The following is a 144,179-nucleotide window of genomic DNA, read 5'->3' on the forward strand; positions in this document are numbered from 1 at the left end:
GCCCCCCAGACTTGCCCTCCCGCGACCCACCTTCCCACTCTCTGCACGGAACAAATTTGGGCAGTGCTCCCTCCACACCCTACTCACAGCCCTATGAGTGGCTTGCCCTTGTGCTCAGGTTGCCAGAAGCTTTCCAGAATGGTCTGCAGTAGGCAGCCTGTTGATGACCAAATTAGCAAACTCAGGAGGGGTTGTCTGGGAAGCAGGATCCTTTGGGACTGGCTGCCCTCTCTGTCTCCTCCCTGCCTCCAGGGGGATTCTGACTGTGACCCTCCATCCCTGCCTGTCTCCCCCATCCTCCTAGGTCTGCTCCTCCCTGGCCTCCTTGCTGCAAGACTCCAGGTCTCTGGAGGAAGGAGGCATCAGGAAGGTGTAGGGATGCTTTTCTGTTTTCCTTTTATTTCTTTTTTTTTTTTAATATTTTTATTTATTTCTAGGAGAGAGACAGCGTGAGCAGGGGAGGGTCAGAGAGAGAGGGAGACACAGACTCTGAAATAGGCTCCAGGCTCTGAGCTGGCAGTCAGCACCGAGCCCGAAGCGGGGCTCGAACCCACGAACAGTGAGATCATGACCCAAGCGAAAGTCGGACGCTTAACCGACTAAGCCACCCAGGCGCCCCTGTTTTCCTTTTATTTCTTAATGCACCGCTGTTTGCACACAGCCCCGCTCCCTGTTGCAAGGCCTTTAACATCTTCCTTTCCTTTAACCTTTACCTTATTTAACCTTGTGAGTTGTGTTTGGTTGTGATTTCCATTTTATGGACAAGCCTGGAGATCTTAAAAGGCTTGCCCCCAGCCCCCCAGTCAGCATAAAGAGGACCTACGTTCAAGTCTTCCACGTCCAAAACATCGCGTTTGTTCTTTCCCTTCCTAGTGCTCCTTGGCTTCTTCTTCAATGACATACTCATTGTTTCAGCAGCTCTTCTGCCTTCTGCGTTTTAAATCCTGTGTGCAAGGAAAGTGTTTCTTCCGGTTTCCTGTCTCAGCTTTCCCGTGCTCCTCTGCCCCTTCTGTGTTCCACGGGGCTGATGGATGGTCTACCACTGAAAATGCACCTTCTTACTTGAAAATCTAATTATTTTTGCCAAGTAATTTATATAAATGGCTCAAAAATTAAGCCTCCGGTGAGACAGACCATGATCATTGCGTTTCTGCTGTGACTCCCCATCTTTCTGTTCCCCCTTGTCTCTTCCCCACCAATAACCACTTCTGTTATTTCCTTGCTTAGTTTTCCCAGAGTTTCTTTGCATGATACAAGCACCAACGTCAATGCGCGTGTTCTTTGTTTTTTTTGCACAGAGTGCTGTGCATCGCACGCACCAGTCTGCACTTTGCTTTTTTCCCCTTAACGGTAATATATACTGGAAATTGTCCATTATCAGGGCATGGAAAGTTCCCTCATTCTTCTCGATAGCTGCAGAGTAGTTCAATGAATGGAGATACTCCATGATTGATTTAGCTTGTTCCCTAGTGATAGAATTTGGCTAGTTTCCATTCTTTGACTATTACAAAACCGTGCTGCAAGGAATAATCTTGGATACACCTCATTTTGCACATGTAGCATAAATAGAGAAAATATTTGACAGATAGTACCAAATCTTCTAATATACATTAATATACATTCCCCCGAGCAATGAATGAGAGTGCTTGGTTAGCAATTCGTGTTGTGGAACTTTGAGATTTTTGCCAATCTTATAAAGGTAATATATTCCTGTAGCTTCAATATGCATTTTGCTTACGTGTAAGGGGGACTGTCTATTCATATTTTAAAAGTCATTTGTATTTCCTTTGATGTGAATTATCTGCTCATATTATTTGATCTTTCAGAGAGTAGGTGTTTTGGGCTTGCTATTGACATTTAAGAGCTGTTTATACACTAAGGAGAGTAGTGCATCGTGATATGAGTCATAGGAATATTCTTTCCGTCTTTGATGCTTATCTTTTTCAAAAATAACTTTTTTTAATGTTTATCTATTTTTGAGAGAGAGATAGAGTGTGAGCAGGGAAGGGGCAAAGAGAGGGAGACACAGGATCCAAAGCAGACTCCAGGCTCTGCGCTGTCAGCACAGAGCAAAAGCGAGACCCGAACTCACAAGCTGTGAGATCATGACATAAGCCGAAGCCGGAAGCTTAACCGACTGAGCCACCCAGGTGCCCCATTTGATGTTGATCTTTTGAAGTTGCTTATGATGCTTTTTTGCCATGCAAAAAGTAATTTTCTTTTTAAAGACTGGAGATTCACTTGGAGGGGGGTATACAGGTCTACACATGTATAGATCCATGAATCACTGTCACAATCAGCATACACAACAGTGCCATCACCCCGCAAACTCTGTGGTGCTACCTGCATGGAGTCATGCTCTCCCCACCTTAAGAAACCATTGATATGTTCTCCCTAAGGGTTTTTTCTTTTTAAGAATATTTTATAAACGGAATCATATAGTATGTATCCTTTTGAGATTGCCTTCTCTTAGCATAATGCCTTTGAGACTCATCCAAAGTGCGGCCGTAGCATCAGCATGCTCCTCTCGATTGCTGAGTAGCAGTCCATTGTACAGAACGTGTCACAGTTGGCTTATCCATTCAGCTTTGGAAGGATATCTGAGTAGTTTCCAGTTTGGGGCAATTATGAAGAGTGGTATAAATGCTTATGTATAGGTTTTTTTGTGTGTGTGAATATATAGTAGATATAGAGAAGTGGAGTTTCTCGGCTGTATGTTTGACTCTCTTTTTTAATTAATTATTTCAGAGAGGGAGAAAGCACCCATGTGTGTGTGCACACAAGCAGGGGAGGGGCAGAGGGAGAGGAAGAGAGAGAGTCTCAAGCAGACTCCATGTCCAGGGAAAAGCACATTGAGGGGCTTGATCTCAACACCCTGGGACAGTGACCTGAGCCGAAATTAATAGTCAATGCTTAACTTACGGCCACCCAGGAGCCTCTTTGTTTGAATTTATAGGAAGCTTCAAATTGTTTTCTAGAGTGTGCTGACAGTATCATTTTCATTTCTGCCATTTTATGTATTTTTAAAAAAATTTTAAATGTTAATTTATTTTAGAGAGCGTGCACGTGAGCTGGTTAAAGGGGCAGAGGGAGAGAGAGAATCTTAAGCAGGCTCCATGCTCAGCACAGAGCCAGACATGGGGCTCGATCCCACAACACTGGGTTCATGACCTGAGCCAAAATCAAGAGTTGGATGCTCAACTGACTGAGCTGCCCAGGCGCCCCTGGTTCAACCATTTTAATAACTATTTAACAATACTTCATTGTGGTTTTAAGTTGCATTTCCCTAATGGTTATGATATCAACTATATTTTCATGCGCTTATTTGATGATGCTGTCTTTTTGGCAGAATATCTGTTCCAGTCTTTTGCCCACCTTAAAATTACATTGTTTTCTTACTCTTCAGAGAACTCTTGGGATACTGTACACATAACGCCTTTGTCTGACTTGTGATCTGGAACCACGTGTCATCTGTCTTTTTGTTTTCTTAGCTGTATCTCTGCAGATCAAAACTTGGTGTGTACTATACAAAATTGCATCATTTTGATGAAGTTGAATTAATCATTTTTCTTTTATTTATTTTTTAATGTTTATTTTTGAGAAAGAGAGAGAGCAAAAGCATGAGTTGGGGAGGGGCAGAGATACAGGAAGACACTGAATCCAAAGCAGGCTTAAGGCTCTGAGCTATCAGCACAGAGCCCAACATGGGGCTCAAACCCACAAACTATGAGATCATGACCTGAGCTGAAGTTGGACGCTTAACCTACTGAGCCACCCCGGGACCCCTATTATTTTTTTTTCTTTTATTGATCATGCTTTGGGCATCCTGCCCAAGAACACTGTTTCTACCCAAGTTCATGAAGATTTTCTCCTAGGATATGTTATTTTACATTTAGATCTATGATCCATTATGAGTTCCTTTTTCTATAAGGTATGAGATTAGGACAAGGCTCATTTTGTGTGTGTGTTGATTCAGTTGTTTCAACACTACTTATTGAAAAAACTGTCCTTTCTCCATTGACTTGTCTTTTGTATGTTTCTCCAAACTCAACTGGCCATATTCATGTGGGTTTATTTCTGGCCTCTCTGTTCTGTTCCATTGATCAATATACTATCCCCTGCCATACTACACTGTCTCAATTACTGTTGTTTTAGAATAAAGTTTTTTCTTAAATATTTTTTAATGTTTATTTATTTTTGAGAGAGAGAGAGGGCGAGGGTGAGAGCATGTGCAAGATGGGTTAAGGGCAGAGAGAAAGGGAGACAGATGACCCAAAGCAGGCTCTGCAGCAGAGAGCCTAGCCAATGCAGGGCTCAAACTCACAAACCGAGAGATCGTGACCTGAGCCAAAGTCAGACGCTTAACTGACTGAGCCACCCAGGTGCCCCAATAATGTTTTGTTTCTTGACATGAATACTACTACATGAGTGTGTTCAATCTGTGAAAATTTACCTATAGCATGCATTCCCATATGTATTTAACACAGTTTTAAAAATATTATGTGTTTTGGAGCACCTGGCTGGCTCAGTCAGTAGAGCATGTGACCCTTGATTCAGGGTCATGAGTTCAAGCTCCAGGTTGGGCCTGGAACCTACTTTAGGAAAAAACTCAGTGTGTTTTTATTTAGTGGACATGGTTGCTAACAGGTAGAATAAGACACAACAGGCATCAAAATCCAATCACATGGTCCATTATCATTAATGTGCTGTTGGATTCTGTTGGCTAATGTTTGACTTAAAAATTTTACATTGTTATTCATAAGTGAAATTGGTCTATAGTTTTCTTTTTTAGTGCCATCTTTATCAAGGACTGGGATCAATAGAGCACTTGTTTCATACAATCATCTTGGAAATTTTTCTTCTTTTTCTATCCTCTGGAATATGTTAAAATAGCATTGGGACTACCTGATCTTTAAAGATAGACAGAAAGCAGAATTCCCTTTTCTAATCTGGACCTGGGATGACTTCCTCTATTTCTTCACTGGTAGTCTATTTAGACAGGTTAATTTTGATAAGTAGAAGTTTTCTTACAAATTACACATTAGTGGGGAGCCTGGGTGACTCAGTCGGTTAAGCGTCTGACTGCGGCTCAGGTCATGATCTTGTGGATTGTGGGTTCGAGCCCCGTGTTGGACTCTGTGCTGACAGCTCAGAGCCTGGAGCCTGCTTCAGATTCTGTGTCTCCCTTTCTCTCTGCCAGTCCCCCGATCGTGTTCTGTCTCTCTCTCTCTCTCAAACCTTAAAAAATATATACATTAGATCACTAACTGTGATATCTCAGGCTAATTACCCTATTACCAGAAGCCTCAGTTTCTTGATCTGAAAAATAGGAAATAATGATATAACCTCCTTCATATGTGAAAAATTTCTGACTGGTAAATAATAAGTGCTTAGTAAATATGAGCCAGCATACTAACAAACTTTAATACAGAAAAAGTATCTTTCAAAACAATTGATCTGCCTTGGTACTAGAAGAACTAGTAACACCTAAATCTACTGCCTTGCTGGTAATGTCTTTTTCTTGGAAAATAGCCAGTTATGACTCATACTAAAAGCTTTGCTTTTCTAATTTTCCTTAGTTTAAAAATATTTTTTAATGTTTATTTATTTATGAGAGAGAGAGATGGAGAGAGAGAGAGAGAGAAAGAGAGAGAGAAAGAGAGAGAGAAAGAGAAAGAGAAAGAGAAAGAGAAAGAGAAAGAGAAAGAGAAAGAGAACAGAGCATGAGTGGCAGAGGAGCAGAGGCTGACAGCTCTGAGCTGCAAGCACAGAGCCTGACACGGGGCCTGAACTCATAAACTGTGAGATCATGACCTGAGCCAAAGTCAGACGCCCAACTGGCTGAGACACTAGGGCACCCCTTTCCTTACAGTTTTTAAAGCAACTTCACATATACTGTATTCATTGGTTTTATGTAAGAATTGGCCAGAAGGCAATAGTTTACAAAGAAGGATTTAAATTGTTTTCTGGATATAAAACTCACAGATGCTCATGGAAGAAACTTTAGACATTTGCAAGATAATTTTTTTAAGTGAAAAAACTTATAACCCAATAACACCAAAAAAGCACTCACATCGTGGTATTTCCCCCTCCCTCCAAATATTTCTCAGTTAAGAATCAAAGTTGTAATTTGACTTTGTATGAAAACATGCCTCCTGGTTCTTAAACCGAATATAATAAAAAAGACTTCTCCTGTCCAGATCAGTCTCAGAATGGGGTCTGTCTGATACATATGTGACTCTAAATAGCCTAGAGAAATAAGGTAAGACTTTACTTGCTATCTCTGAAGGATATTGTGATGGGGGAAAATTGAAGCAGGTACAATGAGAACCCCAAGGAAAATTCGAGCAATGTAAAATGGATTTTGGATATTTTGTTGTGTTTTCGTGATTAATGTTTCTTTTATAGTCTCTACAGATGGTAACAGGATAACAACCCTTCTAGTCTGCCTTCCGTTAGGCTTCTGTGCTAATTGTCCCTCAACGTGCATTCGCCTCTAATTTGATATCAGTGGGATTATCAGTTTGTCTATGGCAGTTCCTCTAAAGACTACATTTCCCAGACTCCCTTGCATTTGATGTAGCCTTGTGCCGGCGTTCTAGCCAATGAAGCGTGTGTTAAACTGATGCAAGTAGCATCCAGAGTGTGGCCCTAAAGAGAGGGTTTCCTTTTATTCCCCCCATCTGTCTTAACTAGAATATGGGAACTAGAGTAGTGTTCTTGGACCATGAGATGGAAGCCAGGCTGAGGATGGCAGAGCCACAGACTAGAAGGAAGCTGGGTTCCTGGTTCTGGGACTCCAGTTCCAGACAACCTGTCTAAGTTTCTCTGCAGGAAAATGAAACTTCCGTCTGGTTAAATAAAAGTTTCTCTGTTAGCACCACCAAATCTAAATCCCAACAATACGTCTTCTCACAAGTTTATACTCGGTCCTTGTTGGCTTTGTGCTCACTCTGTTCTTTGATCCACTGTCACGGCATCTTTGTGAATGGCTGACACCCATCCCTGCTGCCACATTGTCAACAGAAGCCTATATGCTCCCATCCCCACCCAGGTGCTGGGCATGGAGGTCCTTTACTTCTACCCTACTGTCTCCTTAACTCTATCAGGCAGAAGAGTCTACTAAGTATTTAGTTAAAAATGATTAAAAACCTTAAAAAACCTTTTTTTTTTATTTGAGAGAGAGAGAGAGAGAGAACACTAGCAAGGGAGAAGGGCAGAGGGAGAGAGAGAATCTCAAGCAGGTTTCTGCTCAGCGCAGAGCCTGACACAGGGCTTAATCCCATGACCCTGGGATCATGACCTGAGCCAAAATCAAGAGTTTAATGGTCAACAGACTGAGCCACCAGCCACCAGGTGCCCCCCCCAAAACCAATATTTTAATGACTGAAAAGATTCCATTCTAAACTTTTCAAAAGTATTTTTTAATGTTTATTTATTTTTGAGAGACAGAGAAACAGAGAGTGAGCAGGGGAAGGGCAGAGAGAAAGGGAGACATAGAATCCAAAGCAGGCTCCAGGTCTGAGCTGTCAGGACAGCTGTGAGATCAGGACCTCAGCCAAAGTCAGATGCTTAACAGACTGAGCCACTCAGGTGCCCCTAAAAGTATTTTTTAAAGTTTATTTATTTATTTTGAAAGACAGAGAGAAAGCATGAGTTGGAGAGGGGCAGAGAGAATCCCAAACAGGATCTGTGCTCAGCACAGAGGCCAATGCAGGGCTCAAACCCATGAACTGTGAGATCATGACCTGAGCTGAAGTAAGATGCTTGAACAACTGAGCCACCCAGGCACCCCCCACTCTATAATGTTTAAATCAACTGCTATCATTGGATACTGCTTACCATTATAGAGAATAACAAGCCACGGTACAAAGAAAATGGGCAGCAAAAGGGGCAGGTGTGACTTTGACTTCCAATCTTTTTTTAGATTTTTAATGTTTATTTTAATTTTTGGGAGAGACAGGGTGTGAATGGAGGAGAGAGGGAGATACAGAATCTGAAGCAGGCTCCAGGCTCTGAGCTGTCAGCACAGAGCCTGATGTGGGGCTCAAACCCATGAGCCACAAGATCATGACCTGAGGCGAAGTTGACGCTTAACTGACTGAGCCACCCGGGCACCAATTGACTTCCACTCTTAACCACTCACCACCTGTGTGATTTTGGGCAAGGCATTTCACCTCTCTGGCCTTCCATTTTCTCATATGTTTAATAAACACTACAATGTCCATCTCTCTGATTTTCAGGAAGATTAGAGATAATTATATAAATCAGCTAGCATGATAGCACTCACACATAACAGGTTCACAAATAGTTAGGTTCAGCAAAGAGGTGGTGGTAGTATATTACTGTACATAATGCTATTTCTGCACACCAGAATTTTTTCTTAATTTTTAAAAAAAATTTTATTTTATTTTTTACGAATAGTTTATTGTCAAATTGGTTTCCATATAACACCCAGTGCTCATCCCCACAAGTGCCCTCCTCCATGCCCATCTTTCCCCTCCCCCCCACATCCATCAGTCCTCAGTTTGTTTCTCAGCATTCAAGAGTCTCTCATGGTTTGCCTCTCCACCAGAATTTTTCTTAAATGATAAGAATCCTGAAGTGGGGGGTTATTAATTCAAAGGATAGAATGTTTTTTAGATTCTTAATTCATACTTGATAGGGCTAATTACTGACATTTTTCAAAGTAAGAAACCAAGGCTCGGGGAGCCTGGGTGTCTCAGTCAGTTGAGCATCTGACTCTTGATTTAGGCTCAAGTCATGATCCTAGGTTTGTGAGATCCAGCCCTGAACTGGGCTCTGTGCTGACGTCATGGAGCCTGCTTGGAATTTTCTCTCTCCCTCAAAATTAAAAAAAAAAACAAAAAAAAAACCTTATAAAAATGAAAAAGAAACCAAGGCTCAGAGAAGTAAAGCAGTTCAGCTAGGGTTTTAAAGCTCATAAGTGGTAGAGACCATATTAAACCCATATCTTCTCACTTTTGGTCTTGGGAAATTTCTACCCAATGTCATAGACCCAGAACCCTAATCTTTGCACTGTGAGAAACTGAATTAAAACTCTTTGTGATAATCAACTGTATAATATCACTGGACATTATAATATTGTTGTTCTATAATATTGTTGTGCATTCTGGCCTGTCCTTCCCTTGGCAAACTGTTATGGGCATTGCAGCGAGGGAGGGGAACGTGGTAAAAAGCCATCAGCATTGGTCGGGGAGTCGGGGATTCTTCTTGGCCTCGTCATTTACTCCTCATGTTATCTTGACAGAACAGTCAATATATGTGGGTGACAGTTAACTTATCTGTGAAAATGCGAAGAACTCTGGGTAATTCCAGAAGGTCACTTCTTGTTTAAAGTCCCATCGTTAAGCAGAGTGATGTGGACAAGTCTGAGTAATCAAGGCTGCAACAGTCTTCCTACTTTTTCCTGGTTTTTATTAATTAATTAAAAATTTTTTAATGTTTGATTTATTTTTGAGAGAGAGATAGAGGCAGCATGAGCAGAGGAGGGTCAGAGAGAGGGAGAAAGAGAATCCAAAGACAGGCTCCAGGCTCTGAGCTAGCTGTCAGCACAGAGCTCGACGCAGGACTCGAGCCCACGAACCATGAGATCATGACCTGAGCTGAAGCTGGGTGCCTAACCGACTGAGCCACCCAGGCGCCCCTCCTGGTTTTTAGTAAAACACCTTTTACTAAATATTATGCCACAGGTGAATTAACAATTGCAAATGTATATACATTTGTTCACATTTTCTTTGAAAATATCTTCAGATTTCAAAAGAAGAGCTCATGCAGGCACATCCCATCAGTGTGTTGAGAATTTGAACTTGGGTCTACTCGACTTTCCATTCCGTTTAAGAAAAACATTTTTGTGTAGTTAATTATTACAAAAACAATGATAAAAATTAGAAAAAAAAGAAAATAAGAAAGCCATGCTATTTTGGGGATGGCATAAGAGTAGAAATTTTTCTCTCTTTTTTTTTAAGTTTTTTATTTTCAGAGAGGGAGAGCATATGTGCATGCACACCTGTGAGCGGGGAAGGGGCAGAGAGTGGGCGAGAGAATCCTAAGCAGGCTCTGCGCTGACTCAGGCTCATTCTCACAACTGTGAGATCATAACCTGAGCTGAAACAAAGAGTTGGACACTTAACCAACTGAGCCACCCAGGCGCCCCTCTTTTCTTTCAATTACTGTCAGTGTTGTTTATGCAATGCCAACAACAACAATAATAATACTTTCTAAGATGCTGGTGACAAATTCTGGCTTTGACAACTTTAAAAACTAAAGTCTTATTTTTTAAAAAATATTTTTGAAAGACTGATTAATTTGAGTCTGAGTGGCTAAATATAATAGATGTGGGTAGCCTTCGTGGCGGGTCTCTGAAATTGGCCAGCATCTAAAATGGGAAGATTTCTGCACATAGAGTATTTAAACGATTTGCTGCGTCAACAAGTTTTTGAGATGGAGCAGCAGGGAAGTGCCTGAACCCTCTGTCTGAGGAGACACCCCCTTCTTCCAACACCCCCCTCACTCTGATCTCATTCTCTCCTTGCACCCACCTGTCAGCTGCTCTCCCTGTCTCACCCCTGTGCTGTGATTTTGAAAACATCTGTGCTTCTCATGCAGGGGTGGTTGGCCCCTCCCCCCCCACCCCAAGGGGTATTTATCAACATCTGAAGACATTTTGGGTTGTCACAAACAATGCATGGGACAGCCCCCACAGCAGAGAATGATCCAGTCCAAAATGTCGCTACTGAGGTTGAGAAACAGTGATTTAGGGCTAAGAGAAGTGAAGATAGGGTATGGGCTTCTGATCTCGTCCCATGGCTGGCTGTCATTTATCAAGGGCACAGCAAGTAAGCAAAGCGTCATGGGCCAGTCTTTTAGTTCCACCCCAGTGACATCAGCTCCTAGAAATCTAGTGCCCGAGGCTTTGTCCTGATGAAGACTGATCTTGCTGGAATCTGTCCACCTGTGGACAGGAAGTTGGACCTTGCCCCGAAAAAGTGCCCGTGACATACATTCCTGCTTCTTCATGCCGCTTGCCCTTTCTGTGACACCTGTTTCTCACCACAACAAGCTTCCTGCAAAACCAGTTCCTCAAGCTGGGCGTCAGAGCCCCGCCACTTCCAAATCTCTCTCCCTTGACTGTATGGCGAAAGAGTGCATGTGGGCAAGCCCAGTACCAGGTGAGGGGCAACTGGCTAAGTGGAGAAGCTATCAGAAATGCTCATAAAACGATCAAATCATAATGAGGAAGGGCAACTAAACCCAGCACAGACTCTCCCCAAAGGATGGGGATGAGAAGGGAAAGATGAACAGGAAGCAGAGACTGTGGGATCAAAGAAGAAAAGTTCACCAACAGGAAAAAATAATGGCCCTGTCCAGAGAGCCAAGAAGGGAACTGATTACCTGACTATGGCTTGGTGCAAAGACTTCTTATACCACGTGGCTCCTTTTATTTTACATTTTATGTAAACCCTATACCCAAGGTGGGACTCAAACTCACGGCCTGAGATAAAGAGTCTCATGCCCTTCTGACTGAGCCAGCTGGGCGCCTCACCTTCTGGCTCCTCTGACTTTAATTCTGTATTTACAGTACAACTCTGCACTCAGTGTGTGTGTATTGGAGGTCATGCTTCTCTGTCAACCGTATAAAATGGAAGACTCAGCTGCTTTTGTTGCCAATTAATAAGTGAGTGTTTGGTTTTGTTGAGTCCCACCCATTTACCCTTCGGGGGAGTCTGAATCGCAGGACCTGTGTGGCAAAGCCTGCTGGAAACGGAGCCAGAGGCCTTTGGCAACCCCCGTGGTGACAACATGAGGGGCCATCTTGCTTCCGGTTGAGGGGGCGGTAGAGTCCTTCATTCTCAAGGCATTAAAAATGGTTTTCAGCACAAGTGGCTCTCTGGGCACACATAGGCCCTTGTCAGTCCCTCGTGGTTGACAACATCGTGCAGGGAAGATAGAGAATAAGGCCTCTGTACCGCCAGGTCACGTGGCTCTTCCTCTGCTGTGGAAGAGACTTCGCATTCCCATGAGTCCAGCCACATCTCATTCATTCGCCAAGACCACAAGGGGTGAGGGAAAGGGAGAGGCTTTGAAATCCAGAGGAAACAGATGGATGAGCCTGAGCAGGGCTGTAGGCACGAAAGGGTTTTCTAGTATCAGAACTCGGCAGAATCTCGTGGGGAGCTGCCAAGGTCAAAGCGGTTACCCGAGCAGGGACCCAGGTGAGGCGTCCTTTCTCAGGCTTGTGCAGGAGAGATTCCTGACATTCGGGGCCCTTGCACGGGCCTCCCCCCACCGGGTTAGCCTTCTTTCGGCTGCTCCAACCACCGGCTCCTAGGATTGCTGCACTTTCGAAGCTTCCGCTCCAGACTTTGCCTTTGCCTAGTGGACTGAGCCTGCTCAGATTCCGGGGCTGCTTCTCCAGGCTGGATCCCCTACTTGGCTGAATCCCACGCAGACCTGCCTGGACAGCTCAGACGGATTCAATGCACGGGTCCCACCAGAGGTAAATGACTGAATGCTGCGTTCCTTCCACCGGAATCCACAGGCTCAGTTTGAGGTCAGTGCAACAGGGAGGAGTCTGAGCTGGGTCGATAGGAAGATACCACCTGTATGGTGACTGGGGAATCTTAAGGCCCCTGGGAGCCCTGTGAAGGACGCACACAGTAGCTGTGCAGGCTGCACACGGCCAGGAAGGGGCATGCGTAGCAAAGTGTCTCCATGAAATAGCACAGGAATGTGCACGATGCCATTGGCACATGTCTCAGAGCCCGCGCTGTCAGAAGTACTGGGGTCTCCAGGCTTAGTTCTGTGGACGTTGGAGGCAAGAGCCTAGCAACCCGAACTTGAACTAAGGTTTCCTAACAGTTCTCAATGACACTAAAGAATGAGAGCCACGGCGGAAAGCACGGTGCCCTTGCGTTATAACCCTGCAGCAAGGAGGTGTATCAAGTTTGTGGGACGATTGATGGATTGTTCTTACCTCACACTTTTTTGCTCTTGCTATCTTACCTCTCCATTGAAAATGAAAGTATTTTACTTTTACGATGAAAAAAAAAAGAAAAGAAAAGAAAAAGGAGGACTGAGGAATTGGATGGAGAAGGACCTAGAAAGGTGCCTGGGTGGCTCAGTCGACCGCCTGCAGTTGGACTTTGGCTCAGATCATGATCTCATGGTTCCTGAGTTCAAGTCCCACGTCGGGCTCACTGCTGTCAGAGCAGAGCCCGCTTTGGGTCCTCTGTCCCCAATGCTCTCTGCACCTTCTCCACTCTCTCTCTCTCTCAAAAATAAATAAAAATGTTTAAAAAAAAATAAAGACCTAGAGAAAGGGGCTTAGGAAGGCAGCCTGATGAAGACAGGACCTGCTCAGGGCAGCTACAGAAGGGGAGGAACTTTAGACCCAGACTTACAACACTTGGGTTGGATGCCAGCTCTGTGCTACCAGCCATTCACTTGAGGTAGGACGCCGAGCCTCAGGTTTTTGAGAAATCCGAATTCAACACCTGCTGGCATCATGCCAGCCCCTGTCCTCAGTGCTTTCCCCACATCCTCTCATCACAGAAACGCATTGGGATCCATGTAGTTATCATCCCGGTTTTCCAGATAGGGAAGATGAGAGACAGAGAGTAACTTGCCCGAAGACACTCAGCCAGAAGCGACAGAGCCGGGAAATAAGTAGGAATGTGCTTCGCGAAGCTGACAAGGCTGCATGTCAGGAGCCTGCTGGGTTTTTTCCTAGTGGCGGAGTAATTCCCTTTATCCCTGTATAGCCCCTTCTCTGTACCACTGTCGCTCTCTTCCCAAAGGGCTGCTTTCTCTGAGATCGACGCCGCCTGAGACAGACTCCAACCTGGCTCGGCTGGGAAAGTGCCACCCCTCCGGTGACAAGAAGTATGGTCACAAGGAAGCCCAGCAGAAGCCAGCATCCTCACGCCACATCCGCCCCATGACTCTGGGCTGTTACCTGCTCTCCAGCTAGAGCTCACGGTATCCGCACACCTGGGCTCCAGTCCCAGCCCCGCCACCTGCCGGCCAAGGGGCACCTCGTTCAACCCATGAGTTGAACCCACTTGTTCAACCCATTTGCCTGCCACACTTGCTCCGATTGTGGATGCCTGGGGCTTAGAAAAGCCCTGCAGGGGACTCTAATGCCCAGGCAGGCCTGAGACTCGCTCCTAACTTTTCATTCCTTATGTGTAAAATGGGAGGAGCCATTTGTGATCCAAACTTATTTCTTGAGGACCTGTTAGGCATTCTCTCATGTATCTCTCAGGAAAAGCCCAGGAATCCAGCAACTCATATCCCCTGTTTCATGCCGGGTCTCTGCTTTGTGGCAGACCCCAGCCCCAAACCCGACTGTTCAGACACCCACACAATTCTTTCCACGCCTCGCGTGTACCTACATATATTTTTCACACACAGTTGTTCTGAGGATTAGCCAAGAAATTCCCAGCACAATGCAGGATACGTGAGCCAACCAAGGTAAACTACTTAATTAGTAAGTTGGGACAGGAATTTGTTTTAACCTCCATCTTCCCAGGTTTCTTGGAGGGCTCTTTTTTTTTTTTTTAAAGGCAAGGCAACGTGCTCCTCCTCAGTGATCACTGTCTGCATAAAATTCAACATCAGGGAACTTACCTCCAATCCCGGATTTCCCACACCAACTTTGCTCAGCCACAGTCTGACTTGGGTGGTCCTTTGGGGCCATTACAACATGGTCTGTTTCCCAGAGCTGAATGACACATGGGCCTTCCAGCCATGGTCGGGGGGCTCGGAGGTGGTGCGATCCCATGCAGCCTGTGTTGTATCCCCTTTGTCTTTGTGTGGCTCTTGTTTCTGGAAACAGTACAGAAATCCAGGGCTATGGTCAATGGCCTCTCAGCCCAGTGGGCCAGCTGAGGGCTGTGAACCCTCCTGGTGACCGCCTGGATCACAAGGAGGCATGTAAAGGACACAATATGTTTGTAAAACCTTCCTTGCAACACCAGCCCCTTCCCCCAGTACACCTCACCCGTGTGCCTCAGAATCACCTGCAGGGCTTGTTAAAGCACCCATTTCTGGCCCCATGTCCAGAGTTTCTTCCTTCCTTCACTCCCTTTTCTTTTCATGTTTATTTATTTTATTTATTTTGAGTGAGAAAGAGAGAGAGAGAGAGAGAGAAAGAATCCCAAGCAGGTTCTGCACTGTCAGTGCAGAGCCCTACATGGGGCTTGATCCCACGAACCATGAGATCATGACCTGAGCAGAAATCAAGTGCCGGACGCTCCACTGTCAGAGCCACCCAGGTGGCCCCAGAGTTTCTGATTGAGTACAGCTGTGCATTTGGAACCCATTCTCAGATGCTGCTGATACCACTCTGGGAGACCCACTGAACTAGATAAACAGCCGTCATGATTGCCTGGCTTCGCAAGGCTGCCTCTTGGAGATGCCAACAATGGCTCTGAGGCAACCTCATGGCTGGCCTGGCCCAGGGGCTCCTCCTCCCCCTGGTCATACTGAGGCCAGAAGCCACTAGGGAGGCACAGGAGGCAGTGATGTTGCGCAGACCAGGACCAGAGGGCTAGGAACACGAGTGTACTGCGTCGGGTGATTCCCAAGCCTTGACAGGGATGGTCTGCAGCTAAGGAAGTGTTGCAAGCTGGTGGTGATAGTGACACCAAAGTCCAGGGAGCTGTACGGGGCTCGAACATTGAGAACGTCTTACAAATAATAGCAGACGAAGTCCAGGGACTATATAGTTTGGGGTTGTGATGCTGATGAATGGGGAGACCACCCCAAAACCAATTCTTGAGCAGAAGGACTCGATACTCTGTATGCTTTACACTCTGGGCACAAAGGCAGCAGAAAGGCAGCCTTGTCCTGTGCTCGCTGGGGAACAAGTCATACTGAAGGGAGACCCAGGCGACCATGGGTGTGCTCTGCTCTCGACTGGGGCTGAGGTGGAGGGGCCCAGAGTTCCAGGAAGTAACTTTGGCAGAGCCATGTGAAAATCCCCATGTGATGGACACACGCCTGTTGCCATGGGAACCCTACAAAGAATTCCTTGGAGGATGCAAGACATTGATCTTGAGAAAGCGTTTTGGTAGCAAAGTCTGACGTGGATGGCTTTTGGACACTGTAGACAGTTAGCACTTAGGTCTCTTTGGGGTCGATCTAGAACAGGCCACTGCTTTGTATCTGCGGGTCCAGTCCCAACCCCAGGGGCATCACCTTCATTCACTTGGAAGTTGCACTGTTTTGTTTTGTTTTTTACAGAGTGATTAAGAGCAAGCGAGGTGGCAAGGCCAATGTCAGAAATGGTTAACTGTTTCCCTGTAGTACACGGTGAAGTGTCCGCAGAGCCCTGAGCCTCTGCCATTAATCATTCAGGCTCCCTTTGACATTTCCAGGTCACATGAGGACACACTGCCTTAAATGAGGAACGAATGTGACCTAGCCTAGAAGTTACCATTTTTTTTTCTTAAGAGAAAGCTGTACGCTGCCTGATTACAATAAAAAAGCCATTTTTGACTAACTGTCCTTCAGTTGGTAACTCGTTTCTATCGGAGCATCTTAGTATCATTAGACCAGCAGGTGCTCCATGGGTGCTGGCACCCAGGTCAGAGGAGGCTCCTTCCTTGGAACAAGAGAACCCGAGGATCCAACTGCTCAGCATTCTCCAGGGGTCAGCACGCATTCCGTCGGTCTCTCCCTCATGTTTTCTTCCTGATAGAGTTTCAATTCCACCGCAAACCTTATTGGCGAAAATAAGGTTTGGTGGCGACTAGGAAGCATTAGGATGCATAAGTGTAAGGACGGAGCAGGAAGTGAAAGAATCCCGGTGTGGAGACTGACAGTTACAAATGAGCAAGACTGAGAAACTCTCCCAGGGCCGATAATAGCTCCAACATTGTGCTTGTACTAAATGGGGCTTGGAACAGGATGAGAGAGACGGGGAGTTTGATGATAATGCTCGACACGTCTCGTAGGAGGGATTTTTGAAAGCATTTCTCTCCTAAGTCAAAAAAAAAGGCCTGCAAAGTGGGTTTCAGTGCATCCGCCGCGCTGAGGATTCACACGGGTGTCGTTTTGAGAATGTTCTCAGACCAAGCAGATATTACTGCCGTCGCTGGCCAACTGGGACGGCCCTCAATCCACTTTTGGCAATGCTTTGATGACAAGATGAAATCTACACATGCCCATTTTACGCCGTGGTTTTAGCCACATAGATGCCCGCTGGCATTTGCTTTATCCCCGTCGTTCTTTTCACCCAGTGCCTCGATTCTGGAAGGCCTACAGGATTTTTGTGGACAGTCACAAAACCACACAAAAGACGAACAATACTGGAGTTAGCAAGGACGTCCGGTCCAATCTAATCTCTGATAGGTTCAGACATCTGGGGGCCTGGTCTTGTGCGTTTCTTTATAATCCCTGGAGTATCCCGCACGGCTGAATTAACACTCTCTCAGAATGGGGGAGAACCACTTTTAGTGAAATAAGAGTCTTTCCCTTGAAGCCTTTAGCATAAAGGATGAAGGCAAGGGACATCTCCTCTGGATATTTTCCTGGAAAGTTACTCCATTTCATGAAGGAAGAGCCGGAGAAAGTGTATGAAGCTCGATCCTGTGGGGTCTGAGTCACTGTGTTGGGAACCTGACTCAGCCTTTGTCTCCGGTGGGGGCTGGGCTGGGACAGAAGAGGCTGCCTGAGTTTTGTATCTGGTCATCCCCATCACCTGTCATCACACAACCCCAAGGGGTTGCCAAGCAGAGTCGTACTGATTCCGTCAGCGTCTTCCAGTGTGGTTTCCTCTGTTTCCGGCCCATGTTGCCCCTTGCTCCCACCATCCACGGCTCTGCCCGTATGACCTTGGTTGCTTCCCAAAGGAGACAGACCAGAGGGTCGCTTCTCCTGAAGCTCCATGATACCCCCAGGTCTGATGCCTGAGTAACTGGAGTGTCTGTGTGAGGGAGGTGCTTCTAGAACATGTGGAAACCACCTCAGACTCCGGTCTGATCCTCTCCCCCTTGAGGAGGGCAGGCTGGCCTGTCAGGGAAGGCATGTAAGGATTCTGGAAGGATGAGGGCTCTCATGCTTCATGCTGCCGCAAGGCATGACATCTCTCATAAGCCTCTGCCCATCCCCCAAAGCATCTGGCCTCCCGGACAGGTCACACAGACTCACCTTGGCAGAGGGGAGGACATTGCCCTGTCCCTCTCCCACCCATCCCCCAGCCCGGACAGCACCTTCTTCTCTCTTCCAAGACAAAAGAAGTTGGTCTTTCCTCTGTGGAGATAAATGAAGACCAACCAAATGCGAAAAGCAGAGGCTGCTTCTTCAGAACTTGCTGGAGCAAGGGAGGTGGACACCACCACTGGGTTTGGCAGAGACTCAAAAGCAGGCAGAGGATGGGAGAGCTTCACGGAGTTCAAAGGGAAGTCTCCAGGGGTGCCCTGATTGGAGGCTGCTGGCCTTGGGAAGCTGGAGGCAAGCTACTTAGAACTGGGGTGTCCTGTGTGATGGCCTGAGGTGCACATTTGGTTTTCTTTGGTGCTAAGTTGGAAGTGAGTCAGAAATTAGGGGGGGTGGGGCACCTAGGTGGCTCAGTAGGTGGCTCTGATTTCAGTTCAGGTCATGGTCTCACGGTTCTTGAGTTCAAGCCCTGCATCGTGCTCTGCGCTAATGGTGTGGAGTCTGCTTGGGATTCTTGCTCTCTCCCTCTATCTGCCCCTCCCCTGCTTGTCCCCTGCCTCTCAAAAATAAATAAACCTCAAAAAAAAAAAAATTAGGGAACCTGTGGTTATTTATCAAGTCCTGGCCATGTCTGCCCAACTGCTGGAGTGGTTATGTGGGTCGAGGGACTGATCATCACAGATAGTGGTCTGACTTTCTACAGCACTAACTTCTGCGGCAGGCTGGCTTCCAGGCTGTTTGTGAATCTCCTGAGATGCTTCTCCCTGCTGATGCGCTCTGCTTACATGCCTAGTTCTAAAATAGCTTCTTCCTCAATCAGTCTTTCTTCAGGATTCTTTTCCTTCTAAAACTCTACCTCAGGGCACCCGGGTGGCTCAGTCATTAACCATCTGGCTTCCACTCAGGTCATGATTTCACGGTTCATGAGTTCGAGTCCCACATTGTGTGAGCTCAAGACCCACTTCTCTCTCTTTGCCCTTCACTCACTTGTGACCCCTTTCTCTCTCCCTCTCTCCAAAAAAATAAATAAAATAAATGGTCCATGTTATTAAAAAAATAAATAAGGGGCGCCTGGGTGGCTTAGTCGGTTAAGCGTCCGACTTTCGCTTAGGTCATGATCTCGCGGTTCATGAGTTCGAGCCCCGCGTCGGGTTCTGTGCTGACTGCCAGCTCAGAGCCTGGAGCCTGTTTCAGTCTGTGACTCCCTCTCTCTCTGACCCTCCCCTGCTCACGCTGTCTCTCTCTCTCTCTCCTAGAAATAAAAATAAATAAATAAATAAATAAATAAATAAATAAATAAAACTCCATCTCAAAGTGTGAGGTCTTGGTGGACATTTGCAAAAAGGGAGCTGATGAAGGCGGGAGTGTGCCAGCCCTGCCTCCCCAGTGATCCTGTATCTCTAATGAAGATGCCGGTCAAAAGCGTATGCAGCTCCAATTCGTGCAAGTTCTGGGGTGTGACTCAGGGGAAGGATCCCTGGCTGTAAGGGAAGGGAGTGTCCTGAAGCAGGTAATTATGTCCTGTGCAGCAGGAGGGCCTCTTTAATTGCCCATCGAGAGAACAGCCACACCCCTGGGCAGGCCAAAAAACAAGGAATGAACAAGGGATGTGATGCCACCCTGGGGTGACGCAATTCAGAGGACTATCACCGTGCTGGAATGTTCTCTGGCCTCTCAGGTTGGAGGCTGAATGGACCATCACAGGCTCTCTTGGGTCACTTATGAAATTCTGTCCCCGTAGCTTTGGGCTCAATATTCTGATGCTCATGGAGTGTGTTCCGCCCCAAGTTCAAAGCCCACAAAGGGAAAAATCGGTGTCTAGGAATCCGGCAGAGAAGCTGCAGAGGGCTGGGTCTAGGCCACCTTGTTGGGTCAACAGACAGGATTCTGTGTCTCCCCACTTGTCCTTGATGTGAAAATCATGTCCCTAGTGCTGGACAAAGTGCGGGGAATATAATTAGAAGCCAAATCCACTCCTAACCCCTCCAAACCTCTCCACAACGCTAGAAGAGAAAGAAAGCAGGTTTATTACTGGACAGCATTAAACCAGAATGTGTGAGCACCACAGGCCACCAGCTGGAGGTACCGCAAAGACAGAAAGCATCTCTCTTGGGGACTTCAGTGGATAAATCATTTACATTAGGCGGGTTCCACAATGTGGAGTCAGGTGAAATTAGGTGCATCTCCCCCCAAGGGAGACCGGGAGCTGGGTGTCACCTTCCTTGATGGTCACACACACACAGAGATGGCCAGGTCATTGAGGAAACAATCCCTGAATTGTAAGATGGGCAAGTGGCTTCTGTGGCCATTAAAAAGATTCCTGTGCATTTGAAAAGGATGGAGAAAGGAATTCTGAAAGAAAACAGAGGTGGGGGAGTCCTTTTCCCCCTTCCTTTCAACTGGGAGAATTAAGCCTCTTATTTTTAATTTATATTTGCCCTTAGCAAAAGCCGCCCCTGTGTCAGGAGTGGGGACTCAGGGCCGGGTTTAGAGGGGGCTGGGCTGGAGCCCTGCAGCCAGCAAACCTGTGGGATGGCCCCGGTTTGGGGAGCACCCCCTTTCCAGGGGAGTTTCTATATTCCCTGTGCTGTCTGCAGCCACAGTGAGGGAATGGGGCTCTGCTTTCCTGGCAACAGACCCCCTCTGGGGCTAAGGAGGCATTGATAAGGGCTTCTGTCCCCCTTTCCTTCTCCCCTGATACAGGCCAACCCCCGCCCCGCCCCCACCCTGTTAGATTCTCACGTCTTTATCTCTGATCTTGACGCACAAGATAAGGTTTCTATAATGGAAAATAAGAGCAAGAAAGAGTCAGGTGGTGAGTCAGAGCTATTCAGCTAGCAATTTAAGAAGCTGCTCTACAGGCTGACGCTGGGGCTGCAGTTTGTGAAGCAGAGCGCAGGGACCTGCCAGGACACCATAATCCTTGTGCTCATTCCCTCCCTACCTCCAGAGAGTTTCCTCTAACCTGGCCCCCTCTGGAAACACCCCCCTGTCCTGCTCTCGCTTCCAGGGCTCTGGTGGAGCAGATGTCCTGCGGTGTCTGAAACACCCCCTCCGATGCCCAAGCACCTACGGTGGGTCTCTAGCAAAGCCATCAGCGGTTGAAAAAGATCTCAAGGGGCAGCTGGCCGATTCCATTTTGGCTCAGGTCATGATCTCAAGGTCGTGAGATGAGATCCTCGATGAGGGCGGAACCTGCTTAAGATTCTCTCTCCCCAGGGCACCCGGGTGGCTCAGTTGGTTAAACATCTGACTCCAGGTTTCAGCTCAGGTCATGATCTCACAGTTCGTGGGTTCAACCCCCGACATTGAGCTCTGTACTGTGCTTGGAATTCTCTCCTTTCTCTTTCTCCCCCAACCTCTCTCAAAATAAATAAGCTTAAAAAAAAGTAAAATCCAATAATAAAATAAAAGAGTTTCTCCCCCTCTCTCTGCCACTCCCCAGCTGGTATGCACACTCTTTCTCTCTCTCTCAAAAAAAAAAATCTCAATTAAATCATAAGGTCAAACCTTCTGCCTCCAGATGGATCATGACCTGATGTCCTCAGGGCAGATTACTCATGGTCTTACCTTGAGTTAAATGCTGACAGCGCTACAGGTCTGCTGCTCATGTGCTGGTTCACCTCATTTGCCTCTTCAAGAAAAGTGGATCGATGGCCAGCTTTGTGTTGAGCATTGCTCTGGTGGTGTGTGGACACAGGACAGATTCTAACTCTGCACATCCCTACAGAGAGGACAAATGCATCAAGCTGTGGGGTCTGAGCCATCCATCCCCCCACCCCCACCCCAGAGAAGTGAGCCCTGGCAGTGTCACCTGGCATGTGGTCTAACTCCTGTTGTACTTCAACTTGTCACCAAAAACCCAAGCTCGGCTGCCTATCTCTCCAAAAGCCAGTACTCAAGGAGTGCCCAGGTGACTCAGTCAGTTAAGCATCCGACTCTTGATTTCAGCTCAGGTCATGATCTCATGGTTCCTGAGATAAATGCCCTGTGTCAGGCTCCATGCTGGGCATGAGGCCTGCTTAAGATTCTCTCTCTCCTTCTGTTCTTTTCCTGCTTGCAGTCATACTCTCTGGAAAGAAAGAAAGGGAGGGAGAAAAGCCAATACTCAAGAGATGAGTTTTGATTGGGAAGTAATAGGAGCTTTATTCAGGAGCCTGACCACCTGGAGGGAAGGCAGACTCTTGTCCAAAAACCAACTCCTAGGTTTCTGTCTGACGCAATGATTCGTAAAGGAATTTTAGGACAGTTAATGAGTAAAAGGGGAGCACAGTGGTCTGTAACACTCGATTGCCTGCAGACTCAATGGTGCCAGCTACAGATATTATCATGGTGCCCTGAGGTTGTGTATTGTTGCTCTGGGGAGGGGGAGGCTGGGTAAAAGGGCTGGGTTCTGAGTCTTTCTAGGAAACAATGCATGATCTATAAAACGAAAGGCTTAGTTAAGCAGTCATGTGGGCTATAGGTGCTTGCTAAAACTTAGACTACTAAGTTGGCAGAGGGACCGAGGTGGTGGCTTCAACCTTCTGGAAAAATATTCAGCAGAAAGACCAGGAAAACTTTCTTGAAAAATACTTGGTAGCAGATAAGGCTGCAAAGACGCTTAACTGTTGTCTTGGGTTTTGGCCAAAATCAGTGATTGAGCTGTGCAATCAGGTGTGCCCGTGGAAGGTCAAGAAGCCAACTTGTTTTTGGGAACCCACTCCTTGAGCATCCAGGTTACCATTAACTGTGACCAGCATAGTGATGCCTGTAATATAAACTATGCCATTCACATTTATTGTTATACCTGAATACTTACTTTCAATATAAGGAAACATCTATGTGGAATAAAAACTCTCAGAATGTGTGTTTTAAAGCATGGCTAAAGTCTTAGTTTGCAGGATTACTTCAATGAACATGCATTGCTACCACTGATCAATCTTTATTAAGTTCAGGAGTTAAAGAATAGATAAAGCTTGAACTTTGTCACTTGCCACTGCAGGGGAAGGGAAGCTTCATAACCTGGTGACTGTAGAGGACAGTTTTGGGCAACCAACTTGAACAATGGAAACCTGAAGAAGGCGGAAAGATCCACAGTGACTCCCTAGCCCCCTGGCTGGATACAAACAGGTCCATTGGGCAACTCACCTCAAAATATCCATACACCTTAGCTGACCAATGTGCTACTTACACTTAGACACAGGTACCAAAAAAGGAAAATTCTATACATTCCCATACCTGCTCACCTTCCCCCCACCACTGCCTCTTGGCACAATCTCTCCCTTGCTACCGTGCCCATTGCTTCCTTTTGGTGTATTCAATAAACTTCTATCTCCTTTGCTCTGCCTTGGGTGAATTCTTTCATTGTCCACACCAGCCTCCACCTGATGGGGTCACTCCATATTTGCTGCTCCCCGTACCTGATTAGGAGACCTCACAGTGGTCTTAGCATCATCAGTCATTGTGCTGGCAAAGCTGAGCCAAAAAAATCTCACTCCCCTCCTGAACTTGGTTGAGAGTGAGTGACTACTATTGTAAAGTGGTTTAGCAATCACAAGAGAAATTATTGTCTCTACATTGAAACAATTATACTTAAAAATTGACTTCAAAATTTTTTCATGATAACACTGCAGTAATAATTAAGTAATTTTTTGTGGAATTTCAGATTTATTTTTGCAGCCCATGAGTTCAGGCTTTGGTGAGTTTAGTCTTTGATATTTAGCTTCAACATCAACTGGATATTGAATTTATTTATTTATTTTTAAGTTTATTTATTTTGAGACACAGAGAGAGAGACAGAGAGAGCGAGCGAGCAAGTGGGGGAGGAGCAGAGAGAGAGGGGAAAGAGAATCCAAAGCAGGCTCTGTGCTGACAGCAGACAGCCCAATGTGGAGTTTGAATTCATGAACTGTGAGATCATGACCTAAGCCAAAGTCAGACAGTTAACCCACTGAGCCACCCAGGTGCCTCTGGATATCAACTTTAACAGTCAGTCATTTCCGTTCACTCAAAATAAACATTCAGTGCATCTGTAGTCACAGGGGACACCCTTAAGCTCAGTCTACACGGTTCTAAATGACTGGTCTATGGGGAAGTCAGAGTGGGGGTGGGCGGTGAATGAAGGACAATGAAGGCAAAGATCAAAGGTAACCAAAAAGCTGAAGAAGTTGTGAGCTCAAGAGCTTGTGTGTGAGGAGTCTTGCAGGAGGGGGTCATTGAGCTCCCACTTCCTTCTCAAGGAAAGGACATCTGCATTCTTTTGAGACCAATACCCTGTTTGGTATAAGCATTTTAGCACCTAGACCCCCATCTTGTCCCCACCCTTTGTCCAGAGGACTTTGATTTCTCCAAAGCCCACTCTTAAAACCCAGAGCTTGTAGCTGCGCCCCTACTGACCATCACCAGTTTCCATCTCCCAGATCCTAACCTGTGACCCCCACTGCCTGTCCCCACCTGTGCTGAGTGCTAACTGCCCAGCACGGGCTGCTTCTGCTCCTGACCTGGCATGAGTTGGAGCCCCGTAACAGTGGTACAGCTGCCATATTACTAAGCATAGAAATGTGCTTGATCAGAGCTTTAAGACAAAATAAATCAGAATTTAATAAATCTTTGGAATAAGCAGGTAAAGGAAGAAAAACATACCATAGGCACCAGCATTCTACAAAATAGGTCCTTGAAATGATACTGATTATACAAGTTAATAGAGAGTAAAGACCCCAAGAGGACTCATACCAGATAATGGGGGAGGGCAAGTGAACTGTTTACTGCTACAGTATCTTACTTCATCAGGATTATACGTGTGGGAAGTAGAGGTAAAAAACAAAAAGTACCATATGATTAAATGAATTAGAAACTCTTCCTTGTCTGTCTTTGCAAAGTATGCTAATTAATATTTGATTTAAACATTTTTTTAAAGTTTCACTTATTTATTTTGAGAGAGAGCATGAGCAGGGTAGGGGCAGAGAGAGGGAGAGAGAATCCAGACATGGGGCTTGTACTTGTGAACCATGAGATCATGACCTGAGCCAAAATCAAGAGTCGGTCACTTAAGCAACTGTGCCACCCAGATGCCCCTGATTTAAACATTTCTAATGCTTATGTTTTCTTTTTTAAATTTAAACTTATTATTCTGGGGAAAAAAACAACCCCTCAGATGTCAGAGGGGTTATAAGATTACAATAGAATACAATAAACCCCATATAACCTTCACCTGAGCTCACGGATCTTAAGACATTTTTACACATTGCTTTCTTGCTCTCATTCTCTGCTCTCCCCAGTCCCTCCTTCTCTCTCACAGTATCTCGTGAGAGCAAAGATGTTTTCTTACCTAACTATAGTACAATTAGTCCAAGTCAGGGGATATCATAATAATGCTATTCTATTAGCTAACCACTTGACCAATAATGTATTTTATATGCTATTTTTTCTGGCCGAGCATCTAATCCAGGATTGTACTTTGTATTTAGTTGTCTTGTCTTTCTTTCCTTTCCTTTAATCAAGACCTGTTCCTCAGGCTTCTTCTTCCTCTTCTTTTTTTTCCTCTTCAATGACATTGACATTTTGTTTTAAAGAGTACAGGCCACTTGCTTTGTACAATGTTCAAGGGAACAATCAAATCAAGCTTTCCTCTTTATTAGAAGCAGTTGGTTCATTTTTGGCAGGGCTCCTACATCAGTGATAGTGGATCTTTCTCAGTGCATCACATCAGGGGGCACGTGATGTTGGTTCATCCCATTACGGGGATGGCTCAGTTAAGGTAATTTCCTTCTCTCCACTGAACTGTTCCCTTGTTTCTCTTTGCAATTAGTAAGTTAATTGTGGGGTATACCTTGCAATATGTAAATAGCCTATAATCCAATGTATGTGTTGGGGTTCTCTAGAGAAATAAAACCAATAGGAGGTGCATGTATATGTATGGAGGAAGAAAGAGGGAGGAGAGATTGATCTTAAGAAGTTGGCTCACATAATCATGGTAGTTGTTGAGTCCAAAATCTGCAGGATAGGCCGGCAGGCTGGAGAGAGAATTCCCCCTTCCTTGGGGGACTTCAATCTTTTTCTCTTATGGCTTTCAATGACTTGGATGAGGCCCACCCTCATTATGGAGGACAATCTGCTTTACTCATTCTAGTGATTTGAATGTCTCATCTAAAAAACTATGTTCACAGTGACATTTAGGCTGTTCTAGCCAGCTTGGCATACAATTAACTATCACACTCCTCAAACTTTTATTCAATGGTTTGACCATCCATTGATAATTTTAGCTTTAATTGATCATGACTATGATGATTCAAAATGGCAGTGTTCTAACTCTATCATTCCTCCTACATTTGTTAGCCCTTTAAAAATAACCTAGGAAAATGCAGATAAAGCTAAATTCTAAATTATTTATTTATTTGAGAGAGCACAAGTGGGGAAGAGGGGCAGAGGGAGAGAGGGAGAACCTTAAGCAGGCTCCACGTTCAGAGTGGATCCTGACTTGGGGCTTGATCCCATGACTCTGGGATCATGACCTGAGCCAAAATCAAGAATCAGATGCTCAACTGATAGAGGCACCCAGGCACCGCAAAGAATTCTTATAATATAGAGAGCTGATTTATTGGGTGCCTATCTGACATGGATACATTAATTTGACTAGTATGCTAATGATCATCTGTAAATAAAATCCTCTCCCTCAAATGTATCTTTTAATTGAAAACATTTTACATTTCTCATGGAGGCCACTACTTCATCATTTTTACAATTTAATGAGGATGAAAGCTCAGCTTACACAGGGAGAGATAGTAATGGATTGTTTTGTTCTATATCAGAACCATTATGATAATCCTGAGTCCTCTGTCCTCGGAAACGTTGGGTTCATAAATTTAAACTGATAGAAGGCAGAATTATCCAGTTTTTAACTGGAATTTGGTTATGTGCTTTATTCTAATGTATATTTTTCAATTCTCATTTCATTTAGATATTAAAAGTCCTGCCTTTTATGCTATAATAAAGTACCTAAATGATTTCCACTATAACATGCTAGTCTAAATCTGAAATGTAAATGAGTCCTGAGTTGTTGAAAACAAGCTACGGGCGGCATAGTGACTATTTCCAGGGGCAGGAGCAAAACCCAGGCAGGGCCAGATGGGTTGCTTGGAGGAGCCAGCTGGGGTCGGAAGGAAGCCCGGTCTCCTAGCACCCAAACCATTCCCACCCCAGTCTTAGGGCTCCTTAAGGCCCATTCCAGATGGGGAAACCAAGAAGCCAGTTACCATCAGCTGGTTAGCAGGGATGAGAAAACCTGATGAACACATTTCTCCGGAAGACATACGGCTTATGAGGAGTTATGGAGACAAACAGGAGAAAGGCACTAACATCAGAGTCAGCCCTGATGAAAGCTCTGGTTTTAATCTTCTGCATCCCTTCAGTATCCCACCCTCCAGACTTTTGATAGTTTTGAGAACCAGAAACTGTTGTAATCTGAAATCTGCATATAGAGATACAAGGAAATGTGGCTAACATCCTTCATTGTCATATTCATTGGCTCTCTTTCTTAGACACCTTACTTTTGAGAAAAGATTCAAATGTATGGACTGGTTCTCTAAGAACATTCTAGCTGAAACCACATTTCCTGTCTGCAGCCCCCTCCCCCCCACCCCGGGATAATTTCCATAGGCCCTTCCAGTCTCCACCCATCTCCATTCTGTTGTCTGATGCAGGAAGCTGGTCTATGGAACAGCATCAGTGTCTTCCTTGCTCTGGCTTCTGGTTGGACTCAGCCAAGGACAGAGAGGAGAAGGGAGTCCAGAATTCCCCTTTCCAGATTGCTTGGGTTGGCTGCATCTCCTACAGCTGAGCGCTCTCTCTGGCTTTCTGTAACAGCCCCCCACCGCTCGCTCCTGAAGAATGGCACTGGTGAGGTCTTTCCTAGATCCAGGTGCTTAATGGTGCCATGTCGGTTCCACCAGCTTTACCCACACTCTTGCTTCTGGTTCCTGGAGTCGCTTCTCATATTCCTTTTGAGCGTGCCATCTGTTTTCTGCTGGGGGCCCGTGCTAATTTCCTAGGACTGCTGTGACAAATATCCACTGCCGAGTGGCTTCACACAGCAGAAATTTGTTCCCTTACAATCTGGAGTCTAGGACTCTAGAGTACAGGTGTTGGCTGCCAACAGGGCTGTGCTGTCTTGTGCTCTCTAGGGAGGCTCTAGGGGAGACTCTTCCGGGCACTTTTCTCTTAGCTTAGGGTGTGGCCAGAAGTCCTTGGCTTGCAGCTGCAGGACTCCAACCTCTGCTCCCTCTTCACAGGACCAGCTCCTCTCTGTGTGTCTCTGTCTCTTCTTATACAGATGGATGCCAGGCATATTGGATTAAGGGCCCACCCTACTCTAGTGTGACTTTATCTTTTTTTTTTTAAGTTTATTCGTTCATTTTCGAGAGAGAAAGAGAGCACATGCATGAATGGTGGACGAGCAGAGAGAGAGGGAGAGAGAATCCCAAGCAGGCTCCACGCTGTTAGCATGGAGCTGAACTGGGGGGCTTGAACTCACAAACTGTGAGATCATGACCTGAGCCAAAATCAAGAGTCAGATGCTTCACTGACTGAGCCACCCAGATTCCCCCAGCAGACTTCATCTTAATTTGAGGACATCTGCAAAGACCCTATTTCCAAATAAGGTCACATTAATAGGCATGAGGGGTTAAGGTTTCAATATATCTTTTTGGAGGGTACAGCTCAACCCACTGCAGGGCCCAACGGAGATGGTGTCCCAAGTGGGCTCTTCTCTCCCTCCAGGTTCTCAGGTTTCCTGGTCTCCTCCATCAGTCCTCATGCTGGCTTCACTTTCTTCATGTTCTCCTACTTGATTTCCCAACGACTTCAGCCGCTCTCCCCCAGAAACTTTTCTTTCTGTCCCGGTCCCATCGCCACCACTACAGTTCTGTGCTGTTGTTCTCTTTTTTAAGATTTTATAGGGGCGCCTGGGTGGCTTAGTCGGTTAAGCGTCCGACTTTCGCTTAGGTCATGATCTCGCGGTTCGTGGGTTCAAGCCCCGCGTCGAGCCCCGCGTCGGGCTCTGTGCTGACTGCCAGCTCAGAGCCTGGAGCCTGTTTCAGTCTGTGACTCCCTCTCTCTCTGACCCTCCCCTGCTCACGCTCTCTCTCTCTCTCTCTCTCTCCTAGAAATAAATAAAACATTAAAAAAAAAGATTTTATATATTTTTACATGATCTCAACACCCAATGTGGGACTCAAACTCACATCCTGAGATCAGTCTACTGACTGAACAAGCCAGGTGCCCCAGCCACCACTCCAGTTTTAAGGTGTTCATTTCCTTTGCCCTCTTCTGGTCTGGTTTCCTGGTAGACCTTCCCCACCTCCCAGACCAGAGCCAACTGTGCATGGCATTCCCTGTTAACATGGGTGGCATGTGACATATGTTCACCCAACCATGAAGGGAAGGAATTTGGGGGAAAGTCTCCTCCTCTGTCCCCCTCCCCCTCTCCCCCTTTTCTTCTCCCTTCCCCCAACCCCCATGCATGCACACTCACATGGACCATGACAAAGGAAGGTCTACTACTGGCATAGCCCTCCTATAACCATGAGAGGAGCTAGTTTCCAAATGAGACAAGAATAATATGGATAGGGACACCCAGGTGGCTCAATAGGTTGAGTGTCTGACTCTTGCTTTCTGCTCATGTCATGATCCCAGGATTGTGGGATGGAGCCCCGTGTCGGGCTCTGTGCGGAGCATGGAGCCTGCTTAAGATTCTCTGTCTGTCTCTCTCCCTCTCAAATTAAAAAAAGAAGTGGGGTGGGGGAGGGAATAATGTGGACAGGAAACTGAAATAAGATGAAAAGACTTGGTCACTGGTGACGTCATAGAACAGTTAGGCCAATGAACCCTGAAGTCTGGCCCTTCTCAGACTTTCAATAATGAAGCCTAACCATGTCTATGTTACCTAAGTTGGTTTAGGTTGGGGTTTCTGTTACTTGCAGCTGGGTTGTGTGTGTGTGTTTTTCTTGTTTCTAAATGACTAAGAAAATAGAACAGAACAGAACAAAACACAATCAGAAAGCAGTTTTCTTGGATGCAAGATGGCCAGATGAGAATTTGAGGTCGCCTGGTTCTCAGCGTCAGCATGTCGACAGGGAATACTTCCACTCTTCTTAGATCCCTGGGTTTTCAGCCCCATCAGGTCTTCCCTGAGTGGACGCCACAAGCTGGCCTGGGCCTGAAGTCTCATGGAAGGAGAGAGCGTGGCAAGCTAACCTGTGAGGATCTGGCAGAAGGTCTGGCAGACTGCTTTGGGGAAAACAGGTCAGGGAACCACAGCTGGCAGAGAAGGCAGCTTTTCCAAGCATTGTGAACAGACTGTTGGAAAGAGTAGAGACAGAAAGCATATTCAATAAAAAAGGCGGCTGCAATTAGGACTTCTGGATAGAGACAGGGACTGAATACAAATATTTATATCTACTCTCTCCTTAAACTCACTAACTGACAGTAAAGATGGTGAAATATATATTTTTAAATGTATAAACTCACAAGAATTGGAGAGAAGACAATATTGACAATTCCGGAAGCCAAACAGCAGATAGATGAATGGTAGCTTAGCCGACTTCAGAAAGCTGGATCCAAAGCCACTAGTAGGGAAGTTACAGAACAACTCAAATTGCATGCATGCACACACACACATTTACACATGCACACACACTCACACACACCTGAGGAATCAGCAGCACCAGAACCTTGGGAAGTAGGGGTGAAGCCAGGACAACAGGTAGGAATTTGATTCTTAAGTCCTCCTCCCCCTACACAGACAGCTGGGTGTTTCTGTGTGGTGGCTTAGTCTTCCCTGGTGGCTTAGTCTCTGGAGGGGATAAAACCAAGGGTCACAAGCTCAGGGGACACATTGACCATTGTGTAGGGTACTGGATAACAAACAACGGGGCGGCATAAATGAAAGTTTCCACACTGAATATAGGAGCCTCCTCCTCCTCCCTCCTTCCTGTCATGCTTCCGCCCTCTGGTTTGGATCAGCTGAAGGGAAAAAAAAAATCTAAAAATGCCACCTTCTGGGTTTCTGCAATAAAATGGCTCATCCAGATTTCCCTATGTGTAGACCACAGTCATGTGCATGGAGCTTCCAATCAGCTCTTTAAGCTCTTTTCTTAAATTTGAGCAGACAGCCAAGAATCAGAAGGTATTTGAGGAAATGTGCCGTTTGAAAAGCAGGCTAAGAAAGAAGCAACTCAGAAAAAAACAACTTAGAGGGAAGAGAGACAATACAGGGGAAGAAGATTTCAAGGTACCCCCAGTGGTAGTCTAGAAGTTGGGAGTAGAGTGGCCATGATGAAATAGAAGCTGGATACCATCATAAATAAGTCCAGATGCTGGGTTAAAGACATGATGGCAGAAGTTTAGGAAATAACACATTAGAGAGTTTGGAAAATAAACTGAGGATTTCTTTAAAACAAAACAGAACAAAACAGAAAAGTAAGAGAGAAAGGATAAAAAGACTACAGTCTGGTCAAAGAGGAGGAACACCTAAATAACAATAGTTCTAGAGAGAACAGAAGAAATGGAGGGGAGAGGGTTTTTTTTAATTCATGAAAATGTCCCAGAATCAAAGGTCAGCAATTTTTCCAGATCAAAAGGGCCCACAGAGCATCGAGCACAACAGATAAAAATAGGCCCGCAGCTCAGAGGGATAGGTTAAATAGGTGATGGGGATTAAGGGATGCATTTGTCACCTTGAATCACTATATTGTACACCTTAAAGTAATATAACTCTGTGTGTTAACTGGGGTTAAAAATTTTTAAAAATGGACTCACCATACCTATCAAAATAATACCAGCATTCTTCACAAATGAACAAAGAATCCTAAAATTTGTATGGAACCAGAAAAGACCGCGAATAGCCAAAGCAATCCTGAAAAAGAAAACCAAAGCTAGAGGCATCACAATCCTGGACTTCAAGCTGTATTACAAAGCTGTAATTAAGACATTAATTAATTAAGACAGTATGGTACTGGCTCAAAAACAGACACTTAGCTCAGTGGAACAGAATAGAGAACCCAGAAATGGACCCACAAACGTATGGCCAACTAATCTTTGACAAATCAGGAAAGAATATACAATGGAATAAAGACAGTCTCTTTAGCAAATGGTGCCGGGAAAAATGGATAGCGACATGCAGAAAAATGAACCTGGACCACTTTCTTACACCATACACAAAAACAAACTCAAAATGCCTGAAAGACCTAAATGTAAGACAGGAAGCAGGAGAAAGCAGGCAAAAACCTCTTTGACCTCGGCCACAGCAACTTCTTACTCAACAAGTCTCTGGAAGCAAGGGAAACAAAAGCAATCACGAACTGTTGGGACCTCATTAAAATAAAAAGCTTATGCACAGAGAAGGAAACGATCATCAAAACTAAAAGGCAACCAACGGAATGGAAGAAGATCTCCACAAATGACATATCAGATAAAGGGTTAGAATCCAAAATTTCTAAAGAACTTATCAAACTCAACACCTAAAAAACGAATAATCCAGTGAAGAAATGGGCAAAAGACACGAATAGACACTTTTCTAAAGAAGACATCCAGATGGCTAATAGACACATGAAAAAATGCTCAACATCACTCATCATCAGGGAGATATGAATCAAAACCACAATGAGACACCACCTCACACCTGTCAGAATGACTAACATTAATGACTCAGTCAACAACAGATACTGACGAGGATGCGGAGAAAGAGGATCTCTTTTGCGCTGCGGGTGGGAACGCAAACTGGTGCAGCCACTCTGGAAAACAGTATGGAGGTTCCTCAAAAAATTAAAAATAGAACTACCCTACGACCCCGCAGTTGCACTACTAGGTATTTAACCAAGGGATGCAAGTGTGCGGTTTTGATGGGGTACATGCACCTCAATGCTTATAGCAGCACTATTGACAATAGCCAAAGTATGGAAAGAGCCCAAATGTCCAATGACAGATGAATAGATAAAAAAGATGTGGAATATATATACAATAGTATATTACTCAGCAATCAAAAAGAATTAAACCTTGCCATTTGTAACTACATGGATAGAACTAGAGGGTATTATGCTAAATGAAGTCAGTCAGTCAGAGAAAGATAAATATCATATGACTTCACTCATATGAGAGCTTTAAGATACAAAACAGATGAACATAAGGGAAGGGAAGCAAAAATAATATAAAAACAGAGAGAGGGACAAAACATAAGAGAGTCTTAAATATGGAGAACAAACAGAGGGTTACTGGAGGGGTTGTGGGGGGGATGGGCTAAATGGGTGAGGGGCATTAAGGAATCTATCTACTCATGAAATCATTGTTGCACTAGATGCTAACTAACTTGGATGTAAGTAGATAGACTCAAACATCACCATGAAATTTCAAATTCCTAGAAGCCAAGAGACAATCCTACGAGCTTCTAGAGAAAATAGTTTTCATAAGAAAGATCAATAATCAGAATAGCTTGGGCTTTTCAGTGGTGACACTGGAAAGCTCAGAGACATGGAGATGGTCTCAGAATACCCATTCCCAGGGAAAATGGCTCCCAACTGGAACTCCACACACGGCCAAATGTGAAGCAAACAGCAGAGTAGAATAGAAAGCTTTCAGACATGCAGGACACCTGAGGGGCTCAGTTGGTTAAGCACCCGGCTCTTGGTTTCAGCTCAGGTCATGATCTCATGGGCATGAGAGTGAGCCCCTCATCGGGCTCTGTGCTGACAGTGGTGAGCCTACTTGGGCTTCTTTCTCTCTCGCTCTCTGCACCTCCCTGATGCGCGCGCGCACGCACACACACACACTCACACACACACACACACACTCTCTCTCTCAAAATAAATAACTGGAAAAAAAAGGCTTTCAGATGCGCAAAACCCAAGAAAAAATTTACCTCACAAGTCCACTTCTCAGGAATCAACCATAGAAATGCGCCCAACCAAAAAAAGGAATAAGAGAGAAGAGAATATGAAATACACAACATGGGAGGTAACAAAGTGAGGAGGTGATGGCAATTTTAAGACCCTCTACCAAGGACCTTTTTGGCCTACAGATTAGCATCTGTTAAAAAACAAAATTCAACTGCATAAATTTGAAGATCTAATTGGCTTTATTAAGAGATTCAGAATCAGGCAGCATCAATCTGGCAAGGATCCCCAAGAGGGTGTACAAAGTGGAAGCCAAGGCAGGCAAGAAGTTACTAGCTCAAGAAAAGAAAAAATTGTTTCTGGCAAGGTCAGCTTCCCTCAGGGGGTCTTATCATGCAGATGACCTCATCCTCCTTTGGGGGAAGGGCCCAGGTGCAGATTACCTCATAGGTGCTGACCAGAAAATTCCAGATTAATTGGCTTAAAATTCCACAGCAGAGGTTGAAACTACAATTAAGTCTTGGCTTGCCATCGTGAGCGCAAGTGGCCCCGTCTTGGGCCTGTGTTTTTCCCGTTAACAAATTCTTCAGGAGGTTCCGGAAAATTTTTTTAATGTTTATTTATTTATTTTTGAGAGACAGTGGACGCAAGAGTGCACACAGGTGCTCCAGAGTAAGCAGGGGAGAGGCAGAGAGGGAGTGAGAGGGAGCAACCCAACAAGGCTCAATCCCATGGACCATGACCTGAGCTGAAGTCAAGAGTCAGACGCTCAACCAAATGAGCCACCCAGGTGTCCCTAGAAGAAACCTCTTTAAGATGATGAAATCGATAGAACATTTAGTGTACTTGGTCATAATGACAGGAGATTTACTAAACTGAGGGAGATTTGGAGGTCGAATTTGTGTTTTTGCTATGTTTTTATTTTTGATAGAGCACATGCATGTGCACATGTGTGCAAGTGGGGATGGGTGCTGAGAGAGAAGAAGAGAGAAGATCTGCACTGCCCGTGCAGAGCCCCACATGGGGCTTGAACTCAAGGGCCCTAGGTCATGACTTGAGCCAAAATCAAGAGTCAGTTGCTGATCAGACTGAGCCACCCAGGGGCCCCTGGAGGTTTAATTTGTAAAAAAATATGTAGAAAATGAAAGAAATTTGAAAAGGAATGCTTAACGCCCGGGGAAACAAATTATGGTATCATGCACGGAAGGGAAAACGAATCATGGCGTACAGTGTGGCCTCTGTGAAATCACATTGACGTGAGCGCGGTAATATCACAGCGCCTATTAACGCAACAAACCACCGCTCGGCTCGTGCCAGTTTGTAGCTGGCACACGGCAGGGTGTTTGTGAGGAAGGGCTAAATTCACATTCTCAGCAGTAGGAAGTTAACAAAGCTCAAAACCCAGAAACCCACCAGCAGCTGGATACACCTGCCATTTGGAGGGACGCAGTGAGACAAGCATTCAAGGCAGTGGCCCCTGGGCAGGAGGTGCCCGGCCCCTGGACATCCAGTCTTGCCGGATTATTGATCAAGGGAACAGTGATGTGGGAGCCTGACTCCTTCTCATGCCTCTCTTGGTGCTGTTTTCCCTTCCTGCTGCCCAAGACCCCTGGCTTTAGGGTCCACCATTCTTTGTGGCTTGTTTTTGTAAGTTTTTATAATTGCAAGGAGACAGAAATTTCAGAGACCGGTCAGAAGACTGTACTTTAGTCTCTGATGAACGCCACACCCAATTGATATTTGCTTGTTGTCCACATGGATTTCAACCTTCAGCCTGCTCGTGGGACACGTCAGCGCCACCCACACCTCAGGCTTCGTGGGCCTGGGCCATCTCCATGACAGGAGACGGACGGGAAGGAGAATGGCCAAGAAGAGAGAGTTCCAGCAAATGGGGGGAATATACTAATCTGTGGGTAGTCTTCCCAGGGCAACGCTGAGGAGCCCAACTCAGCCCATGAGGGAATCACATCACACTTTATTTTGTAACAAAACGAGGTCAAAGCAGGCCATTTGTATAGCATATTCATAGCTGCTCTGGGCACGTGTGATGATACATCGAAGAAAATGCACCGTGACCTTGGCTGGTGTCCCTTGAGAACATTTTCTAAAGATTATACATGCCTGTGCCAGAGGTTCTAAGCACCACCGAGAATGTTCCTTAGGAGACCCCCTAATGCATTTTCCACCCCCCAGAGGAAAGTCAATGCTCAGATAAATGAGCTTTCTCTTTTCCGGGAATTCCTTCGGCAGATCACATGCTAAGATGAACAGAACCAGAGAGCAAAGAGCCAAGAGGAAGGGCAGAGGGTGTGAACACTGTTTTGTGGCTCACAGACGTGTGGCCACCGGCATCTCATTACACCTGCTACAACAGCGGCAGGAGAAACTCCAAAGCCAGGCTTCCAGACGTTTCCATCTACACAGACCTGAAAAGTGTACAGGAAGAGAAACGCGCCCGTGTGTTAGCTCTATCGCCATGCTAATATTATTATGCCCGTCATCACAGTTTCGAGTGACTTATGAGGCTTTTGAAATTGCATTTTCCTCAGGAAAGATTCATTCTGGCTGCTGGGAGGCAGGAGTTCCAACGGAAAGTTCATCGTTTTAAATAGTTGTTTTTAATGACCCACAGTACATTTCCGTGCACTAGAGCGAAAGCTGTTCCAGAAAGGCACATATTATCACTAATCATAGCGTTTGCCTGCTTTTACAGTTTCTATCATGTTTTCACACTATACCAAATGTTGTGTTTTTCAGCCTTGGTTGTTTATTAGAATCCTTGGGAGCATTTAGGGAAAAAAACCCAGATGCCCAGGCTACAACCCCAGAGCTTTTATTTTTTTTAATGTGTACTTTTTTGTGAAAGAGCACAAGCGGAGGAGGGGCAGAGAGAGAGGGGGACAGAGGATCTGAAACAGGCTCCATGCTGACAGCAGCCAGCCCAATGCAGGGTTCGAACCCACGAATCGTGAGATGATGAGCTGAGCTGAAGTCAGACACTCATCTGACTGAGCCACCCAGGTGCCCCTACAACACCAGAGTTCTGATTTTAGTGGTCTAGAGTGAGGCCCAGGCATGGTATTAAAGAATGGTTTAATCCTCAGGTGATTCTAAAAAGCAGACTGGGTTGACACACCACTGTTCTGACAGCTTCTTAACGTGCAGAGGTCCCCATGGTGTCCCACAAAGCCCTATACGATCAACCTGGGTCACCCCTCCCTCATTCCTTGCTTACCACCCTCTGTTCTCAAACACACCCACCATGTGTTCCCATCTCAGGACATATGTCCTTGTTAGGGCCCCTTCTGGAATGTTCTTCCCCTAGAGATTTGACTATCTTGCTTCCTTACTCTGTTCACATCTCTGCTCAAATGTTGCCTCCTCAGACACACCCTCTTTGACCAGTCTCCGTCTCCTTACTCCACTTATTTTTGCTTCACAGCACTTATCGATGTCTGCCATTATGTTATATATTAATCTGGCTTACATCAGGGCCTGGAAAACAGTAGAAGCTTAATAAATATTTGTTGAGTGAATCAACGAATGATGAGGAAAGATGTAAAATAATGCAAACTCTGGCAGGTAGGAAGTGCTTGATGACTGGGTTTCTTTGCTAGCTCATGACAAGCCAGCAGCTTCCTCACAGTGACTGGTGCCATCCTGAGGAACAGCGACCCCTGCTGGAATTTGTACCTGAGTTCCAGACAGAATGGAAGTCCGCTAATGCCAGTCCCAAGAAAGAAGCTTCTAGAAATTGATATTCATTGGGACACCTGGATGACTCAGTCCGACTTTGGCTCAGGTCACGATCTCACAGTTTATGAGTTTAATTAAGCCCCGTGTTGGGCTCTGTGCTGACAGTTCAGAGCTCAGAGCCTGGAGCCTGCATGGGATTCTGTCTCTCTCTCTCTCTGCCCCTCTCCTGCTCACCCTGTCTGTGTCTCTCTCTCAGAAATAAATAACCATTAAAAATATTAGAAAAGAGAAATAGATATTCCTTATCTGATGAGGCCATCTGACGTGTATGCATGAAAGATTCATAAGTATTTCTGACATTTACCAAAAAAGTCTTTTGTTGGCACCGTATATTCGCAAGCATGTTCTCGTCCGCCATCTTGTGGCCAGCCTGGAGAACTTACAGACAAACCGCATGACCTCACTTAGTCAAAGGAAAGTTCCCGCAGCTGGGCTTTGCTTGAGCCGTTTGGCAAAACACCTGCGGACATTTAATCAGGCCCCGATGCTACTAATCTTCTTAGGCTCCCAATTTTTAGCAACAGAAAGCAATGGAGGTGACTGCTTGGTTGGGTGGCTTTTGCTGGGGGACAGCTGAGAGGAACGCCCAAGGGCCGTCTCCCCCGGAGCCGAACCTTGCCTGACCTTTGTCTTATTCTGACACAGCCTCCACCATGACCCCGGTCACACCCAGACCCCCATGATTTGGTCTGGCTCCTCAGTAAAGGCTTGTAAACTTGACAAGTTTATCGATTTATCTATTTTGTACCCCTAGTATATTAAACCACATTTAGCACAGAATAGGTGCTCACTTAACAGTTGTAGGGATAAAATAAAAATTGCTGGCATCTATAGAGCACTTACTGCATGCCATGCACTATATGAAGCCTGAGCACTTTACACGTGCAGTCTCATAAATCATGGGTCGATATTCCCAGGACTGGCCCTGAAACTTGCTCAGGCCCCAACAGACACGGACAGTCCATCCCAAATTCATCGGCTCAGGCGGCCGGAACAAACGCCACAGACCCAGGGGTTTAGACGACAGAAATTAACTTTCTCACAGTTCTGGAGGTTGCAGATCCAAGGTCAAGACGCCATCAGGGCTGGCTTCTGGGGTGGCGACGCTTCCTGGCTTGCAGACGGCAGCCTTCTTGCTGTGTGTGCACCGAGTGGGAGAGACTCTCTCGCTTCCCCTCCTTAGGAGAGACGAGTTCCAGGCTGCCCGCTCTAGGTCCTTAATACTTATTGGATACACGTGGGTGTGACTTTCGATAGTTGAGTGGGACGTAATAAGAATTCATTCCAGGTTTGTAAACCAAACCAAGGGCCCAAGTAAGTCTCGTGACTCACCAAAGGTTAGTCTTACTGGAGTTCAATCTTCCCATGACTAAAATCCTGGTGGAACAGCAGGGGGCAGCGTGAATGCCGTCTCTGCCCAAACGTACAGTTTAGGGAAGGGCTCCTGGCATCCTTTGCTGGTGACTGCAAGGCTGGGAAAACCTGTCAAGCCGAGTCCGGTGACAAGGGGCCTGAACCTCCCTACTCTCTCTTTCCTGTGGGGAGGGGGGCAGAGAATGGTTTAGGAGCCACCTTTGAAATGAGAACTGTCAAAGGCAACACTTTCTGGGCTCAGCACTGAGGACAGGATGGTCCCCAGGCACACAGGTGTGCTGCCTGGGACCAATCCCCTGACTCCTGCACTCACTGAGAGCTCTTAGGGCTCCACGCTGGCCTCCAGAACGGTCATCTCTAAGAAGTGTGTGGATCTTTCCTCACGCCAGTCAGAGTGGCTAAAATGAGCAAATCAGAGAACTCTAGATGCTGGCGAGGATGTGGAGAAACGGGCGCCCTCCTACACTGTTGGTGGGAATGTAAACTGGTACAGCCCCTCTGGAAAACAGTGGGGAGGTTCCTCAGGAAACTAACAATAGAACTCCCCTATGACCCAGCAATAGCACTGCTAGGAATTTACCCAAGGGATACAGAAATGCTGAGGCATAGGAGCACATGTACCCCAATGTTCATAGCAGCACTCTCCACAATAGCTAAAACATGGAAAGAGCCTAAGTGTCCATCAACAGATGAATGGATCAAGAAGATGTGGTTTATCTATACCATGGAATACTACATGGCAATGAGAAACAATGAAATCTGGCCATGTGTAGCAACATGGATGGACCTTGAGGGTGTTATGCTGAGCGAAATAAGTCAGGCAGAGAAGGACAAATATCATATGTTTGCACGTATAGGAGGATTAGGAGGAACTTGACGGAGGAACAAGGGGGAGAAGAAGGGAGGAAAGGGTGGGGGAAAGGGAGAGAGACAAACCATGAGAGACTCTTGAATGCTGAGAACAAACTGAGGACTGATGGATGTGGGGAGGAGGGGGGGAGATGGGCATGGAGGAGGGCACTTGTGGGGATGAGCACTGGGTGTTATATGGAAACCAACTTGACAAACTATTTGTAAAAAAAAAAAAAGAGGTGCGTGGATCTTTGTTCCTGGGGCCCCCAGAAAGCAGCCCCACAGATCCAGCCCCTGTTCCTCTTGAGTCTTTCAACACATCCAGGGCGCCTACAAGTCTCATTAGAACAAGCCAGATGTTACATCAAATAAAAGCTCCAGTGGCTCGGAACTGCCAGAGGTTAGCGGGATGAGAGAGAGCAAGCAAGATGGAAAGCCATTCGGGTCACACTGCAGTGATGGGGGTGGGGGAGGGGAGGGGCTGCCTTCTTGCTGAGACACCTCAGAGCCCAGAGGCCCACGCTGTCTCCACTGCCTTTGGTCAGGTTGGAGTCAGAGGCCCCAGACACACGGGGCACTCTCTAGGAAGCCTGCACTCTCTCTGACAGCACAGCATGGAGACAGGTGGAAGGGCTTCTTTTTCTTTTTCTTTTCTGGAAGCCTCTGGGTGGTTTGGAGAATGGGGAGTTACTGCTGAGGGAGTACGAAGGTCTAGTTTTGCAAGATGAGAAAAGTCCTGGAGAAGGATGGTAGTGATGGCCCTCATACCACTTCAAGATGGCTAAGTGGCAAGTTTTGTCATGTGTATTTTTCCACAGTTAAAAAAACAACAACGAAATGCCTGGGTGGCTCAGTCGGTTAAGCATCCTTTTCTTAGTTTTGGCTCAGGTCATGGTCTCATGGTGGGTGAGTTCAAGCCCCGAGTTGGCCTCTGTGCTGACAGCGTGGAGCCTGCTTGGGATTGTCTCTCTCCCCTCTCTCTTTGCCCCTCCCCAGCACATGCTCTCTCTCTCTCTCTCTCTCAAAATAAAAAGGAAAATAATTTTATAAAGTCTAAAATAGACTGTAAGACAAATATTTTAGTACCCCAAGAAAAAGAGCATCCACAAAATTAAAAACAATAGCAAGAGAAATGTGGAAACAAGATAAGGCTCATATGAAAAAGATTCACATATATATTATAAAAACGTCACAAAGTAGTTTGGCTTTTAGATACAAGTGTACAAAAAATAATAAAAAAAAGAAAAAAACCACATGAATTTTACGGAAACCAAATTAGTACCTGTTTAGACAAGCAAAAAAAAATCCAACAAACAATTTTGTTTAAACAAAAAAAAAAAAAAAAAAAAAAAGGAGGGGACAAAAAAATAGCATGCAGCTTTGGTTTTGAGAGCATCACAGAGGCTGCACACACCCCGAGGAGCGAGAGCCGTGCGGCCAAGCTCCTTTCCTGAGAGCCATGATCAGCATTTCAGCACCAAGCCACCAGAGCTTTGAACTGTGTGAGTATCTGAGCTTTAATCCATTTACTTTGTGCATCTGTTAGTGAGATGAACTCTAAGGTATCAGAAAAACCCAAGAGAGGTAAGATTTTGGGTCTGGGGATGCTCAAATATTTTCCATGTAAATTAATGGTAATGGCTTCTTTGCTTTCCGCCATTTGGGCTGACAGAAGGCTTCACAGGAACGCCCACTTTCAGAGAGTGGGAAAAACCTGTATATGTGATGAAGTCTTACTATTTCCAATGAAAGCACTTCCAGTCCAGGTGCTCTCCCCAATCCATGCTGAAGTGCATTTGACAGTCAGCCAACAGCCAAGTCAGTGTACCATTTTGGTTTTACATTGACCAGCCCGGAACTTAGAGAAAGGCAGAAAGCAAGCATGAAAAGAGGCTGCGTTATTGACTTAGCCAGATGTGTCCTCTCTGCCGTGCCACATCAGGATGTTTGCTATTGTCCAATACCTTGCATATAGAACATCCATGCTGGCACCTGTCAGTCTTGATGATGTTTGGAGAAGTCTTAAAATAATAGCTAGAGAGAGGATGACTCTGGAAACAGCCCTGAGCAGCGCAGTGCCTACTTCCCTTCGTGCTCTCCTCATGTCATTTAAAGGCCAATGAAGACCATGTAGGCATAATTTCCATTCATATGCAAAGCATACTATATACAGTGTTAATATCAGAGTCAAGCGGGGGCTCATTCAAACATTGGGGAGTTTATTGTGGGCTAGATACCTTGAAATGAAGGATTTTTTTGAGGCTTCAGATTGTATGGTATTCTTTGCCTTGTAGGAGAAATGAAATCTAAAAGGTTCAGACTTGCCTAGTGTTACCCAGTGACTGTAAGGACACTTAAGACTAGAATATCTTTGGAGGATTTAGAATCATTTCTCTTTCAATTATTGGCCAGAGCAGGTAATGACGACTGAGCCCTCAACACTGTAGCTACTGGTCTGCCCCATCAAAGGCACCATATATGAGTCAGAGGGCAGAATGGTGAGCGAGGCAAAATTAGTAGTTCCTCATAGCTATGCTTTCATGCCAGACTTTGTTCATTAGGCTCATTCCCCTCATTGTTGAACATTCAGTTCCCCGCCTCTACCAGCACACCCCTCCCGGCCCGAGGGGAACACGCTGAGGCCCACTATGTTGCAGAGAATGAGTGGAGAACAAGACACACACAGAGCTTTCAGCAGAGGCAGAGTTGGACAGGGCGAATGGCATGAGTGCATCGGGTGGACAGCCAGGCTGGGGAAGGGGAAAACTCCTGGGGGAAGTGGCCTGAATCCTGAAAATGAAGAGGATTCAGCCAGGTGGGAGGGGCGGTGGGCAAAAGATGGGTATAGAATATGTGTCTCAGGACTTATTTTTCTTCTGACCTGGACATGAGAACATGATGCTTTCCAGAAGAGGGTCAGTGTTGGTTGGATTGGCGTGAGCAGAGAGAGAGGAGATGTGTCATGGGAAGAAAAAGCCTCGTGGGCCTCATTTAAAGAACGAAGACCTGATCCTAAGGATAGGACTTCAGGAAGGCTTGAGACTCACGTTGGGTTTCTCACTCTGGGTTTTGAGCCTCCCCTTCCTTCAGTCTCTGCCGTACAATGATGAGCTTGTGCATGAAGCATCTTGGAAGTCTGGCCCAGGCCCTCCCTCCTAATGATTCCAGGGGCAAGTTCCAATATTCAGAGCTGTATGCAAGTTTGTTTTTGTAGGAGTGACAAATCAGAATTTTCTGGGTCTGAGATAAATACCTATAGGACGAATCCAGCCTGAAGTCTTTATAATATTAGCTTTACAAGAGTTTTTGTTCCAGCAGAAAAATGCTTGGGAGTATCAAGAAAAACAGGACTGGGAAGAAACAAACCTTGATATTTCATGTTCCTGGAATTTATTGTACGTGGGCATTGCTTTTGTTCATACTTTTACCAACCTTTATTGAGGGGACATGACTTTTAGAATCAGGACCCATGTTAAGGATTTCTTATCCTAACCCCTGAAACACACAGACACTTACTCTTAAGAACAGGAATGTATTTCATACCATTGAAACTCCGAAAGTCATTACTGGCCTTTACCCAAGTGGTCTGTTGAGTCACACAAAATTTAAAGAGGTAGGGAATGGAAAAAAACAAAACAAAAACCAAAAGGTAAAGTTATCAGTTAATACTAGGTGGCGCTTATTATATACCATTCAAAGGCCTATAAATTCACTTGTCACACTGGCTCCTGCCGCACGGAATGGTGTTTTCAAAGAGGGTTCGAATGCAAACAATACGGCACTTTGCCACCCATTCAAAAAATTTAGCCCAAAATAACTTCATTTATGTGGTAGAAAAGAAGTTAAAGGCAGGGTATGGATTCATGATTGTAGAAGTGTGTATATGTATGTGTGTGTATGTGTCCATGCTTTAAATATGACTTTTCTTTTAAAAAAGAAAAAAAAAGACTTCTTTCAGACTTTTAGGTTCACTGCCGGCTGCTTGGAAAAGAGTTTTCTAGGTTCACAATTCTGAAGTCTTCCCCATCAGAGTGTCCTGTCACCAGGGGACAGAAGTCAGGGCATGTTCCGGACCCAGTCCATCCTCCGCTTGCTTCCTGACGCTTACATCTGTGTCTGTGCGACGGGAGGCATCGTGGAATATATATTTTCCAGGCTCTTCTTCTTGTCATCATTATCAAACTGAGCCTCGATTTCTGCCGGATTGACGTAGGTATAGAACCGGGCCATGATGGCAAATATCACGCAGACAACCAGAAGCAACGCCGCAAACAGAATGTACTCAGCCCACTTGGAAGGAATTGGAGTTGGAACAAGAAAAAAAACAACAAAAAAAGTACAGGTTACGGTTCTGTACGCATTGGGAGCATAGTTTCTTGCTATGTGTAGGTAGGAGGCGCTTTGCGATTAAATCGTTATGGAAAATTGGGAGGCTACTATCATGGATACAAAATGGCCTGCTTTTCTTGAATTGCCCAGGTAGGAAGATACCATTGTTCTAATGGCACTGGAGTGCAGAAACTGAGAGTTTGAGAAGATGAGAGAACATTTCTGAAAAACCCACGTGAAGGGACATTGCTGGCCCCTAGAAGGATGGGGGCGCAGAGAATACCACACAGTACTCTTGAGGGAAAAATAGTGTGCTGAATTGTTCTAAGGTAAGACCCCACGTTATTTTTTGGCAGTGACTTGAGGTTATGAGCACACAGAATTAGCATGTGCTCTGATGGGACCAGAGAGAGAGGTAAAGAAGCAGATGGAGTAAGGGATGACCCCCTAAGGAGGTATATATGCTACTGTGTTGAAGGAGAGGGTTTCAGTATCAGAAAAGCCCTCATTTTATGTTGGCTGGAAAAATTGCAACCACCCTTAGAATGGCTCTAACTTTAGATATTATGAAGCTTTCTAGAAAATATGTCTGGCTTGGGGCCATTAAGCTGCATTCACAGAAGCTAGGAAAGATCTTTCCTTTGATGGTAAACCACACTAGGATGTAGGTATGTTAACCCAACCTAGTTATGTGATTGTCCAATATGTGTAACACCAAGGGTAAATATGAAGAATCAGCATCCACTTGGCCATAAGACTGTTTGGTCATTACCCTCTCTGGCTGGTTTTATCCAATCATCAGCCTAGATGACCATGTGTATATAAAGGTGGCTTGGGAGAGTCACAGGATGACCACTGACACATAAGACACAGGCTCGTACAATCTCCTTTTCCACCCTGTACCTGCTCGCTGAACTGGCCGGCTCCTGCTACGATAAGCACAATGATGTTGCCAACAGCCACTGTCAACAGCCATCCGGCCTGAAGCACCGACTTCATGTTGGAGGGGGCCTGAGGAAACAAACAAAGTGAATCCCGATCTAGACTGCAACAACAGAGCTGGAGAACACAACTTACTGATTCTTTAATTAGGCAGTCTGCCCTCAAAATGCACATTGAGGGGGCTCCTGATGGCTCAGTCAGTCAAGCGTCCAACTCTTGGATTCACCTCAGGTGACAATCCCAGGGTTCGTGGCATCGAGCCCCACGTGGGGTTCTGTGCAGACAGCACGGAGCCTACTTGGGATTCTGTCTCCCTCTCTCTTTGCCCCTTCCCCCCCTCAAAAGTAAAAACAAACAAACAAACAAAAACAACAAAAACATTTTAAAAATGCACATTAGGGTGCCTGGGTGGCTCAGTCAATTAAATAGCCAACTTTGGCTTAGGTCATGATCTCATGGTTGGTGAGCTCAAGCCCCGCGTAGGGCTCTGCACTGACATTGTGGAGCCTGCTTGGGATTCTCTCTCTGCCCCTTTCTCTGTGCCCCTCCCCCACTCACTCTCACTCTATTTCTCAAAACAAACAAACAAACTTAAAAAAAATGCACATTGAAAGTCAGGTTGGTTCAAATATAAGAAGGATTATCAACTGGATAACACCCTGAACACTCATGTATAAACATACAAGAATCCCTCATTTTCCACTTTCCACATTGTTGCAAAGTTGTTGTCCTGCGTTAAATGGACAAAACTACAGATGAATCAATTCTATTTCTACAGAGGAGTTTCCAAGCAAAGCCATCCATCCCACCATCTCTTCCCCTACATGGCAGCTGCTCCCTGGGCTAAAAGCTTGCTCTTCTGCGGGCTTCCCTGCCATGTCACCAGAAGCTCTCTCGTCACCTATGGTATGGTCATCTTTAATTAGAATGTGAGGTCATTGCAGAAGGGAATTGGTCAACTTACACTTATAATCTTTACTGCAAGACTTGAAGGTACGGGGCACTATATGGCCACAACAGCCTTACCTGTATTTTGATTAAATAGTTCAGAAACTAAGCTCTCATTTGGTATCAGCAAAATTTGTCTCATTAATCTCATCTTTAACAGTTGAAAGTAATAAGTAATAACACCATTTAATTTTGAAAAGCTAGGCCTTGGGGTGCCTAGATGACTCAGTCGGTCAGGTGCCCATCTTTGGCTCAGGTCATGATTTCGAGGTCCTGAGAACTTGGGCCCTATGTCAGGCTCTGTGCTGACAGTTCAGAGCCTGGAGCCTGCTTCAGATTCTGTGTCTCCCTCTCTCTCTGCACCTCTCCTGCTCATACTCTGTCTCTGTCTCTCTCATAAATAAATAAACATTTAAAAGAATTAAGAAATAAATAAAAGCTAGGCCTTAATCAGTGTGTTTACTGGTAGCCATAAAGAGATCTCAACTGAGCCTTAATGATCACAAAGACACAGATCTGGAAGTGAGCACCAGTATGAACAGCTGACATCACTTAGTTGTTTCAGAGTCTAGAATTCTCTGCCTATCATGATGCTAGTCACAGTCATTAATACACTTTTTCCCACGTAGGACTCTAAATCTCTAGTATACAGTGTGGGAATTCAACATCATATGATGTATGCACCCAAGAAGCTAACCAGAGTCATATTATTATTCAACAACTTGGTGATCTCAAAAACCTTGTTTGGTGGAATATACCATAATGCTTTCTAGAGTTTTCTGAACTATAAATGTAGAGGTTATTTAAATTAAGTCCCAGCAGTATTTTTTTGAAGGGAGGAGCATGGGGGAAGGGCAGTAGAAACAGTAAACAGGAGACCTGAGAATACGAGAACTCCAGTCCCGTGACAGAGAAAACCACTTCACCGCAGGTGATCAGGAAATACTGTGGGATCTGCAGAGCCATGTTAATTGTGTTGGGTGCAATATCTTCAAACATGTGCAAGTCAGGGCAGCCATCGCTCTAAACAAATAAGGCGAAAGTGAGAAGAAATTAAAATGGAGGTTGCTTCTAGAATAAAAATCGCTCAAACAGGCAAATGGAGTTTGGACTCCTACGATCACATCATATGATTTGTCAAGTAAGTACACGTTTTAAATGCAAATATGCGACAGTTCATTTTATGCTTGCGATGAAATGGCCTTGGTGGCATTTGAAAATCTGTTCACTGGTGTTTTCCTCTTAAATCAGAGAGCAGATTGGAAGTCAGGGTTGTTTAAAGTGTTGCCATCTCTTTGGACTAAAAGTTCATAAGTCCATGTAAATAGACTATGAAGAAGAAGCAAATACTAGTTAACATGAACTTTTAGAGTCCATTAGTCTGTTTATTTTTATTCTAAAAATAACAGTGAACTTAAGTCAATGATAAGTTAAAGAATTAGTGGTGAACAGAATGAATACTAAGCCCATTTAAAATACAGACACTAATATATCTCCAGTTAAGTCATTACCATGACCTAAATGTTTGAGTAGAAGTTCTGATACAACAGAATGAGTTACTGACCTTCCTACTGATAACATAGGTATAGGCACTACCAAATTCGAGGTTGGATGATTGGAAATTATTCTTACACTGTTGTGGAATCTGTTGTGTTGAGCTTATCGTAAAGCTTTTTCTATGAAGAGAAAGAATAATATAGGTAAACATTCCTGGTATTAACAGCTTCGATGTATTGTTGAAAGAAGACATGAAACCCTTGAACTTTGGAGCACAGTGTCCCGTGTCGGTACTTACGTGCCCAAAGGAAAAAACTGATATTCGCTGGCATTGTGACTGGTGACATTCACATAAACTTTCCCATCCATTGTGATGTTGAAGCTCTCATCAAAAGTATTTACAAATCTGAAACAGAAACCATGTGTCTTGTGACTGGACTAAGGGTTACTTCACTTAGTCATAGTTTGTACACCTGAACTTGGGCTATGCTCTCTTTTGGAAGGAGTTTAAGATATTTACAGAAGATTTCTAGACGATAAAGGCAGAAAGAAGCAACCCTGGGTTGGTCCTTGGTCACCCACTCACGAGAACAAGCCCCAAAGAATTTGCCACAGTTCTCTGCCCAGAGCTGTTCTAAGTACTTTGTAACTAGGCACTATTTCTTAAGTCTATTTATTTATTTTGCAGGGGGGCGGGGCATGAGTGGGAGAGGGGCAGAGAGAGAGGGAGAGAGAGAATCCCAAGCAGCCCCAACTTGGAGCTTGATGTTACAACGGTGAGATCATGACCTGAGCGGAAATCAAGAGTCGGATGCTTAACCAACTCAGCCACCTGGGCTCTATTTTAATGGTATGTTAGGGTGTTGGTTATGGATTGAAATAGGTGCTGAGCACCCCCTTCGAGAAGACAGCATGCCTTTGTGTTCCTCGCCCAGAAACTTTAGAGCTAAAGCAGTGAAGTCCACGTAAATAATGCATGAGGAAGCATCAGATACTGGTCAATGTGAAAAGCAGAAGTTGCCTGGTACCCTAACAGACAGGCTCCATCCGGAGCTTCTTTTTTGGGGGGGTGGGGATGGAAGGCCGTTTTCTGTCCTTTACCTGTAGGAGCAGAGAGGGGCTACAAGGAGTGGAGAGGGAGAAGTGGGCCAGCCTGGCAACCAGAGACCGTTTGGGGGAGCGCCCCTCAGCTCTGCAGGTCCTGGAGTGAGGGTGCCTGGCACCCCACCAGAAAACAGATAGGCGTGTAGCACCCACAGGACTTGCCACTAGGGCCAAGGCTTCCAGGCTCTGCAAAGTCCCCTGTGCCTAAGCTTCACACGGAGACAGTTGAGTTGTTTGCCTTCAAAGGGCCATATAGACGGTGACAGTGTAAACAGAGGATTAGATCCCTTCCTTAAATGTTCCGGGCTCCAGAAGACCCCGATTCCTGTCCTACACAAGAGAGAAGGGTGCTGCCCCAAATAAGACCAGTTGATCTTTCCTACCAGATAGGTGAGTGGAAGCTTTCAGCAGATTATCAATTTAAAGAATAGGAAGTAATAAGATTATATACCTAAGTAATGAAGAGAACAATTTAAACTCCTACACTCCTAAAACATACAGACAAATTTCATCAGCTTTGCGGCAACCACTAATGTCCATCAATTTCTGGGTACTGGGAGAACATCTCTCTGAATTAAGCTCAAGTCCTTAAGTCCCTGGACGTTTGACTTGGTGTAGTTTGACAGGTGCTTAACACAGAAAACAGGACCTGACATGGGTCAGCAGGACCCTAGGTCCTAGGTAGACACCTAGGAGTGACATGTCTGGGTCATATGGTCACTCCATGTTTAACATTTTGAGGAACAGTTTTTCAAAGCGTCTGCATCATTCTGTCATTTTACGTTTCCATCAGCAGTGCTAAAGGATTCCACTTTGCCCACACCCTCACCAACAATTGTTATTGCCTTTTTTGTTGCTTTTGTTTTTGTTTTGGTTAGAGCCTAGTGAGTGTGAAATGGTATCTGTTTGTGGTTTTGATTTGCATTTCCTTAATAATTAATGATGCTGAGCACCTCCTCCTATGCTCGTAGGCTGTTTGTATATTTCCTTTGGAGAAATGTCTCTTTAAAAATATCTCATTTAGGGTGGGGGTGGGGGGAAATGGGTGATGAGAATTGAGGAAGGCACTTGTTGGGATGAGCACTGGGCATTGTATGTAAGCGATGAATCATGGGAATCTACCCCCAAAACTAAGAGCACACTGTATGTACACACTGTCTGTTAGCTAACTTCACAATAAATTATATATTAAAAAAAAGTCCCATTTAAAAAATTGGGTTCTCTCTTTACTCTTGACCTGTAAGAGTTCTTTATATATTCAGAATCTCTTATCAAATACATGATTTGAGAATATTTTCTCTCATTCTATGGGCTTTTTTACTTTTTGATGATTTCATTGGTAGTAAAAAAGCTTTCCATATAGTGAAGCCCAAGTTGTTATTTTTTCTTTTGTTCCTGGTCCTTCTGGCTTCATATTCAAGAAACCACTGTCTAACCTGAGGTCACAAAGATTTACTCCTGTTTTTCTTTTATAAATGTTTTTGTTATAGTTATATTTAGGTTTATGATCCCTTGAGAAAAAGTTTGTGTGTGGTATCATGTAGGGTCCCAATTCAGTCTTTTGCATGGGGGTATCCAGTTATCCCAGTACCATAATGATTTCAATAAACCCACAACTATCTTTTTAAATGAAGATTTCTTTTTCACCTACTTATGGTCAGTTATGTCCTGGCCATACTCTCTCCTTGGTGTATCTTTCAGCATGACAGTCATGAAACCCAAGGATTGAAATAAACTGAACTGATACAAGCAAGCCTAGGCTTAGATTTTTTTCTAAATCTTAAATGGAGACTTTTAGAAACTAATGAGGCATATATAATCATGTCATCTACCTTCAGAATATTTACCACCAGTAAATAAAAATACTTGTAAGATATTGGGTTTTTTACTTTTCTTAGTCTTTCTTTCTTAGTCTAATGTCTTAGTCTTTCTTAGTCTAATGAGGCATATATAATGTTATGCAGAACATAAACAGGAAAATAACATATTAAGTTTGAAAACATGCTCAAAAACATTATTTGTAAATATATACATATATGCATATATATCATATTGTAAATATGATCTTTCCTGAGAAAGATCAATATCAAATTCTCAACCAACTTTTGACCAAAGTATTGTCACTTCATTTAAGGACTCTGCTGAAGGTAGCCCATGTACGTCTTGCAACTTACTGATATCACATAATTAAAAGGATTCCATTTTGCTTAACATTCTGTGTATTCTTTTTATAATTCATGTATTACTCAGAAATCTGACCTCCTGAAATATCTGAAGTTGTCCTATTTGTCACTTAGCTTCTGACAGTTTTTCAGAACTTCCCTTTTTTATGGCTCGCCTCCTGGACAATGCTGGAAGAGCAAATCCTTTGATCCACTAAGGATTTGATGTTGTCAATCAAAAGAAAACAAGTTCCTGGCTTGTCTTTTACCACATTAGGTGGGTTGGTGGGGTAAAATGTGGTTGATTTTATGTGTCTCAATAAAGACAATTTAAAGAAAGAAAAGAAGAATGAAGCTTTAGCATAGCGTCAGAATGAGGAAGGACACCACGATTTAAACTGTTAAAGTTTCCAAAGTTAGGAGACATTTTTGAAGAAATGAAAATGATGATTCTGAGGCACAAAGGAAATCCCAGAGACACTTCCAGCTCAGGCACAAATACAAAGGTCAGAAAAGGCCCAGGTGACCATCATCAGAGGATTTCCTTCCAGATCTGCCAGGCAGCTGTGTGCATGTACATGTGAGAGGGATGCAGGAACAATCCAGAAGACGCAAAAGAAGATGTCATGGACTTAATTATGTCTCCCTGCTCCCCCCACCCTCCTTCATATGTTGAGGTCCTAACCCTAAGTACCTCAGAACGTGACTGTATTTGGAGGTCAGGTCTTGAAAGAGGTAAAATGAGGTCATTAGGGTGAGCCTTAATCCAAGATCACTGGATGCCTTGTAAAAAGAGGAAATTAGGATACAGACCCACAGAAGAAAGACCATGTGAAGACAGAGAGAGAAGATGGCCATCTCTAAGCCAAGTGGAGAGGCCTCAGAGAAAACCAGCCCAGCCAATATTTGATGTTGAACTTTCAGCCTCCAGAACTATGAGGAAATATTGTCTGTTGTTTAAGCCTTCCAGCCTGTGATACTTTGTTATGGCAGCCTTAGCAAACTCATACAGAAGAGAACAAAGAAAGAGAGGAGGAGCCAAAAATTGAAAGGGCCTAGGGCTGACTACTACCCACAGGTAGTTATACTGCAGAGAAATGTGAAAACACTAATGAGAAAGAAGATACCAGAGGCTTGGTGAAAAGAAAATTAAATCAACTACAGAGAGTGGCAGATGCTGTCTATCTGTCTGTCCGTCTATCTATCATCTATCTATCTATCTATCTATCTATCTATCTATCTATCTATCATGAGCAAAACTAGGTGCTAGATGCCTACAGAGATAGGATTCTAGAGTTCTGGGAAGAAAATGGCAGCTAACCTGAGACAAGTGTGAAAACAGAAAAGCATTTTCAGGCAATCAGGGACTTGCAATTTACCTCACAGCTTTTCTTGGTCAGTTATTTGAGCAATGCTCTGTAGCAAAACAAGAAAGATGTCCAAGAAAGATGAAATAGAGTTCAAGAAAGAAAGGAGCAAACCTGGGCAAACAGAGACAATTCTGTGAGGATAGTGGCATCACGGGACTACAGGGCAAATGCCCTAGTTAGATCAAAGAGCATGCTCAAGAGTTGGTTCTCAAAGAGGAAAGTGAAGTCCCTGGATCCAGTCTCTGGATCACCCTGGAGATAAAGGCTTATTCTTTTGTCAACAAGAGACCAAGGAACTTACAGGAAAAACAAAGGCTGTGCAGGAAAACCTTGGTTTAAAATTAAAGCAGTCAGGGGCATCTGGGGGGTCTCAGTCAGTTGAGTGTCTGACGTCAGCTCAGGTCATGATCTCACAGTTTGTGAGTTCGAGCCCACATCAGGCTCACTGCTGTCAGAGCAGAGCCCGCTTTGGACCATCTGTTTCCCTCCCTCTCTGCTCCTTTCCTGCTGGTGCGCATGTGCTCTCTCTCTCAAAAGTAAACATTAAAAATAAAAAAGAATTAAAATTAAAGCAATGAAGATGTAGTACCATCGAACAATTCAGGATATATAACAGGATATTCCAATAAATCTTGACATTCAGAACATTTCCATTTGAGAATATATTTTCAAGGATAGAAAGTTAGATTTCCTTCTCTTTAAGACTTCTATTACATTGTGACTAATATTTATATAGTCAACCTGGAAATCCTGTTTATTGATCTATTTTTAGAATTGATTTCACACGTGGAATACATGCAATGATAAATATTATAAATGTTAATAACAACCAGAGGTTGTTTCACTTTGTGTTATAGTCTATAATCTTTACCATTTCCATTTGTAAGTTAATAGTCATCATCCTAATCATATTACCTTTGCCTCCATTAGTTCATGTTTCAGAGGTAACGGGTAAATGGAAAAGTCCAAATTTGTTAACATGCGGCCACAGAGAAACAGGGATTGGTGACAGGAGTTGAGGCAAATAGGAGACCTACTCTCATTTCTCCCCAAATTTATTCTTATTTTTCAATCTTACTTTAAAAGCATATTTACAGACTGGGGGGCACCTGGGTGGCTTAGTCGGTTAAGCATCTGACTTTCGCTTAGGTCATGATCTCGCGGTTCGTGGGTTCGGGCCCCGCGTCGGGCTCTGTGCTGACTGCCAGCTCAGAGCCTGGAGCCTGTTTCAGTCTGTGACTCCCTCTCTCTCTGACCCTCCCCTGCTCATCTCTCTCTCTCTCTCCTAGAAATAAATAAAACATTAAAAAATTTTTTTTAAAAATTAAAAAAATTTAAAAGCATATTTACAGACTGCTGGCTTTTTGGTGTACAGTTCTAGGAATTTTAACACATGACCATATAAATACCATTACAGCCAGTATACAGACCAGTTTCCCCAATCTCTCTCACGCTGTCCATAGCCAGCCTCTGTTCCACCCCTAACGCAAGGCAACCATTAATCTGTTCCCACATCCTTATCATTTTGTTGAACATTTCCAGAATGTCATGGAAACGGAATTACACAGTACGCATGTAACTTTTTTGACATTGGGTTCTTTCATGGCATACTACATTTGACCTTCATTTATATTACTGTATATATCAATAGTTTGTTCCTTTTTTGTGTGAGTAATATTCTGTTATATGGAGGTACTGTAGTCTATTGTCTGTTATCCATTTATTACTCACTGAAGGCCACTTGGGTGACTTCTAGTCTTTGGTGATTATGATTAGAGGTTCTATGAACATTTGTGTATAGGTTTTTATGTGAACATAAGTTTGCATTTTTTAAATTAAAAAACTTTTTAAAATTACAATTTTGTTTTAATTTGAGAGAGAGAGAGAGCACAAGATCACAAGCGGAGGAAGGGCAGAGGGACGATGAGAGAGACAAAGAGAGAGAGAGAGAGAAAGAGAGAGAGAGAGAGAGAGAATCTTCAGCAGGCACCATACTTGGCTCAGAGCCTGATGCAGGGCTCGATCCCATGACCCTGGGATCATGACCTGAACCAAAATCAAGGGTTGGATGCTCAAGCAACTGAGCCACCCAAGCAACTCCCCTTTTTAACTTAAAAGTTATTTATTTATTTACTTATCTATTTATTTATATTTTAGAGAGAGGGCTTGTGTGCACATGTGCACAAGCAGGGGAGCGAGAGGGGCAGAGAATCTCAAGCAGGTCCATGCTCATTGTAGAACGCAATGTGGAGCTCGGTCCCACAACCCTGAGATCGTGACCTGGGCCGAAATCAAGAATCGGTCACTCAACCAACAGAGCCACCCTGGTGCCCCTATATCAAGTCTAATTCATGAACCCAGCATATCTCTCCACTTATTTCACTCACCCTTAATTTCTTTTATAAGCCTTTTGTAGCTTTAGTTCTTGAAACTTGTATATGTTTTATTGATTTGTAACTAGTATTTTACATTATTTGGGAACTATTGCATAGTTTTAAAATTTCAGTTTCCACTCATTTATTACTAGTCTATAGAAATGTGATGTTTTGTTGTTACCCTTAGTATTTTGTGACATTCCTACACTCACTTATAGATTCTATGAGCTTTTGTGGTAGACTTTGGGACATTCTGTGCAGATACTTATGTCACCTGTGAGTAGGGATAGTTTTATTTCTTCCTTTCCAATTGAGATAAGGTGCTTTTATTTCTTTTTTTGAGTCTCACTGCACTGGTGTCTAGAAGGATGCTAAATAGGAGTGGACAGTGCTGATGATCTCATGGGAAGAGCATTTAGACTTTCACCATTAAGTTTAATGGTAGCTTGGGTTTTTTAGATGTCCTTTTTCAGACTAAGGAAGTTCCCTTCAACTACTAGTCTGCTGAGGTTGTTTTGTTTTTTAAATCATGAATGGACACTAAACTTTATTAAATGCTTTTTCTGTATCCATTGATCTGATGATATGGATTTTCCTCTTTAGTTTATTCAGATGACAGATTATCTTGATTGATGTTTTGAATACTGAACCAGTCTTACATTCTCTGGATAAATTCCCATACTCTCATTTTATAGCTTTGTTAAAGCTGGATTTCCATTACTTCCTTAAGAAGCTGATAAGCTTTAAGTTTTAAAGAAATATACATACCTGATGCCATTTTCTCCTTTTTCTGGCTTCTGGTTAAGGCCATCCTTGATCTGAGAAAGAAAGCATTTTAAATCTTATCCACTTGAATAAGTTTAGATTACCATTTCAGCCTCTGACAAGGAGAATGATGTTGACATATATCCTAGGAGCCAAGGGCATAATGATTACATGTGTAGGGCTCCACCCTTCAGCCTTGGTTTTCTTTGAGGTTAACAGGAGCCTCCACAATTTTTAATGTGTGCTTTCTAGAGGTTCCAAGGAACCCTCTTGTCCAAGAATTTGGAATGAGTCACTCAAAAGCTCCCTAATAAAACACATGACCAAGAAGTCTTAATTCCATATTGTAGTTTTCTAGAAGGTCACCGAAACTCACCTTCAGAATACCCACAACTCCTTCGCTTGGTTCTACTAGACCTTCATAGTTTCTTTATATGTGGATGGGCTTATAGACACTTGCATTTTGTCATGAAATATTCTGTATGTATTTTTGTGGCTTTTACCTGATATATTTACCATATTTTTTAGGGACTGCTTTAATTTTCCAATTACTCAGTGTGAATTTTATAACCAATACAATTAAAGATATATTTAAACTTTTATCTCAAAAAGCTGCTAAGAATGTACATAGGTATTCTGTGCGACTTGTATGCACCCTCCCCCACCCCCATATCATGCCCAAAAGTTCTTTTTAAACATTTAAATTAATATCAACTCTTCCCATCCATTACTCAAACTTTTATTGGAAGTCAAATGGCTCATATCCTTGAAGAAGGAAGACTTGAGGATTATCTTATGTAATACTACATGGGGTAAAGTCACACCACTCACAGGATGTGTTTCCAACATCACAAATAATAAAGAATCAGCTGTAGGCGTCTAACTACTTACCACACGGTAATTGTTGGGGGCCCACACTAGCAGGGTATGCCGATGGCCCTGCTCAAACTTGTGAGTTACTGGAATGATTGATAATCCATTAGAAGAAATGTTTATACTTGTCAGTTTGTCTACATCAAACGTCATAAATTCATTTGTCTATAATGGGAGAAAAGGAGTCATAGTTAATACCATAGCATCTTATTCTGCACTGTGTAACTGAACACTGTCATGGCATATTATTTGACATCCCCAGTTGACGTTCATACACATCAAAAAAATGCCTTGTAGGGCATGGGGTGCCTAGATGGCTCTGTCAGTAAAGCATGTGATGCTTAATCTTGGAGTCATGAGTTCAAGCTCCACATTGGGCATAGAACCTACTTTAAAAAAAAAAAAGGTCTTGCAGAAGCTGGCATGGGTTTGTCTCAGCCTCCCGCCCACTCTTTTGAACTCTATCATGAACTTCTTTAGTGTTATATAAGAATTATACTTTTTTTTACAGCATTTTACTGTTAATTCATTTTCTGAAAATAAATGTTCTGGAAATCATTTCTACCACTGAGCAAAGAGTAGCTTTAGAGGGAAAGCCATATCCCTGGTGACAATCAGTACTGGGCTGCTCTGAGCACCAGAAGTCAAATTTTCTTTTTTCCTTGAGATTGTCAGTTTCATAAGCTATAAATAAGGCAGTGGTTCTCAGCCCTGGCTGAACAGGAAAGAGACCAGTTAAATCCAACTCGCTGAGGTATCAGAATTTTCAAAGCTCTCTAAGTAATTCCAATATGGACCCAAGGATGAGAACCTCTAACTGAGACCAGTGACAGTCCAGATTGGGGTTTTCCAACCTTGGCACTATTGACATCTGGACCCAGATAATTCTTTGTTGCGGGACCCTGTGTCGGCATCCCTGGCTTCTTACATATGAAATGCCAATAGCACACTCTTCAGTTATGACAATGCAAAATGCTTCCAGAAATTTCCAAATGTCCTCTGAGTGGGAGAAACAGCCCCTGGTAGAGAATCATTGCCAGATCCTTGTTATTTAAAGTGTGGTTCCATGCATGAGAAAGAGCACGTGAAAAACGCAGCATTTCTGACCTATTGATTAAGAATCTGCATTTGACAAACTCCCCAGGTGATTCACATGCACGTTAAAGTTTGAGGTCCACTGGTCTAGAGTGAGGTCAAAATGAGACCAAGATACTAAGACATTTCACTTCTGGGCTTGTTGTAGGAATTACATAGGGTCAAAGATCAGTTTCTCCAAATCCTGTTATAATTTGGGTCAGAAGATAAAAAAGAAAGCTGTATTCTCTTCTACTTACTTGGGACATTTGGTTAAGTGTCACCTCCTTTCCAGGAAAATATATAGTCATGTTACCATTTCCTATATTCAGTACTTTAATCTGAACTTCGTTTTGTTGGGGGAAGACTGGAAGAGTTTTCTGAGCAAAATAAAAGAAGATTAGCAGAATGCCTTCCATGCATATGGAAGATAAGCTTAGTCCTGGCACACCTTCCCCCTCCCCCCACTTTACTCCAACACAGAAAGCCGCACCAGCCGAGATACCAAACACCCCCGTGAAGCCTCCAATCGCTTGCCTCATGGCACCCACAGAAAATGATGTTTGTACAGAACATGGAAGAAATCACAAAGAGGCTGCTCTTAGTCTTACCTAGCCACCTACATGAGGTACCAAGAGTGCATGAACTCGGAGAGGCAGTAAGTGTGATGGTGGTTGCCAGGGGCTGGGGGAGGGAAAGTGGGGATGCCAGGTGATGAAGCCTATTATCTGAGGAGGTCAGAGTAACCACAGCCTAAGTGGATGTTTATCTTGGTGTGACACATGAGATCTACTCTCCTGGAGGCCACTGTTGTTCCCTGTAACTCTGGGAGCCTGGACCACAGCCCTGACGGTGCTCTGGACATCCTTCGGCAGCTGCTCTGTGCCCGCTATCTCCACACGTTCCTTCAGGGCTTCTGCCTTTTCCCTGTAGTGCGCTCTCTCTCTCCCCCCCCCCCCCTGCTCTCTCTCTCTCAAATCCCGGTGTCCCTGGAGCAATCCATTCTATTCTAGTCTAGAAGTCTACGCTATTCCTGCAATTCATTTTGCACAAAGCTAGTGATGTTCCGGGGCAGCTGAGTATGGGCATGTTCACAGGAACGCGACGCACAGTAGCCAAAACATGAAAGCAATGCAAGTGTCCACTGACAGACGAACAGATAAGCAAAATGTGGTCCATCCAACAGTGGACTGTGATTCCACTCTATAAATGGGGATTCCAACAGCTTCTACAACATGGAAGAACCTTGGGGACAATATGCTCCGTGAAACAAGCCACTCAGCAAGGCTCAAGACTGTATGAATCCACTCACATGAGGTACCAGAGTGTACGACCCCATGTGGACAGTAAGTGGGAGGGGACATGGGAGCTGTTTTTCAATGAGCACAGAGCTTTAGTGTCACAAGATGAAAAGTGTTCTAGAGATTGAGTGCACAACATGGTGACTGTATTTAACATGATTGAACTGTACACTTAGTAATGGTTAAGACAGTAAATTTCCTAATGTATGTTTTATCATAATTCCAAATTTAAAAAGAAAAACTAAAAAAGAGAGAGAGAAGGAGGGAGGGAGGGATAAGGACAGAAACAGAGAGAGACAGACAGACAGACAGACACACACAGATAGAGAGGACGCAGACAGACACAGAGAAAGGAGGAGGGGAGAGAGGTGGGAGGGGAGTGTTTACCTCATGTCTTACACACTAGGCAACACCTGTTTGCGGGGCGTGACAGCATTAGGAACCTGGTGTAGTGCCACTGTGGGTCCAACAGACTGAGTGTGGACTAGCGTGCGAACTAACATTGCTAGACACTTGAGATTACAAAGGCGTCTTCCCAAAGACAATTGACACATTGTCAAAGTGCTTCTTGTTCGGTGAGTGATGAACTTCTAACCAGATTTCCCAGGAGTTCAAATGGTGAAAGGACTCCTTCCATAAACTCCCACTCCCCTTCCAGAAACCGTGTCAGTGGAAACTCCCCAAGTCCCCGCCATCCACATTTCTCTCATGAAGGACACCCATCGGACCCTACTCCTGGCTGTCCCCTTCGAGGTGATGAGAGCCTGCAGGGGACTCTCCCAAAAAGCCCCATTTTGCCCCTGTGGTGCACCCACGTCGTCTCTGGCTCCAGGACTGTCTGTTGGCAGAGACCCTGGCCTCCCCTAATCCCCATGGGCTCCAGAGAAGCCTTCTTGAACACTCCACCTGACCCGCAGGAAAAGCCACTTGGGGAACCAGAGGGCAACTTACATCAATTTCCACTTGCACAATTGCTGCCGCCACGAAGGCCATGGAAGCCAGGAACATTCCAACTGTCATCTTCTTCAAAGAGCTGAGACACAAGTGAGAGTGACTCGCAACAGCCTCACAGAGGCAAGCTAATGATAACATTCTTTTCCAGCCGTCCATCCAAACGAAACTAACTTCCCTATGAAATACTGACCGAGAGTGTCTTTTCCTTTCTCATTTCTTTTTTTTTTTGTTTAAAAAAAGTTTTCAACGTTTATTTATTTTTGAGAGAGAGAGAGAGACAGAGCGTGAGTGGGGGAGGGGCAGAGAGAGAGGGAGACACAGAATCTGAAGCAGACTCCAGGCTCTGAGCTGTCAGCACAGAGCCTGATGTGGGGCTCGAACCCACAAACTGTGAGATCGTGACCTGAGCAGAAGTCGGACGCTTAACCAACTGCCTCATCCAGGTGCCCCACTTCCTCTCTTATTTCTGATTAAGATGAAGAAGGATATATGTATAATGCAGCTTCTTATTTGCATTTTTACGTTTAATTTCTAGAAACTAGGGCTCAGGCGATACTTTGGATGACAGTTAACATTTCTATCATCTACATGTATGAAAGCTTTAATTAGAAGCTTTCAGGCTGCCTTTTCCAGCACTTTTATTTAAGGGCAAATTTCCAGAAACATCAGCACATAGACCTCTCCTTCAAATATACTCTTAAGGGGCGCCTGGGTGGCTTAGTAGGTTAAGCATCCGACTTTTGCTTAGGTCATGATCTCGCAGTTCATGGGTTCGAGCCCTGCGTCAGGCTCTGTACTGACTGCCAGCTCAGAGCCTGGAGCCTGTTTCAGAGTCTGTGACTCCCTCTCTCTCTGACCCTCCCTTGCTCACGCTGTCTCTCTCTCTCTCTCTTAGAAATAAATAAAACATTAAAAAAATTAAAAAACGAAAAACAAAAACAAAAACAAATATACTCTTAAAAGACCCCATTATGTAGGTGGTATGGTGGGAGACATTCTTTCCAGCTGATGGAGGGCAGCCTGTTTGCAAAGCCCTGGCACTAACAGAGCCTCAGCCCAACCCCAACCTGCTGGGCACCTACGTGAAATTGAAGCCACATTTTGCAATCAGAGGATATATCACAGCATCCACGATGGGGACCATGATGACAATCAAGATGGCGTTCACAGTCTGTGGGTGGAGTGGAGAGGAACTGTTAGTTGTCGTCTCAAAGGTGACTTTGATCTCAGAAAGCAACTGAAACATTTTTTCCCTACCTGCATCTGGTCCGGCTGAACTTCAAGAAGTCCCTGAAAAGAGAGGGGAAACATCTCACTGATCGGTTCCCAGAGATGATCCGTTGGGGAGGATGAAAAATGTTGTGATGGTGAAGGGAAAGGGGGCAAAGGGATTACAACAAAGAAGCAGTGACCAGGGGAGGGGACTAGCTGGATGTCCTGAACTTACAATTTTCCCACTCATAGCTGTTGCTTGCAGCGTCCATCTGGAGCCCTAAAAATGAATGCGTTCATTGCATCATTTGGGAACGTGAATTTTAAACATTTTACCAGTCAATGTTGCGTCTCTTCCAGAGCAGGAAGGAGGTCTGAAATGTTATGGGATTTAAATGCTTTTCTCAACCTCAAGTTTATCTCCCAGCTCCGTTGTCACACTGGGTAAAACCAAACAATTTGCATTTCTGCTGCAAAGGTTAACACAACATACAGCTCTCAGTCCCCATGGAGAATCTAGAAAGCACTCTTCTGAGAGACAGCTATCCTTAGGAAATACAAAGACACATGTCTGAGGCCTGTTAGAAAGCATGGCAATGGGGCGCCTGGGTTGGCTCAGTTGATTGAGCGTCTGACTTTGGTTCAGCTTGTGATCTCGCAGTTTGTGGGTTTGAGCCCCATATTGGTCTCTGTGCTGACAGCTCAGAGCCTGGAGCCCTCTTTGGAGTCTGCATCTCCTTCTCTCTCTGCCCCTCCCCTCCTCACACTCTGACCCTCTCTCTCTCAAAAATAAACAAACATTAAAAAAATAAAATTAGAAAAAAGGATAGCATGGCATCACCTGTGAGGTGGAGGTAGCCACGTACACAGAAGATATTCTATTCACTGGCATCCCAGTTTTAAGAACATCATTTTTTTTAAGTTTATTTATTTATTTTGAGAGAGAGAAAGAGAGGGAAAGAGAGCATGAGTGGGTGAAGGGGAGAGACAGAGAAAAAAAGAGAATCCCAAGCGGGCTCTGCAATGTCAGTGCAGAGCTCAATGTGGGGCTCCATCCCATGAACTGCAAGATCATGACCTGAGCCAAAACCAAAAGTGGGACGCTTAACCCACCGAGCCCCCCAGGCGCCCCAAGACCATCATTATTGTCAAGAGCCATGTTTGACAGTCTAGGCTGTCCTGAAGTGCAGTTCCATCAAGAGACTGATGGATTAGGGGCGCCTGGGTGGCTCAGTGGTCTGACTCTTGATTTCAGCTCAGGGCATGATCTTGCAGTTCATGTGATTGAGCCCCACATTGGGCTCTGCACTGACAGCACAGAGCCTGCCTGGGATTCTCTCTCTTCTTCACTCTCTCTGCCCCTTCCCTGCTTTCTCTCTCTATAATAAATAAATAAACATTAAAAAAAAGTGATGAATTTAAACCTGGGCAGCCTAGTTACATTCAACTTATTTTATATAAAGAGGACTCAGGACTGTATATGAGTACATGTGATTGTTTCCATGGAGGGCTGAACACGTAAATGTCTCAGTCTGTCAACTCCATTTAGAAGGCATTATGGAAAATGAGGAGTACACCACTGCTTGAGTTCTTAAGAGATGCCGGGCATGGATCACTTTACTCACGGTCTCTAATTTGATCCACACAGGCTTGCCATGGGTGATTACCCTTCTGGGAGGGTTACAGAATCCCCCGCAGTCACACAGCTAGATGGTGGTGAGTGCATTCCTAGTGCAAGTTTGAGTCCAAGAGCTGGTTCGTATTCAGCGTGCAAAAGTGCCTCCTTGTACTTCAGATGCTGGTCTAAATCTCACACTTATAAATAAGGAGATAAATGTGTTTCCTCTAATTCTATCCAAGAGATGTTTTGTCCTTATAATAATCCTTCCTGCCCAATAAAAGCACCTGAGTTTGTAAATTTTTTTTAAGTTCCAGTTTCTAGAAGAAACTGAATAAAGAAACTCTGAAATAAAGCAACTCTTTATTCTCAGTTTGACTGGTAAGAGTCATAGATACTTTGATCATGTCTTTCCCAAGCCTCCATTCATTACTTGGCCACACCTGATTTTCTTCATTGTTTTGCAACAGAAATGTGGATAGAATCATCTAGAGTTGTGTTTTATTATTATTTTTTAAAAGAAACTTAGTGTGATCTAACATTTATTTATTTTTTTAAAAATATTTTTATTTATTTCTAGGAGAGAGAGAGAGAGAGAGAGAGAGACAGCGTGAGCAGGGGAGGGTCAGAGAGAGAGGGAGACACAGACTCCGAAAAAGGCTCCAGGCTCTGAGCAGGCAATAAGCACAGAGCCCGACGCGGGGCTAGAACCCACAAACCGCAAGATCATGACCTAAGCGAAAGTCGGACGCTTAACCGACTAAGCCACCCAGGCGCCCCAATGTGATCTAACATTTAGTAAATAGGGGTGCCTGGATGGCTCAGTCAGTTAAGCCTCTGACTTTGGCTTAGGCTGTGATCTCATGGCTTGTGGGTTTGAGCCCCACGTCGGGCTCTGTGCTGACAGCTCAGAGCCTGGAGCCTGCTTTGAATTCTGTTTCCCTCTCTTTGCCCCTCCCCACTCACACTCTGTCTCTCTCTAAAAATAAATAAACATTAAAAAAATTTAACACTTAGTAAATAAATGAAGTATAAAAAAGAAGCTGGAAGAGAACATTTTTAGGAGCTAAATACTAAGTACTGCCCTGTCCGGGTAGTGCCAAAGAGTTTTGCTAAATAAATATGTGGAGAAACACAGCTTTATATTACCTGCTGATCAAACAAAGCCCAGAACATTGGGAGCGGGATATACAGGAACATCACCCTCGTAACCATCTTAATTTGAGAGATGAGCCGCTCCTGTGGATGAAGTGGGGGAGGACAAATCAGCCACGACCCGTGTCATTTACAGCTGTCAGCAGTGTTATTTCAGTGTAGACATACGTGCATCCAGAGACAAGCTGGGAGGTGACTAATTGTTCCAAAGAGCCCTACCACAAAATTTTTAAGAAAACCCACATTTCCTCAGCTTTTTAAAATAAGTGCAAACATCAGTTTAAAAGTCATCTTACTAGGGGCGCCTGGGTGGCTTGGTTGGTTAAGCGTCTGACTAGACTTCAGCTCAGGTCATGATCTCACAGTTCGTGAGTTCGAGCCCTGCATCGGGCTCTGTGCTGACAGCATGGAGCCTGCTTGGGATTCTGTCTCCCTCACTCTGTGCCCCTCCCCGACTTGCTCTCTCTCATGCTCTCAAAATAAATAAACTATAAAATCAATAAATAAAAGGCCTATTACTAGAATTTAAATGTAATTCCAATAAATGTAAACCCCCCACCGCTCACTGATTCTTCTGTTTTCACACTAGTTAGGTGACCACAAACACACATAATTAATGACAGATTCTACCAAAAAACTATGAAAAGACAATGTTGTTTCCAGCTACATCTATCCACTGTTTATCAAGTTCTTCTCAACAGTGACACACACTCTTGCATAGTCTTACTCAAAACACTAGGCAGGTTTACAAGGATAAGCCGATAGTTTTGTCCACATGGCCTCAGTCATATGAATTGTCGCCGTGGCTGTCCCCTGCTGGAGGAAGACCCCGAGAAGCTGCAGCGAGAATGGTCACTCACATCGTATTTCTCTTTAGCCCAGTCCAGCCAGTGTTCTCTCTTGGGAAACTCCTTACTCCGATGCCTAAACCTATTTTTGATGGCAAACTGAAGGAAGGAAGAAAAACCACGTTTCAAAACAGAACCAATTACTTTCGGACGGAAACACATTTCAATAAAAGCGCCTTTAATGGAAAGCTGTGTTTGTGAGACAAGCAACGTATGTAATCGTATGAACTAGTGTAACGATGGTACTGAAAGAATTTGCATTTCTTCCTAATTTTCTAACTATGAGCCTTTGAGTGGGGTAAACAAAGTCATACTGTTACTGCTTTCCTCCCCAGGACCTCTAGAGAGGAGCATTCAAGAGAAATATAATGTGTGCCATTTGTGACTTCAGTCTTCTGGTAGCCATAGTGAAAAGTAACAGGGATCGAAGTCAATATGTTCACTTACATGTGGAATTTAAGAACAAAACAGATGAACATATGGGAGGGGAGAAACAGAGAGAGGGAAACAAACCAAGAGAGACTCTTTAAAGATAGAGAACAAACTGAGGGCTGCTGGAGGGGAGGGGGATGGGGGGTGGGCTAGATGGTGATGGGGATTAAGGAGGGACCTGTGATGAGCACTGGGTGTCATATGTAAGTAACAGATCACTAAATCCTATTTTGGAAACTCAAATTGCACTGTATGCTAACTCACTAGAATTTAAATAAAAATTTGGGGAAAAAAGGTAACAGGATACACCTGAAACTAATATAACACTACGTTAACTATATTAGAATTAAAATAAAAATGTCTATATAAGTGTCAAAAAAAAGTAACAAGGAAAAAGGTCAAATTCATTTTAAATATATTGTATGTTATTTACTCCAATAAATCCAAATGATCTGATGTGTGATCTTAACATGTAATAAGAATAACTTTAATATTAAAACAGCAAATAATTATGTAAATAACCATTCAAACAATTATTAATAAATTAATAATATTAAATATTACAATTGATGAGAATTTCTATATTTCTTTTTTCATACCAAGTCTTCAAAACCCCAGGCATATTTTACAATTACAGAACATGGTCAATTTTTATCAGAACTATTTGATTTGTATTTACTTCTCATAAATTTATGTTTGAAAAACTAAATTCATATACTTAAGTTGTTCCAAATATACTTAAAAGTTTTCCACTCACTGAAATATCAGTTTTAAAATGTAGGAGTGAAAGGGGTGCCTGGATGGATCAGTCAGTTAGGCGTCCAACTTCGGCTCAGGTCATGATCTCGCGGTTCGTGGGTTTGAGCCCCGTGTTGGGCTCTGTGCTGACTGACAGCTCAGAGCCTGGAGCCTGCTTTGGATTCTGTATCTGCCTCTCTCTCTCTGACCCTCCCCTGCTCACGCTGTCTCTCTCTCTCTCTCTCTCAGAAATAAATAAAACATTAAAAAAAAGTAAGAGTGAAAATAATAGTAATAAAATACATTTTTAAAAATATTTTTAAGTAGTAACACCCCACGTGGGACTCGGACTTATAATCCTGAGTCCAAGAGTTGCACGCTGCACAGACTAAGCCAGCCAGATGCCCCAAACACAATTTAAGAGTGAAGGGGCACCTGGGTGGCTTAGTCAGTTAAGCATTCGACTTCGGCTCAGGGCATGATCTTGTGGTTCGTGGGTTTGAGCCCCACATCGGGCTCTGTGCTGACAGCTCAGAGCCTAGCACCTGCTTCAGATTCTGTGTCTTCTCTCTCTGCCCTTCCCCTACTCTCACTCTTCAAAAATAAATATTAAAAAAAGTGAGAACTCCCTATATAATACAGAAATAGATAAGAAATTATGTAACTTACATTAATTTGAATGAACTCCAATTTAAAATTCTGTTTCCAGTTGCACTAGACACATTTCATATATTTGCTAGCCACATATGCCTACTGGCTACCATGCTGGACAGCACAGGTCCACAATTACATTTATTTCCTGCCTTTATTTTTTAAAAATTAATAATTATTGTAAAAATTTTTAATGTTTATTTTTGAGAGAATACAAGTGAGACAGGGGCAGAGAGAGAGGGAGACGCAGAATCAGAAGCAGGCTCCAGGCTCTGAGCCGTCAGCACAGAGCCCATGCTTGAACCCACGAGCCATGAGATCATGATCTGAGCTGAAGTCAGACCCTTAACCTACTGAGCCACCCAGGCGCCCCTATTTCCTACCTTTAAATGTGACTGTATGCATGTACATCACATTGATGTATATGGAACAAACAATATTCTACATGTTCCTGTCACCAAGCTGTCTGGAAAGCAAGACTTTGGATGGCTGCATAACATGGCCAGATGTACTACAAGTTAAGCACTATTCTCCTGCAATTTTGTGTTATACATTTTTTGTTGTTATAAATATCACATTGATAATCTTCTCCATGAATCTGTGTTCATTTTGTGTGTTCATTTAAAAAAAGTGATTTTCTTAGTCTTCATACTGACTCTTTCCACACTGCAGCCCCTTGAGATGCAGTCCCAACCACACGTCTCCACGTCTGTTTCACGGCTTCCTGACCGGCATCAGCCGTGGGTCAACACTGTGACAGCTGGAGAGTCACTCGGCTTTGCCTATCTTTGACCCCAGGTCTAATTTTAAAGTTCAAGAGCATTTCTATCCCTCCCTTTTTGAGTTCAGTTTGTGTCTTTTTCCATCTGCTGAGTTTTATAAGAAACTTCAATTACCAAAATAGTTAAGAACATTAAGAAAATGTTTAAAGAGAAGTCAATGCTTGGGGCCCCAGGATGGCTCAGTCAGTTAAGCGTCTGACTCTTGGTGTTGGCTCAGGTCATGATCTCAGTTCGTGGGTTTGAGGCTCGCATTGGGCTCTGTGCTGACAGTGAGGAGGCTGCTTGGGATTCTCTCTTTCCCTCTCTCTGCCCTTCTCTGCTCATACTCTCTCTCTCTCTCTCTCTCTCTCTCTCAAAATAAATAAATCAACTTAAAAAAAAAAAAGTCAATGCTTCACTGCATTGTAATTTCAAGGAGGTAGAAGGTTCTGGGGTCCCTAAAGATCACTGACAGAGAGAGCTACTGAAATACTTACACCAATGCACTTGACTACTTTACCCATGACATTGCCCTGGGGCTGAAACTTCTTGTACATCCCACTGCCAATGACAAACACAACTAGGAAGAAAGAGAAGACGTGTTAACAAGGCATTCGACAGACTACTTCTGACCTAGAAGGTGTGTTTTATTTGAGTTTAACCCTTGTTTGGGAAATACTGGGATTACTCACAGAGTGGGCTTGCCTACCTGTGTGTCCCAGTTTGGAAAGTGCTTTTGATCCTAACAATCACAGAATCTTTGAGCGAGGTATATTTGTACTATCATACACAAACAGTGAAGCCTCTTACTACCCACTTCCCACAGCATGGGGCAGCTCACAGACACTCTGGCTATTTAAGCCTAAGTTTTATCTTTAAGTAAAGCCAGACAAAGGACTAAAGGCTTTCCTGCAACAGATTGGTGCATAATTCTATCAAGACAAAAACAGTTTTAATTTTGTGGTTGCCATGGCAAAAGAGTTTCTTCTTTTTTAATAAATCTTCAGAAAAAAACCCAATTTGTAAAATTGTTACTTAATTGTATGTGGCAGAATTCATTTCGTGGTCATGGTACAGAGAAACAGTGATGATTTCTTTTGCATCTGCGGCTACAGTTTTACAAAAGTAAAAGCATTTTTTACGATAAGGCAATTCTCCCATGGATCTTCCTAGAAAAGGCATATTGTAAAAATAACTTAGAAAAAAGCATTCCTGCAAGAAACTTTGGAAACAATACCTTTTGAGGATTTATGATTATCTAAAACCACAGTTTAATCATTTAAAAGCACCGATGGGTTGATGGGATGCCACTTAATTTCCTCAACTTAAGAGGACCTGAGATTTTGAGAGGTCCTACCTCTCAAAGCATATGTCCAAGTATGTGTGTGTGTTATAGGTATTCTTTATAGTTGAAGAAAGAAAAATACACTTGTACCCTCACCTAATGCCAATCTTCCTCAATTCAGACATGGATGGCAGAGATGCCCATAGATGGAGTCTACTCTTTTTTGGCAAGGGAATATTTTAATCTTTAAGCCTCTGATTAACTTAAGACTCATTCAAGCACAAGACTGTTGCTGAAAGAAACTTCTAGAGACAATGCTGATGCATCGGATTTGGCCTTTTCTCAATTCTTCCACATGAGAAATATAACCTTTGATGTAAGAATGACTCACACAAGCTAAATGAAAATTTACCGAATGCCAACTGACTAAAGTGTTTGGCCTCGAACAACAGTTTGAGATTCTTCCTATCTCCTTATGCAGAATCAGAGACAAGGAGGTATATATGAGCTTTTTAGGGGAGTATGGCAGTATTTAAACAATTATGGAAGGAAATGGATACAGAAAAAAAGGGAAAATACTGAGTTCTGGCTTGGGTATAAGGGTAAAGTTCATTTGCTACCAGCTGAGCAAATAGGGATAAAAGGAGGAATACTTGATGCTATTAAGAGCTGGGGAAAAAAGAAAAAAAAAAACAGAGAAAGTACTAGGGCCAGCACTCTCTCATGTGAGTAAGAGACTGTAAAGGCTTGAGATGCTTATTGGGCTCTGTTTCCTGCTTGTACTACTGTTACAGGTTGAAGCATGTGGCCCGCCCCCGAAGATGCTGAAGTCCTTACCCCCAGCACCTCAGAATGTGACCTTATTTGGAAATATAGTCTTTGTGGAAGACCGAGTTAAAATGGGGTCATTAGGGTGGCTCCTACTCCAATATGACTACTGTCCTTATAAAAAAGGGCAAATTTGGACACCGATGTGTACTCAGGGGAAGGCCACGGCCAGACTGACGTTATGCTGCATCAGGCCAGAGAACTGCTGGAGGTAGAAGAGAGGCCTGGGAGAGATCCCTCTCCGTAACTTCAGAGGGAACAGGGCCCTCTCGCCATGCTGATTTTGGACTCCCACCTCCAGAGCTGTGAGACGATAAATAATTTCTAATGAAGCCAGACAGTGAGGGGTGTTTTGTCATGGAAGTCCCCAGGAAATGAAGACACCTACCATCTTGCAATGTAGACTATCCCAGGGAGAAAACCGTCCAAACTTCCTAAAAAGCCAATGCCAAGAACTAATGTGCGAATGAATGTATCTAATGGTGTATTATGGAAATCTAGATGTTCATCGGAAGTATTTAAACACTAACTGGACCAGGTTGCCGTGTCTTGTGACAATCTAGAGATGAGCACACGTTGATAAGAGCAAAAGCTTTTGATCATAAGGTCGTCTAGTCTAATAGATTCTGTCACTTTTCATCTAAGTCTGCCTAAAGAGTATCAAACTTTTCAGAATCCAACTCAATTGATCCCATTTCCTGTGAACTCTTTTTTGATCTTATTTCCTCTGAAGTAATATGCCAACTGTACTTTGTTGGAATTCTCAGAGCATGGAAATTATTATTACAATTTGTTCCATGAACTTTTAAAAATTGGTCAGAATAATTAATGTGAGGGTCTGACCTGATCACAGGATTGTAGTAATTCAACTGATTTCTACTTACTCAGAGCTACAGCCATGAGAGCAGCGGGGACCCCAAAGGCCAGCGGGTAACAAGCTTGTTTACTGTGAATTCCACATTGTTGAACTGGGGAGAAATTTTAAGATTAAAATTCATTATGGCATTTTAAAAATAATCTTTTTTAAATGTTTATTTATTTTTGAGAGAGGGAGAAAGAGCACAAGCAGGGGAGGGGCAGAGAGAGAGGGAGATACAGAATACGAAGCAGTCTCTGGGCTTTGAACGGTCCGCACAGAACCTGATGCGGGACTCGAACTCACATACTGTGAGATCACAACCTGAGCCGAAGTTGGATGCTTAACTGACTGAGACACCCAGGTGCCCCTCATTATGGAATTTTTTAATGTTCATATATGGTTATCATTTTTAAAAATCCCAAACTGGTTACTACGTATTGTTTTTACTTAATGTTCTTGACTTATCCATTTGCTTTATTGATTTCGTTGCCAGATGAGCATAGCAGCTTTGTAGCAGAAAGAACAAGAGACAAACACAGGTTCTAATCTTAGCCCCTAAATAGATGTCTGATACTGGCCAAGCCAAAATCAGTGGAAATCCTTATATGGATTTTCTTGGTGGCAGAGATAAAAGTGACCTGGATACAGTAACTTGAAGACAGCAGACCCAGTAAATAAAATCAAAACTACCCTGGAAAATCAAGACTGTGTGTTCCTGAATTCATGCTAATTAAAAAACAATTAGATGGCCCAGGGAAGGGGTAAACAAACTTTTCTGTGAAGAACGAGAAGTAAATATTTTAGGTTTTGTGGACCATTCAGTTTCTGTCCCAACTACTCAACCTTGACTTTGTAAGGTGAAAGCAGTCATAGACAATAGACAATAGACAATAGACAATAGACAAATCAATGGTCTTGTCCAGATTTCTGGATTTGGCTCATCAGCCATAGCTTTCTAATCCCTGACTGCAAACTCATTCTAGCTCTGAAATCCTAGGATTGTTAAGGAAAAAAATTAAGGCTCTGGAAGGAGGAATAGAGACTATTGGATGTTCCTTCTTCTTTTCTTTAAAAATGTTTATTTATTTATTTTGAGAGAGAGCACAAACACAAATGGGAGAAAAGCAGAGAGAAAGGGAGAGAGAGAATCCCAAGCAGCCTCCATGCTCAATCTGACATGGGGCTTAACCTCATGACCATGAGATCATGACCTGAGCTAATATTAAGAGTTGGACATTTAACTGACTGAGCCACCCAGGCATCCCTAGAAATTCTTTCCATGGAATGGAGCCTGTAGGAATAATCTTATCTGAAAGAGTTTGACTTTGTCTTTGACTGACTAGCTGTTGCACAATTCAGTAGAGAAAGAAGTTAACTTGTAGAAAATTGATAGTCACGCAAATGTTTCCCATTCATAGCTATTCAAATGATTCCTGTTCATGGCAATGCAAACTCACACTTCCCTCCATGAAAAGCGTACATCTATGTTGTTCAAACCCTTATTTGAGCTGATTGTAGCAGTGTTCCAGTTTCTTCATTAATTAATAAGTCATATAAAATCTCAGCACATGCTCATTTTATATTTGTGTGAGAGTCAGGATTTTACCTTTAAAATTATCCATCAACACATTCTGTAGTTCAAACATGCATAATACATATTCTACTAGAACCCGGGGGTGGGGAGGTAGGGAAGGGGAGGGGAGGGGAGGAAACATAATGAAAGGACTAAAGCTATTACATGGTTATGGTCTTTTTTTTTTTTTTATTTTTTAAGTAGGCTCCATGACCAAAGTGGGGCTTGAACTCACAACTTGAGGTCAAAAGTCAGATGTTCTATGCACTGAGCCAGCCAGGTGCCCCAAAGCTATTAAATGTTTATACAAAACAAGTTGGAATGGGGCTTAAGGGTCATCTTCAAGATCCTACTCCATGCAGAAATACATAAATCCTTACAAAATATTTTCTTTCATCATTTAATCTGATTTGCAATGCGTACACCATGGCGTTGTTTGGTCTAATCTGTCCCCGGATATTCCCTTCCATGTGGGAAATTCACAAACTCACAGTAGAGTGTCAGCACAAGTATCTGAGCGCTCTTGACAGCTGCTGTCTCCTTCCCTTTCCCGGACAGTTCTTTCAGAAATAGCTAAGTGGTGCCTGGTGGCTCAGTCGGTTAAGCATCCAACTTCAGCTCAGGTCATGATCTCACGGTTTATGGGTTCAAGCCCCATGTTGGGTTCTGTGCTGACAGCCTGCTTCGGATTCTGTGTCTCCCCCTTGCCTTTCTTTGCCCCTCCCCTGCTTGTGCTCTGTCTCTCTCAAAAATAAATAAATGCTAAAAAAAAAAAGAAAAAGCTGAGATAAGAGGAAGGTCAAGAATAAAACTTTGCCCACTAAATTCTTCCTAAGTCACTGAATATCACTGGGGAGCAGAGACTGAAGGTAAAAATGTCAAGTACGCCCCATTCAGGTATGGTTGCCAAACAGCACCTCTTGTCTATGTCTTAATAAAGACTTTGCATTAATAATAACTCAGAAAAATGTATTGCTATGCTAGGGGTATTTTAGATTCTTGAGTGTTCTTTGGGATAAGGGAACCAAATAAGATTAGAAGACACGATGCTCATCTTCTGGATTTCGAAGTGTACGGCATGTATCTGACAGCAGAAGGAGCATGGGAGAAAAAAGGGACAGAATGAATAAACGGAACAAGGACTTAAACTTTCTGTCTGACTTTCTCCCCATAATTCAAAAAAGAAAACCAGGTATGTTTTACCTCGGAGCATGGGAGTGATAATAGTAGAAAGCAAGCTTCCAGCATTAATGGCCAAATAAAAGATGGAAAAGAATCTGTTTCTTTGACTTTCCTGTAATTAAAAGGATAAGGTTACAATATGACTTTGGTTATATAGCAATGGATCAAATGTGGCTGATGCTCTGTCCTTGAAAAGAACCAACTGGAGAACAGACTTGGTGTCTATGGAATTTGATTCCTGGATGTTTATAATTCATTTCATGTAGTTTCTGTGAAGGCACACGATCTTACCTGGCCCTCTTCAAACTGGTCTCCACCAAATGCAGACACACAGGGCTTTATTCCTCCAGTTCCCAGAGCTATTAGGGCCAGGCCGATCATGGACAGTGCCCTAGGGAAAGGAGGGGGATATTGCAGAAATGTGAGATTCTTACGAGCAGCAGGAGACTCACTCTCCTCTTATTTCCCTCAGAGGACCAGGCACAGTTGTTCTTTTTGGGTTCCTGGACCCAATTTCCAATGTAGGGAGGGAGGTCTTCATACTATCAACAAATAATTCTTGGACACCGGCTGGGTGACCTATAATTCAACTCGATTCCGACACTCTACCCAGAAATAGCATTAGATTCCACAGGTTATATGACCCAGCAATAGCACTGCTAGGAATTTATCCAAAGGATATAGGAGTGCTGATTCATAGGGACACATGTACCCCCATGTTTACAACAGTGCTATCAACAATAGCCAAATTATGGAAAGAGCCCAAATGTCCATCAACTGACAAATGGATAAAGTAGACGTGGTGTCTATATACAATGGAATACTACTTGGCAATGAAAAAGAATGAAATCTTGCCATTTGCAACAACATGGATGAAACTGGAGGGTATCATACTCAGTGAAATAAGTCAGTCAGAGAAAGACAGATACCATGTTTTCACTTATATGTGGAAGTTGAGAAACTTCACAGAAGACCATGGGGGAAGGGAAAGAAAAAAAGCCATATAGTTATAGAGAGGGAGGCAAGCCACAAGAGACTTTTAAATACAGAGAACAAACTGAGAGTGGAAGAGAGGGAAAATGGGTGATGGGCATTGAGGAGGGCACTTGTTGGGATGAGCACTGGGTGTTTTATGTAAGTGATGAATCACAGGAATCTACTCCTGAAGCCAAGAGCACACTGTATACACTGTATGTTAGCTAACTTGACAATAGATTATACTAAAAAAAAAAAAATTAAAAAAATTCCATAGGTTAAGGGCTCAGTCTTATAAGCCTGCCCCACCCCCCAACTTCAGGCACCACAGGCAAGCCTAGATTGTCACCTGTGCTTCTGACTGACCAGCTACAGATTGGAAGTTCCAAAGACCCTCTCCTTGAACTTCAGATACCAGTCACAAGCCCAGGTTGTTGCCTGTACTTCTAAACTACTGGCTATAAATCAGTGCTTCACACGATCTCCTCCTAGGGTTCAATTAACTTGCTGGAGCTGCTCACAGAACTCAGGAAACACTATACTTACTAGATCACCAATTATTATAAGAGGATATAGCTCAGGAGCACCCACTTGAAAGAGATGCATAGGACAAAATAGGTGGGAAGGGGTGCAGAGTTCCCACACCCTCTCCAGGGTGACACTGTCCCTGTACCTCCGTGTGTCTTCCAGCCTGTCCTTTTGGGTTTTTAAGGCGGCTTCCCTACATAGGCATGGTCAATTAAATCATTGGCCACTGGATATTAATTCAATGTCCAGCCCCTCTTCCCCCTCCCTGGAGGTAATGGAGTGAGAATGAAAGTTCCAACTCTCTAGTCACATGATTGTTTTTTTTGGCAACCAGACCCCATCCTCAGGCTGGGTCCCAAAGTCACCTCATCAAAATAATAAGAGACAAATTCACCCCTCCTAAATCACTTAGGGAATTCCAAGATTTTAGGAGCTCCTTGCTCAAAACAGGGAAGACTGAATACATATTTCTTATTACAGATCACAATCTCACAGTAGTTAAACACAGAGAAAGGACTCAACCTGTATGAGAAGATAATTCACAGGAATACAGTCTTGATAGCAGCATGAAATTTGAATTCATGGGCCTTCACATTAATACCACAATTATTTTTTTTGATCCTCTCCCTCTCAGTAGACTCAGAGAAATCATTTGACAAGATACAGCATCCTTTCTTGATAAAAGAAAGATCATAGAAGCCATTTATAAAAGATTCACCACTAATATCATCCTCAATGGGGAAAACTGAGAGCTTTCCCCCTAAGGTCAGGAACATGACAAGGATATCCACTCTCACCACTGTTATTTAACATAGTGTTGGAAGTCCTAGCCTCTGATCAGATAACACAAAGAAATAAAAGGCATCCAAAATGGCAAGGAGGAAGTCAAACTCTCACTCTTTGCAGATGACATGATACTCTATGTAGAAAACCCAAAAGACTCCACAAACTGCTAGAACTGATCCATGAATTTGGCAAAGTCACAGGATATAAAATCAATGCACAGAAATTAGTTGCATTTCTATACACCAATAATGAAGCAGCAGAAAGAAAAATCAAGGAATCGATTCCATTTACAACTGCACCAAAAACCACACTGAAAACTATAGAAAGCTTGTGAAAGAAATTGAAGAAGACACACAAACAAAAAAGGAAAAACATTCCATGCTCATGGAAATGGAAGAACAAATATTGTTAAAATGTTGATACTGCCCAAAGCAATCTACATATTCGAGTGCAATCTGTATCAAAATAACACTAGCATTCTTCACAGATCTAGAACAAATAATCCTAAATTTGTATGGGACTAGGAAAGACCCTGAATAGCCAAAGCAATCCTGAAAAAGAAAACCAAAGCAGGAGGCATCACAATCTTGAACTTCAAGCTATATTACAAACTATAATCATCAAAACAGTATGGGTACTGTCACAAAAAAAGACATATACAACATATACAACATATACAACAATGGAACAGAATAGAGAACCAGAAATGGACCCATGTATGGTAAACTAATCTTTGACAAAGCAAGAAAGAATATACAATGGAAAAAAGATGGTCTCTTCAGCAAATGGCATTGGGAAAACTGGACAACATCATGCAGAAGAATGAACCTGAACCACTTTCTTACAACATACACAAAAATAAACTCAAAATGGATGGAAGACCTGAAGATATGAATAGATACTTTTCTAAAGAAGACATCTAGATGGCTAATAGACACATGAAAAAAATGCTCAACACACTCATCATCAGGGAGATACAAATCAAAACCACAATGAGATACCACCTCACACCTGTCAGAATGGCTAACATTAACAACTCAGGAAATGACAGATGTTGGTGAGGATGCAGAGAAAGGGCAACATTTTTGCACTGCTGGTAGGAATGCAAACTGGTGCAGCCACTCTGGAAAACAGTATGGAGGTTCCTCAAAAAATTAAAAATAGAACTATCCTATGACCCAGCAATTGCACTACTAGGTGTTCATCCAAAGGATACAGGTGTGCTGTTTTGAAGGGGCACATGCAGCCCAGTGTTTGTAGCAGTGCTATCAGCAATAGGCAAAGTATGGAAAAAGCCCAAATGTCCATTGATAGATGAATGGATAAAGAAGATGTGGTAAACACACACACACACACACACACACACACACACACACACACAATGGAATATTACTCGGCAGTCCAAAAGAATGAAATCTTGCCATTGGCAACAATGTGATGGAACTAGAGGGTGATATGCTAAGTGAAATTAGTCTGTAAGAGAAAGACAAACATCATATGACTTCACTCATATGTGGGATTTAAGATACAAAACAGATGAACATAAAGGAAGGGAAGCAAAAAATAATATGAAGATAGAGGGGGAGACAAACCATAACATACTCTTAAATACAGAGAATAAACTGAGGGTTGGTGGACAGGTTGTAGGTGGAGAGGATGGGCTAAATAGGTGAGGGGCGTTAAGGAGGGAACTTATTGGGATAAGCACTGGGTATTATATATAAATGATGAATTCTATTCCTGAAATCATTTTATACTATATGTTAACTAACTTGTATGTAAATTTTAAAAAATTAAAGCAATAGCTTGAATACTGAACAAGAATTTATGTATGGAATTTTTTTGTAGCCTTATCGTTTTCAGTAAAAGAATGGGTAGGTAAAATATGTAAACACTGTGTCTGGTATAATCATAATAGAATCATAATAGAAATTAAAATACATTGAAAAACACAATTTAAATGCAAAGCAGAATATCGGGTTATGTAGTATGATCGTGTTTACAAAGCACAGAAGACTGAAAAGCAGCATAACAAAAGATTTACTACTATAATCTTTTACAATGATAAAAGAGATTATTTATAATAATGGAGGTAATTAAGGGTTATTTTTATTTCATTTGTATTTTCTAAGTTATCTGTAAGTGTTTTATCTCCTGAATTGAAAAAAAATCACTCAGAATTTACCAACTGTCATTTTGGAGTTTTATTAGATTTATAGTAGGTACTACAAATTTCAAGTTAAAAAATGTTTTTAAATTTTATTTATCATAAGAGAGAGAGAATGAGCATGTGCATGAGCTGGGGAGGGGCAGAGAGAGAGAGAATCCCAAGCAGGCTCCACGCTGTCAGCACAGACCCCAATGAGGGGGTTCAAACTCACAAACCATGAGATGTAACCTGAGCCAAAATCAAGAGTTGGACGCTTAACTGACTGAGCTACCCAGGCACCTGCAAATTTCAAGTTTTATGAGTGTTTACTCCAAGTCTTCTTGTTTGCAAATATTACTTTAAAATGCTAAAAAATATTTTAGGAAACTATAAAGTCAAGGGAGATACTGCACATAGAAAAATTCCTTTAAAAAATCTGCCCATCTTGGGGCTCCTGACTGGCTCAGTCAGAAGAGCAGTGACTCTTGATCTCAGGGTCGTGAGTTTAAGCCCCATGTTGGGTATAGAGTTTAGTTAAATAAATACAAATTAAAAATAATCATGCTCATCTTCTTGGGTTAACTGGCTGAAGCACCTTTTTTGTTTGCCTCTTAATAAACTTGTGCTTAGTGCTATCACTCTTTTATTTTTATTTTATTATTTATGTAATATATATATATATATATTTATGTTTAGAGGCACTGGGTGGCTCAATTGGTTGAGCATCTGACTTAGCCTCAGGTCATGGTTTGGTGGTCACAGGTTTGGGCCCCATGTCAGTCTCTGTGCTGACGGCTCAGAGCCTGGAGCCCTGCTTCAGATTCTGTGTCTCCATCTCTGCCCCTCCCCCGCTCAAGCTCTGTCTCTCTCCATTTAAAAAAAAAACAAACATTTCAAATGTTCAAAAAAACTTGTTAAATTTTTTTTATATTTATTATTTTTGAGAGAGAGACAGAGCGTGAGCAGGGGAGGGGCAGAGAGAGGGAGACACAGAACATGAAGCAGGCTCCAGGCTCTGAGCTGTCAGCACAGAGCCCAACACAGGGCTTGAACTCACAAGCAGTGAGATCATCACCTGAGCTGAAGTCTGAAGCTTAACCGACTGAGCCATCCAGGCGTTCCCAAACATTTTAAATAACTACAAAACATGGCTGGTTGGGTATGATGTACTGGTGCTCTTGTGAGAGCTGTAGGTATGCTCGAATACCAACTCCGTGAAATACACTAAGAGACTAAGCCTTGTTGAGTACTTATCACTTGTGAGGCCATGCTGTGGGTGCTCTGCCCAGATTAAGGCACAAGAGTCCACATGAGGGAGGCACTAATATGAGCGAGGACACCTAGGGGCGCCTGGGTGGCTTAGTCGGTTAAGCGTCCGACTTTCGCTTAGGTCATGATCTCACGGTTCGTGGGTTCGAGCCCCGCGTCGGGCTCTGTGCTGACTGCCAGCTCAGAGCCTGGAGCCTGTTTCAGTCTGTGACTCCCTCTCTCTCTGACCCTCCCCTGCTCACGCTGTCTCTCTCTCTTGTAGAAATAAATAAAACATAAAAAAAAAAAAAGAGCGAGGACACCTAGGCACAGAGGTTAAGAAATGTGCTCAAGATCCCACAATTAGTAAAGGGCACAGCCAGCATTTGAACGCAGGCTGACTCCAAAATCCATGTTCTTAACTGATACAGTGGAAGAGAAAACTGAGGCCTGGGGAAGGCGAGCTGCCCCGGATCTTCCAGCTCCTTTGTGAGTGGCTGGACTCAGCCAGTGGAAGTCTGAGCTGCTGATCTGGTCATAAAGCCACTCCGTTCCACCAACACAGTTCTCTGTGGGCACCGAGGGTGCCGCCGCAGCAAAGGACCCAGTCTAAACAGCGATCTGATTGACTAACAAACCAGAAATGAGGGAATTGTGGATACCAATTTGAATTTGAGTGGTATTTCCCCAACCCATGTGATACTTTACTCATAGATCAAGGACCTGAAGCACAAGAACCAGAAACAAAATACATTTTTATAAGTTGTGTATGAGGTCAGACTGTAGTGATGGGAAATTAGTCTCACAGAGGAGCATGCATTAACGGCACTTTCTATCAAGAATGCGGAGCATAGTGCTGGAATAAGTACTTATGAAACTGAGTTACTGAAAAATAAGTGGAAGTGTGGGTACAAGGAGACACCCAATGGTACACAGTTGTGAGGAAGCCTGGCACAATTAGGGATCAAGGTCTGCGGGAGTTCTGTCCCTGTAGGGAAGATCAAGATTAACACGAGTATTCTGTGCGATGACTGTGTGTCATGTGACACGTACTTGAGACAGCAAGGTGTTGAGTGAGCAGTGGCTCCAGATGGCTGCTGGGATGGTGGCATACAAAGGACCCAACTCTTTGTCGATTAAAGAGCTTCTTCTATACTGATGAGGGAGGAAGGACCTCCTTACACTTATGGTGAAGTTCAAGGAAACAAGATGAACGGTTAGAGCACCGAGTAAGGAACTGGGGGCAGGGTGAGGGAAGAGAAGCAGTGTCGACTCACACATGAGCAGGGAGATTGTCAGGGCTTCCGTCGTGGTTGAAGTCTGTGAGGTCATTGATGGAACTTATTGCAATCACTGCCTGTCCGATTGTGTACACGATGGACAGAGACACGATCGTCCTGTGTTGAAAGGGGTTAAGAGAATCCAAGTTAACCGCAGGATAGGAGTCCACTTCCTTCTCTCCCGTGAGAAGCCTCCTATTTCAAAACACAAGACGCCAGCCATGCGTGTACTTGTTTCTCAAACTTGAGTAAAACTGGGACCTCTTAAAACAACAACAAAAAAACAAAAACAAAAGCCGTGAACTCTTAGAAAGGCAGCCTGCTGCAGGATTTGTTGCCCAGCATGCAGGTGTGCGTCACAGTGGCTGGAGCCAGGAGAAGGGGGGGAAGAGCAGTGGCACCTTGGAACTATTTGAAAACCTCAGTGTTTCCTTTAACCTAACTACTGAAATGAGTCGTCTATCTTCAAAAGTAAGAGATCCTTATTTTGTGCCTGGTAACAATGTTTGGCCAGGAGTGGGCCATTAGTTATTAAAAACATTTTTCTAATGTTTATTTATTTTTGAGGGAGACAGAGACACAATGCAAGTGGGGGAGGGGCAGAGAGAGAGGGAGACCCAGGATCTGAAGCAGGCTCCAGGCTCCGAGCTGTCACGACAGAGCCTGACGCGGGGCTCCAGCTAACGAACTGTGAGATGACAACCTGAGCTGAAGTTGGATGTTTAACCGATTGAGCCACCCAAGCACCCCAGTTATTTTTATTTTGTATTAAATATACAGTGAATTTTTAATTTGTATTTTCCAAGTTATCTGTATTTTACCTCCTGAATTGAAAAAAAAATCACTTCTAGGATTTACCAAATCTCATTTTGTAGTTTTGTTAGATTTATAGTAGGTACTACAAAGTTCAAGTTAAAAATATTTTGGGGAGGGGGGGCCACCTGGGTGGCTCAGTCTGTTAAGCATCCAGCTTCAGCTCAGGTCATGATCTTGCAGTTCATGAGTTCGAGCCTTATATTAGGCTCTGTGCTAACAGCTCAGAGTCTGGAGCCTGCTTCTGATTCTGTATCTCTCTCTCCATCTGCCCCTCTCCACTTATTCTCTCTCTCTCTCTCTCTCAAAAATAAGTAAAACATTTAAAAAATTCAAAAGAGAGCACGGCATGTGCATGAGCTAGGGAGGGGCAGAGAGAGAGAGAGAATCGGTGAACTTGGCCCAGAAGAGCCTCCACTTCCTTGCTCAGTAAGTCCTGGGAAGTTCTCAGTAACCCTCTATTGTGGTGCTGATTCTGTAGAACAGGATGGGTACCCCACACCCTCCCTGCCCAGAGAGCAGCGTGAGCCTTGCTTCAGGGAACTTGTTTGTTCTCTAGACCGTAACTCTGCTCCTCACACATGATCAATGATAGACAGTATCCCTGCTACTATTTCAAGAGGAGACAAAGATGTTACCACTGTTTGGAGGAAGGAAAGAACCTAACCATGCTACCTGCCTTCATACTGCCAAACACCAGGCACCGTGCTAGACTCAGGACACGATCTGAGCAGAAATAGCACCTAACATGCTTTACTAAGAGTTCTGTGTGCCTTGATTCCTTGTTCCCACCAGCCATCAACCCAAACCACAAAGCTGTGATTCCTTTTTGGCTTGTTTCTTAACAAGGAAGCTGCAAATACTCACTTGAACTTTCCCAGCCAGGAGTCTGCGATCAGTGCGCCGAGAATGGGCGTCAGGTAGCAGAGAGCCACGAACGTGTGGTAGATGGCCGTGGACAGATTATCGTCCCATCCGATGAACCGTCTGAAGTACAGAATCAGGAGCGCTTTTTGCAGAGGGCAGGGGGAGCGAGGGGGAGACAAAGTCAGGAGCTGTGGTAAGTCAGGCTCTTCACTCGGGGGAGGGAGGGTGAGGATCGTTACCTCTCATTCCATAGTAGGAAAATCTTTCACAGAACTCATTGACCACGATGAAGAAGATGCTCAAGGGGTAACCAAAGCAGCCCTGGTGGAAACAAACAGTGTAGGATTGAAACACGCCCCTCACTGGCCCATGTTCACGAGTGATTGCTAACGGCATGAAAAGTAGCTGATGCACACTTAGCATATTGTCAGTGACTGTCCAGAGGTGGAATCAAGAATTTAAAAAATGTTTTCACCCCTTACACTCCACACAGAGACAACAGTGAAATAAAGCAACTGGTTTTATTGTTACTTTGAGAAGAATGAGACATACCATGTCCTAATGAGAAGAAAAAACTCAGGATTGTCTCCGCAAAAGAAATTATTTTACAGTTTGTTTATTTTTGATAGAGAGAGACAGAGAGACAGAGCACGAGCCGGGGAGGGGCAGAGAGAGAGAGAGAGACACTGAATCTGAAGCAGCCTCCAGGCTCTGAGTTGTCAGCACAGAGCCCGATAGGGGGCTCGAACCCTGGAACCGTGAGATCATGACTTGAGTTGAAGTCCAGACCCTTAACTGATGGAGCCACCCATGCACCCCTTTGACAGACATTTTTAAGTGAAGAAAGCACAGCTGTGAATATTTAGGAACATAGCAGACAAAACAAAGCTCTGCAGAGAAGAAAAAAGACACTCACCTTTGATTTGGACATTCCTGAAAGAAAAACAAAATGCCACTATTAAAGTCAAATAATCAAAGCACTTTCTGTGGCGCCTAAACTCAGACCCTCTGACTTTCCAGGGAGGTCGAAGGTGCTATCCAGGCAGCTCCAGCCTTCTCTGGGAGCAGGGCCTGGCATCAGATTTTCTTTTAATTAGCTCCTCAGGCAGTTCTCATTGCGGTCAGAATTGAGAGTCAGAGGCTCCCAGAACAGTGCCAAGACCATTTCCTCCTTAAAACACTTCAAAGGCTGCCCACCGCCCACTGGGTGAAAACCAAACATTTCCGCGTGTCCTTTAGTGTCTCACGAGGTCAGTGGGGTTTGGTGAGGGTTAATAATGGGAATACGAAATGCGTCAGGGGGCTGACACAGCGAGGATTCGCCACCATTCCCATGACCTGTTACAGCCTCCCTTCCAGCCCCGTCCCCACGCACAGAGGCCCAACGACACCCAGCTACCGGTTTGCTGAGCACGTTGCGTGTCCCCTCGAAGACAGTAACACACAAGACGGGGACTCCAGCAACGGACCCGCCCCTTCCTATACCCGTTGCAACTCTTGCCGTGGTGTGGCCCTCACAAAACGCCCTCTCCTCCCTCTGCTCCCGGAGTGCAATACTAGTTTATATTTTTGCTTCCCCTCTGGGGGTCTCCATCCCCCCATCCCCACATCATACCTACCGCGTCGCAGGGGCTTACTGTCACAAGAAGGAAGTAGAAGAGCGAGAAGAAAAAAGGTGAGAATCCAAGGAAGTCAGTGCAAACCAAGGGCCGTTGACTCGACCTTCTAGATCTTAGATGAACCCTTCATGCCCCTGCTCTGGTCTCCCCTGAATTTTGAGGAGGGCTGACCCGAACGTTGTTTCGAGTCTTAACACCATGTGGCGCCGTTCCCTGGACCAACACACGCCCCGGGTTATCTGGGTCTGGCACACGCGGGGCCCCTCTCCATGGGGAATCCTCCCTTCCGTCCTGGCTTGCATGGACCTCATCTTAGAGCCCTTTGTTTCCAGGGGCCCGTGAGCACCCCCCACCTCTATCACGAATCGGTGATCCCACAGAATGGTCCTCAAGCTTCAGCGTGTCTCAGAATCCACCAGCCTGGGAGAGCAGGACGCCGAAGCCCATGCCCACAGCTGCTGGGTCCGGGGCGGTCCCCTGAGCCTGCATTTCTCGCAAGTCCCAGGCTGACATCACCACCTGCTCAGGGACCGTCCTGAGAGAGCCACCCACAGGCTGTGAGGTCCAGGTGCCTGACCGGTCGGATCGCCTCGCCGGCCCGAGCACCAGAGACATTGGGTGCCTGCGGTCCAGTCACAGAAGCTGGCCCTTCGCCTCGGATTTTCATCCTGTGCCAGCCCCGAGCCCCAGCCCACGACAGACGAGACCACAACCCTGCCTGAGGAGCTCCGCTCTTGGCCCAGACCCATGTGGCAGTGGAGCCCCCCACCCGCCCTCCCGGGGGCCTCGCTTCCTGATTCTGGTCACGCTGTGCATTGGCACTTCCCCAACCGCACACAGGACGGCCTCACTGTTGCCCACGTAAGATCACGGGTGCTATTTCAATCCTTGTCCTAAGGCGGGAAATAACCTGGCCTGGCCTCACAGCGTGCCAGTCCCAACTCCTGCCTTCTATAAAGTTCCGGAAGGAGATTCTTCAACACAAATAGCCTGGTTTTCTCCCCAGTTAGACTTGCTGGTGGGAAGGGGCTGCTTTGAGGGGCAGAATGTGGGCATGGGAGCGGGGGACAGATGAGTGACTGAATCTCGCTCCTGTTGCTTTCCAGCTGTGACCGTGGGCGAGCCCAGCCTCCCTCCGGACAGCCCACCTGTCAGATGAAGACCCCACCACACACCTCACAGGGCCGCCTATGGAAGAGCCCCCACCCTGAGCCCCCGCCCAGGTCTGACGCATCATTCAGGGAAGATGCTGTCACCTCAGAACGCTCAGCACTTGCGTGGTGCCCCTCACGGGGTGGCAATCCAATGTCTGTTGATCGAACAGGTACTCCCAAGCAGCGGTTGTACCCGCCGTCCAGTCCTGTGTTCAGAGCTCGGCTCTGCCCCCAATTAGTTCCATCTGCCTGCCCAGGCTCTAACCTCCTTCTGCAGACGTTGCCCCACGCTTGCTTCATCAGTGCCCCCCCGCCCCCCGATCCCCTCCGTGGTTTGGCCAATAGGGAGCCTGAGCGGGACACCAGAAGGTCAGGTATTCCTTTCCCTGTCTCCTTCCCCAAATGTCACCTCAGACTGCTGCATCCTCACGTGACAGTTGAGGCCCCCCTGAAGGAGACCCTCCCCACACAGCTCTTCTCCTAGGTTCTGGGCACAGTTTTGTACCACCTCCTATGGGGGGAGGGCGGTAACTGAAGTCATTACTCTGGGCACCTGCACCGTCATTTATGGCTCCCTGCCTCCCCCCTTTTCTTTTTTTTTCTTTTAAAAATAAGTTTATTTAGGGGTGCCTGCGTGGCTCAGTCGGGTAAGCATCTGACTTCAGCTCAGGTCATAATCTCACAGTTCATGGGTTCAAGCCCCGCGTCGGGCTCTGTGCTGACAGCTCAGAGCCTGGAGCCTGCTTCCGATTCTGTGTCTCCCTCTCTCTCTGCCCCTCCCCTGCTCATACTCTGTCTCTGTATCTGAAAAATGAACAAACCTTAAAAATTTTTAAAAATAAGTTTATTTTTTTATTTTGGGGCGGGGGAGAGTGGGTGAGGGGCAGAGAGAGAGAGAGATTCCCAAGCAGGGATTCTCAGTGCAGAGCCCGATGCAGGGCTCAAACTCATGAACCAGGAGATCATGACCTGAGCCGAAATCAAGAGTTCGATGCTCAACCAACTGAGCCGCCCAGGCACCCCACCCTGCCCTTTTCTTTTCCTTTTTTTTTTTCATGTTTTATTTTTGAGAGAGAGACAGAGCATGAGTAGGGGAGGGGCAGAAAGAGTGGGAGACACAGAATCTGAAGCAGGCTCCAGGCTCTGAGCTGTCAGCACAGAGCCCGATGTGGGGCTTGAACTCACAGACCATGAGATCATGACCTGAGCCAAAGTCGGACACTTAACCCACTGAGCCACCCAGGTGCCCCTGGCCCCACCCTTTTCTAAACAGTGTGTGTGTGTGTGTATGTGTGTGTGTATGTGTGTGTATGTGTGAATAATCACCCTTATTTTGAGTATGCTGTCTGTGTCCAGATGGGACCCTGACTGATGTAGCCCACATGCCAGCTTTCATCCCCAGACTGGGGACAGCCCCTCTCCAGTGAAATACAAAACCTGCTCAGGAACACGTGCTTTTGGGGAGCACACACACAGCCCCGCCTGCAGTATTTGTAGCCCTGTTTCACTGCGGTGGTGCCCTGTCTTCCAGAGGAAACGGCCTCTGGATCATACGGTTGGACCATACGATGCTGTGCCTACTTACCCTTCGCATAACATGCTCTTACCATTGTCTCCCAAGACCCCGCAAAGCGAGCCGAGCACCGGCTGCACACCTGCTTTACTGAAAAGCAGGAAGGAGGTATGACAACCCAGACCCAACTGACACAGCCCGGAGCTTCATTGCAATCATTCCTGCCATGTGTTTCTCAGGATTTGGGTTTGCAAGGAAAGATTTTATCAGGCCGGGGCAGTGCCTGTAATTTCTGTTGCAAAATACTGTTTAGCACCTAGGGTTTACCAGCTATAATGGTAAGGATTTTGCTTACTTCGAACATAAACAAGGTTCCAGGAAAGAGAGCTTAGATCTTGTTCTAACCACCATTACACTCCGAACCACATTATGGAAAATGAAATTCCTAAGCTCATGCAGGTAAAAATCGGAGACTTAGTACCTAGTCATCACCCAGGAAGCTGGTTCTTTTCTGAAAGTGTGCATTCCAAAGAGGGACTTTTATTATCGCAGGGCAGAGGTTGCTAACCTCCTCTGTTACTGAATTCAGAGCTATCTGCTGGATGTATATTGCAGTTAGCATTTCTTTTTTTTTTTTTAAGTTTATTTATTTTTGAGAGAGAGAGAGAGAGAGAGCGAGAGCGAGAGCGAGTGCTAATGGTAGGGGCAGAGAGAGAGGGAGACACAGAATCAGAAGCAGGCTCCAGGCTCTGAGCTGTCAGCACAGCTTCATAAACTAGGAGGAAGAGGAGTTAAGTTGATCAACCCTGGGTTCTTTCAGGTGGGAAGGCGAAGACTTGGGGGGCAGGAGATTAAGCCTCCATTTGGGGACATCCTTCCCAATCATGTGGCTTTAAAGAGTCAAAGCACTTAACCTCTGGACTGCCATTCCTTCACCTAGAAAGGCTAACACCATCTTCGCAAGTTGATCGATAAGATCAGATCTACAGGAATGAAACTGATTTTGCTACTTGCTGCAGCCCATGAAGACAGCTGGGTAGTGCAGATGGACGTTCGGAACGGACTGACTTAAGATTGAAAGATGGGCAAGAATTTGTGATGGGGGGCCCTGCAGGGCCGAGAGGGGCCCTCAAAGGAGGAAGCAGTTCCGTCCAGGGTTGCTCACGCTGACCGAAAGAAGAAGGTCCCTATGACATCGTCCTGGGAAATGAGGCCACAGGAATTCACATGTTATGGACAGAGGAAAGTCATTTTCTCAGACACAGCCGCAGTGGCAACACTGAGTTTCAATTCAGGTGCTTTGCAAATGGGCAGCACCACAGTGCACCGTATGCACGTAGCTGTAGGGGTTTAAGGATCGTGATTAAGTCTCCATTGCAGTGGTTCTCAAAGTGTGGTGTCTGGTCCGGTAGCAGCAGCACTTGGGAACTCATCAAATGGGCACCTGGGTGGCTCAGTCAGTCAAGTGTTCGACTTTAGCTCAGGCCATGATCTCACGGTTCGTGAGTTCGAGCCCCACGTTGGGCTCTGTGCTGACAGCTCAGAGCCTGGAGCCTGTTTTGGATTCTGTGTCTCCCTTTCTCTCTGCCCCTCCCCCACTCATCCTCTGTCTCCCAAAATTGAATAAATGTTAAAAGTAATAATTTAAAAAAAAGCACAGTCTCAGGTCCATCCCAAACCTACCGAATCGGAGCTCCCAGGGTAAGGCCTTGCTGTCTGTGGGCTCTCAAGCCCTCCTGGTGCTGATAGGCTACAGTTTGGGAGCCCCTCGCCACTGCAGAGTGATGCCAGGGAGCAGACAAGGAAGGGGTCTGGTTGAGGGGTGCATCCTACATGGTGGCTCTGGGCCAGGTGATCAGCACCTCTGATGTACCTCTGGCTCCGTGCATCGTTCACTGGGATGACTGTGACAAGCAGACACTTTGTCTCACCTTCCAGTTTGCCATCCACCCAACCAGCCTGGGCTTCCCCACATGGAGCAAATCCCAAACCTGTGAGGTCAGCGCCGCTGCTCAGCACAGCCTTCCAAGCCACACCCCCACCCTCCGGGATCTGACTTCCATCTCCCCACCCACCCCACAGTCAAGCCACATGACTTCTAATTCTCCACACCAGGCTCCTTCAGAGCTCCCCCAACCAGTGGGGCACTTAGCACCTCACCTCTCCCCTTGGCCTCCAAGATAGTCTCTCCCCTTTTACATTTCTCTTTAGTCTTTTTATAACTGCCCTGACAGTGAGTTGTTCTGACTTCTGAAAATATGTTACAGAGCCATATGATATATATGATTTCCCCCACCCCCCATTTTTGGTGAGGAAATAAAGTGAATGCCACTTCAAAAAGAGCCTCACAGGATATGCATGCAGCATAACAGCGGTTGACCTGAGGTGAGGGGGCAGGGGACATGGGGGGAGGGAAAGGGGCTTGAGCACCTTGAGGGCACCACTGGTTTGATTTTTTTTTTCAAAAACTGATCAACGTTGATAAAGGAGTGAGAAGGACGTCTTGTTTTCTTTTTTTGTTTTTAAGTTTATTTATTTATTTTAAGAGAGAGCAAGCAGGGGAGGGGCAGAGAGAGAGAGTCCCAAGTAGGCTCTGTGCTGCCAGCATGAGCCCGATGCGGGACCAGAACTCATGAAGTGTGGGATCATGACTTGAGCCGAAATCAAGAGTCGGATGCTTAACTGACTGAGGCATCCGGGCGCCTTGCACCTGGTTTTCCTAAATTGGCTATTCCGGACCATCAGGTGAGCTGCAGAACAAGTTTTGCACCCATAGTCCAGGCTAGTTTCTGGAGGGGTTCTTCTGGAGGCCAGCTCCTGCCCAACTTGCTGATTATTTTCCTTATGCAGATGTTTCGCCACATTTCCCCACCTCGGGGCCCCTGCTGGTGCCTACGGCAAGTCTGTGCACATCACAGAACTGTGATCATTCAGACACGGTGCTGCCCTGGGAGGCTTGACGAGCGGACAGCAGCTTCATTCCACCAAGAGGAAGTGTCCCTGGGCAGATGCACTGCATGGTGACAGAGTCCGGGAAGCATTCCAGCCCCCGGGGCCTCCCTTGCTGGGGCCTTCACGCAGTGTACAGCTTGCACATCTCCGACCGGTGTCCTGCCCATCCTTCTACTATCCCTATTTTATAGAAATAGCCCAATTCCACAAATATTTTCTTTCCCCCTGGGAGGGAATCTATTTTGCCTCAGACACATCAGTAAATAGCTACCTAAACGGAATATAGTGGTGATGGCTTTCAAAATGCCCGTTTAATCAAGTTACGCCTGCTCAAAGCAAATGAGTTATCAGTCCTCTGAGATCCAGGAACGTTGACAAAAGCTACTTTGGAAATAACAGAAGCCAGGGCTAATGGGACAGTATATGGTTACTAAGTGACTCTGGCATGGTGCCAAGGAGCGGTTTAGTCTGGGAGCGCTGGCGGCCTTGTCTCTACGCAGGCCACATGGGCCACAGGCGTGCGCCCAGCTGGCGAGATGACAGACATTGAGCAGAAGATCTCTTAAGGCCATGCGGCATCTCAGCATCCGGGTACCTCACAACCACGGCGCCCCTTCATGTGGGGCAGGGACCATGGGACTGGCACCTGAGGCCCGTCTGCCTTCGCTGTCTGAGTAACACACAGCTGCGTATCTTTAACCATCCGGTAGCCTCGCCTTGCTCTCGCCTCGTCCTGTGTGTCTGACACGTGCCTTCACCACCTCCGTTCCCAGCCTGGGGATCCCCTGGTCGGCAGGGAGGGAGGGCAGCTCTCGGTCTGTGCATTAGTTTGGGGCAGCTGCCATAGCAACGTCCTACAAACCGAGAAGCTAAAAACAAAGGAAATTTATCATCTTTCGGTCGGGGCCTGGGAGGCTGAGATCAAGGTGTTGATCTGAGTGACTCTTTTTTTTAAATTTTTTAATGTTTATTTATTTTTGAGATCAGAGCATGAGCAGGGAGGGGGCAGAGAGAGAGAGGTAGACACAGAATCCAAAGCAGATTCCAGGCTCCAAGCTGTTAGCACAGAGCCCGATGAAGGACTTGAACTCAAGAACCATGAGACCATGACCTGAGCTGAAGTCGGAGGCTTACCCAACTGAGCCCCCCAGGCGCCACCTGGTTGACTCCTTTTGAGGCTATGGGGGTAATCTGTTCCAGCCTCTCCTCAGCTTCTGGGGGGTACTGGGCAGCTTAGACGTTCTTTGGCCTGTGATGGCATTTCCCAGATCACTGCCGCCATCTTCACAGTCTTCTCCCTGTGGTTCCCTCACCCAAACGTCCCGTTCATATAAAGACACTGGTCATATTGGATTGGGGGTTGCCTTACTCAAGTATGACCTCATCTGAACTAATTACATCTGCAAAGGCCCTATCTCCAAATAAGGTCACATTCAGAGGTTCCGGGGTCAGGACTACAGCATAGGAATTTGGGTTGGGCAGAGGGGAGTGGGACACAATTAAACCAGTAACAGCATGTGTGGTGTACATCCTATTGCCGTAGGCTACAGATAGCCTATCTTTTAGGAAGATTTCTACCCATGACTGTCTAAAATCAATGGGCATTAAGAGGCGCCTGGTAGCTCAGTTCGCTAAGCGTCTGGCTCTTGACTTTGGCTCAGGTCACGATCTTGTGGTCTGTGAGGTTGAGCCCCATGTCAGGCTCTCCGCTGGCAGCGCAGAGCCTGCTTCAGATCCTCTGTCTCCCTCTCTCTCTGCCCCTCCCTCATTTGCATTCTTGCTCTCTCTCAAATAAACATTACAAAAATAAACTAAAATCATGGGTGTTAAGGGGCCCACAGTGGCTGCCTCTAATGGTTTTATAAATAACCTGTGACTTTTAGCATCTCGTTTCTGTACCCGTAGATGTGAATCACTGGCTGCCATTCCCTTTTTCCTTCAGAGAGAAATGATCTCTACAGGCCCAGAATCCACCTGCCTTTGGACGTGCTCAGAGACTGTTTACTTCTCAAGTGCAGGGGAGGTGCGGCCAGGCCAGAGGGTGCCACGGGGTTAGTATGTAGTAAGCTGTTATGCAAACAGAAAGGGCCAGGGCCAAACCTACATTCTGCCTCAGGCGTGGGCAGCATCAGTCCTTCAGGTGAGGGAATTTCCTGGGTGTCAGCAAGGCGGCCCTTGTTCTCCTAGATATTCCCTTCATCTACACCTGGATGTTTTTAATTCTGGAAGAAAAGCCTTCATTCTGAACTTAGAGTGAGGCTTGCTTTAAATGCCTTCCTGCTGGGGCGCTGCGGTGGCTCAGTCGGTTGAACATCTGACTTGTGCTCAGGTCAGGTCATGATCTTGTAGTTCATGGGTTCAAGCCCCATGTTGGGCTCCATGCTGACAGTGCGGAGCCTGCGAGGGGTTCTTTCTCTTTCTCTCTCTCAAAAATAAACACCAAAATAATTTAATGCTCTCTTGTTGAGAGTCAGTAAATGGATCTATTCACAGACTAGCGATAAGACAGATCTATCCCTGGAGCAGGCTCTATGAGGAGCCAAGAGCCCGGGGGCCAAGAACAAACTGCACATGCCATACAGGTGACAGAAACGGGTCCATAGCATCAGCTCTGAAATACTGTATAACGTCATAGGCGAAAACACCAAAGGCACACGAGTGTCACCAAATCAAAAGGAACGAATCCCCTGGTCTTTGGGGAGTTTCTTTTGGAGGAAATTGACTTAGAGATCCTAAATTTTATTTACTTTTGATTAATCTTTTGGAAATCTTAAATTTTAGACACAAAAATCTTTTGCTCTTAAGGTGTTAAATTGTGACTAGAAACAATGCTTATGATCACGGTGAGTGTGAAGTTTGGCTGTGAAACGATGTACAGAAAGCACAGCCTCTTCCCCACCCCCACTCTCCGCCCCATTGATATTTAGGCTTCACATGCTTCCTTCCTATCATAAGAATCTAAGAAATTTTTGGAAGTAGAATGTGGGTGTAATATGTGTATTTTAACCTTGTTAGATAACACCTAACACATCTCCATTGGAGTGTTAGGTGATAAGGGCACCTGGGTGGCTCAGTTGGTTGAGCATCTCACTCTTGATTTTGGCTCAGATCATGATCTCAAAGTTCATGGGATTGAGCCCCATGTCGAGTTCTGCACAGGCAATGTGAAGTCTGCTTAGAATTCTCTCCCTCTTCCTCTCTGTCCCTTCCCCACTTGTGATGTTTCTGTTTTTCTCAAAATAAAAAAAAGAAGAAGAAAGGTATTAGGTGACTTATTTTTTCCAGTCTTAGTAACAAAAGGAAAGGGAATCACGTTCATAGTTGAAGAACAAACAGTGCCTGGAAACTTTACTCACAGATCCATAGTACAGTACCTAGTACAGTATGAGCAGCGTACAAACATAATTTTGAATTAATTTAAGATAAATGTCTATGACATCACTGTGAGCATTTCTGATTAATAGTCTACATGCAGGGTATTTTCTACACACTGATTCTGTTATTAACAAGATTGCTGTTTGGAACTGACTAGAGGTATACCCAGAAGAGGCATCCGTCTTGCTGGGGAAAGATACTAGTCATCACATGTGACACCCAAGCTGAGGACGCTGGCCATGGTGGAGTCATCTTTATACACCAAGAATATTTGTTACCCAATGTCACGTATAAGTGATACGCAGCTTTCAGAGAGAACATTTTCTATTACCATGTGTACTTTGGTGAATAGTGCCCCCCAAAACTCATGTCCTCCCTAGAATCACAGAATGTGACCTTATCTGCGAATGGGGTCTTGGGACACCTGGGTGGCTCAGCTGGTTAAGCCTCTGACTCTTGATTATGGCTCACGGTTCATGGGTTTAAGCCCTGTGTCAGGATCTGCGCTGAGTGGGGAGCCTGCTTGGATTCTCTTCCTCCCTCTCTCTCTGTTCCTGCCCTGCTCACACACACACACACACACACACACACACTCTCTCTCTCTCTCTCAACATAAATAAATAAACTTAAAAAAAAAAAGAAAATGGGGTCTTTGCAGATATAATGAGTTAGGATGAGGTCATGTCGGAGAAGGGTGGGTCCTTAACCCCACAGGACTGGTGTTCTAAGAAGACAGATCTGTGAAGACAGATATGAGTAGACGGGAGGTGATATGAAGGCACACAGGGAGGAAATGACCACGTCATGTTGGAAATGGATCGAGTGATGCATCTATAGAACCAAGGAACGCTAAGGATTACCAGCAGCACCAAGAGCTAAGAGAACCGCATGGGGCAGATTCTCTTCTAGAACTTTCAGAGAGAGCACGGTCCTGCAGACACCTTGATTTTGGGCTTGCAGCCTCCAGAACTGTGAGAGAACACATTTATGCTGTTTTATTTTTTTTATTTTTATTTTTTAATATTTTTATTTATTTCTAGGAGAGAGAGAGAGCGTGAGCAGGGGAGAGTCAGAGAAAGAGGGAGATACAGACTCTGAAATAGGCTCCAGACTCTGAGCTGGCAGTCAGCACAGAGCCCGACGCGGGGATCGAATTCATGAACCGTGAGATCATGACCTAAGCGAAAGTCGGACGCTTAACCCAGGCGCCCCCATTTATGCTGTTTTAAACGACCTTGTTTGTGATACTTTTGTTAAAGCAACCACAGGAAACTAACATACCGTGTGAGGGGATAGGTTTTGATTCGCTGGGGAAAAGGTCTGTTTCTCCAAGAACATCTCGAATGTACCTTCTGATATGTCCTGATAGAGCTTACCAGAGAAGCTTGCCTCTTGAGGCAGATTGTACAGGTTGCAAATGCTTAGTCTGTGAGTTTTTAATGGGTCTTCTGTGAGTACAGCCTGTGAATTTTCCAGCCTCAAGTTGGATTCTTGAACCAAATTTTCCTTTGGGGGTGTGCTCAGTGTCACACATCCCTGTGCAATAGCAGGGCTCTAAACTCTCTCTTCAAGGGCAGGCTCCTCGCAAGAGCCCAGGGGGGAAGCTCTGGCTGGTGTCCAGTCTCAGAGGAACCAGGCCTTCCTCCTTCCGCAGAAAGTCTGTGGAAGACGCTATCCCCTCCCTTTGGGGGTACCGCTTTCCGGCTGCTGAGGCTGCCCCTTAGCTGCACCCACACTCATGCCCAGCAGCGAGCAGAGGCACAGTCCGGCCAGCTGAGGCAGCCATGTTCCCATCATCCCTGAGATGACCGCGCCATCCATGTTTCCTCAGTGATGCATTCCCAGCCTCTGAAACCAAGAGACGAGGTTACAAAACAGAGGTTCCTGGGTCCTCTATGTTGCAACCCTAGGATTATGAGTCAGTGGTTCTCATTCATCTCCCAATAATACTGCTTCTATTCTTTCACTATCATCATGGAAGAATGTGGAATGTTCCTCTGAGTCCACCCTTGTTTTTATTTCCTTATCATAGTTCACCCGAGGCACCTGCCCACTTTCTCTCCTGCCAAGGTCAAGATGCCATTGTGTCCGAGGGCAGCTGCGCCCAGGAAGGTCCATCCCTACGGTGCCACCATGGCTCCTGTTGTGAGCAGCTCGACCCTGGAGAATAGACAGCTGTTCCTCTCACGAACCAACTGGTGAGCCCTCAGGGTGCTCCCTATTCCTCAAAAATTCAAAGGGCAGCAGGAAAATTATTAATCAAAAAATCCAAATAAATCAAACCTGGAATAATTCCACTCAGGCCATTTTGTAGTGGTGGGAAGGATGAGGCAAAAATTTAGCATTGAGGTGGAGGATCCTCCAACTTTGACAAGACAACATTAGCCATGGTTTTCTCTCCTGATAACTTCATTTTCCTCCGTTATCCCTCAGTGTGGAAAAGTGTCATTTGTAAGCCTATGTTCCTGGCCCTGAGGATATGAGTTTCTTCATGATGGGTGGTAAACACCCGGATAAGTAAGTGATTTAGCCACCCCCCACCCCCCCCGCCGCCACGAGACATAGCTGGACCACATGCATTCTTTGCTCCTGCTCATTTCTACCCTATCTTCTCAGTCTGTGCAAGCAAATTTTCAAGTTCTAGCTACTGATTTACTGCAAAGTTGATCATCACGGGGGAGCCAGGGGATAGACTGCACTAGATACTGTTGCCACGATCTCATCTGGGGGCACAGGAGCAATATTTGGCCGTGGGTGAGGGTCATGGAAAAAACCCTGTCATTTAGAGTCATTTAGAGCAGCGGTTCTCCAAGCAGGGTCTTGGGACCAGCAGCAGCGGCCCCTGGGAAACTGGTAAACACTAGTCCTTGAGCGCTGGCCCAGACCCACTAAAGCAGAGACTCGAGAGGTGGCCCAGCAAACTGTTGGGTTAAGCCCTCACTCGATGATCCTGACATAAAGTACCGGCTAATGCCACTGACCTACAGTAACGTCAGCCTCAAAGAATCCAGGGTCAAAAGTTCTGGGGCACCTGGGTGGCTCAGTTGGTTGAGCGTCCGACCTCGGCTCAGGTCATGATCTCACTGTTGGTGAGTTTGCAGTTCGTGAGTTCGAGCCCTGCATCGGGCTCACTGCTGTCAGTGCAGACCCTGCTTTGGATCCTCTGTCCTCATCTCTCTCTCTGCCCCTTCCCATTCATGCTCTTTCTCAAAAATAAATAAACATTAAAAAAAAAAAAAAAGCTCTCTCGTTGTCTGAGGGGAAGACAATTCTCCCAAGGGTCAGATGCCCAGGGCCCCCTTCGGTAGCAACTCCGGCTGGACACTTACAGCCTAGACACTTACAGGGTTTCCAGCTTCCCTGGGACTTCAGCACTGTTCTTTGATTTACGCAAGAACTTCTAGAAAGAAACAGGAAAGCGTGAGAACTTTTACGTGGCCAGGTTTGTGGTGCCTTCAAAACCAGTCCATCATTTTGTGCTGAGGCCGGAGGCTGACTGGAAAAACTCATCAGAATCCCGCAAGGCCAGCAGGAGGCCGAGGTGGGGGGGACAGGAATATAACCACTCTCCTTCATTAAGTGAGTGAATTCCTCGAAACAGTCTGGAGGCCCTGGTGGAGGGAGGCGGGAGCTTGCTTCATAGAACCTGGAGCCTCTCCATGCTTCACTTTCAAAGTCAGATATGTGGCAAATGACGGCAGGATCCAGGACCAAAGTATGGGAAGTAATGTGTAAGAGCGGCAACTTTAGTGCAGACTCTTGCTCAACTCTGGGTAAGAGAGGGAACCGGGTGAGAGGGGAGAGAGAGGATATTCGAAACCTTCAGCAAAAGCAGCCCTAGCCCCACAGAAGCCTTACCTGAGAGGCTCTCTGCCATCTGGAAGCCTAACTCTACACGACAGCTCTTGAGAAACTGGCCTCCTCTCCATCCCTGACTCTGACAAGCACCCCCAGACTTTAGAGCAAGGGTAGGTGAGGGGAGCCTGGGTGGCTCAGTCAGTTAAGTGTCTGACATCAGCTCAGGTCACGATCCCAGAGTTTGTGGGCTGGAGCCCTGCGTCGGGCTCTGTGCTGACAGCTCAGAGCCCGGAGCCTGCTTCAGATGCTGTGTCTCCCTCTCTGCCCCTCCCCTGCTCACACTCTGTCTCTCTCTCTCAAAGATAAACATTAAAAAAAATTATTAAATTTTTTTTTTTTTTAAAGGCAAGGGAAGGAGAAATTGCTCATGGGCCAAATCTGGCCCCACCATCTGCTTTTCTATAGCTTGCAAGCTAAGAATGATTTCTATGTTTTTAAATGACGGAAAAACAATTTTTAAAAACTATTTTGTGGGGCACCTGGGTGGCTCAGTCAGGGTTTGGATCCTCTGTCCCCATCTGGCTCTTGATTTCTGCTCGGGTCGTGACCCCAGGGTCATGTGTCCTGTGCTCTGTGTCAGTCTTCTGCTAAGCATGGAGTCTGCTTGGGATTCTCTCTCTCTCTCTCTCTCTCTCTCTCTCTCTCTGTCTTCCTCTGCTCCTCTCCCCTGCTCACACGCTCTCAAAACAGACAAACAAAAACAAAACAAACTTATTTTGTGACACATGAGAATTACATAAAATTCAAATTGCTGTGGCCATAAATAAAGTTTTATTGGAACCCAGCTCTGCGCATGTGTTTACGTATTGTGTGTTACAAGGGCAGAGTTGAGTGTTGACACAGAGACGGTGCTGCTCCCCAAAGCCAAAAGTATTTATTATCAGGTCCTTTGCAGGAAAACCCCTCATTAGAGCACAGGCCTTGCAGCTCATGATTCTAACTGAATACCACAGCCAGGTTTAGCTCCGCACCTTCACGGCCGAAGCAACTCTTTATCCGGTTTAGTCTTGTGGATTCTCCTTGATGTGTTGCTGAGTCTAACACATGGGACATCTGACTCCGATCGCATCCCTCACATTCCTATTCCACCCCAACTTTTGCTCCCCGTTCCCAAGCCCCATAGAAGAAGCTGGTATGAAAATTAGTTCCAGTCAATGGGACAGAATCAGCCAGAAGCAAGCGTGTCTCTAAGACTCGTTGTCTTGCTTCCTTACCCCCCGCCGTGATCACCCAGAGTCCCAGGTACTGCCCGTTCAGTCATGAGGGCTTGAAGGCAACATCTCAGTGCTAAAGATCAGTTCTCAAGAAAAGTTACTGCTACCTTTGATTAGAAGCCCTTTAGGGGAGGCTGGGTGGCTCCGTCGGGGAAGCAACCGACTCTTGATTTAAGCTCAGGTCACGATCTCACGGTTGGTGAGAACCCCTGTCTGGTTTGGCGCTAATAGTGTGGAGCCTGCTTGGGATTCTCTGTCTCTCCCTCTCTCTGCTCCTTCCCTGCTCTCGTTCTCTCTCTCTCAAAATAAACAACTAAACCTTTTTTTAAAAAAAAACTTTAAAAATCATTTGTTTTACTAACTAAACTTAGATATTGCAACTTTAGGACTTGAATAAACATAAACATAATAAACTGGTGTCTGGATATACTGCTACTCACGTGCTATGCCAACCTCAGCTGCAAAAAAAACCCCAAAGAAACAAACCAAAAATGCAAACAAAAAAACCCCAAACGACAACAACACCAACAAACCAAAGAAACCCACAAAAGCAAACCCCCCCCCCAAAAAAAAAAAACAACCGAAGGCACTACCGAAGGACCAGTTTGCAAACCGGAAGGAATCCGTTCATCAGGGACTACACTTGAGAAGCTGCCTCTGTTTGCTCACCGACGGTCAGGCTGCTGACGGCCAGCGGGACTGGAGCTATTTCAGGAACATTCTAACAACACAGATGCTGCCAAGGTGTTTGGAATCTGAAAACCAAGTCTGTCCATCCTCAGAGCGGCTCCCAGAGAAGCCACGCAGAGGATCACGAGCGAATGATGTGTGGGGAGGGGTCGGAACCGCAGCCCAAGAGTCGGCGGGGCTGTCAAGCGCACACCGCCGGCGCCTCCACCCCGGAGGGGGCTGGGGCATCTTTCTGGAAAAGGCACAGGGGTTTACAGCTAGAAGTCCCGCGAGCGAACACTCAGCGCCGCTTCAGGGCGGCCACACGGTGCGGTGCAGCGACGTTAATTCGAGCCGCTGAGCGCCGCGCACCGAGGACTGCGCTCTAACACCACCCGGCACCACCGCCGGGCGGCACGGATACCCCCGAGGGCAGAGGGCGTCGAAGCCCAAGGAGTTTAATTTCCTGATGCAAAATCCTCGGGGCAGTAAGCTGTGGACGATTAGGGCCACCAAGGGCTGATCCAGCCCCCACTGGAGGTCCGGGGCCACCCGGCCGGCCAGCGGCGAGGGGCACGCGAAGGCGGCCGCTGAGCGCCCACCGGAGACTCGGAGCTTCTGGGGCCCCGCGGACACCCGCACGCGCCCGGCCCGTCTCCAGCCCGGGCGCTGGGGGCACACGAGCCAGCCAACGGGGGGCCGGGGAGCTCCCAGCATTCGTTCTCCCGGCCTCTGAGTCCGGGGGCCTCGGGCACCTCTGTCCCCGCGCGGAGACGCGGAGCCGGCGCCTCCCCCGGAGCCCGCGGGGCCCCGCTTCCTGCCCGGGCGCCGCGTTCCAGCCGCGCGCCCGCCCGTCCGCGGTGCCTGCCCTCCCGGCTCCGCGCGCAGGGCCGCCGGCCACAGCGGGGACCCCCCAGCACCCCCGGCCCCCCTGCGGCGCCCCCGCCCCGCAGTCCCAGCGCCCCGGGCTCCACTCTGCGCCCCGACGACCCCGGTCCCGGCCCCGCGACATACCCATGGTGGCGATTCCTAGGGCTCCCTGCGACTGGCGAGCGGGGAGTCCCGGCGAGAGGACTTTTTTTTTTTAGGTGTTGCTCTTATGACTTTGTGTCCAGGCCCTGCCCAGCCACCTGTGCCGGGGAGGTGTGCAGGCGGGGCGGCCAGGCTCCACCCCCGAGGCGGTGGAACCGCAGGGAGCAGAGGTTAGCGCCCCTTGAGCCCCAGCCGAGCCTCTACCTGTCCATTGTCCCCGCCCTAGGCCTTTGGGGGCGGGCGACAGACTTGTGCGAGACCTGGGCCCCAAAGTCAGCGCCCACCTGAGCCCCTGGGAGGCCCTGTGACCATGCAGGCTCCCTCCCTCACCCCGCGTGGGCTGGCTCAGGAGGTCTGGGCGGGGGGGGCGGGGGGGGCGAGAATGTGCATTTCCAGCAACTTATGGGGTGATGCACAGGGGACCCTGCTTTGGAGACCACTGAGCTGGGAGAACCCGGCTTCTGTGCGGGGAAGCAGAGCCGGGTGCAACCCTAGTCAGGTGTACGTGTGCACATGCGCGTATGCGGGGCTTTACCTGCCAGGTGAACCGGCCAAAGCAGTTCCGGAAGGCTCCACGTTACCCTTCTTCAAGAATCACAAGAACGCAAACAATACAGCCACTATGTCCAGGTCCTTTTTCGGGTTCCCTGTCCGACTTGCAGGGGAGCGGGGTTGTGCTTTGCCGATGCTGAGAAGAACATGAAGGTGGCAAACGAAGGGAGTTTCCACTTTTCAAAAATCATGGTCACATTCACATAACATAAAACGCACACGTTGCCTGGTAAGTGTGCACCGAATGGCACGCTCACACCTCAGCGCAGCCGTCACCACCACCCATTTCCGGGACTCCGTCGCGATGCCAGCCTGCAGCTCTGTGCCCACTGAACACTTCCTCTCTGCTCTCCCTCCCTGCCCTGGGGGCCACCGTTCTCCTTTCCGTTTTCTGGAATTTTAGGGCTCTAAGGACCACATGTAGGTGGCATCATACGTGGTTTGTGTTCTGGTCTGGCTTCTTCCACTTGTTAACAAGGTCTTCAGGCTCCCTCCGCGTTGGTGCGCATGTCAGAATTTCCTTCCAAAGCTGAAGGACCTCTGTCGTGCGCACACACATTTAGTGCATCCACTCACCGGTCTCTATTCTCTTTTGAGCCTTGGCAATGCCGCCCCCCCCCCCCCCCCCCCGCTGGAAGACTATGGTGTGGGAAGACACCCCTCACCCTGGGGCAGCTCCCTCGCTTCTAGGGCTTTCCTCCCCGGGGCTCCAGGAGGAGAAACCTCTTCAGGTGGTGGCTTAATTGATACTCCCAGGGCAGCAGCTGACGTTAACTAGAAGCCCGCAGGCTAGAGGGGGCTGCACCGAGTGTAAAAAATGCATCAGGGACTGAGGGACGGGACGCTCCCTCTGCAGGAGCTGGAGGCATGTCCACAGCTGTGATCCTGCCCTCCGATAAGCCCCGGGGGGAAGCTGAAGCTTGCGATCCTGTATCTGGACCAGAGTTTTCTCTGCGGGGTGGTGTTTCCGTTGAGCTCCTGAAGCTTGGAATCCTGAGCCACTGGAAAGCCATTCTGGCTGTAGGCTGCTGGTTCTCCAAGTGGGGTCCCCAGACCAGAGTGAGCAACACCTAGAAACCTGTGACAATGTTAATTCTCGAGCCCCATCCCAGATCTACTGAATCAGGAGCTCTGTGGATGGGGTGCAGCTGACGTTTTCCTAGTTGTGAGGCAAATGCTGTTTCTCCCAGTTTCTATTGAAGCCTTCATCCAGCCATTGCTTATCTACCACCTCTAAGTACAAACTACTGTGGCAGCCACAGGCACTGTGGGCAAACAGCCTTGCACTCACAGAGTGTGAGTTATCTTCTCAGCATGGCACAAAGGGGCAAGGTACGCGAGATGGGGAAGCATGAATGGACAACAAACGAAAGGGGTGCAAGAGATAAGCTCTACTGATCCTGAGATAGATCAGCAAATCCCTAGAATCCACTAGAATCTCTGGGATGGACTGGACTTGGAGGCCAGGCGTTTCTCACCTGACCCTCCTTGGCATTTGTGTATATAAGGGAATAACAGCCCTGGGGGCTTCCCTGACTTCCGCTGGGTCTCAGGAGACAGTGACGCTCCGCCAGCCTCTCTGTACCTCTCCCTTCCTCTCAGCCCTCTGTGCGTTGGTTTTCCGAGGCCACCATAACACATTACCACACAGCTGACAAATAACAGATGGGTTCTCTCCCAGCTCTGGAGGCGGGGAGTTCGAAATCAAGGTGTTGACAGTGCGCTCCCAGGGAAGGCTCTCGGGGAGGGTCCTTCCTTGCCTCTCCCAGCTTCCGGTGGCCCCAGGTGTTTCTTGGCTAATGGAGGCTTTGCTCCAGTCTCTACCACTGGCTTTACCTGGCCTCTTCTCCATGTCTTCTCTCCTTTTCTTTTCTTATTAGGACACTTGTCACTGGATTCAGGGCCCACTCTAAAGCAAGATGATCTCATCTCCAGATTCTTTATTCCACCTGCAAAGACATTTTTTCCAAACAAGGTCACATTCATAGGGTCTAAGAGGGTATATCTTTGGGAGAAGGATGGAGGCACCATTGAGCCCATGATACTCCTCAAAGGGCACCAAGTCTAGATTCTGAATGTGTAGAACTGGCAGACTGGTCCTTGAGAAACAGAACCATGGCTTGGCCTTGGGGGACGGGCCTTATGAAAACTTCTGGGGAGAAGTGGATGTTAGTGGTAACAATGAGATCATGAGATCAGCACAAAATGGCAGCAGGGAAAGTCATCCAGACTTAGAGTCTTCCTTATTTTCTACTTACCAAAGCACTTAAACAGCACAGAGTTCTGTAATGCTCTATTCTAGTAAGAACACTGCCTTGAAAAGGCAGCTTGTGAACTTTATGGAGGAATAGTGTCATTTTCTCCAGCTCTGTCCCTCAGATTGCTTGGCCATAAAGACCTTTCAATTTCATCTCAGAGGAAAATTGAGTAGAAGTTTTCCTATAAAGCACCTAGAACCAAGGTGGAGATGCTAATAGTTAATGGTTAAGGGAAAGACTTTAGGAATAAAAAACAAAAGTGGGTCCATGGCCACCTATCTGAGAAGAGAGATTCCGGGAAATGGCAAGGGGTGGGGGAAGGAGGAATTTGCAATATAAAAATATACAAAAGGCCATTTGTATGACAGGTGCCTGGAAAAGAGAACCAGCAACTGGTTCAAATGCATTCCGAGGTGTTTGTCTGGAGTCCCAGCCCACGCCATTTCTGCTGGAAAGGAGGGCCTTACACCCGGCTCCGAGCACTATTGTGTTGTGATGTGCCTGTTGGGCAATGCGGGGAAAATGTACAAATATTAGAAGATTATTTCCTTGGGGCACCTGGGTGGCTCAGTTGGCTGAGCGTCCGACTTCGGCTCAGGTCATGAACTCACGGTTCGTGGGTTTGAGCCCCGCATCGGGCTCTGTGCTGAGAGCCTGGAGCCGGATTAGGATTTTGTGTCTTCCTCTCTCTCTCTCAAAAAAATAAACACTAAACGTTTTTTTCAGAAAGAAAATGATTTCTTCTTCTTTAAAATGCCTCTCTTTAGAACATTCCCAAACAGCTTTAGCTGTTAGTATTTATATCTGGTCAAATTCTTTCTAAACGCAGGGGAATGACAGACTCACCATTCAGGGTGTGGGTGCCTGGGTTGTGAGGGCACAGCCTGGAGAGTGGGTGGGGAACAGCATGGTAAACACAAGGCAGCATCCCCGTGTGGGGTCAGGAGCTGGACTATTGTTGTTCCTTACACTAATTAGAAAGACCTAGACAACAACATAGAATGTTCCTTGCGCCTCTTCTGTGGGTCGGGGAGCGGTACACTCCCATTGTTTCAAGAGCCTCACAGCTGATTCAAGAGAGTTGTTGGTTCAATGGCATCACCTGTGTGACCTTGAGCAAGTCACCTTCCCTTGCTGAGTTTTCTTTTCCTCTCTTGCCAGAAAGAGATTTCTCCTCTAAAACTGGGTTTATTTTCTTCATGAAAGTTCTTCCACAGTAGAGGCTGGATCGTGGTATTAGGTTTATTGTGGGGCAGAGAGATTATTGTCACTGTTGGGAGGTAATTATTTATGATTTAAATCATTATCACAAATGCTGACTTCTCATCCGTGTCCCCCACTATAAGCACAATGTCTGGCGCTTAGTAAATGCTCAACAGATATTTGCTGTGTGACTGACAGACTCATTCTTATAATGATGTGGATCAGTCTCTTACCACATTAAAAACCATAAATGTATATATTTTTAAAATGTGTATGTACATATACGTATATGTATATATATAAATAATAAGGTTATAGATGTATTCTCTTGGGTGCTATTTATGTATATGTATCTTTATGTGTGTGTGTATATATATATTATAAGATTATTAGGTGGACATTGGGGTTCTTTCCACATTTTTGCAATTATGAATTTTTTGCTGTGATGAAAATTAAGTGTACGAGCTTTTGTGTGGATGTATATTCTCATTTATTTCTTTGCTCACACCTCAGAATGGAATTGCTGGTCATATGGTAACTCTATATTCAGCCATTTAAGGAATAACCAGACTGTTTTCCAAAACAGATGCACCCTTTCACAACCCCACCACCAGTGGATTAGGGTTCAAATTTCCCCACGTCCTCACTAACCCTTGTTATTATCTTTTTGATTATAGCCATCCTAGTGGGTGTGAAAGGATAATATTTATTTTTAATATTTTTAAGCATTTTTACATATGCCTTCATGTATTTACATAAAATTTTAAACATATTTAATATACATTAAGTTTAGTGAAAACATTTGAAAGATTTCTTTGACCTGTTTTCTTTAGAGCAAAGCGGGTACCTCTATTTCCCCAAACTGCATTGCGAGTGTGGACATCTGTACTGGCAGCTACTGAGTTACATCCTTACCTGGGGTGGGGGTGGGGGGCGCTAGGGAATGTGAAGATGATGGGGAGACGGTGGTCATGCAGGTGGAGAAATCAGTGCCCAGATTTACACATGATAAGGGATAAAGAATGAACAGATCGTTACACTTTGAACAAAAGGTCTATTTTAGGATAATCTATGAAATGTTGATTCTCTAGGGACAGCCTGCTTTTAAAATTTTCCTCCCACAAGTGCCTCCTGTTCCTTACCTGTTGAGGTCTTCATATTCTCTCTCTCCAGCAAAATCTACTCTCAGAAAGGAACACGGTAACTTACTCACATGATGAAATAAGTGCCTGATAAGCTTAAAGTATTACTTTTCCTTGGAATATCTGCATTTTAACAGAGTGTGTGGGGGGGAAGCCACTTATTTAAACAAAGCAAAGGAAACTCTAGTTGTGAAATTGAGAGAAGGGAAGAAGCTTTCAGAAGCTTCTGAGTTTCTTCCCAGCACGTAGGCGATTTCGAACGCGTGAGCCACCTCCTGTGTGCAAGACTGGCTTGTCCCACAACACTGGGTGGAGTGGCCGAGGTGTGGTCTGAGTCCTGGTTTCTCCTTGGCTTCCTCTTTCATCCTGACTACACAGCCTGGTTTACTAGATGCTGACTGGAAAGTTAAAGGAAGTCGGATCACGGGCAAATCCTGGGAGGATGAGGAGGTATAACCCAGAACTGGAACTCTCAGGGAGCCCAGCAAAGAGAGAACATGGGGGGACTTACCTAGGGATGCTGAACAGTCTTTCTCTGTCATGACCCCAGGGGCACACAACTGTCTTCCTTCAAATGAAGAAAGAAACATATCACTTTTTTGGGGGGGTGGGGAATAAAGGCCATCAAATGATTCTTCACCTCCACATGTTATGAGACCAAATGACATAATTAAATAACATATTTGCTGTTCTCAAATAAATTTTTTCTTCCTTAGGCACTTAAAAGGGAACTAAAGCATTCCATGTGCCCAGCTGTAGATGCTCAAAGCTGGTCATTATCTGGAATGTCATTACTTCAGAAAGCGTTCACGCAATTTATTCTGGAAACAGTCCTTCCAATTATTAATATAAAATCCCTGGGACATATCAAAATAAAAAAGGAAGCAGAGATCCTTTTAATTCCCCATATATTCTTTTCACTATTTAAAAAAAAAAAACTCATGAGTAGTGGCTTTCAGAAATTATCCCAAACTTGGGGCGCCTGGGTGGCTTAGTCGGTTAAGCGTCCGACTTTCACTTAGGTCATGATCTCGCGGTTCGTGGGCTCAAGCCCCGCGTCAGGCTCTGTGCTGACTGCCAGCTCAGAGCCTGGAGCCTGTTTCAGTCTGTGACTCCCTCTCTCTCTGACCCTCCCCTGCTCACGCTGTCTCTCTCTCTTTCTCTCTCCTAGAAATAAATAAAACATTTAAAAAAATTAAAAAAAAAAAAAAGAAATTATCCCAAACTGGATGGAATGTCTCATGCATTATTGGTTTACGTGCCAACAACATTACAACTTATTTATCGTCTGATACCAGAAATACAGACACGAATGTGCCATTTATTTACTTCAGGTTTAATTACACAAACCCAGAATATGTCAAACTTCATTACTACACATTTTAAAATAATATGTAAGTGGTGGAGTCTGGGAACTCACTGTTAGTAAATATATACTTTTGACATGTGATTTACTCAGACATAATTTTTCAATTTTCTTTTCTAGAATTAATAAAGACATATCATCTCTCCAAATACCATGGATGGCACAGATCTTAAAAATGCAAGTTATTTCTAGAACACATCACTTAATTTATCTTTTACATTTTATATCACTCAAATCTATAATACTGGCAAAAAAAAGGGGACAGATCATTTATTTCTTTGAGGTGGTGTATTGTTTTCTTATTGCTGTTATAACAAATTACCACAGACTCAGTGACTTAAAATAATACACATTTATTACAGTTCTAGAGGTCAGAAGTCCAACAAGAGTTGCATGGGGCTAAAATCCAGGTGCTGGCAAAGCCAAGTTCCTTCTGAAGGTTCTAGAATAGAATCTACTTCCTTGCCTTTCCTGGCTACCAGGGGTTGCCTGCTTTCCCTGTTGTGTGGCCCCTCGTCTATCCTCAAAGCCTGCAGCACGGGGCATCTTCAACCCTTTCTCTCTCTCTTTGACCTCTGCTTCTCTCGTCACGTGTCCTTCTCTGACTCTGACCTTCCTGCTTTCCTCTTATAAAGACCCTTATGATTCCACTGGGTCAACCTGGGTGATCCAGGAGAATCTTCCCATCTCAGGATCCTCAACATAATCACACCTGCAAAGTCCTTCCTGCCCTTCAACACAGCATATTCACTCATATTCTGGGGATTTGGACATGGACATGGAGGGCATTCTGCTGCCCACCACAGGCAGTCAGAAGGCTAGGATATTGGCTTATATGATGGTGACTGAGAAGCTCAGATCCTTTCTTAATATTAGTTGAAGGGGGTAACACATTTAACTGAATCTTGCTAGCATGAGATAATGTGTGTGTGTGTGTGTGTGTGTGTGTGTGTGTGTGTGTGTGTTTAGAAGGAATCAGTATGGCAAACAAGATAAAGAAGCATATAAATCACATCAAGTCCATTCTTCAAATTCATAAATAATGCATAGAACACACAAACAAAAAAGCGAGTAAATATATAAAAAATCCTGAGCATTGACTGTCCTCTGTGTATAAAAGTCCTAAATGTATATAAGCCTTCAAATGTGGAGGGGACCACTGCACTCCATTAACCTTCCTCGCGTGGTTAGAAAGAGTATGAAATCTCACCAGGAAAGAAGAGAGAAACTGGAGAATATTTAAATATTATGGTATGGATATTTATAAATTAGGTCTTTTGTTATTTAGACTCAATACCTAGGCACCCCACAAACCATTTGGGAATGTTAAGAAATTGATAGCCAATAGGGAGGAGCAACCAAGGATATTGCATCTAGTCTCCAAATGTCTCCCCACAATATTTATTACAAAGGGAAAAATTGTAACTTCATAGTGGAGAAACCCAACAGATACCACCTTGATCAAGAGATCAAGGTCAACATCATCAAGAATAAGACATGTCAACATCACGTACCCCTGACATGATATACTGAGAAGGACACAAAACATCACTTCTGTAGATTTCTTGCCCCAAATACATGACTTTATCACGAGAAAACATCAGACAAACCCAAACTGAGCGAAATGCTACACAATAACTGAACTGAATGCTTCAAAAATGTGAAGGTCATGAAAGACAAGGAAGACAGGGGAACCATCAGATTGGAAGAGACTGACAACATATGACAACTAAATGCAAGGTGGGGTCCTGGAAAAGAAAAAAAAGGTGTTAGTGGGAAAAATCAGTGAAAATCAAATGAGGTCCAAAAAAAGGTCTGTAAAAAATGATCTCCTATAGAAGGAATAACTTTACATTGGATATAAAATTATACAAGCTTCTATGGAATACTTTTTGCATCATTGACGTCAGCATTTGTAAATGATTTCCATAAGTAATATGAATATCCAAGCATTTTATCTGTGTGACTGAAATTTATATTACAAAGGTACATAAAATTTCTTAGCAAATAATTGATGAGGCTATGATCTCCAAGCTTGCTTTGTCATGCAGGAGAGACCACCCCTCCATATGCGAACTTGTAAGCAGTGTACTTCAAGATATGAAACGTGTTTATAACTGCTAAGGACTCAAGTACATTGAGAAAAATACTGCTGGGGCGCCTGCGTGGCTCAGTCGGTTGAGAGTCTGACTTCCTTTCAGGCTGTGATCTTGCAGTTCGGTTCATGAGTTTGAGCCCATCAGGCTTGCTGCTGTCACCACAGGGCCCACTTCAGATCCTCTGTCCCCCCCTCTCTGCGCCTCCCCTGCTTGTGAGCACCTGCTCTCACTCTCTCTCTCTCAAAAATAAAGAAAGAAAGAAATAAAAAAGCAAAACCCATCAAACAGTACAGAACAGCTTACAAAGAAAAGGCAAAGTCTTCGGTTCCTACCTCTGGTCCAGTCCCCAGACTGTGTGTGTATGTGTGTGTGTGTGTGTGTGTGTGTGTAAAAAACACATACCACAAAATTTACCATCTTAATCATTTTTAAGTGTACACTCCAGTAGTGTTAACCATGTGCACCTTGTTGAGTAAGATCTCTGGAATTTTTTCATCTTGTGGAACTGAAACGCTACACTCATTGAACACCTCTCTTCTTCACTCTCTCCAGCTCCTGGTAACGGCCATTCAGTTCTGCTTCCTGTTATCTATGGGTCTGATTACAGAAAGTACTTCAAATAAGTGGATTCGTACCTTATTTGTCTTTTTGCGACTTGCTTGTTTCATTCATTGTATCCTCAAGTTTCATCCGTGTCTTAGCCTAGGACAGGACTTCATTCTTTTTAAGGCTGAATAATATTCTGTTGCATGGATGTACCACATTTTCTTTCTTCATTCATCCATCGACGGACATTTAGGTTGCTTCCACCTCTCAGCTACCGTGAATAATGCTGTAATGAACATAGGTGTGCAAATACATCTTAGAGACCGTTTTCAATTCCTTTGGAAATATATCCAGAAGTGGGGATTGCTGGGAATTCTATTTTTGACATTTTAAAATATGTATTTTTATTTATTTTGAGACAGAGATAGACAGCAAGTGGGGGAAGGGCAGAGAGAGAGAGAGAGAGAGAGAGACAGAATTCCAAGCAGGCTCTGCACTGTGAGTGCAGACCAATTCAGGGCTCGAATTCACAAACTTCAAGATCATGATCTGAGCCAAAGCCAAAAGTCAGATGCTTAACCTAATAAGCCACCCAGGCACCCCTATTTTTAACTTAAAAAAATTTTTTTAATGTTTATTTCTGAGAGAGAGAGAGGCAGTGTGAGCAGAGGAGGGTCAGAGAAAGAGGGAGACAAAGAATCCGAAGCAGCTCCAGGCTCTGAGCTGTCAGCACAGAGCCCGATGCCGGGCTCAAACCCATGAACTGTGAGATCATGACCGGAGCGGATGTCGGACGCTTATCCGACTGAGCTACCCAGGCGCCCCTAATTTTAACTTTTTGAAGCCCCTTCAAACCGTTTTCCCTAGAATCCCAGACTTTTTTTTTTTTAGTAAGTTTTACTGAGATGTGATTTACATACCATACAATTCTAAAGGGTGCACTTCATGAGTTTTTAGCGTATTCACAGATCAGTCTTAGAACATTTACATCAGCCCCAAAAGAAACCCTGTACATATTCTCTGTTATTCTTCAATTCTCTTATCTTCCCCCCAGCCCTCGGCAACCACCAGTCCACTCTCTGTCTCTCTGAATTTGCTGATTCTGGGCATTCCAGACAGAGCCATACAATGTGTGGCTCTTTGTAACTATGTCTTTCACAGTAGTTTTAGTCATTTGTGTTTTAGGTCTTTTGGAATTAATCTCCATAATTCTAAATAATATAATTATATGTCTATTTCATTATGTATTAACTCTAAATTATATTCATAGACTTCCCAGCATGACAAACGAGCATTTAGCTCACTTATAACACCCCTCTTATCATACCTCCCTCTTCCTTCTCTTCTCAATTTTAGATAACTTAAAAAATTTTTTGGTTGGTTAATTGGTTACCTCAATAACTTTACATAATGTCTGTACTTATCTATTTGTTTTAGACAGTATTTATCTCCCAAGGTAGGATATTAGGTCTTTATGCTCCTTTTTAAACAAACAAACAAACAAACAAACAAGCAACCAAACAAACCTGATCTCTCCTCCTTCATCACCCAAGATCTGACTGCTGTAATTTTACTGTTATATAGTCTAGCCTGATAACATATACATCCTGTTCTGGAATAGTCTTCTGCAAATGGCCTACGGGTTGATTATATAAATCAAAATTCAATGAAAAGCCTTATCCTATTAGAATCATAGATGTTCACGGCAGAGACAAGTAATAGAATCTGATCACATTTTCTTGGTAGGTTTTCTGATTACATTTCCTTAGCGCTTCCAGTGTTAACATTCCTGTGCTGTGCCAAGCAGAAACGTCAGTGTCAGATGGGCTTCTTTTCTAATGCTCCTTTGAGGAACATTTAGTTTGCTTTATATAACTGTTGTTTGCTTTTTAAAAACTAACTGCATTTGTTTTTTTTCTGACTGACAGAATAAACATACATCTTTACCTTATTCTGAAATTATCTAATCCTTCAAGTGTGTTATCTATTACATGGAATACGCTTTCTTCTAGGACACTCATTCTTACATCCTGTTTCCATTAGGGTTGATTGCTCCATGGGCCTGGGGTACAACCATTATCCGAGGACTTCCTTTCAGTGCCCCCCCCCCCCAGCTAGGACTTCCGCTATTGGGCCCCAGGACAGACTGGCTTCCTTCCTCCCTCCCTCCGTCTCTCCCTCCTTCCTTCTCTCTTTCCCTTGGAGGACATCAGCAGAAGGAGTGCTTGGCAAACAAATTTCCTGTGTGCCTGAAAATACCTTTATTTTGCTCTTACATCTGAATAAAATTCTCCATTGGAATTCAATTGCTCTTAGAATTGTGAAAATATTGTCTCTTGTCTTCTAGCGTCAGTGGTGCTGGTGAGTTTGGTACTAGTCTGTTTTTGTTCTTCCACTGTCGTTTTTTTTTTCAGGTTTTTTTTTTTTTTTTTTTTTTTTTTTTTGTGAGAATGTGTAAAGTTTTGGGTCTTTTATCTTTTANTGTGTGTGTGTGTGTGTGTGTGTGTTTAGAAGGAATCAGTATGGCAAACAAGATAAAGAAGCATATAAATCACATCAAGTCCATTCTTCAAATTCATAAATAATGCATAGAACACACAAACAAAAAAGCGAGTAAATATATAAAAAATCCTGAGCATTGACTGTCCTCTGTGTATAAAAGTCCTAAATGTATATAAGCCTTCAAATGTGGAGGGGACCACTGCACTCCATTAACCTTCCTCGCGTGGTTAGAAAGAGTATGAAATCTCACCAGGAAAGAAGAGAGAAACTGGAGAATATTTAAATATTATGGTATGGATATTTATAAATTAGGTCTTTTGTTATTTAGACTCAATACCTAGGCACCCCACAAACCATTTGGGAATGTTAAGAAATTGATAGCCAATAGGGAGGAGCAACCAAGGATATTGCATCTAGTCTCCAAATGTCTCCCCACAATATTTATTACAAAGGGAAAAATTGTAACTTCATAGTGGAGAAACCCAACAGATACCACCTTGATCAAGAGATCAAGGTCAACATCATCAAGAATAAGACATGTCAACATCACGTACCCCTGACATGATATACTGAGAAGGACACAAAACATCACTTCTGTAGATTTCTTGCCCCAAATACATGACTTTATCACGAGAAAACATCAGACAAACCCAAACTGAGCGAAATGCTACACAATAACTGAACTGAATGCTTCAAAAATGTGAAGGTCATGAAAGACAAGGAAGACAGGGGAACCATCAGATTGGAAGAGACTGACAACATATGACAACTAAATGCAAGGTGGGGTCCTGGAAAAGAAAAAAAAGGTGTTAGTGGGAAAAATCAGTGAAAATCAAATGAGGTCCAAAAAAAGGTCTGTAAAAAATGATCTCCTATAGAAGGAATAACTTTACATTGGATATAAAATTATACAAGCTTCTATGGAATACTTTTTGCATCATTGACGTCAGCATTTGTAAATGATTTCCATAAGTAATATGAATATCCAAGCATTTTATCTGTGTGACTGAAATTTATATTACAAAGGTACATAAAATTTCTTAGCAAATAATTGATGAGGCTATGATCTCCAAGCTTGCTTTGTCATGCAGGAGAGACCACCCCTCCATATGCGAACTTGTAAGCAGTGTACTTCAAGATATGAAACGTGTTTATAACTGCTAAGGACTCAAGTACATTGAGAAAAATACTGCTGGGGCGCCTGCGTGGCTCAGTCGGTTGAGAGTCTGACTTCCTTTCAGGCTGTGATCTTGCAGTTCGGTTCATGAGTTTGAGCCCATCAGGCTTGCTGCTGTCACCACAGGGCCCACTTCAGATCCTCTGTCCCCCCCTCTCTGCGCCTCCCCTGCTTGTGAGCACCTGCTCTCACTCTCTCTCTCTCAAAAATAAAGAAAGAAAGAAATAAAAAAGCAAAACCCATCAAACAGTACAGAACAGCTTACAAAGAAAAGGCAAAGTCTTCGGTTCCTACCTCTGGTCCAGTCCCCAGACTGTGTGTGTATGTGTGTGTGTGTGTGTGTGTGTGTGTAAAAAACACATACCACAAAATTTACCATCTTAATCATTTTTAAGTGTACACTCCAGTAGTGTTAACCATGTGCACCTTGTTGAGTAAGATCTCTGGAATTTTTTCATCTTGTGGAACTGAAACGCTACACTCATTGAACACCTCTCTTCTTCACTCTCTCCAGCTCCTGGTAACGGCCATTCAGTTCTGCTTCCTGTTATCTATGGGTCTGATTACAGAAAGTACTTCAAATAAGTGGATTCGTACCTTATTTGTCTTTTTGCGACTTGCTTGTTTCATTCATTGTATCCTCAAGTTTCATCCGTGTCTTAGCCTAGGACAGGACTTCATTCTTTTTAAGGCTGAATAATATTCTGTTGCATGGATGTACCACATTTTCTTTCTTCATTCATCCATCGACGGACATTTAGGTTGCTTCCACCTCTCAGCTACCGTGAATAATGCTGTAATGAACATAGGTGTGCAAATACATCTTAGAGACCGTTTTCAATTCCTTTGGAAATATATCCAGAAGTGGGGATTGCTGGGAATTCTATTTTTGACATTTTAAAATATGTATTTTTATTTATTTTGAGACAGAGATAGACAGCAAGTGGGGGAAGGGCAGAGAGAGAGAGAGAGAGAGAGAGACAGAATTCCAAGCAGGCTCTGCACTGTGAGTGCAGACCAATTCAGGGCTCGAATTCACAAACTTCAAGATCATGATCTGAGCCAAAGCCAAAAGTCAGATGCTTAACCTAATAAGCCACCCAGGCACCCCTATTTTTAACTTAAAAAAATTTTTTTAATGTTTATTTCTGAGAGAGAGAGAGGCAGTGTGAGCAGAGGAGGGTCAGAGAAAGAGGGAGACAAAGAATCCGAAGCAGCTCCAGGCTCTGAGCTGTCAGCACAGAGCCCGATGCCGGGCTCAAACCCATGAACTGTGAGATCATGACCGGAGCGGATGTCGGACGCTTATCCGACTGAGCTACCCAGGCGCCCCTAATTTTAACTTTTTGAAGCCCCTTCAAACCGTTTTCCCTAGAATCCCAGACTTTTTTTTTTTTAGTAAGTTTTACTGAGATGTGATTTACATACCATACAATTCTAAAGGGTGCACTTCATGAGTTTTTAGCGTATTCACAGATCAGTCTTAGAACATTTACATCAGCCCCAAAAGAAACCCTGTACATATTCTCTGTTATTCTTCAATTCTCTTATCTTCCCCCCAGCCCTCGGCAACCACCAGTCCACTCTCTGTCTCTCTGAATTTGCTGATTCTGGGCATTCCAGACAGAGCCATACAATGTGTGGCTCTTTGTAACTATGTCTTTCACAGTAGTTTTAGTCATTTGTGTTTTAGGTCTTTTGGAATTAATCTCCATAATTCTAAATAATATAATTATATGTCTATTTCATTATGTATTAACTCTAAATTATATTCATAGACTTCCCAGCATGACAAACGAGCATTTAGCTCACTTATAACACCCCTCTTATCATACCTCCCTCTTCCTTCTCTTCTCAATTTTAGATAACTTAAAAAATTTTTTGGTTGGTTAATTGGTTACCTCAATAACTTTACATAATGTCTGTACTTATCTATTTGTTTTAGACAGTATTTATCTCCCAAGGTAGGATATTAGGTCTTTATGCTCCTTTTTAAACAAACAAACAAACAAACAAACAAGCAACCAAACAAACCTGATCTCTCCTCCTTCATCACCCAAGATCTGACTGCTGTAATTTTACTGTTATATAGTCTAGCCTGATAACATATACATCCTGTTCTGGAATAGTCTTCTGCAAATGGCCTACGGGTTGATTATATAAATCAAAATTCAATGAAAAGCCTTATCCTATTAGAATCATAGATGTTCACGGCAGAGACAAGTAATAGAATCTGATCACATTTTCTTGGTAGGTTTTCTGATTACATTTCCTTAGCGCTTCCAGTGTTAACATTCCTGTGCTGTGCCAAGCAGAAACGTCAGTGTCAGATGGGCTTCTTTTCTAATGCTCCTTTGAGGAACATTTAGTTTGCTTTATATAACTGTTGTTTGCTTTTTAAAAACTAACTGCATTTGTTTTTTTTCTGACTGACAGAATAAACATACATCTTTACCTTATTCTGAAATTATCTAATCCTTCAAGTGTGTTATCTATTACATGGAATACGCTTTCTTCTAGGACACTCATTCTTACATCCTGTTTCCATTAGGGTTGATTGCTCCATGGGCCTGGGGTACAACCATTATCCGAGGACTTCCTTTCAGTGCCCCCCCCCCCCAGCTAGGACTTCCGCTATTGGGCCCCAGGACAGACTGGCTTCCTTCCTCCCTCCCTCCGTCTCTCCCTCCTTCCTTCTCTCTTTCCCTTGGAGGACATCAGCAGAAGGAGTGCTTGGCAAACAAATTTCCTGTGTGCCTGAAAATACCTTTATTTTGCTCTTACATCTGAATAAAATTCTCCATTGGAATTCAATTGCTCTTAGAATTGTGAAAATATTGTCTCTTGTCTTCTAGCGTCAGTGGTGCTGGTGAGTTTGGTACTAGTCTGTTTTTGTTCTTCCACTGTCGTTTTTTTTTTCAGGTTTTTTTTTTTTTTTTTTTTACTTTGCTTGTGAGAATGTGTAAAGTTTTGGGTCTTTTATCTTTTATTTTCATTTGAGAGAGAGAGAACAAGTCAGGGAGAGGGGTGGGGGAGGGGGGGAGAGAGAATCTTAAGCAGGCTCCATGATCAGTGTGGAGCCCAGCATGGGAATTGATCCCACGGCCCCGGGATCATGACCTGAGCTGAAATCAAGAGTCAGTTGCTCAACCGACTGAGCTACTCATGCCCCATCTTTCATCTTCTTGACTATTTTTAACTTGGAGGCATCTTGAGTTCTGAGAAACTTTCTTTTATTATGTCTTACATTATTTCCTTTCCTCCATTTGTTTGATTCTCCTTTTCTCAAAAACTGTTAGTCAAATGTTGGCCTCCTGATCCTATCTTTTTTTTCACATTTTCTGATTTTTGGCATCATGGGAGATTTCTTTATTTTTCATCCTTGGAACTTTTATTAATCAAAAAATATTTTTTTTAATTTCCAAGAGCTGTTTCTTGATTTATTTAAAGATGGAATATCTCCTTGAATCTTCTGGAGGATACAAACTGAAATTTCAAAATAAAATCCCCTTTCCATCCGTAAATCATTTCAGTTCCCTGGCAGGGTCCCATTTGCTCATCCAGGGACTTCTCTTTTAAGTTGCTGGATTCCTCCTAAATGCAGTGAGCCTTCTTTATTTGCTCCTTTAAAGAACGAAGGGATATGTAGAGTTTTATAGGCAGCTGGCAAGGGTTACCCCAGCAGTTCGGCAGGTAAGTCAAGGTCCTCAGTGGGCTTTTCTTCTAAATGGAGAGGTTGGTGCTGGCAATTCTGGTGTGTGAGTATGAAGCAGTGGAGCACTGGGGCGGAGGCTCACCCTGACTCACGAGAGCCAAGTGTGCACATCTCTTCCCCTCCGCACCTTCACACTTCAGGTGGGAGGCCTGATATCAGCCAAGGTGGGAGTTTTTATGCCAAGGAAATTGGCCAATACTACTCATCAGGGTTGTTTTTCCCTGACAGAGGGCCCATTGTTAAATATTTGCCAACACATCACTGGCTAGGAAAGTTGATTGATAGGTTTCACTTTAGGAGTCTGTGGGTGGACATTTAATCAGCATCTTCCCAATGACCAATAATATTGAACACTTTTCCATGTTCCTAATAGCCATTTGTATATCTTCTTTGGGGAAACGTCTCTAAAATTTTTTTTGATGTTTATTTATTTTTGAGAGAGAGAGAGAAAGAGAGACTGAGCATGGGTGGGGGAGGGGCAGAGAGAGAAGGAGACACAGAATGCGAAGCAGGCTTCAGGCTCTGAGCTGTCAGCACAGAGCCCGATGTGGGGCTTGAACTCATGAACATTGAGATCATGACCTGAGCTGAAGTAGAACTCTTAACTGACTGGGCCACCCAGGTGCCTCAAGGAAATATCTCTTCAAACCTTCTGCCCATTTTTAAGTTTTGGTGTTGGTCTTGTTATTGAGTTGTAAGGATTATATATTCTGAATACAAGTCTTTTATTAGAAATATGGTTTGCAAATATTTCTCCCCACTATGCTGCTTAATTTTAATTTTCTTCATGGTGTCTTTTGATAGGCAAAACTTTTAAATTTTGATAAAATTAACTTATCAATTTTTTTGTGTGTGGATTGTGCTTTTATCATAGCTATTCATAGCTATTCTTTTTTCCCCAAATTTTAATTTAAATTCTAGTTAGTTAATATTCATAGCTTTTCTTATCCTTTTCCAAGAACACAAAAATTTAGTATTACAGGGGCGCCTGTGTGGCTCAGTCAATTAAGTGATGGACTCTTGATTTCAGCTCAAGTCACGTTCTCACAGTTGGTGAGACTGAGCTCTGCATCAGGCTCTGCACTGACCCACTTGGGATTTTCTCTTTCCCTCTGTCTCTACCCCTCCCCTGCTTGCACACATACCCTCTTTCCACTCAAAATAAACCTAAAAAACAAAGAAATAATTTTGCTATTATGTTTTCTAAAAGTTTTATATAGTTCTTACATTTACACACAGGATCCAGAGTTTAGTTAATTTTAGTGTATGGTATGAGGTAAAGGGTGAAGTTTATTTTTTGCATATGGATATCCAATTGTCCCATCACCAAATGTTGAAAAAATTATTCTTTCCCCCACTGAACTGCCTTGGAACTTTTGTCAAAAAGCAGTTGCTCATAAGTATAAGGCATCATTTCCAGACTTTCTCTTACGTCCCATTGACCTATATTTCTATTCTTAATGCTGATGCCACACTCTCTTAATTAGTGTAGCTTTACAGTAAGTTTTGATGTTTGGGAGCATAAGTCCTCCAACTTCGTTCTTCATTTCTAAGATTATTTTGGCTATCTTAGGCCTTCTGTATTTACAGATAAATTTTAGGGTCAGCAAAAATAGAAGAGAAGAGAAGGGTAGAGAAGGGAACTAACTGGTAAGCATATCATTATAAATACCAATAACATAAATTTTACATATCAGATTATCTTAAAACCATATGCTTTTCTGTTTCCTTTTCTGTTTTCTATTTCAAATGATATAAAATTGATTCTTCATATTAAATTCTACAACTGGTTTCTGGTCCAAGATGGCAACTTAGGAAGACCCTGAACTCACCTCCTCCACTGACAGACCAAATCTACATCTATTTATAGAGCAATTCTTTGTAAAGAACTGAGGGCTGACATACTGAATTCTAATAAAAACCTACTATACTCAGTATTGTTCTTTAATATCTGCTCAGACTATATTGTGTACATTTCTTTCTTGAAAAAGGAAAGCACAGGGTGAATGGTATGGACCTAACAAGTGTGCAAAGCACTCACAATTGCAGGATGAATCAGCTTCCCTAAGGCACAAATCTTTGTACCAAGCAAGGAGAAAATTGCACATGCAGAAGGAAGCAAGTTTAGCAGAAGGAAGGTTGTAAATGAGTAATGTGATAGGCAGCACTATTTTGTTACAAGGTTCATGATACATGCTTCTTTCTAATGATTATGTAAGTCTCACAATCACAGAACTATATATGAAACACGTTTATAAAAATGTCTTCTTTCTAAAAACTATGTCCTTCCAAAAGACCAATGCACTTTAGTGAATGATTTGAAGCTTTTCTTTGTGATGACAAGCTATCAAGAAAGCTTAATATGGCCTCATGAAACTGTGTTTGGACTCTCACGTTTCACTACACGTGGTCCATGGACTTTGTGGACAGGCGGGGAGGAGACAAAACCATTATTAGCTGGTGTGTTCAGTCTCCTTCAAGCCTTTAAATAATTTAACTCTTCATATGTGAGAAACTGTTGTTAAAATCTTAATTTTCTACCTTTAAGAGCAAGGTGTTTTTTTCTTTGTTTTGAAGAAGTGAGCTAATGAATGATCACAAACTTGGTGACTCAAAACAACAGAGATTTAATCCTTGACACATCTGGAGACTGGAAGTCCAAAATCAAAGTGTCAGTGGGTCCCCACTCCTGCAGGCTCGAGGGGAGGACCCTCCCTTCTCTCTTCTAGCTCTGATGGCTGCCGGTGTTCCTCACTCGTGAGCACTGCACCCCAGTCTCTGCCTCTGTCTTCACAATCTCTCCACAATCTCTTCTCTGATTCTTTTTCAGGAGGCCCTCAAATTTAACCTCTGCCTCCCTTTTGTAAGGATATGTGTGGTTGCATTGTGGGCTTACCCTGGTAAACCAAGTCCATGGCAACTTAATCACATCTTTCAAGACCTTATTTCCATATAATTAACATGTACACTCTCCAGGGATTAGGACCTCTTTGGGGAGAAGCCATTTCTCTTCCTACCACATCTATATATCTACTTTTTTTTTTTTTAAATTGTTGCTTGTCATCCTCTGAATCCCCCACTTCCTTTGGGCAAGGTCATTGGTAGAACATGCAGCAATTGAGATGTCACCTCAGTGACACACGGCAGGGTAGCCGCAGTTGGCATGACGGATATGGTCTCAGACTCAATCTGAGACTCAAGGAAAAGTCATTCTGGGTGCCATACTGTGTGACTTTGGAATTGAGCTGAATCAGTGAAGACCAGGGCCTGCTATTTCTCTGAAGCTGGAGATGCCACTGACTTTTCCAGACCACAAAATATTTGCAGGATAAATGTATTGGACACTTGTTCCTCAAAAAATGTATTTGCACATTTGTGCATGTGCGTATGTGTGTGCATACTACTCTCAGGCTGACCACAGAATTTGCAGGGCCTGATGCAATAAAAACACAGTGCTCCTTGGTGAAAAGGCAGCACAAAAATATTGTGGAAGGTACTGAAATATATAGCATTTTCCTTCCTCCACAGTGTCTGTCTTGATTCATCACACTGTATTTGCTACTTCACGTGATTTGAAGTAAAGAAAAAAATTTAATTATTAGCATGAGTTTGATTGCTCATCTTTATACATGTGATATCGGCAAATATAAGAGCATTTAACTCATGCTGAATCATTAAAATGACATCACTTGCATTTCATAGCTCATAAACGTGTATTTATGTTGTCCTCACCAGAACAGTGACAACACTGTGTGAGACCAACTCAGCTGTTTTTATTTCATGTCTTGACACGCATGTCCTACCAACACTGATGTGGAAGGAGGTCTGAAATGATGAGGAACTGTAAGTAGCCCTATCTTTCTTTATGTCATCATCTTTTTTTTTTTAATGTTTTTATTTATTTTTGAGGAGAGAGAGCATGGGCAGGGGGAGAGCAGCGAGGGGGCAGAGGGAGACAGAGGACCCAAAGCGGGCTTTGCACTGACAGCAGCGAGCCCAATGTGGGGCTCAGACTCACAAACCGTAAGATCATGACCTGGGCTGAAGGTGGACGCTCAACCAACTGAGCCACCCAGGTGCACCTGTTGTCATCTTTAGTATAAGTCACTGGCTAACACAGGGAATTAACACATGTCTAAGAAAAGAAATGATAGGGTTGCTTGGTTGTGTTTCTTAGCACACCATTGCCTTCTTTCTGCATTGGAAGCACCTTGGAGAGGGAAGTATGGCATCCTGTGGCTGTCACACCCCTGCCTCCTCAGTCATGGACATGCCCCGTTACCTGGTACTCGTTGTGGGTCTCACTGGACTCCCACGCATCCCAAGTCTGCAAGAATCCTGTGCTCTTGGGGCATCGTGAATGTTCTATGCCAACAGGCAGCAGGAAAGGCGGCAGACAATGCACACAACTGTATCTTCACCCGCTTATGCATGTGCTTTAGAGCCCCATCGAACGTCACTTAAGAAATGCAAATACAAAGATAAAATTATTGAGCATTTCAAGATGGTGACAGCAGAGCATTAAATGAAGTACAGGCCCCTTCTGGGCTCGGGGCCCTGGGTGACTGCACAGGTCGTGTGCCCATAAAGCCAGCTCTGGTTTTATTTGCTTTCATGAGGTATTAAACCATGTTTAAGGGTTGATGGTTCAGTTCAAATACCTTTATACCCACCCCCCTGCCCCAACCTTTACTAACATCACTGTAGGTAACACCCTGGAAATCCCTCCAGCTCTGGAGTCAGACACACCTGACTTGGCATCTCAGGTTTGTTGTTTACTGTGTGTGTAAGTGGGCAGCCACAGGGATCAAGCACAGATAATGACACTGAAATCATGGTGATGTTGTAGGAATTAAAGGCATAACACAGAAAATGTCTAGTCCTAGGAGTCCCGCAGAACAAGGAAGGATTTAAAAATGGGAGCAGTCTTTATTATAAAGGGGGAGAATGACGCGTGAGCATGCCCGTGGCCCGATCCCCTGGTGTTTAAGAGATGGAAGGAGCGGACCTGCAAACCCTGCCCAATTCCAGCTTCATCAGCCAACAGCTGTGTGAACTTGGTAACTCGTTTCACTCTTCAGGTGTGAGTCCCTTACCTGAAAGGCTGTGACACAACCGATCTCATCAAGTTTAATTGAGATGTTATATATGAACGCGCTCTGTAAAATGCCATCAAATGTTAGTCACTACTGGGCAGACGGCCCCATTTGTTGAGTTACAGTTGGTGGGGATCATTACAAAGAAGCTGACTGGGGCGCCTGGGTAGCTCAGTCCATTAAGCCTCCGACTTCAGCTCAGGTTATGATCTCACGGTTTGTGAGTTCAAGTCCTCCCGTCGGGCTCTGTGCTGACCACTCACAGCATGAAGTCTGCTTCGAATTCTGTGTTTCCATCTCTCTCTGCCCCTCCCCTGCTCATCCTCTGTCTCTGTCTCTCTCAAAAATAAATAAACATTTAAAAAATTATAAAAAAAGGAAGCTGACTGATTCTCCACAACCTTGCCCTCCTTCCCTGAGATTTATCAGTTGTGCCTTTTCTAGCTTCTCAAGTCTCAAAATGGTACATTCTGATCTGTCACTTTTCTCTCACATTTGTTTTAGTCTCGATTTATTTTTAGATATATTCGGTGCCCACCATACATTCTTTTGCCATAATGTTCCAGAATGTGCCAAAATATGCCAAAATATTCTTCAATGTTCTTCAAAATATTCTTCAAAATATTCAAAAATGTGCCAAAATATTCTTTTGGTGAATACATGCCATTCATTGATAATTCCTGAAGGGCTCATGGGAACAACATTCCCCCGAAAATATTCTTCTAGCAAGATGAATTGTATCACTTCAGTGAGGACAATATAAAGCCATAAAGCATACTTTCCCTTCTATTCAAGAGTTTTTGACTAAAAGAAAAACAGATTCCATTAACTCAATGTGTTATTGATCTCTGAAAACAAGTATTCTGGAACAGACGTTATTCTAGTACTTTGGGGATTCTACTCCCTGAATCTCCTACACTCCAGCAACAAGGTCAATACAGTGGACCAGAAACTCAAAGGATACGCTTTACTCTTGATTTTATTGAACTGGTAAATCCAGGGGTAAAAGCAATTCTCTGCACGGAAGTTTTCTTATCTGTAAAATAGACCAAATGATGCTCATTTCTCATCATCTGGGAGACTATCCTAAGATCCTAGTGTGTTGCTGTCTGTGAGATCGGAGTGGGTCTGCACAGATTAGATATGCATGGACTCTCCCTTCCCCTGGCCTATATAGTGAGGCGTGTTTACTCTCCAGAGTAAGTGCTCTGGGAAATTCTCCTTTTAATCACATCAACTGTTCTCTAAACCTGGTAACCGAGAAGCCCTAACATCCTTCCTGGAGATAAGAAAGTCACTCCCACATTATCAGCAATATCAAGTGGACAATTTTTTGTTTGTTAGATAGCTTTTTTCCCCCTGAATGTAAAAGTAATACATTTTCACTACAACTTTTTGGTTTTTGAAAAATTCTGACAACTATATAGAAAAAAAATCTAGAAGTAGCTCGTGTTAATATTTTATTGCACTTCTTTGCAGGCTTTTTCTTTACATGTAAATTAATAGACTTAGCAACACTATGCATTTTATAACTCATACATGTTTTATAACCTATTTTCATTCAGCCTTATGAACATTTTTCCATGTTACTACGTTGCCTTAAAATGATATTTTAGGGGCGCCTGGGTGGCTCAGTGAGTTAAGCATCCAACTTCGGCTCAGGTCATGATCTTGCGGTTCATGACTTCGAGTCCTGCATCGGGCTCTGTGCCGAGAGCTTGGAGCCTGGAGCCTGCTTTGGATTCTGTGTCTCCCTCTCTCTCTGCTCCTCCTCTACTCACATTCTGTTTCTCTCTCTTTCAGAAATAATATAAACATTAAAAAAATGCTATTTAATGTCTGCAAGTACGTTGTTGTAAATAGGTACCATAATTAACTTTTTCCCTTTAGGGGGTGGGGGCTTTAGGTTGGTTTCTTGTTTGGGGCTGTTTTAACAACATGGTAATAAACACTACAGTACAGAAATATTGTACAGTCTCTCCAATGGCTTCTCCAGTATAAGTCCTGAGAACTTGGAATTTCTTGGCAAAGGACAGGAAAGCAATCTGAGGCCCTCTATTACACATTGCCAGTTCCCTTCCAGAAACACTTCTGTGTCCCCGACAGTGGATGAAAGTAATGAGCCAAATGTACTGAATAAGAAAAAACAATTGTATAGACATGAGAAGAATATTCCATGCCATTACTATTTTAGAGGATCTGTTTCCAAGATTGCGATGGGCACCTACTGACCAGAACGGCCCAGGCAGCATTTTATAGGCCACTGGCCACCAGATACTAACCCTCTATTGGATATGTTATTTATAAATATTGGTAGGTTGCCTTTTAGTTTTATTGATTGCTTCCTTCACTATGCAGAACTTTCTATTTTGATGTAGTCCCAATAGTTTATGTTTGCTTTTGTTTCCCTTGCCTCAGGAGACATGTCTAGAAGAAAGTTACTACAACTAATGACAAAGAATTTGGTTCTTGTGTTCTCTTCTATGATTTTTATGGTTCTAGGTCTCACATTTAGATCTTGAGTCCATTTTGAGTTTATTTTTGTGTGTGGTGTAAGAAAGTGGTACAGTTTCATTTTTTTTAATGTTTTATTTATTTCTAGGAGAGAGAGAGAGAGAGAGCGTGAGCAGGGGAGGGTCAGAGAGAGAGGGAGTCACAGACTCTGAAACAAGCTCCAGGCTCTGAGCTGGCAGTCAGCACAGAGCCCTATGCGGGGCTCGAACCCACGAACCGTGAGATCATGACCTAAGCGAAAGTCGGACGCTTAGCCGACTAAGCCACCCAGGCGCCCCTGGTTTCATTTTTTTGCATGTAGGTGTCCAGTTTTCCCAACGCCACTTGTTGAAGAGATTATCTTTTTCCCATTGGATAGTCTTTCTTGCTTTGTCAAAGGTTAATTGATCATATAATTGTGGGTTTATTTCTGGATTTTCTATTCTGTTCTATTTATTGATCTATTAAAAAAATTTTTTAAATGTTTTTATTTATTTCTGAGGGAGAGAGAGAGAAAGAGAGAGCGTGAGCAGGGGAGGGTCAGAGAGAGAGGGAGATACAGAATCTGAAACAAGTTCCAGGCTCTGAGCTAGCTGTCAGCAGAGTCCAACGCGGGGCTCGAACCCATGAGCTGTGAGATCATGACCTGAGCTGAAGTCGGATGCTTTATGGATTGAGCCACCCAGGCTCCCTTGATCTGTCTATTTTTGTGCCAGTACCATACTGCTGTGATTGCTACAGCTTTGTAATATAACTTGAAGTCCACATTGCTTTGATGCGTCCAGTTTTGCTTTTCTTTACGATTGCTTTGGCTATTCAGAGTCTTTTGTGGTTCCATATAAATTTACGATTGTTTGTTCTAGCTCTGTAAAAAATGCTGCTGGCATTTTGATAGGGATTGCATTAAATGTGTAGATTGTTTTGGGTAGTACGGGCATTTTAACAATATTTTCTCTTCCAGTTCATAAGCTTGGGATACCTTTTCTTTCTTTGTGTCATTTTCAATTTATTTCATCAGTGTTTTACTTTCTTTTAATTTTAATTTTTTAAATGTTTGTTTATTTTTTAGAAAGCGACACAGAGAGTGAGTGGGGGAGAGGCAAAGAAAGATGGAGACAGAATCTGAAGCAGGCTGTAGGCTCTAAGCTGTCAGGGAGTCAAACTCATGAGCTGTGAGATCATGACCTGAGCCAAAGTAGGACACTTAACCTACTGAACTACCCAGGCACCCCTGTGTTTTACAGTTTTTGTACAGTGCTTTGGTTAAGTTTATTCTTCAGGACCTTATTATTTTTGGTGTAATAGTAAATGGGATTATTTTCTTTCCTTTTTTTAAAGTTTGTTTATTTATTTTTTTAAAAATTTTTAATGTTTTTTATTTATTTCTAGGAGAGACAGAGAGAGAGACAGCGTGAGCAGGGGAGGGTCAGAGAGAGAGGGAGTCACAGACTCTGAAACAGGCTCCAGGCTCTGAGATGGCAGACAGCACAGAGCCCAAAGAGGGGCTCGAACCCACGAACCGCGAGATCATGACCTAAGCGAAAGTCGGATGCTTAACCGACTAAACCACCAAGGCGCCTCAAGTTTATTTATTCATTTTGAGAGAGACAGAGACAGCACACGTGAGGGAGGGGCAGAAAGAGAGAGGGAGAGAATTCCACTGTCAGTGCAGACACAGCCCTATATGGGGCCGAAGCTCATAAAACTGCAAAATCATGACCTAAGCCAAAACCGAATTGGATGCTTAATCAACTGAGCCACCCAGGTGCCCCCAAAATGGGATTATTTTCTTGACTTCTCCTTCTGCTGCTTCCTTATTGGTGTATAGAAATGAAACAGATTTCTGTAGATTGATTTTGTATCCTGCGACTTTACTGAATTCACTAATCAGTTCTAGGAGCTTTCCGGGAGAATCTTTCAGGCTTTCCATACCCAGTATCATGTTGTCTGCAAATAGTGAAAGTTTAACTTCTTCTTTACTGACTTGGATGCCTTTTATTACCATTTGTTGTCTCACTGCTGTGGCTAGAACTTCCAGTACTATGCTGAATAAAAGTGGTGAGAGTGGATACCCTTGTTTTCTTCCTGACTTTAGGGGAAGGGCTCTCAGCTTTCACCCACTGAGGATGATGTTAGCTCTGGGTGCTTCATACACAGCATTTATTGTGTTGAGATGTGTTCCCTCTAAACCTATTTTATTGAGGGTTTTTTTTTTTATCATGAATGGATTTGTACTTTTTGTCAAATGCTCTTTCTTCATCTGTTGAAATGATCATATGGCTTTTTTACGCTCTTATTGCTGTGATGTATGACATTGATTGATTTGTGAATACTGAACCACCTAGGAAGAAATCCCACTTGATCATGGTGAATGATTTTTTTAAATGTATTGTTGGATTCAGTTTGCTAGTATTTTGTTGAGGGCTTTTGCACCTATGTTCATCAGAGATATTGGCCTGTAGTTCTCTTTTTTGTGTGTTGTCTTTTTTAAAAAAGTTTATTTACTTATTTTGAGAGAGACAGAGCACATGAGTGGGGGAGGGACAGAAAGGGAGAGAGAATCCCAAGCAGGCCCTGTGCCATCAGCACAGAACCCGACGCGGGACTCAAATTCACAAAACTGAGATCATGATCTGAGCCGAAATCAAGAGTCAGACGCTCAACCGACTGAGCCACCAAGGCGCCCTGTTTTGTAGTGTCTTTATCTAGTTTTGGTATCAGGATGATACTGGCCTTATAGAATGAATTTGGAAGTTTCCCTTTCTTTTCTAAGTTTTGAAAAAGTATGAGAAGAATAGGCATTAATTTTTATTTCAATGCTTGGTAGAATTCATCTGGAAAACCATTTGGCCCTGGACTTTGTTTGTTGGAAGTTTTTTGTTTTTTGTTTTGTTTTGTTTACTGATTCATTTTCTTTGCTGGTGATCAGTCTATTCACATTTTTTCTTCCTGCTTCAGTTTTGGTAGGTTATATGTTTCTAAGAATTTATCCATTTCTTCTAAGTTGCCCCACTTGTCGGCATATAGTTTTTACCTAATATTCTCTTATAATTGTTTGTATTGCTGTGGTGTTCATAGTAATTTCTCCTCAGTCATTTGTGGTTTTATTTTGTAGGGATCTTTCTTTTTTTTCTTGATAAGTCTGGATAGGGGTTTATCAGTTTTATTGATTTTCCTCCCAAAGAACCAGTTCCTGGTTTCATTGATTTGTTCTATTGTTTTTTAGTTTCTATATCATTTATTTCTGCTCTAATATTTATTATTACCTTCTTTATGTTGATTTTAGGTTTTGCTTGTTGTTATTCTTCTAGCTCCTTTAGATAAAAGATTTTGTTTTTTTGCTTCTTGAAGTAGGCCTCTATTGCTATAAACTTCCCTCTCAGAACTGCTTTTGCTGCATCTCAAAGGTTTTGTACTATAGTGTTTTCATGGTCATCTGTTTCCAAGTACTTTTTTAACTTTTCCTTTGAGTTGCTGGTTGACACATTCATTGTTTAGTAGCATGTTATTTAACCTCCACATATTTGTGGCCTTCCCAGATTTTTTCTTGAGGCTGACTTCTAGCTTCATAGTGTTGTAGTCAGAAAAGACGCATGGTATGACTTCAGTCTTTTTAAATTTGTTGAGACTTGTTTTGTGTCCTAATATTTTATGTGATCTATAGATTTTATGTGATTTATTCTGAAGAATGATCCTTGTGCACTTCAAAAGAATGTGTATTCTGAATACACAAGGAGTGTCCTGAATATTCATTAAATACATCTGGATCAGTGTGTCATTCAAAACTACTGTTTCCTTGTCATTTAGATGATCTGTCCATTAATGTAAATTGGGTATTAAAGTCCCCTACTATTGTTATGTTAATATTGATTAGTTCCTGGGGCGCCTGAGTGGCTTAGTCGGTTAAGCGTCCGACTTTCGCTTAGGTCATGATCTCGCGGTTCGTGGGTTCGAGCCCCGCGTCGGGCTCTGTGCTGACTGCCAGCTCAGAGCCTGGAGCCTGTTTCAGTCTGTGACTCCCTCTCTCTCTGACCCTCCGCTGCTCACGCTGTCTCTCTCTCTCTCTCTCCTAGAAATAAATAAAACATTTAAAAAAATAAAAAAAAATCGATTAGTTCCTTTATGTTTGTTATTAAATGGTTTATGTATTAGGGTCTTCTGTGTTGGGTGCATAAATATTTACAATTGTTATATATTTTCGTTGGATTGTCTTCTTTATTATTATATAATATCTTTGTCTCTTGTTACAGTCTTTATTTTAAAGTTTATTTTGTCTGATATAAGTATTGCTACTCGGGCTTTCTTTCGACATCTATTTGTATCAAACCTATTTCTTCATCCCCTCATTTTCAATCTGCAGGTGTCTTTAGGTCTGAAATGAGTCTCTTGTAGGCAGCATATACATGGGTCTTGTGTTTTTTTAGTCCATTATGTCCCCCTATAGTTTTTTTTTTTTTTTCGGTGCACTTAGTCTATTTACATTTAAAGTAATTATTGATAGATATGTATTTATTGTCATTGTATTATTTGTTTTATGATTATTTTTAGAGGATTTTTCTCTAGTCCATTCTTGTTTTTCTTTCATAATTTACTGGTTTTCTTTAGTGACATATTTGGATTTTTTCCTCTTTATTCTTTGCACATTTATGAGTGGGTTTAACTATATGGTTACCATTAGGTTTTTATATAACCTCTCCTGCATATAGCAATCTATATTAAGTTGGTGGTCTTTTAAGTTCGAACCTATTCTTTATGCCTGTCTTCCCCATGTTTTAGGTAAATGTTGTCTTATTTTACATCCTTTATTTTGTGAGTTCTTTGACTTATTTTTTACAGAAACATTCATTTTTACTGCTTTTGTGTTTCCTACCTTTATACTGTCACTTTTTGTCTCTCCTTTCAATTCAAAGAGCTCCTTTTAATATTTCTCACAGGAGTGGTTTAGTGGTCATGAACTCTTTAGGTTTTGTTTTCTGGGAAACTCTTTATCTCTCTTTCTATAATTAATGACAGCCTTGCTGGAAAGAGTGTGTTTGGCTGCAGATTTTTGCCATTCAGCACTTTGACTATATCATGCCACTCCCTTCTGGCTTGGAAAGCTTTGCTGAAAAATCCCCTGCTAGTCCTATGGGTTTTCCCTTATATGTTACTGTTTTCTTTCATCTTGCTGCTTTTAATATTTTTTCTTTGTCGCTATATTTTGCCAGTTTAATCACAACGTGTCTTGGTGTGGATCTGCTCTTGTTGATTTTGTTGAGGACTCTCTCTGTCTTCTGGATCTGTGTATCTGGTTCCTTTTCCACATTCAGGAAGTTTTCAGTTATTATTTCTTTAAATAAATTGTCTGCCCCCACTTCTCTCCTTCTTCTGGGACTCCTATAATATGAATGTTTACATTTGATGGGGTCACTGAGTTCCCCAAGTCTATTCTTCCTTTGCATAATTCTTTTTTCTCCCCCATTTGTTCAGCTTGATTACCTGATTACTCTGTCTTCTAGGTCATTAATTTATTCCTCTGCTTTTGGCAGCCTGCTGTTCTTTCCATCAAGTGTGTTTCTCATTTAGCTTATTGAGCCCTTTATCTTTGCTATGTTATTCCTTAACCTCTATGTTAAGGAATGAGTGTATCTCACTCATGTCTTCAACTCTTTTCAAGTCCAGTTAGCATCCTTATGATCACTGCTTTAAATTCTCTATCAGGCATGTTACTTATATCTGTTTCACTTAGGTCTCTGGCCACAACCTTGTCTTGTTCTTTCATTTGTGACAAATACTTCTATCTTCTCATTTTGTCTAAGTGTGTCTGTTTGTCTCTGATAGGAAAGTCAGTTATATATCTCCTGTTCTTGAGGGTAATGGCTTTATGAAAAAGAGGTCCTGCTGTGTCCCAGCTGCTTTATCCTTCAGGCCAGTTTTCTGCAGAGGTTCTCTTTGCCTGTTGTGGGAAGTGTTTGGTCCCTGGTCTAAATGTGGCATGTTTTAACGAGGTGTGCTCTGATCTACTTGTGAAATGAGACCTGTCACTGCCACCACTAGAACCAAGGCCTACCAAAACTCCCAGGTTAGGAGACACAGTGTTGTCAGGAGTTTGGGTTGGTCTTCTCTGGGGAGAAGGTTCACCATATTGGGACTGAAGCAAGTATGACTGGGAAGGGCAGTTCTTCTGGAGTGTGGTGGGTGAGGCTTGGTCTAAGCAAGTTAGGTAGTGAGTGTCAGTGCTCCACAGGTTCTCACAGGTGACTCTGAGTGTTTATGCTATGGGGTGGAGTAGGAAAATGGCCCTGGCCAGTTCCTTTATTTCTGGAGGGGTCTCTCCATGAACACTGCTTCTCTACAACACAGTCCCAAGATGAGAAACTTCTTGACACTTTGTGCCCCAGGCACTCATCATATCACTGTTTCCATGCTGTATGTCTGTGGGCTGTTTGCCTTGCATTTTCTCCAAGAGCAGCCTCAATGTTGTCTGAGCTCCCCCAGAGCCAAGCACACTGACCTTTAAAACTCCAGGTTTAAACTCCACTGGTTGCAAGAACTCATGAAATTCAGGTTCTCTCACTTTCCAAGCCAATTGCTCTGGGGATTCCTCTTCCCTGTGTAGGCTTCCCTGTGTGTTAATCTGTCTCTCGGATTTCCCTGTGACCACAGCTCCCTCCTTATTGTAGTGACTGTGATACTTTTCTCTCCCAAGCTGTGTCTCCACACTTCCTATCTTCTTTGATGTGGCCTCTTCTCTACCTTTAGCTGTGGAGTGTGTTCTTCTGGTCTTCAGGTAGATTTCTGGGGCCTTTAGGATGATATGATAGGGATCTAGTTGTGTTTGTGGGCTAAGGTGAGCCTAGGGTCCTCCTAGTCCACTCTCCTCTTCCCTCCTTGACTATTGCTAGTATTTTTAATCGTTATTATTAGTCGAGTGACTCTGGGATGTCCAGAAATGCAAGAGTAAAATCTAAATCGAGTCCAGCACCAGCTCTCAGAGGAACTGAACTGCTGTCTGTCCTTTTGCCAACTGCCTTTCATCAAATCTAAGAGGCCAACGACTGCAGGAGGCAACCTGGGTCACCGAGGACGAACTCACTACAGTTAAACTAGGACCAAGGCTTTCTTATCACTGGCTATATGAGGCATCCTGATTTTAGAGATGTTTAAGTGGGAAAATGTGTGTTTGAGAATCAGTGGGGGCTCATTCACTGTATTTTACTAGATAGTCTCTGTGATGTTTAGACTCAGGGGCAGGGAGCTGGAGGAAAAGATGGGCACAGGCAGGTGAGAAGGCTCTGAGCATAAAGCCGGGATAAGAAGACAGGAGCAGGAAGGACCAGGGGGTTTTAATATGTCACACATGCATGAATGTGGCGAGCTGCAAGCTATGTTTCCCAATGATGAGACGGCTGGGTGCTCACAGATGGGGAGCGAGAGGCTGTCAGAACATTTTGACTTAAACTCTCTGACTTTTAAACTGCTCTAGAGTGTCTCTAACTTTTCAAATGCGTTTTGATGTCTGGGGGGAGACTTGAGGGAATACAAATTTTACACTCCAGGGCATTAAAAAATACCCTGAGGAGGATCAGTCCTTTTGTTCACAAATATTTACTGAACATCCATTATGCGAGTCACCTTGAAAACAAGAAGCCCTTCCTCTTATAGAACTTATAGTCACACAAGACTGGCAAGTTTTGCACTTTGATGAGTGACTTTTTGTGTTCAAAGAGGTACATGAAGAAGAGAAAGCTGTGCATGACACCACATATCACACAGGATCTTAAGTGTGTGGGCCCTACACACCATTTCCACCACTTACTAGCTTTGGGATCTTGGACACCCAGCTTTGTGGAGTCTCTGTGTCTCAGTTTTCTCATCTGTAAAATGGGGCTTAAAATGAACTTACTGTGAGGACTCAATGAGTTAATAAATGAGTGCATGTTATGCATACTTATTAAATGCTCATCATTATAAGTTAGAAGGCACTATCCAAAATTTCTTTTTAAAGATTAACATTCAAAAGAGTAAAAGAGAGTATATATCCTTCCTCCCCGTCCTATTCCTCAGTTACTCACTTCTTCTTCCACCATCTTCCAGAGGTAAGTTAAGTGCATGTATGTAAATGGTAGCTAGTAGCACACATTATATAAGTGGTAGCATACTTTACACACCATTCTGCACCTTGGTTTTTTTAACTTAAAAATTTATCTTAGATTTTTTTTCAAGTCATTATCTTTCCAAATCAGTACACACAGAAGTTTCTTATTTTTTTTTTTTTGCGGTGTTGAATTTTTTCTGTTGTATGGGTGTATCACAAATTACCCTACAAACTTCTTTAGAAGGGTACCTTTTAAAACATAATGAAACAATTTATTTCAACTGGAAGAATTTTTACTCTCTTATATACTCTTTTAAGTTTTAATATTCAAAAAAGAAATCGTCGATACTCTATGTGGCAATAAACCAAAAAATATATGTGAAATGGCCAATTCCAGAAAATAGAAATGACTTATGGCTCCTAGGATAAAAACCAGAGCTCAGAGTTGCTACAAATGTCCCATTTTCAACAAAAAAAATATGAGGCAGGCAAAGAAACAGGAAGTTGTGACCTCATGCTCTAGAGAACAGAGTCAATAGAAATTAACTCTGAATGGGTTCAAATACTGGATTTTGTAGAAAAATGCTTTGCACCTATTGTAATTGTGTCCAAAGAATTAAAGGAAACCATGTTTGGAGAGCTAAAGGAAAATATGTGGTTGGGGACTTAACATAAGAAACATAAAGACAAAGAAATTGACACTATAAAAAAGAACCAAATGGAAATCCTATAGATGTAAAGAACAATAACCAACATGGAAAAGTCACTAAATGGGCTCAACAATAGATTTGAGATAGCTAGATCTAGCAAAACAATTCTTTAAAAAAATGAAGGCATAAAAAAAATATCCCCAGTTAAACAAAGACTGAAATAATTTGCTGCTAAGAGACCCGCCTTACAAGAAATACTAAAGGAAGTCCTTCCAGCTGAAAGGAAGTGACACCAGATGGTGATTCAAAGAGAAGAAGAGTGCTGGGAATGGTCAATTTGTGGGTAAATATAGAAGACTGTCTGAGTACATTTCTTTAATTTTCTGCTCTAATCTCTTTGAGAAAACATAAAAATATGTAAATGAATACATTGTATTGTTGGGTTTATAACATTTCTAGATATGATATACGGATTACAATATAGTGTTAGTATGGTTTTGCAATAGGAATTGCAAAAAGGGGGAAACAAATGAAACTATATTTGAACAAAGTTGCTATATTTTACTGGTATTCAGTATTCACCTACAGCAAATTTTGCTTATTGTAATTCCTAGAGTGACTTCTTAGAAAAAACATAAACTACGTAGTTACAAAATCAGCAGAGGAGTTAAGTATGTGAAAACATTTTTGTTTAACGCAAAAGAAAGCAAGAAAGGATGGAAAGAGGGACAAAAAAGAAGATGAGATATATAGAAAACAAATAGTAAAATGGCAGATGGAAATCCAGCCATATCAAATAACCATATTAATGGGGATTCACTAATTAGGCCAGACATTCTCAAGTTGAATAAAAAAGCAAGATCCTGCTGTATGTTATTTAGAAGAGACACATTTTATATTAAAATCCTAAGTAGGTTCAAAGAAAAGCATGGAATAGATATATATGCCTTGGAAAATAAAAACTAAAAACATAAAGCTGGAATGGCTATAGACAAAATAAATAAAATATTACTAGAGACAATAAGGGACATTTCATTATGATAAAAGGATCAATATATTAGGAGCATATAATAATTATAAATGTACACATATGTAACAAGAGAGTTCTAAAAAGTATGAAGGAAAAACTAATAAAATTGAATAAAATAGATTCAACAAATATTGTTAACTTCGATATCTTACTCTCAATCACTTGTAGAAGAAAGTATAGACACAGAAGCCTACAACAACACTATCAACCAACTGAACCTGATAGCTAAGTAACAGTCCACCTAACAAAAGCAGAATACTCAGAGCACATGGAAACACAATGTACTAAAATTTATGGAATGAAGCTAAAGCATTTCTTGGAGGGAAATGTATAACTGTGAATTTCCATATTTAAAAAGTGAAAATATCTCAAACCAATAACTTAGACTTCTACCTGAAGAAACCAGAAATAGACGAGCAAACTGAATCCAGAGCAAGGAGGGAAGAAATTTTATAAAGGCTAGAGTGTGTGTGTGGGGGGGGAGTAGGGTAATTGAAAGAGAGAATAGAAAAACAATAGAGATAATCAATGAAACCAAAAGTTGGTTCCTTGAAAAGAGTAACAAAATGGATAGATCTTTAGCTGATTAAGGGAGAGAAGGGGAGAGTGAGAAAGACAGATTCAAAGTACTAACATCAAGAATAAATGAGAGAGTGGGGCGCTTGGGTGGCTTAGTGGGTTAAGCGTCCGACTTTCGCTTAGGTCATGATCTCGCGGTTCGTGGGTTCGAGCCCCGCGTCGGGCTCTGTGCTGACTGCCAGCTCAGAGCCTGGAGCCTGTTTCAGAGTCTGTGACTCCCTCTCTCTCTGACCCTCCCCTGCTCACGCTGTCTCTCTCTCTCTCTCCTATAAATAAATAAAACATTTTAAAAAATGTTTAAAAAAAAAAAGAATATATGAGAGAGAACGTCATTACTGATCTTGCAGAAATTAATAGAGATACAAGGAAATCATATGAGCAGTAGATGCCAACTAATTGATAATCAATAATCTAAATGAAAAGGACAAATTCCTAGAAAGACACAAACTACTAAAACTGATTCAAGAAAAAATAGTAAATCCAAATAGACCTATAAGAAATAGATTGAACTAGTAAACAAAACTTCTCCGAGAGGAAAGCCTAGGCCCAGAGGACCTCGTGGGTGAATTTTACGAAACATTTAAAGAAGAAATACCAAACTTTTACAAACTCTTAGAAAAAAACAGAAAAGGAGGAACCAGTTCCCAAATCATTCTGTAAGGCTACCACTTCCTGAATACCAAAGCTAGACGTCTCAGGAAAAGGCTAATATTCCCTATGAAAATAGAAGCAGTTTCTCTTCAAAATACTAATAGACTGAATCTAGCAACATATGAAAAAGATTATACATCGTGACTAAGTGGGATTTATCCAGGATGCAAGATTTAACATACCAAGAATCAATGTATTGCCCCACAGTCACAGACTAAAGGACAAAACCACATTATCATTTTAGTAGACACAGAAAAGGCATTCAGCAAAATCCAACATGTTCTCATGCTAGGAAACAAACTAGGGACAGAAGGGAACTTCTTCAACTTGATAAAGGCCATTTCCCCCCTAAGATCAGAAATAATATAGGGATGTCTGTTTTTGGCACTTCTGTTCGACATTGTATCCAGCAATGCCACTACTAGATTCATCACAAGAGAATTGGACACAAAACACTTGTACACAATTATTTATAATAGCCAAAAAGTGAAACATCTCCAATGTCCATCATCTGATAAATGGATAAACAAAATGTGGTCTATCCATACACTGGAATATTATTCAGCCGCAAAAAGGAATTAAGTACTGATCCGTGGTACCCCATGGGTGAGCCTTGAAAGCATTATGCTAAGAGATAGAAAATAGATGAATAACTGCCAGGGGCAGGGGATGGGGAGCTACTGTTAATGGGTACAGGGTTTCTTTTTGGAGTCACAGAAATGTTCTGGAATTACGTAATGGCGATACAGCACAATGAAGATACTAAAACCCAAGAATTTTGTCCTTTAGAGGGTGATTTCGATCTTAATTTAAAAATTTGAAGCTAACAAAACTTTACTGGGGCTTCCAATCAGATCATGAGTATACAGCTTGAGAGGTTTTCCCCACAAGGGCATGTTCACATAAGCATCACCTACATAAAATATAGAACATTCCTGGGGTTCCAGAAGCATCCTTTGTGCCCTGTCTCAGTCACTACTCCTCCCAAAGCAACCACTCTTCTGGCTGCTAACCGTGAAGTGACTTTTGAACTTCAGACACATGGAATCCCAAGGCTCACACTCTCTGTGTCTGGCTTCTTTCCTCCAACATTTTGCTCATGAGATTCACACACACGGTTGCACACCTGTAACATGTTCGTTTCTCTTTGAGGGACCGTATTCCAGTGTGTAAATACTCGAGAGCTTATTTGTTCCTTCTACTGATGACAGACATTTTGGGTTGTGTCTAGCTTTTGGCTCTTAGTGTTGTAAGCATTTTGTATGTCTTTTGCTTTCAATAAAACATATTTCTTGAATGTGGAAGGAAATATCTAAGAATGCTGCAGAAGGCTGGGTCTTAGCAATAGCACTGCTAGGAATTTACCCAAGGGACACAGGAGTGCTGATGCATAGGAGCACATGTACCCCAATGTTCATAGCAGCACTCTCCACAATAGCTAAAACATGGAAAGAGCCTAAGTGTCCATAAAAAGAAGAATGGATAAAGAAGAAGTGGTTTATCTATACCATGGAATACTACATGGCAATGAGAAAGAATGAAAACTGGCCATGTGTAGCAACATGGATGGACCTTGAGGGTGTTATGCTGAGCGAAACAAGTCAGGCAGAGAAGGACAGATACCATATGTTTGCACGTATAGGAGGATTAGGAGAAGGAGGGAGGCAAACCATGAGAGACTTGAATGCTGAGAACAAACTGAGGACTGATGGGTGTGAGGGGGCGGGAGGGGGATGGGCATGGAGGAGGACACTTATGGGGATGAGCACTGGGTGTTGTATGGAAACCAACTTGACTAACTATTAAAAATAAAGAAAAAGAATGCTGGGTCTTAAGGTATGTGTGTGATCCATTCAAGTTTACAATGCCAAACAGTTTTTCTAAGTGTTTGTACTAACTTATACTCCCGACAGCAAAATATGAGAGTTCCAGGTTTTTATAAAGGCAAAAATACTAAAAATATGTGTTCATCAGCATGACAAGAAAGGCAGAGCTGCTGCCCAGATATTTTATTCGGATGAGCCTGCCATTGATACTATTATTCCTTGTCATCTCCCAGGCTGCCCTATGGAGCTTTTTAGGACAAAAAGATCCCAATTACTCGGCAGCACCCTGTTACTGAGCCTCTTTCTTAGGCGTCTTCCCTAGAGAGAATCCCCTGTGCTGTACTGAGTGAGGGAAAGCTTTCAGAAAAGGAAGGGAAGCAGAAAAACTTGTCTTACTTGAGAAGGACTTGGAGGAAGCCTCACACTGTGTACATCTGTCCTTTGCTACTGTCCGTCTGGGCAGAGCCACCGGCCACTCTGGAGCCCGTCTTCGTGGTGGGAGAAGCTGTTTAATATCAATGCTTCCGCAGAAAGAAGCCCTCCTTGGACTTCCTTAGCATCTTTCGTTCACCTACCTCATCTATTTATCGGCGTATCCAGTGACACCTGTCCTCATTCCAAAACGAGTGTAGAAGACAGAAGTCAGCACGAAGGGAAGGTACACCTAGGGAAACAATGACACTTGTAAAAAAATTTAAAAAGTGGTGTTGGACGTGCGGCCACAGCCGTAGCTATCAGCCTCCTGGAGGGCAAAGAAAGGAGAGAGGCAAGATCAAAAGCATTCGCGTTGTTCATAAGACTTTTAAAACGAGCAAAACCAAAAACCACGAATGAAACCAAGCTGGCCTGCCAGGTGCGGTTTAGCTTTTTCTGCTGGGGGGACAGCGGACCTGCAGCCGGGCGGCGCCCTGCGGCGACAGTGGCCAGCAGGGCACAGTGTCTTCAGCCCCAGTCCCCAAGAGAAGCCTCACAGTCCCAGTTAGATTTCTGAGGGACAATGGAGAGAACAGAAAGGTCACTTCTGCTCTTGGGCTCAAAGGTGACATCTTCCCGGAGGTGCAGGGCAGGAAAGGAGGGCATCATCTCTGCAGGAAATAGAGATGAACACAGGGGGTCACCCGCCAGCACCGGGCTGGCCCCTCCCGCCTCCTCCCGCCTCTGCAGTGGATCCTTTGATGGTGAAGGCAGACTTCCAGGTTCTTCTCTGGATACGAAATTTTCTTGTGTTTTTTGTATCCTCGGGTAGAACTTGCCTCATGCAGGATCTTCTTGCTGGGTCCAAAGTGCAAATTGCAAAGTGCAAAGTGTGTATGGGGCTCCTGTTTTGGTTTGAGCACCACGTGAGGAGCTGTGAGCCACCCAGGAGGGGTCTGGTGGTGAATCCACAGTGCGGCAAACCTGAGGAGCCCAGAGGATGGTGACCCAGGCCTGAGCGCCCCAGGACAGCCACCTGATCTGAATCCCCACGTGTGCCAACGCCTCTGCCCTGTTCTCTGGCCTATCGGATAGAGACCAGGATAGCAAATGTCATACCCCAAATGGGCATCAGTAAAGGTAGATTTGTACTAGAGAAACGACAGTTATAAATGTGCACTGGTCTAAACAGTCTTTGAAAATTCTTAGTGAGGAAATACGTCCTTCTAATGTCTCTGGGCATGGCCATCATTTCGTGGGAGTCCCCTGGGAGCCAGGTGCTGTGGCCAGTGGTTTCAAAGACACCCCCATACTGTGGGATGACAGCCAGCACCTCCATCCCACAGGTGTGCACACGGAGGATGTCAGCTGGGAGCACAGCCAGCTGAGACTCCTCAGAAGAGGGCACTGTCCTCCCCAGCTCCACCTTTATTGAGGCAAAATGTATAAACAATATGATGTGAAATATGATCACACACGATATGATAAATTTTAGGAAATTCTGGCCTGGGGTTCCAGAATAACCAAGCCAGAGAAACATGCATCACATGAACATCTATTTTATTTTATTTTACTTTTTTTTTTTTAAAGTAAAACAGTCTCTATTTGCAGATGGCATGATATTATATATAGAAAACCCTGACGATCCCACCAAAAATCTATTTTAGACATTCCTTAGCAGAGAGGATTTTAACAGTAACATCTTGAATAAATAGCTGATTTTGGGAGGCTAAGGACTCTTTAAATGAAATGCTTGAAGCATAAAGTTTCTTGAGGTGCTCTTATTTAGGACGGTTGAACTAGAATCCTCTTCTTTTAGGACAGAATCGCCTGGTCCAGGGACCCAGTGAGCACTCTGCAGCTGGTAACCTCCATTTTGCTGACTTTCCAGGCTTCTGTCCTGATCCTTCTAGATATGTTCCATATATCTAGATTTGCTGTCAGCATTTTGATGGCTCAGTTCAAGACCTTCTAGTATTTGAGCAACATACAAATGGAAAACTTGGGCTTTAGAGCTCAGCTTCTTTTTTTTTTTTTTTTTTTTTAAGATTTTATGTTTAAGTAATCTCTGCACCCAATGTGAGGCTCGAACCCACAAACCCGAGATCAAGAGTTGCATGCTCCATTGACTGAGCCAGCCAGGTGCCCCTAGATTTCAATTTCAAGCACAAAGCAGGACTATCTCTCACTTGATATGAGATATACAAGGTGAGTGATCTCTAGAAACCTAAAGGGCACAAGGAGAGGTCACTCAGTCTAAAAATAACAAACACTCTAGAAAAGAAAGTGTTTTACTTTTTGGATATGACCACAGAGTCTTTTTGGCTATTTAGTATAACTAAGCCATCCCACAAAACCTCAGGAAATATGATTTAAAAATACTTTTTTAAATTCATAATTTATTTAATTCATAATTAAAAAAAATAAATTTTTAATAATTTAAAAATTGTTTAACAAATACTTTTTAAAAACATTTAAAAACGTTTGAGAGAGAGAGAGAGAGAGAGAGAGAGAGTGAGCATGAATGTGAGCAAGTGGGGGAGGGGCAGAAAGAGACAGAGACATAGAATCTGAAGCAGGCTCCAGGCTCTGGGCTGTCCCCAGAGAGCCCAACGTGGGGCTCGAACCCATGAACTGCGAAATCCTGACCTGAGCTGAAGTCTGATGCTTAACTGACTGAGCCACTCAGGTGCCCCAGGAAAGACGATTTAAATACCATGATGGATCCAGCTTCTCTAAGGCCTCACCTCTGCCTGGCTACTCAAGTTATTTTTCAGACCTCAGAGCTGGTCATGTCTCCATCTTCCCCACCCGCCACCCTAAGAGAACCTTCTGGGGCTTCTCAATGGCTACAGGATAAATTTCAAACTCTAATGTGTCACAGAAGATCCTTCCCTCTCCAATGCCAGCTTTGTGTCCAGAACCGGTTCTTATCACTTCAGACTCCATGTGAGAAGCTCCCCGCACTCAACCATGTTTTCTAGATCCTTACAGAAAACTCCCTATAGGAGTCCCTCTAGATTGCTCCCTTTGTCTGACATACTTTGAAATGTCTGTCTTTGTTAAGTTGGCCTGACTGTCCTTGGTGCTGTGTATACTGTCCTGGTTCAGACACTGACAACATGGGATTGTCATGAGGGGGTCCCCAAGCCTCAGCACAGGGTGTGGCACAAGGCCAGCATGCGTTCCTGTAATGAGTAAGAGGAATGGATTGAGTTCTGATGTAATTGTGTGGTCAGCTTGTGGCTGCAGTGGGGAGAGTGGTCCAGTCTCACGATGACCCAAGCACACCCAGGTTGTGTGCTCCTCCTAGTTTCCTTGATTGCTTTATGAGAGTGTGCTAAGAACAAAGAAATGCCAGAATGGAACGGACTGGCTTCAGGAGTGGATCCTGTGCCGTGGATACGAGCCATCAGCCTCCCCCAAGTTACCCAAAACAGTGAACACTTGTCCCGTAAGTCACCATGCATTAGCGCTAAGGCGTGACTCATAGGTGCCCCGGCCACTGTGTGCCACTCGAATACAATGGACTAAAATGGGCTCCTATCCAAAGCCACAAACTCAATGTCTCTGATGGCCCATAGTCCTGCCAGAGTTTTTACCCGGCTGCCAGTGAAAGGAGGGTACTGGAGCCCCTGGGAAGATGGACAGTTAAGGATGAGCTGTTCTTGGTAGCTGGGAGATTCAGAGTCTTGGCCATCAGGCTCAAGTGCTGGGAGGGAGGTGGCGGCCACGTCCGGAGGTGCACTCAGTGACAGAGTTGTGCCCCTGGAACGCAGCAGTCCTGCGAGGGACTGGGGCCGGGCTGTGTGCCGGTGCCCCTTGCAGATCTGCTTCTACCCAACTGCCCTTTCATCTGCTGCCCTTGGCTTATTGATGCATAAGGTCCACTGGAAGCCTGTGGCTGAGATGGTCATTCTTCAGGGACCCTAAGGAGAAGTTCAGGTCCTATCCTGGTTTCAGGGCCACTTAGGTTTTTCTTCCACAGTTATTTTACTGATCTGTTGACGATGGAGCCTCTTTTCCACTGGCAACTGAAAAGCAAAGGTGGGTGGCGCTTGTGGGCGAGCATCCGGGTCTTTGATTACATAGGTTTTGTCTTACCCCTCTCTTGCCTCTGTTTATGTTCTACCCACTTTTCTACCTTCTACCTTACAATCTCCTGAAATTATTTACGGCACATGTGAAATATAAAGAGCTTGGTTAAACATATTGAAGGCTTAGTATGAATAAAAAAAAGGCCTCTCTTTTCTTGCCTTATCTCTCCAGCCACCCACGAGCCACCGTTGCCAGTGCTGGCTTGGGGAACATTGGCCCAGGGGACTTGGAGTTTGGTCCTGACTCTGCCAGCAAATCTCTGTACCCTTTGAGCCTCCCTTTCCTGTCAGGTGGCTCACTGTGAAGTGATGCAGAAAAGCAAGATAAGCACAAAACACTTGGGTCAATGCTTCATCAGCACGGTGGCACCTAATCACGGCATTAGATCCTGGCTCATGGAGCCCCAGGCCCCGGGCATTCTGCTCACCGAAGGGCAGCTCGGTGGCCAGGTCCAAGTTGCTGCTGGTCCCTGGGCTCTTTGGCAGGTCACAGAGACTATTGTTCTGGAAGTGGTGTGGTGGTGTGAGTGCGCGGGGGGAAGGGAAAGGCTTCAAGCTGATGACTTTCAAATAGAAGAACATTCTGGAGCAATTCTGAGGCCTGAGAGGGGATGGGTGGGAACTATCGGCTCTGGCTTCTCAGTGCTTCCCCCGCTGCCCTCTGAGAGATGGAGATGGCCTCTGTGAGAGCCATGCTTCTGGGCTTCCTTCTCTTTGGACTCCAAATTCTGGGTCCTGAATGCCTTGTTCAGGAACTGGCCGACCTGTCCCCTTCTTCCCTCCCTCCCTCTCTCTCTCTCTCTCTCCTGACTTCTCTTGATTCCATTAAGCCGACTCGTGGAGAGTTTTCTGGTCACTAGGCACTGTGCTCAGAACCAGGAGAGACTGAATGAATCTGCTCTTGTGAGGCCTGCGTTCCAGGGTGGTTGTTCTGGGGTCCCCAAGCCACAGCCTCTCTAACTGAGCAGCACGTGCTCCGATCAAGAGTCTTAAGGGAGCTTTAGAGGCCCTGGGACATGTCCCTGAAAGGTTTGTGGAATCTTCTTACCTCCAGTTAAAAATAAAAATGATTAGGCTAAATCCTTTCTTGAAATCAGTATCTGGAAGACATTAAAGGAGCTGGCTGTTTCGAGAGAGCTTCTGTTAGCACTACCTTTTGGGGGGAAATTTGGCATTTGTTATCAGGTCCCTCTTGATATTGGGCTGGAGATCAGGAATCACTTAAAGAAGCCATTCCCAAACCGTCTTGGATGATGAACCACCTGGGGCCGTGTTGGAATGCAGGTTCTGGTTCCGTGGGCTCTGGGATGGGGTCCCAGACGCTCTAAGGAGCTCCACATACTCCTCTACGCCAGGCTGTTACGACCTCCTTCCTCACCTGCAAGGATTGAGATCGAGGCCTCTAACGGGCATGGCTGACATTCTGAGCCAGGCCAGGCTTGCTGTGGGGCTGTCCCATGCGTTGTGGGCCCTTAGGAACACCCTGGGCTCCACCCACGGGATTCCAGTAGGAATCTCTTCCCCTACTTGTGACAACCAAAAAAAAAAAATATCTCCAAACCCTGTCAAATGTTCTGAGGGGCAAAGTCATTCCGAGTTGAGAACTACTGGATTAGATGATTCTCCAAGGCTTGAGTCCAGGTTTCTTTGCTCAAAAGCCCGTATCAAAACCTCTCAGTCTAAAAAAAACATGCATGTCACCGAGACTAGGAAATGATGGCCCCAAAGCTGATCTCTCGATGTCCTTTTGAAGATATAAAGTCACAGATCCACCTGTCTTCACAACAGCCACATGCAGCAGTGACTGCTCCCCGAAAAGGCTGGGTGCAATGGCACTTGCACCCTGAAAGAGACTCTGGTGTGTGGCATGACTGCAGCAGGCAGGGATGACAGGGAGGGGACGCCACATAGGGGCTCCATGACAGGAATGAGTGTGAGCCTGCCCAGTGGGACAAATGCTGTCCCCTCTGGCTCAGCAATGGAGCCTTCCTTGAGAGGCAAGGGGTTCAGATTCATCTTGATCAGCAGAATGTGTCCGTTTTTCTTTTTTTACAAGGGGACTTTGCTCCCCTTATCTACAGGACCGAGGAGGGTGAGCGGGCTTTAAATGGAGTTGGATGAGGGGCCAATGACTCAGCGCACATTGGGACAGAGGCAGAGGTCCAATGCTAACCCGAGAGAGTGGCATTCCAGCCCCTGCCCGGGATGAGGAGCCAGTGAGGTTGAAAGCCAAAGAGAGCGAGCAAAGGCCACTGCCCAACTGGATGCCCATGGATTTGAAAATACACTATTAGCTTTTATGGCTCTGAAGGAAAAACAAGATGGTATTTCAGCAGTTGGATAAACTACTGTGTTTCAAGTAACAGGGATGAGTCTTGGGATAGAAAGTTACCCACACAACTACTATCAGGAAAGCCCCAGGGAGAGCGCTAAGTGGGAGCAGCATGCTGCCATTATCTAAGGAAGTGGAGGAGGGGTGAGTGTGTGTGTGTGTGTGTGTGTGAGAGAGAGAGAGAGAGAGAGAGAGAGAGAAAGTGAGAAGGAGGGAGAGAGAAAGATACTGAAAAAAAAAATAAAGATAATCCAAAACACTTAAAATTGATTTTCTTTAAGGAACAGGAAAAGAGTAGAAGGTATAAGCGTAGAAGTTAAATTCTTTAAATGTACTGTTTTTCTTAAGATATTTGACCTGGGAACCATGGGAGCTGACAAATAAAAATACACTCTATTTTTTAGAATAGTTTTAGGCCCACAACACAATTGAGTGGGAAGCACAGAGAGTTCTCACACAGCACAGCCTCCTCCCCATGGACATCCGGCACCAGAGCAGGACACTTGTCACACTCGGTGAACCAACACTGACATGCTGTTATCAACCCAAAGTCTAGAGGTTACATTAGGGTTCACTCTTGACGATGTATGTTCTGTGGGTTTTGACAAATGCGTAATAACGTGCACCCCCCCATTATGGTATTTTACAGAACAGTTTCACTGCCCTAACAGCCCTCCGTGCTCCACCTATTCATCCCCCTCCTCCCTTAACCCATAGCAACCACTGATCTTTTTATTATCCGCATAGATTTGCGTTTTCCAGAATGCCACTTAGTTGGATGGACACAGTAGGTTGACTTTCCAGGCTGGCTTCTTCACTCTTAGGTCTGCATTTGAGTTCATTCCATGTCTTTTTGGGCTATGTGAATATTTTACCAAGTCATAAACAAAATTAAATTTGGAAAGAACAATCTCTACAAATTGGAAACAAAATGATACAGATGACCTTGACTATTCCAAGTGGCTTAAGACACACTAGTTTGACCGGATATCCCTAGTTGGATGTTCCCTAAGGACAAAATAACTGCGAAAATGTTTTTACTTATTTTTTAATTTACATCCAAGTCAGTTAGCATATGGTGCAACAATGACTTCAGGAGTAGATTCCTTAATGCCCCTCACTCATTGAGCCCTTCCCCCTCCCACAGCCCCTCCAGCAACCCTCTGTCTGTTCTCCATATTTAAGAGTCTCTTATGTTTTGTCCCCCTCCATGTTTTTATATTGTTTTTGCTTCCCTTCCCTTATGTTCATGTTTTGTATCTTAAATTCCTCATATAAGTGAACTCAATGATATTTGTCTTTCTCTGACAGACTAATTTCACTTAGCATAATATCCTCTAGTCCACGCAATTGCAAATGGCAAGATTTCATTTTTTTTTTTTTGATTGCTGAGTAATACTCCATTGTACATATATTCCACATCTTCTTTATCCATTCATCCATCAAGGGACATTTGGGCTCTTTCCATACTTGGG

At 44.0% G+C, this 144,179-nt stretch overlaps 1 protein-coding gene across 1 annotated transcript; it reads right to left on the reverse strand.

The window, feature by feature from the left end:
* Positions 1-43,420: 43,420 nt before the first annotated feature.
* On the reverse strand, positions 43,421-98,931 carry SLC15A1 (solute carrier family 15 member 1). Its single transcript, XM_039252530.1, has 23 exons — positions 98,882-98,931; positions 82,430-82,446; positions 81,753-81,834; positions 81,514-81,655; positions 79,831-79,950; positions 73,159-73,258; positions 72,889-72,979; positions 70,138-70,221; positions 67,638-67,720; positions 64,571-64,657; positions 63,705-63,794; positions 61,173-61,217; positions 60,983-61,015; positions 60,808-60,896; positions 59,723-59,804; positions 57,731-57,850; positions 56,415-56,561; positions 55,527-55,576; positions 48,046-48,153; positions 47,815-47,926; positions 47,130-47,273; positions 45,264-45,371; positions 43,421-44,321 (listed from the first exon to the last, which is right to left on the reverse strand). Exons 1-23 carry the CDS (start codon positions 98,883-98,885, stop codon positions 44,136-44,138), a joined length of 2,124 nt encoding a protein of 707 aa, XP_039108461.1. The 5' UTR covers positions 98,886-98,931; the 3' UTR covers positions 43,421-44,135.
* Between the last annotated feature and the right edge of the window lie 45,248 nt (positions 98,932-144,179).

The sequence above is a fragment of the Hyaena hyaena genome, unplaced genomic scaffold, assembly GCF_003009895.1.
Source record: "Hyaena hyaena isolate Hyena2069 unplaced genomic scaffold, ASM300989v1 scaffold_418, whole genome shotgun sequence".
In the NCBI taxonomy this organism is placed as follows: Eukaryota; Metazoa; Chordata; class Mammalia; order Carnivora; family Hyaenidae; genus Hyaena; species Hyaena hyaena.

Excerpts from the sequence above, each read along its gene's own strand:
- SLC15A1 (XM_039252530.1), bottom strand. Across the intron at positions 67,721-70,137 it reads TCTCATGGCTGTAGCTCTGA|TTGTGTTTGTCATTGGCAGT; the intron begins GTAAGTAGAAAT and ends CTTTCTTCCTAG. Across the intron at positions 59,805-60,807 it reads AAATGTGGCTTCAATTTCAC|CTCTTTGAAGAAGATGACAG; the intron begins GTAGGTGCCCAG and ends CTTGTGTCTCAG.